Genomic DNA, 144,179 nt, shown 5'->3' on the forward strand with positions numbered 1-144,179 from the left:
CTTGTTTCATTGGAATTAAAATTAATTTAGCATTTGGGTAAAATAAATTACTTGATCATGTAAGATTAAGGGATGAGATTGCTTTCGTGGATTTGAAAGGTTGATCGGGGACAAAACGTCACCTGTCTATTCCCTCTGCAAACCCACTGACTTCCTCCAGCATTTAGTGTTTTGCTCAAGATTGCAGCATCTGTAGTACCTTGTGTTTCCTTCTGTGCTAGTACACCATTTTAATTTGGCCAAGTGTATCTTTGCTCTTTGAAAAATAATGCAATTAGTCAGCCCCGTTCTCTTTGCATAATCCTGCAAGATTCCGCTCTACAACCTTCAAGTCATACATTTGTAGAAATAGTATTAACGCTTAGTTTCATTGAAATTTTATGTTCTTCCCAAGTGCTCTGCAACAGTGCAACATGTTCTCAAAACCATCTGCAAAATGTTTAACTTTAAAAATACATTTATTTAGAACAAAAGTAAAGCTGTACATTGTTTAAAAGTACTCCATCCCTATTTCAGAAAGCTGAGCAGTTTACGATTTCACAATTTTGAGAGAAATGGACAAAAGCTTTCTTATTGGCATCCTCATCTCATCCTCAACATAATGGGAGATTCTGTGCAAATAATTCAACATAATACTGTAAGTGTAGCCATCAATAATAGTGATGTGTGGAAAAATAAACATAAATTGAAGAGCCTGGGGGAAAGGTTGTCATGAAACACGTATTATTTGGTCTTTGGGAAAGAGAAACCAAAGATTTATTTCCTATTTAAAAGCACAATTCATCTCCAGGTTCTTCAAATGTTGTATCCTGATCAAATCTAAAGTTCTGGCAATAAAGCAACGTGTAATTTCTGTGTAGAATAATTTATTTGCATTTTATGGGCATGTTTGTCAATTTACTTTCCAAAATACCAAAATTCTTTTCTAAAGAAATAAGAATATCAGAATATGACAGTTTAAGAAATGTTTGAGAAACATGCTTGTTTATGTGTGGCAGTTCTTTGTTCCTAATTCACAGGAAGAGATGAGTAAGTCAATGGGGTTTTCCCCCCCATTCACTGCTCATGTAACTTTTACTGTTTGTGAAATATGAGCAAGCAAGCAGTCAATACTTAAAGACAATTGGAAAGCCACTATCCATTTTGCATTTCCAGAAATATCATCAGTTGGATTTGGTTCATAATATAGTTCCAATTTATTGATATCTTTTAAATTATTTTGAAATATTTTCTATTTTAGCAATTTGTAAAGTTAAGAACAATTCTAAAGTACAAGATTTATTTCAAATAGGTATCTTGGTAAATTTGATTCACATTGATCAGGACTTAATAGTTTTGTCAATGTAAAAGCGTGACATCTTAATGTTGAGGTAAGCACTGGAATGAAAGGCAGCTCTCAAATATGATCATTTGTAGTGTTTATACCACTGCTGTCAATGTTTTCTGAAGAGGCATCAAGTTATATCTTATTATTGGCACGGAGTAATATGTTGCAAAACCTGGCCACAGTTTCTGTGTGAAGCATATTGTTTTAAAAAGCCCTGACATAACATTTTACAGTAAAAGATTTTAGGTCATTTTATACTAGAATAATATACTAGAATAATACATTTCAAAGTAATTCTCCATCAAAAGCTCAATGATGGCATTAACCCAGATTTTAAATATGAATAAGGTGTCTAACTTTCAGATTAAATTACTTTAAAAAAAACTGTATATACAAATAACTGCTCTGCAATATCGAACGATAATTATGCATGGGGTAGAATTAGGGTTCTTGGTCTCAATGCTCCCATATTCAACAGTGTTTTTGTATCTAAGGCACAGTATTTGAATAATATAGAAAACAACTTTGCAGAGTCTGGAGCAAATTTTAATGGATACGGGATTCTTTGTACATTCATATAAGCAAAATTATTCCCTTAATGTTTTATGGAGTAAACATTTCTTGGGATGTAGGTAGAGATTACTCAAGACCTTTTCTTGTTATTGTTTAAAATAATAATTTGGCAAAAAGTTTTATTCTAAACTAAAGACTTGCTTTTGAATAGCCCCCAAATCTTTAGTTTATCCTCACAAGAAACCAAATGAGGTCATTGTCAAACCTTTCAAGAACTGAAAGGTTTGAATAGGCCCCAAAATCTCTATCCGTACTGGAGGCCAAATGATGTCAAACCTGTCAAGGACTCATTTTTGAAAAAAAAAAATAAAAAAATGGCATCCCAAGTTAGAGTAACTCATTTAATTTTCCCTGCTTCCTTGCCGTTCAATCCTTTCCCAATCTAGTTGATAGATGTTCGGTTCAATAACGACACTCTACTAAAGTCCAAAATTAATGTCGCATGGGCCAACGACTCTTACCCTTCCACTTTATGGCATTCGAGATACAGTTCAAATGTTCAGCATGGCAGGAAGCAGCACAAGTCATTTTTCTTCGGATCTCCCCAAAATGAATGGGAACACACTTTGCCAAAACAAACATCAAATTGCAAGCACTGAAACATCTCTGATAATACCTCTCTTTCTCTCTTAACAAGCTCAACATGGGAACATTTTGTAAACTGCTATAAATTATATGTAGCTTATTTTGGAATATTGCTATAAATTAACACTGCTTAAATAATTATTGCATTGAAGATCAATCAATGAAAACCTTAACATAGTCCAGTTTTTCTAAATTAAAAACACTTCCTATGAACAATTTTGGAACCAAATTCATGATATTCTTCTTGGCTGATCCAGGCACAGTCCAGGGCAGATGAACTCGCCAAGGCAGCACCTCCATTCCACACTGTGAAGTCCCGATTTGCTGGGCTTGTAACATGCACATGTCCCGATTGGTCCAGAGGAACCATGGAAGAGATTTCTTTTTGTATTCTTGCTGGTAATCCGGTCAGCATCGTGTTTCCACCTTTGGGAAAGTAAATAGATTTAGAACACCAACCTCCCCTCGTAAAATGTATTTAGCAACTGTCCTTTGCCTTCACTTCTCTTAACCCTATTATACTGTGTCACTAGGTAGCACAGTGGTGCAGCCGGTAGTGCCGCTACCTCACAGCGCCAGAGATCCCATTTCGATCCTGACTTCGGGAACTGCCTTTCTGACGTTTGCACATTCTCCCCGTGTCCGCAAGGGTTTTCTCTGGGTGATTATACAGATTCACCACCATCTGACCAAATAAATTCCTCCTCATCTCCTTTCTAAAGGTACATCGTTTTATTCTGAGACTATGACCTCTCCACATCCACTCTTTCCAGGCCTTTTCACTATTGGTAGGTTTCAATGAGGTGTTCCCTCATCCTTCTCAATTCCAGTGAGTAGAGGCCCAGTGCCATCAAACGCTGTTTAATTTTCTACAGTTTGAATGAAGGAATGAAGTATAGAACACAAGGATATGTATGGGAAGGAGCATGTGGAGGCTGAATAAAAATAGGAACTGGAGAATACATGTACGTGAAAAGGGAAGAGGGAAGACAGGGGAAAATGCAGTAGATAGCAGCAGAATTAGACCATTCGGCCCATCGAATTTACTCTGCCATTCAATCATGGCTGATCTAACTCTCCCTCCTAACCCCTTTCTCCAAGGCAGCAGGAAGGTCAGAGGTTGACCTTACATCCATTCGGGATGGTTTATTGACCTAAAGCATTGATGTTATTTCCTTCTGTGCAAATACAAGCCCGATCAATGAGTCGTTCTGGCACTATTGTTGACGATTCTCTCTGTTCACTTTCAGCAGTGAGTGAGCAGCTGAAAGGAGGAGCAGTTCAGTAGATTTAAAAAGCAACATTAGTGTGAACTAATGTGGAGAAGGATCTCGATCCAAAATGTCACCCATTCCTTTCTCCAGAGATGCTGCCTATCCCACTGAATTACTCCAGCTTTGTGTCTATCTACTGTATAATTGGGATGTTCTTTTGATACATATCAAGTCAATTTACCTGAAAGAATAATGTTTGCAAAAAATGTTTTCCGCAAGTCCACATCACAGAGTATAATGGAGCGGAGAAGACTCTCGTGAATTCCATAGTGATCCCTTCCAATTACCTCAGGTTTGAACAAGACTTCTGGAGCCCTGGAATAGAGGGGCAGATGAAAATCATAAAGAATGTGTACATTTTAATCAAAAAGAACATTGACATATAACATCTCAAATTCTAGCATAGCATGAAAGAGTGTGAAACCACTAATCTAAGATTTTCACATTCTTTGAGATTCAAGGTTCAAGAGAGTTTATTGTCATGTGTCCCTGATAGGACAATGAAATTCTTGCTTTGCTTCAGCACAACAGAACATAGTAGGCATTGACTACAAACAGATCAGTGTGTCCATATACCATTATATAATATATACACACATGAATAAATAAACTGATTAAGTGTAAATAACAGATAATGGGCTATTAATGTTCAGAGTTTTGTCGAAGCCAGGTTTAATAGCCTGATGGCTGTGGGGAAGTAGCTATTCCTGAACCTGGTCGTTGCAGGTTCCTGTACCTTCAGGCTCCTGTACCTTCTACCTGAAGGTAGCAGGGAGATGAGTGTGTGGCCAGGATGGTGTGGGTCCTTGATGATACTGCCAGCCTTTGAGGCAGCGACAGCGATAGACCCCCTCGATGGAAGGGAGGTCAGAGCCGATGATGGACTGGGCAGTGTTTACTACTTTTTGAAGCTCTTAACCCTTTCTGTTCGTATTGGTGGAAATGTGTCAGCTTTGATAACAATCAGCACAGGAGCACATCAAGGCTACGTGCTCAGCCCCCTGCTGTACTCGCTCTATACTCCTGACTGCGTAGCCGGTCACAGTGCGAACTCCATCATCAAGTTCGCTGACGAAATCACTGTTGTGAGACGTATCACTGATGGGGATGAGTCAGAGTATAGAAGAGAGATCGAGCAACTGTCCATATGGTGCCAGCACAATAATCTGACCCTCAACACCAGCAAAATCAAGGAACTGATTGTGGACTTTGGGAGGAGTAGGAGGGGGACCCACAGTCCCGTTTATATCAACGGGTCGATGGTTGAAAGGGTCAAGAGCTTCAAATTCCTGGGCGTGCACATCTCTGAAGATATTTCAGGGTCCAAGAACACTAATGCAATTATCAAGAAAGCACATCAGCGCCTCTACTTCCTGAGAAGATTACGGAGAGTCGGTTTGTCAAGGAGGACTCTCTCTAACTTCTACAGGTGCACAGTAGAGAGCATGCTGACCGGTGGCTTGGTTCAGCAACTTGAGCGCCCTGGAGAGGAAAAGACTACAAAAACTAGTAAACACTGCCCAGTCCATCATCGGCTCTGACCTTCCTTCCATCGAGGGGATTTATCGCAGTCGCTGCCTCAAAAAGGCTGGCAGTATCATCAAAGACCCACACCATCCTGGCCACACACTCATCTCCCTGCTACCTTCAGGTAGAAGGTACAGGAGCCTGAAGACTGCAACAACCAGGTTCAGGAATAGCTACTTCCCCACAGCCATCAGGTTATTAAACCTGGCTTGGACAAAACTCTGATCATTAATAACTAGAGCCAGGATTTTGCCATAAATGCCATGTGCCTTTTCATGCCTTTTTTTGATGATTTCACCAGGATAATGCCCTTTTCACGATCGAGTGCCTAAATCAGCCTTTTTTTGCCGTTTTGCTAAAAGGATGTGCTATTTTCTCTAGTTGTACCGTGATTACAATGAAGTTTTCTATGTTAACACGTTAATATTAATGTTTTTTATTAACGTGTTAACATAGTATAACTTACAAGAAAATTTCCACCATTAGGCGAAACTGGGGGCGCCACTGTCGGTCGTTCATTCGTTCATGCCGCTGCCCGCTGTGTCCGTTTGCTCCAAGATTTATTTAAGAAAGAACTGCAGATGCTGGAAAAATGCAGGTAGACAAAAAAATGCAGGTAGACAGGTGGAGAAACTCAGCGGGTGAGTCAGGCAGAGAAGGAATAAACGACATTTTGGGTCAAGGCCCTTTTTCAGACTGATGGGGGGGGGGGGGAATAAAGGAAGCGGCAGTTACAGTAGGACTAGAAGGTGAGCTGGGAAGGGGGAGGAGGGAGAAGACAAGGGCTATCTAAAATAGAGAAGTCAATGTTGATACCACTGGGGTGTAGACTACCCAAGCGAAATACCCAAGCTTGTCTCCTCACTACGTTTACTGCTGGCTCCAGTCACAAATCTGAGTTTTCGAGTGATCTGTTCAAGGCATTCATTGATGATGGAATTCCACTGTGGAAATTGGAAAATAAATCTCTCAGAGATTTTTTAGAGAAATACACAGGAACCTATACCAAGCGAGTCATCATTACGGAAAAATTATGTTGATAGCAATTCCATTTCAACAGATGCTGCTGCACCCGCTGAGTTTCTCTTCACTTGCTGTACTTTGGCAAGAGGGTATAAAACATGAGAATGTTCTTGTTTGTTACTGATGCAGCTCCATACATGAAAAAAGCTGCTCGTGCTCTTAAAATTGATTCCCCAAAATGTTGCATTTGACATGCTTAGCTCAAGGACTTCATAGAATTGTCAAGTACATAAGTAGCTTGTTTCCAAATGTCGATCGCCTAGTTTCCAATTTGAGGAAGAAATCTTCCTCAAAGCACTGCAGTTGTTCAAGGAAATGGCACCCGAGATTCCGCTAATTCATCAGCCCGTTTTGATTAGGGTGGGGTACATGGTTGTCTGATGTACTCTACTATGCTGCAAATTTTGAAAAGATAAAATAAATCGTCAACTGTTTGGAAGAAGAATGTGCTCCAGTCAGGATCGTCAGTGAAATCATACAGAAAAAGTCCCTCCACCGCGATCATCCAATTTGCTTCCAATTTTGCAAACTTCCCACAAACTATCAATTCCCTTGAGAAATGTGGCGATACATTAGTGAATAACTTGCAGGTTTTTCAACAAAGTAACTAACGATATTTGTAAAATTCCTGCCGATGTAGGTAAAGACATGCAAGGAAAATGTGAGAGAGTGATTTTAGCTAACAAAGATCTGGAAGGAATACAAAACATAGCTAAAGTTCTCAAAGGTAGTTGTAATGCACAAGATATTGACATGAATATAGAGTCTGTAGCTTGTTTTGGGTATGCACCAGTCACCTCAGCCGAGGTAGAAATAAGTTTTTCACAACTGAAGCATATTCTGTGTGACAGACGGCAGTTTAACATCAGATAATTTGAAAAAAATGCTAGTAATCAAATGCAACCAGGCAACTTTGCTCATTTAATGTAATATACCGTAATATTATAATTTTTGTAACCATATTTTGGTGGTGGAAATACATGCCTTTTTAGATAATAAATGCCTTTTTTGCATCTTTTTTGTAATTTTTTAATGCCTTTTTGCCTGCCTATTTCAGTTTTTTAGTGCCTAAACGTCCTGGCTCTATTAATAACCCATTATCTGTAATTGCACTTTATCAGTTTATTTATTCGTGTGTGAAAATATTTATATAATGGTATATGGACACACTGATCTGTCTTGTAGTAACTGCCTACTATGTTCTGTGTGCTGAAGCAAAGCAAGAATTTCACTGTCATATCAGGGACACATGACAATAAACTCACGAACTTGAACAAACCTGTACATCTTTGGAGTGTGGGAGGAAACCAGAGCACCCAGGAAAAACCCACGCAGTCATGGGAGAACGTACAAACTCCATTCAGACAGCACCCGATCAGGATGGAACCCGGGACTTTGGCACTAAGTGCTGCTTTCTATTGCCCTAAAGTTGCTGTCTCTTGCCCCCGAGACATTCTGCTTGTTCCATTATGGTGCACGGCCCCCGGTCTTTCTCCAGAAGCCTGGCTCCCAGCATTCCAATGTAGCCCAGGCTCCATCTTAGTGCAGACACATGGCAGCACTCCAGGAACTATGGGCACCTGGTGAGGCTGTCAGTTCAATCCAGGCTCACATCTCTAATATTCACATTATGCATATGGCACGTAAAAATAATAATAAAATTAAAAATAATCCCGTGATGTTTTTACATTCATAAAACTGAAAGGGCACAGCCAAACATTACAAATCAAGTAAAATCATTGAAACTCACATAAATATTAAAAATTATTACAACTTGTATATAGAATAGGGTGGCTCAGTGGTTCAGCTGCTGCCTCAAAGCGCCAAGTACCTGGGTTCAATCCAAGACTCAGGTTGGTTTGCTCCAGTTTCCTCCCACATTTCCAAGACGCGTGCGGGTTTTATATGTAAGACATGTGGGTTTTAGACCAGAACGTGGTCGGAGAGCCATAGTGGTGTCCGGCTGATGTAAATTGCCCCGAGTGTATAGAGAGTGGATGCAAAAGTAGGATGACATAGGAGAGTGTGAACTAGATGGAGGCGTGGACTTGGTGGACTAAAAGGTCCGTTTTTGAGCTGCATCTCTAAAGTAAAACAGAACAGTACAGCACAGGAATAGACCCATGATGTCCATGCTGAATACAATATCCAATTAAACTAATGCCTTATGCCTCATTTATCCCTCCACATTCATGTGCCTATCTAAAAGTGTTTTAAACGCTCCTATTGCATCTGCTTCCACCACCAACCACCACCCCAGGCAATGTGTTCCAAGCATCCACCACTGTGTGTGTATAAAAATTAAAAACTTGCCCTGCACATCTCCTTTAAACTCTGCTCCTCCCCGACCTTGTATCTAGGCTGCCTAGCCATTTACATTTCCACCCTGGGACTGACTGCCCATACTTGTAAATGATCTATAACTTACGGAAGTGAAAGGCCTGGATAGAGTGAATGCGGAGCTGGTTTCCACTCGTGGGAGAGTCTAGGACCAGAGGCTATAGCCTCAGAATAAAAGCAGACGAGGAGGAATTTCTTAAGTCAGAGGGTGGTGAATCTGTGGAATTAATTGCCACAGATGGCTGTAAGAGGCCAAGGCATTGGATCATTTTAAAGCGGAGATTGACAGATTTGTGATCAGTATGGGTGTCAGGGGTTCTGGGGAAAAGGAAGAAGAATAGGGTTGAGAGGGAAAGACATGATTGAATAGTGGAGTGGACTTGATGGGGTGAATGGCCTAATTCTGCTTCTAGAAGGTAGGAATATCCCACTGTATCCCTCCAACAGCCTTCTCTATTGTCTGCCACTTCACCAATCTCTGCGTCATTCCCCTAGCAATCTACATCTGCATTGGTGTGAAGAGAGACGGCTGACTTTGCACCAGGTTACTTAATCACGGCTCAGGGGCATATTCTCCAGCTCAGGTTATTGAGCCGGAGAATATTGAGTTTATTGTCATGTGTCCATGATAGGACAATGAAATTCTTGCTTTGCATAGTATTATTATGCATTACATGAACAGTATCCCTTGATTCCATTAGCCCTAAGAGCTATATCTAACTCTCTTGAAAACATCCGGTGAATTATAGTAGTATAGAGTTGAGCTTCAAAGCCTACTTTGAAACAAATTAAAAAAGCCTAATGCTTTGAGACTTGAGCTATACAATTATTGTACAACTTAATCTTGTAATAAATGAACTCACTTGTATTATGCACAGTAAAAATGTAAATCAAACTATTAATTTTCTCTATAGAAATGTTGCTCATCATTTTATTCAAGAACATCCTTGGGCAAATTTATTATAAATTGAAACAAATTGACTTTGATCTAAAATGCAACATTCAATCCAATACAAATGAATGAGCTTTGTTATGCAAAGATGCTCAAAAAGGTGAAGGGAAATGCAAAATAGTATTATTATGCATTACATGAACAGTCAATTCCTCCCTTGCAGGTGTTAACACAAAAGAATTTTAAGCAAAGACTGCAAAGACTGCTCCCTTCGCAACTCCCTTGTCAATTCTTCCCTTCCCTCCCGTACCACCCCCTCCCCGGGCACTTTCCGTTGCAACCTCAAGAAATGCAACACCTGTCCCTTCACCTCCCCCCTCGACCCAAGCAGTCGTTCCAGGTGCGACAAAGGTTCATCTGTATCTCCTCCAACCTCATCTACTGCATCCGCTGCTCTAGATGTCAGCTGATTTACATCGGGGAGACTAAGCGGAGGTTGGGTGATCGTTTCGCCGAACACCTCCGCTCAGTCCGCAATAACCTACATGAACTCCCGGTGGCTCAGCACTTCAACTCCCCCTCCCATTCCCAATCCGACCTCTCTGTCCTGGGTCTCCTCCATTGCCAGAGTGAGCAACACCGGAAATTGGAGGAACAGCACCTCATATTCCACCTGGGTTGCTTGCGTCCGGATGGCATGAACGTTGAATTCTCACAATTTTGCTAGCCCTTGCTGTCTCCTCCCCTCCCTTAACCCTCGAGCTGTCTCCTCCCATCCCCCCCGCCCTCAGGCTCCTCCTCCTCCCTCCCTTTTCCCCCCCATCCCCCATCAGTCTGAAGAAGGGTTTTGGCCCGAAACGTCGCCTATTTCCTTTGCTCCATAGATGCTGCTACACCCGCTGAGTTTCACCAGCATTTTTGTGGACCTTTAAGCAAATTCAAATTGGCAACCAAGCCTGAATTGAGACACTAGGTAGCAAAACAAGTCCAAAATGGTGTAAAGGAGGAAGAATTAGTTCTCATTTCCCAGGTGGAAAATTAGGTCAAAAGGGCCCAAGATTGTTGCACCTTGAAGCTGAGGCTTTATAAGTTTTGTTTAGTTTTTTTAGTTTAGTTTAGAGATACAGCGCAGAAACAGGCCCTTCAGCTCACCGAGTGTGCACCGACCAGCGTTCCCCACACATTAACACTACTCTGCACACACTAAGAACAATTTACACTTATACCGACCCAATTAACCTACAAACCTGTACGTCTTTGGAATGTGGGAGGAAACCGAAGATCACGGAGAAAACCCAAGCAGTCACAGGGAGAACGAACAAACTCCGTAAGGACAGCACCAGTAGTTGGGATCAAATCCAGGTCTCTGGCGCCGCAACAGCTGTAAGGCAGCAACTGTACCGCTGCGTCACCGTTCCTCCCTTATAAGGTGGTGGTGAGACCTCATTTGGAGTATTGTGTGCATTTTTGGGTCCCACATCTGAGGAAGGGTGTGCTGACAATGGAGGGTCCAGAGCAGATTTGCGAGAATGATCCCAGGAATGAGTGAGTTAACATATGATGAGTGTTTGACAGCACAGGGCCTCTACTCGCTGGAGTTTAGATAGATATGGGAGGACCTCATTGAAACTTACTGCATAGTGAAAGGCCTGGAGATAGTGATTGTGGAGAGGATGTTTCCATTAGTGGGAGAGTCTAGGACCACAGGCCATAGCCTCAGAATAAAAGGATGTTCCTTTACGAAGGAGATGGCGGAATTTCTTTAATCAGAGTGTGGGGACTCTGCGGAATTCATTGCCATCTGATGTAGGCCAAGTCAATGGATATTTTAAACACAGAGATAGATAGATTCTTGGTTAGTACGAGTGTCAGGGGTTATGGGTGAAGGCAGAAGAATGGGGTTAAGAGGGAGAGATAGATCAGCCAAGATTGAATGGCGGAGTATGTTAGATGGGTCGAATAGACTAATTCTGCTCCTATCACTTATGAACCTCCAAAACCCCCCATTTTCACACGAGTAATAGATAGATATTCATATTGGCAAAGATCAATATTTTAGATTTTTGATCAGCTGCCTAATAGAGAACATTGTGAGTGAAAACAAAGGCCCCAGCACCCATTTTAGTCCCACTTGGTGAAACTGGCTACAAACAGGCAGACCTCAAGAAGTCTGGTGTCTTTCACTCGAGATTCTAAAGGGATTGCTGCAGGTGAAACAATGCAGTGCTACAAAAAGATAAATTTAACACTTTTTAAAAACAAGTTATTATTACGAGCACTTGCAGCTCGCACAAAATGAGACCAAAGAATAACTCTGGCACTGCCCCATCCTTCCTATTTGGGTTGTGCTGCTTTTCTGGACCCGAAATGTGCTCTCAATGATTTCCACAATCTTCTTGTACATCTCGATCTCCTTTTACAGGGGCTCCCCAGGATACAACTGACCAGGCGTAAGCAAATCCAACATCTACACAAATTCTGCATTCAATTGTCAAAGCATATTTCATGCATAACAATGACAAGATAGACAAGACAATTTGCATGTTCGCGTGACAGTGTGGGTTTACGCCCACATCCCAATGACGTGCAGGTTTGTAAATTAATTGGGTTCTGTAAATAGCTCCTGCAGTGTAGGGAATGGTTGCAAAAATGGGATAACACCGGACTAGTGTGAACGGGTGATTGATGGTCAGCATGGACTCGGTGGGCCAAAGGACGTGTTTCTACACTGCATCTCTAAACTAAGCAAATTTAACGTCCCACTTAAAAGTGAAGTTGTCGAGTCATCACACAAGGAAATTATAAAAAAGTACAAATTTAGATTGTCAACAGATCAAAAGCTTGATATTTTCTTGTCTGTTGCACATGAAAGATTCAGATGACAATAACTTACTTATTGCAATTCTCTGAAACTTATCCAGATGCCCCCAAACAGCACAAACGCATTCACATTCACTGCTTTACCTGAACATCTCATCTCCCAATGTAATTATATTTCCATCTGGCAGGGTATAATGCAGCACTCTGACATGTTCTGGGCTGCCCAGCTCAGCTTCATAATCTCCAGCAACATAACAGTGCTTCTCCTTAATATCTCGGACAATTTCCCACTCTGCCGTGCTGTTAAACGAATAGCCTCTTTCCTTCAATAGCTGCAAAATTAAAAAAAAGTTAATATTAAAAAAATGAAATTGAAATAGGCAATCATTGATCACCCGTTCGCACTAGTTCTGTTGCCCCACTGTCTCATCCGCTCCTCATGCATTAGAAGAATTTATAGAAGCCAATTAACATACAATGTCTATGCGTCATAAATTCAAGGGATAGGAGTCGAATTGTCTACTCAGACATTCAATCATGGCGGATCTATCTCTCCCTCCTAACCCCATTATCCTGCCTTCTCCCCATCACCTTTGACACATGTACTAATCAAGAATCTATTTCTGCCTTACAAATATCCACTGACTTGGCCTCCACAGCCTTCTGTGGCAAAGAATTCCACAGATTCACCACCCTCTGACAAAAAATATTTCTCCTCATCTCATTCCTAAAAGAACGTCCTTTAATTCTGAGGCTATGACCTCTAGTCCTAGATTCTCCCACTAGTGGAAACATCCTCTCCACATCCACCCTATCCAAGTCTTTCACTATTCTGTATGTTTCAATGAGGTCCCCACTCATTCTTCTAAACTCCAGTGAGTACAGGCCCTGCTCATCATAGGTTAACCTACTCATTGCTGGGATCATTCTTGTAAACCTCCTCTGGACCCTATCCAGAGCCAGCACACCCTTCCTCAGATATGGTGCCCAAAATGTCTCACAATATTCCAAATGCGGTCTCACCAGCACCTTTAGAGCCTCAGCATCACATCCCTGATATGGGAGGAAACCAGAGCGCCCGGAGGAAACCCATGCAGTCATAGGGAGTATGTGCAAACTCCACATTAACAGCACCAGAGGTCAGCAGCTCTATCGCTGCACCATTCAGCAATGAGAATGTCAGGCAGCACCGATGGAGTATGAAACAGTCAGCATTTTGATTCTATAATCCTTCAGCCCACGTGCCAGTTGCTGCATAACCTGCTAAATTCTTCCAGCAGTTCAAAAAAAATTAGAATTTATTTCTGCTCACAAAAACCTTTTTGCTAAATTCCTTTTCATTTCATCGGTCTGAGGAAGGGTTCTGACCAGAAACATCACCTATCCATGTTTTCCAGAGATGCTGACCGACCAGCTGAGTCACTCTGAGATCTGTCCATTTTTGTAAATCAGCATCTGGAGTTCTTTGTTTCTCCATCTCATGGCTCCATTTTCATTCACTCCTGATGCACAGGTGTTTGTATGTTCGAGTTTGTATGGGTCTGTAGACAGTTGTGTGTTCTCCCCGTGGCCGCGTGGGTATTCTCCGGGTGCTCCGGGCCCCCACACCCCAAAGACGTACATGTTTGTAGATTATTTGGCTTCTGTCAATTGTCCCTACTTTAAAGGATAATGCTAGTGTACAGGGTGATTGCTGGTCTCAGTGGACTCAGTGGGTCGAAATGCCTGTTTAAACAGAAGGCAATGGAGGCCAATTCACTTGTTTTCATGAGAGTTAGATATAGCTCTTAGGGCTAACGGAATCAAAGGATATGGGGAGAAAGCAGGAACGGGGTACTGATTTTGGATGCTCAACCATGATTATATTGAATGGCGGTGCTAGCTCGAAGGACCTACTCCTGCACCTATTTTCTATGTTTCCATTCTGTATCCCTAAAGTCTAGAGGTGTAAATAGGTGTAAACAGGCCCTTCTGCCCAACGTACCCACACTGAAGAACGTCCCAGCTACAGTAGTCCCACCTGCCTCTGTTTGGTCCATATCACCTTCAAACCTGTCCTATCCAGGTACCTGTCTAACTGTTTGTTAAATGTTGGGATAGACCCTGCCTCAACTACCTCCCCTAACAGCTCGTTCCATACACCCACCACCCTGGGTGTGAAAAGGTTACCCCTCAGATTCCTATTAAATCTTTTCCCCTTCACCTTGAACCTATGTCTTCTGATCCTCGATTCACCTACTCTGGGCAAGAAACTCTGTGCATCCACCCAATCTATTCCTCTCATGATTTTCTTCATCTCCAGGGTAGATTTTAGAGATACCGTGCCAAAACAAGCCTTTTCATCCACCGAGTCCGCGCAGACCAGCGATCACCCCGAATCCTGGCACTATCCTACACACGAGGGACAATTTTTACAACTTACAGAAGCCAATTAACCGACCAACTCTTTTTGGTGTGTGAGGGGAAACCGGAACAAATCCACGCGGCCACAGGGAGAACGTACAAACTCCGAACGGACTGCATCCGTAGTCAGGGTCGAACCTGGGTCTCTGGCGCTGTAAGACAGCAACTCTACTGCTGTGCCACCCCACATAGCGCCAAACATTTTCCCATTCACAACTTTACAAAACAACCGCATAATAACAATGCCTTCAAAATGTAACAATTGATTGCCTGTGATTTAATTTCGGAACGAATGATAATTTATCACATGTGAAACATGTCAGTGAAATTCTTTCTTTTGCATACAAACCCACAAATTTTGCAAAGAGTTGCCACGAATAGGGCACCGACAAAGTTAAATAAGAAAAGGTCAGGAAATACTCAGCAGATCAGGCAGCAGCCGAGGAGAAGGAAACAGAGTTATGTTTCAGATCAAAGACCATTTGACAGAATTAGCCTAAGCTGCTGAATTTTTCCAGCACACAGGCACTCCCCGACTTATGCAAGCGCTACGTTCCGCAAACCCTTACGCAAATCAGATTCATCTTAAAACTAGCTAAAACCAAAGAACCGCAGATGCTGGTTAATAGACAAAACATCACAAAGTGCTGGATGAAGTCCGTGGGTCAGACAGTATCTCTGGGGAAAATTCTGTGATGACGTTACAGGTCATGACCCTTCTTCAGATTGATTCAATCTGCAGTTACTCCAGTGCTTTGTGTGGTTTCACCTTGAAACTAGGTGGTGATGGTGCTGGTCTACACCAGCGAGCCTTTCTTCACCAGCTGCCACATCTTCCATTTGTCACAGTTGTGGATAGCATTGTCGCCCCTAGCTTGGCCCTTTGTCCAGTACGCCACCACTGGAAGGACGTGCTTGGTCACCATGGGGCTCGCTCCCCTCTCACCAGCTGCCGCTTCTTCCTGCCAGCCGTCGTTGTGTCATCTTCCCCACTGCCCCCTCCACCACAATTGCCTTCTCCATTTGCTTTAATGACTCCAAGGGAGAAGGAGATGGCAGTGAGTGGGGGGGTGGGGGAAATGCAGCAGAGTGGCCAGGGGCTACAACGTGAGCCGTAACAGCCGCGTCTACCGGATGGTGCTGCAGCTGGTGAAGAAGGGCTCTCTGGCTCACCTTGTGGATGATGTCGGAGCCTCGGCCGGGAGTTGTTCTCCCACTGCCTCCCTCGCCTTCCCAGAGTCTCTGGAAGAAAAGCGGGCCCAGGCGACGCTTTTATATCCATGAAGTGGATGGGAAGCCCTCACCATCCCAACACAGGTCATTCAGGAAACGAGACCGCCTATAGTGAATTGTGAAGCCGGAGCCCACGGCCATCAGCCCCTGGGTCAGAGCCATGGAGACGCCAGGAGAGGACCCCCGGCAGCGTTAGTGGAGGGATCAGTGGGGCGGTCGATGATAGGAGTAGAATTAACCGACGAGCGACGGACGAGGACAGACATGTGGAAGCGAGGACGCCGCTGCCGGGGGAAAGAACAAAGGAGGACCCGGCATGAGGAGACCATCATGAGGTGAGGGAACAAAGTGGCACCTGCCGCGGGGGTTCTTTGTAAATGCCGTATGTGGTGACTATTTGCATACCTTGGGTATGCAAGCAAAAAATTTCACTGTGACTTGTCATATGTGACAATAAAGCATTCATTCATTCATTCATTCAATTGTTTACATAGGTGCATGTTTACATAACTTGCCTATCCATGCAAGTCGGGGAGTGCCTGTATTTTGTTCTTACTATGCATGAAAGTAGTCGACTGCTGTGTGGAAATTTAAACTCAATTAATTTTTTTTTAAATTGCAACATTCTTAATATGAATCTTAGGAAGGAACAAAGGAATCCTTTATCAGGATGCATCACAGCTTAGTTTGGGAACGGCTCCATCCAAGATCTCAAGAAATTGCAGCAAATTGTGGACTCAGCCCAGACCATCACACAAACCAGCCTCCCTTCCATTGACTCCATTTATACCTCACGCTGCCTCTGCAAGGCCAGCAGCATAATCAAGGACGAGTCACACCCTGGCCACTCTCTCTTCTCCCCTCTCCCATTGGGCAAAAGGTATAGAAGTGTGAAAACGCACACCTCCAGATTCAGGGACAGTTTCTTCTCAGCTGTTATAAGGCAACTGAGTCATCCTACCACAACCAGAGAGCAGTCCTGAACTACTATCAACCTCATTGATGACCCTCGGACTATCCTTGATCGGACTTTGCTGGCTTTATCTTGCATTAAACATTATGCATCTATACACTTTAAATGGGTCGATTGTAATCATGTATTGTCTTTCTGGTTCGCACGCAACAGAAGCTTTTCACTGTACCTCGGTACACGTGACAGTAAACGAAACTGAAACTGAGGAAAGGGCTTTGTCCATTCCACTCTCACGCCTGTTCTGCTGTTCAGTCAAATCATGGCTACTGGCTGCACCTATTTTGCTTAGTTCTTGCTTGTTGCACTTGGGTGATAAACCTTCATAAGTCTACATAAAATTCCCCCGCCCGTCGGATGACTGTGCTCATACCCAATCTGTTCATTATCACGTATAGTTCTTACCTACCTTTTTCAGATGCTCCGTGAGATCACGTCCAGCCAGATTTAAGCGTTGGATGGCGTGGGGGAGGCTGTAACCATCATACACCGGCACAGTGTGTGTCACCCCATCTCCAGAGTCCAGGATTATACCTGTCATTTATGAAGCAGAGAATGTCTCAATCTTGCAGCAATACTTTTGAAAATTGGAGTAATTGAGTCTGATGAAGGGTACCGACCCAAAACGTCACCCATCCTTTTTCTCCACATGCTGCCTGTCCCGCTGAGTTCCTCCAACATTTTGCGTCTATCTTTGGTATAAACCAGCATCTGCACTTCCTTCAAGCAGTTACTTTATAACATTGGCTATTTCTCTGCAACGGTTTATTTACTCGTTATTACACTGGGACTCGGTGTATTTACGCTATTACACTTTATTACACCATTACACTGCATGGAAACAGGACCTTTGTCCCAACTCGTCCATTCCGATCAAGAAGCCCCATCTAAGTAGTGTTTGGCCCCTAAACCTCTATGTACTGCGTTTACATATCTTCAGACTCCAGGGTCTGAAGAAATGTCCCTACCTAAAACATCACCCATCCTTTTTCTCCTGAGATGCTGCCTGACCCGCTGAGTTACTCTAGCACTTTGTGTCCATCTTCGGTAAAAAAAAGAACCAGCTGTTTCTTTCTACACGTTTACATATTCTGTTGGGCTGCTGCAAGTAAGAATTTCATTGTTACGGAACATATGACAATAAAATACTCTTGACTGGCGACAAGAAAAGGAGTAAGACATCCTATCTCCAAAATGCACAATGAGAGAAAGCACTCTGGAATACCTGTAGTTCGTCCGCTGGAATAAAGTGCTAAAACGGCTTGCATTGCAACATAGGAAAAAGGCACGTTAAAGGCTTCAAACATGATTTCAACCATTCGTTCCCGGTTCCTGTGCGGGTTCAGGGCTGCCTCGGTCATGAGGATTGGGTGTTCTTTTGGGTCAACATGCAGTTGCTGATAAAACGTGTGATGCCAGATCTGAAACAAACACACGCTATTTTGAATCCTTCGTTTAAATTAATTAATATTCTTTAAATAAGCCGACAAGACGACCCCCTTTAAACACCATTTACACCTCACGCTGCCTCGGCAAGGCCAGCAGCATAATCAAGGATGAGTCGCACCCTGGCCCTCTTCTCCCCTCTCCCACCGGGCAAAAGGTATAAAAGTGTGAAAACAAACACACACCTCCAGATTCAGGGACAGTTTCTTCCCAGCTGTTATCTGGCAACTGAATCATCCTACCAACAACTAGAGAGCAATCCTGAGCTAATATTTACCTCAATGGTGACCCTCGGACTATCTTTGGTCAGACTTTGCTGGCTTTACCTTGCACTAAACGTTATTCCCTTATCATGTATCTATACATTGTAAATGGCTCGATTGTAATCATGTATTATTTTTCCACTGACTGGTTAGCACACAACAAAAGCTTTTTACAGCACCTCAGTACACATGCCAATAAACTAAACTGAACTGAACACTCACCTATGAATTAAAATTGGGAGTTTAAGAACCACTGTAATTTTGGAAACTCTTTGTAGGCTGCTCACCTTATGCAGTAGTGAGCGACTGCTGCACTAATGAAAGCACTGTGTTCTGTGTGGTCGTTAGTTTAGTTTAGAGATACAGCATAGCAACAGGCCCTTCGGCTCAAAGAGTCAACGCTGACCATCGATCACCCGTTCACACTAGTTCTACGTTATCCCAATTTCTCGTCCACTCCCTGCACACTAAGGGCAATTTTTACAGAGGCCAATTAATCTACAAACTAGCACGTTTTTGGAGCGTGGGAGGAAACTGTAGCAACCCCATGCGGTCACAGGGAGAACGTGCAAACTGCACAGGCAGCACCCGAGGTCAGGATGGAACCCGGGTTTCTGGCACTGTGAGGCAGCAACTCTATTGCTGCGCCACCGTGCCGATTGAGCTGATAAATGAAGGTGTGGTTGAACATATCAATGTTGACATTATTTAACAGAGTAGAGAACCCTCCCTGTGCTTGGCTGACGATTGGTTGTTTCTCTTGAGGAAATTTGAAACATGCCAATTAGCTGGTGTACAGCACTATATAAGCAGAAAATTACATTTGGGAAGCATTCTGGGATTTTTCCCTGTTGAGTCTCCGGTGTCGTTGGGCCTAACATCGTGGAGCCGGCGGTGCCTCCAGCCGGAACCAACCTTACGGCTCCAGTCGCGGAGCCTGCGAACTCGCCATCACAGAGCTGGCCGACTTCGGAGCGGGGAGAGCTGTGGTTGCGCGCGGCTGCAACCTGACTTCGGAGCTCTGTTAGCAGCGCGTTTGGATAAGGATAAGTTTGAGGAACACACACACACACGCAATACTGACAAAGTACACTTTTTTTTAAGTATGTTTTAAAGTATGTTTTTAATGTTTATTTGTGTGTTTTGTGTGGGGGGTGGTGTGAGGGGGAAACAGTTTTGAGGCAGGTATGACAACAACATATAAAAGACACTAGCACGGGTGCATGGATAGGAGGCAACTGAATCATTCTACCACAACCAGAGAGCAGTGCTGAACAACTATCTATCTCTTTGGTGACCCTTGGCTTTACCTTGCACTAAACGTTATTCCCTTATCATGTATCTATACAATGTAAATGGATCGATTGTAATGTATTGTCCTTCTGCTGACTGGTTAGCAAACAACAAAAGCTTTTCAGTGTACCTCGGCACACGTGACAAACTAACTAAACATGGAGAGGCACTTTGGTTGAATGATGAGTTGTGCTGAATTCTACCACAAGTTTTTTCAGAGACTTTTATGGAGAGGCACGTTTTCCAGGTCGCCTCCTCCGTGGCCTAACAGCAAGGATCGGCGCGGCCTTTCCCGGAGACGCGCCCGTGGCTTCAGCGGCGGGCGCAGCGTGGACTCCTGGTGTGGAGCGTGCGAGCCCTCGCTGGGGCTCGCTGGAGGGGAGCGCTCCGTTTCGCTGGCCCGGGGCAGCCGGCAGCCTGAAGCCGCGGTCTGCACAGCTCCAGCTGGCGCGGCATCTACAGCCCGGGATCCCTCGTCGGGGACCCGGGGGAAGAAGAAGCCATCACTGCCGGCCCGCGGCCAAGTTTTACCGTGGGCGCGATGGCGACTTACCATCACCCCTGGAGGGGAGCTTCGATCGCCGGCCCTGCAGTCTGCGGTGCTTCTGGCTGCTGCGGGAACTTTAAACTTTAAATCTTCGACCGCTGGCTTGCAGCCTACACCAACTTAAAGCCGCGGTCTCCGGTGGGGAAGAGCCGACTCTGGACTTACCTGGACTTGTACCTTGTCCTTTTACCATCTGGACGCCCGCAGCAACGTCTGCGGAGGGTTGAGGTCCCGACCACAGGGGAAATTGGAGGAGGACTGGCCAAATTGTGTGCCTTCCACCACAGTGATGAATGCTGTGGTGGATGTTTATATAACATTTTTATTGTGTTTTTGTGTGTGTTCTTTATAATTGTACCGCTGCTGGCATATTCATTTCACTTGCACTTTATGTGCAATGTGACAAATAAACCGTATTGTATTGTACATTGACCTAACAATAATTAGAGACTCACGATTGTGATCCAAATGAACCTAGAAAGCACCTTGTAGGGAATCGTGGAGGTAACTGTGCTGCCAATAATATTGCCGTTCCTTTGTTTCTGGAGGCTGCTTTAGAGAGAGAAGATCCAAATGGAACAGTTTAACTGAACAGGGAGAGATCCTTTAAGGGACATGCTGTTCTATTGTGGACATGCAAAAGATGGCCGGTGCTGGAATCTGGAGCAACAAACAATCTAAAGAAAGATCCCGTCCAGAAACGTCGCCTATCCAAGTCCTCCAGAGATGCTGCCTGACCCGCCGAGTTACTCCAGCACTTTGTGTTCTACGCAAGATTCCAGCACCTGCAGTTCCTTGTGTCAACAAACAATCTGCTGGAAGAATTCTCAACTTCGAAGCATTGAGTTCCTCCGGCAGATTGTTTGTGGTTTTATTATTATAATAGTGAGCGGGTTATTATGATAGTAAAAATGGCTCAAAATTGCTCACGATGCTCCAATTACGGCCTGACCAGAGCCTTATAGTCTCAGCATTACATCTCTGTTTTTGTATTCTAGCCTTGATGCTAACATTGCTAGCATTGCGTTTGCCTTCTTTACTACTGATTCGACTCGCAGATCCTGCACCTGCAATCCCAAGTCCCTTTACACCTCTGATTTCTGGATTCACTACCCATTTAGAAAATAGTCCACGCCTTTATTCCTACTACCAAAATGCATGAACACATTTTTGCTACACTATCTGCCACTTCTCTACCCACTCTCCCAACCTGTCAAAGTCCTTCGGCAGAGTCCCTGCTTACCCAGCACTACCCCTCCCTCCACCCATTTTTGTATCTGCAAACTTGGCCACAAAGACTTCAATTCCCTCATACAAATCGTTAATATACAACGTGAAGAGTAGCGGCCCCAGCACGGTCCCCTGCGGAACTCCACAAGTCACAAGCAGCTAAAAATGAAAAGCCCCCTTTATTGCCATTCTTTGCCTTCTGCCATCCAGCCAACTTGCTATCCATGCTAATATTTGCCCTTTGTTACCGTGGGCTCTCATCTTCCTTAGCCTCACCTGTGGCACGTTATCAAAGGCTTTCTGAAAATCTAGGTTAAAAAACGGCCACTGACTCTCCTTTGCCTGTCCTGCTATTTACTTCTTCAAAGAATTCCAGCAGATTCGTCAGACCAGATCTCCCCTTCAAAGGGCCCATTTCTGTGCTGTAGAGTCAACTATTAGAGTCAATGAAGAGTTTTGATTTCTTCCACTTGGGAATAAAGACTTTTGCAAAACAAAAAGTACGAAATGACTACTTCCACATGACTTTTTTTTTCTTTTTTTTATGAACACCTTTAATCTGTTGAATTTTCCCTAACTATTCATTGTTGGGTTAATGTAACTGACAATAGAACTCACCAAAAAGCCTGGATAGAGTGGATGTTTCCATTAGTGGGAGAGTCAAGGACCAGAGGTCATAGCCTCAGAGGAAAAAAAAGTCCCTTTAGGAAGGAGACGAGGAGGAATTTCTTTAGTCAGAAGGTGGTGAATCTGTGGAATTCTTAGCCCACTGTGGAAGTCATGTCAGTGGATATTTAAGGCAGAGATGGATAGATTCTTGATTAGTACGGGTGTCATGGGGAGAATGGGGTTGAGAGGGGTAGATAGATCAGCCATGATTGAACGACAGAATAGACTTGATGGGCCAAATGACCTAATTCTGCTCCTAGAACTTATGGACATTTTCCACGAACCTTGACCCGAGAACTCTCGATAAGTTTTTACAAAAAGTATTCATCGTTCCAGCTTCAGCTCACAGCTAGTTTTATTGCCAATAAAGTAATTAAACAAAATGATAAAGCTTAGTTAATAAAAGTAACGATGTAGACTTTTTAAATAAAATGTCTTACTGACTGACAATAAACACTGACTTTGCTAATCAATGAATAACTTTATAAGCATAAAAAGGAGGAGAGTCTCGCCTCAATTCCAGATGATAAGCGAGAAAAAACACAACCAAATGTTAGCTTATAATATTCGATAAGAGGCTGACTGGAACTGCTGCAGTTAAGGTTTGTTCTTGGTCAACAACAACTTGCATGCAGTTGCAAATTTAGAACTGGGAGCACAGCTTAAAAACGCAATGCCTTTTCCACGGGTAGCCACAGATGTACAACTCAGGAGTTATTAGAGCAGTATAAAACGTATCAAGTATTAACCAAATGTACCTCGTCAGCTACCCCTAACGATAGGAGTTCAACAAAGACGCAGAATGTATTTCTGAAGTTTGGATTATCCTCTGCTATGTTAACTCTTTAGTCCAAGACATAGAAGTGAGGTCTTTCAAACTATCAGCACTCGCAAAATCTTTCAATCGTGCAGTTAAATGAGTTGGAATGTGTACAGAGGGACTGATTAACTATCATTTAAAAGTCCCTGGAATTAATTGTAAACCTCAATTTTGTATAGAGTCATGGTATCATACAGCTTGGTAACAGGCCCTTCGGCCCAACCCGAACATGACAACCAAAATGCCCCATCTACTCTGTCATTACACTTGGCCTGGATTCAGCCCATATCCCTCTCAACCAATGCTATCCATGCACCTGATTTTTTTTAAACATTGTAATGGTACCTGCCTCAACTACCTCCTCTTGGAGCTCATTCCATACACGCGCCACCCTCTGCATAAAAACGCTGCCCCTCAGGTTCCTTGCATTGCATTACCCCATTGCCAAAGCCACTAAATGTCACAGGGTTAATATTCTGATAGCAACCTCAGCTCTTATTCCTAAATGTATGCATTTGGTGGCAATTTCACTGTGAATACATCATCACAGCCAAATTATTTTCCAAAGTACCAGCCATTTCTCTTGGTACATTTCTGGTCACATATTTGATGGATATTCTCAAGCTAGAAGTTGGAGGAAAGTTTGACAAGGATGTCGCCTGGACTGGAGAGCTCGAGTTAAAGGTGATACTGGACAGACTGCTTTCCTTGAAGCAAAGGGAGCTGAGGTGACCTTTTTGAGGCTCTGAGGATCATGGGATAAGGTGAATGGCCAGTCTGGGCGGGGGAAGTCTAAAACTAGAAGGCATAGTTTTACATTTATACCAAGCCAATTATCCTGTAAACCTGTACTTCTTTGGAGTGTGGGTGGAAACCGAAGGTCTCGGAGAAAACTCATGCAGGTCACGGGAGAACATAAAACTCCGTACAGACAAGCAATCGCAGATAGGATCGAATCCAGTTCTCTGACAGAGTAGCTCTACCGCTGCGCCACCACGCCGTCCGTTTGTGTCACATGAAATGTCTTCATTCATTCATCCTCTTACAGCAGAGATGCATGGGTAGTATTTTGTAGTGGAAACTCAATTTTAATTGCTATTCTGATCTATCCCAGTTATTAAATAACTTAATTCAACATCATTATCTTAATACACAATCAGGCATCTGCATGACAAGTTTTGGAGAAATATCTTTGCACTAAATATTATACACTTTATCCTTTATCTGTGCACTTTGGATGGCTTGATTGTATTCAGGTATAGTCTTTAAAATCATTAAGGGATTGGACAGGCTAGATGCAGGAAACATGTTCCCGATGTTGGGGGAAGTCCAGAACCAGAGGTCACAGTTTAAGAATAAGGGGTAGGCCATTTAGAAATGAGATGAGGAAAAACGTTTTCACCCGGAGAGTTGTGAATTTGTGCAATTCTATGCCTCTGAAGGCAGTGAAGGCCGATTCATTGGATGCATTCAAAAGAGTGTTGGATAAGCTCTTAGGGCTAGCGGAGTCAAGGGATATGGGGAGACAGCAGGAACGGGGTACTGATTGTGGCTGATCAGCCATGATCACATTGAATGGCAGTGCTGGCTCGATGGGCCAAATGGCCTACGGCTGCACCTATTTTCTATGTTTATTTTACTGGATGGCATGCAAACACCAAGCTTTTCACATATACCTCAGTACATGGTTTAGTTTATTGTCATGTGTCAGGAGGTGCAGTGAAAAGCTTTCACGGTGTGTCAACCAGTCAGCTGAAAGACTATACATTATTACAATCAAGCCATCCACACCATACTGATACATGATCAAGGGAATTAACGTGCAAGAAAAAGTCCAGTAAAGTCCGATTAAAGATAGTCTGAGGGTCTCCAATGAGTTCGATAATAGCTCAGGACTGCTCTCAGGTTGTTGATAGGATGGTTCAGTTGCCCGATAACAGCTGGGGGAAAAAAACTGGAATAATGTGGTAATAATAAAGTACTAAAGTATAATGGTATAGTCCATGACATAAGAGCTCAGAAACAGAGGGTGTGAGTCTGGTATACCTGTTCTATTTCGTCCCAGTTGGTTACAATTCCATGCTCCAATGGGTAATGCAGGGAGAGAACTCCTCGCATGTGCTGAGCAGAATGGCCAATGTAAACATCCTGCTGATTCCTCCCAATGTAAACATTCTGGAAGAAAACAAACACTTTTAACGCAGTTTAACAGACTTTGTCATTCCGCCTGCCTTCCAATCAATCCCTCCACCCCCTTCACCTGTATCTACCTATCACTTGACAGATTTTGTCCTGTCCCAACCACTCTTTACCAGCATCCTCCCCCCACTACGATTAATCTGAAGAAGGGTCACGCCCCTCCTATTCCTCTGCAGGTGCAGCCCGACCTGCCGAGTTCCTCCAGCTCCTTTTCTCAGTGCAGTTAGGCTGCTATTTTCAGATACTACACAGCGGTAACTTGTAGTAGATTGGGTGTACTCATCTAGTGTGAATGATGCTCGACATAGTCTCGGTGGGCTGAAGTGCCTGTTTCCATGCTGGTTCTCCAAACTAAGCCTGTTAATTGTTGCACCACGGAGCCTTGCCTGCCAGCTACTCACACCTGGGAAGCTATTTGGAAAAAAGATCTGCAGTACAGTAATTGATGAATTAATTGTCCCAGGGCATAAAGGTGGTCGGGCAAGAAGACGAATGTCGGTACACTGAACGATCCAGGGATTGGGTGCCGCTCCATTAGACCCAATGCGTTGAATGGACTTGGAAAAGGTGCAGAATCTGGCGATAAGAATTTCACTGTGTTTTGCACACATGATCATAACGCACGATTGAACTATTGAAATACAGCATGGAAACCGGTCCTTCAGCCCACCAAGACCATGCCAACCATTGATCACTCTATGTTATCTGCTTTCTTATCCACTCCCTATACACTCAGGGCAATTTACAGAGGCCAATTAACCTACAGTCTTTGGGATGCAAGAGGAAACAGAGCACCTGGAGGAAACCCACGCGGTCACAGGGAGAACGTGCAAACTCCACACAAACAATACCCGAGGTCAGGTTCAAACCTGGGTCTCTGGCGCTGTGAGGCAGCAACTCTACCAGCCGTGGCTTTGTGCTACCCCATTATATTATACAACCTTCAACATAAAAATGAGCTTCCAAAAAATTGGTGGCATTTGTCGTGAAGTCTGGTCCTTTTATAAAGCAAAGATCCTATAGCAAGCAAGATGGATCAGTTAACGAAAAAGACGTAGTACGGTCATGGGCAGATTCATGGGTAATTTTCAGCCCCATTTCCGTAACCAGCTTCCGTCTCCGCAACCAAAGATCCCATAGCGGAGCAAAGATACAAGTGCGGAGACGGAAGCCGGTTACGGAAACATCCTCGTAAAAATAAAAGTTCTTTGGTAAAAATCTTCTCCTCATTTTCAGAATTATAATTTAACACAAACTGTTCCCCCGCAACGTTGATTACACTGCGAGTCGGGTGGGGTCGGGTTACTGAAATGGATGAAAAAAAGGCCCACGTTCCACTCCGTTGCGTACTACACGTCAGCCCATTGCATTTAGCAGGAGTGGTCTATCTTGCTCCGCTATAGGATTTTTGGTATAAAGGCTCTCACTTTCCGAAGTTGATCACCAAATAGTTGTTTTACGATTCAATTGGCAGTTTCGCCATGACCCGGCTGTCAGCAACATTTACCTCGTATTTGGGTCGTCCGACTAACGTGGGGAATATGGTTGTTGGTAGTTCCTGATCGGCAAACCCAGCTTTCATCAGGCCTGAACCAGTGTCCAATACGATTGGCGTTTTATATTCACAGACCTGCTGGTGGCAGAAAATTAGCAGCTGTAAACAATCTGTACGTGTCGGGTGAGGATGCGCCACTGAGAGAACAAAGAGGGACCTGTGGTGGCAGGACGTCGAGAACAATGAGGGACTCGGGGGGGGGGAGAGGGCCATCGGGAACTATATTGCAGATGGTCACAAAATACCTCGATACACATGACAATAACCTAAACTCAACTAATTTCAGGTTCAATAAATATGGTCGAGAGTCGCGCCACGTAGATGATTTTAGCTTTCAGGGTCAGTAACTTTATGTTTTGAGTGGGCCAAAAATGCAAGGTACGAATATGTTGAAAGACCCATGAAATTCACTGGGGGGAGGAAAAGTGGTTATTTTATTTTTTTAAACTAAGAACAGGTCATTTTGTTGTTTATTAAGAATTAATTTTTATTTTTTTTAATTATTTTTATTAAAAGCAATTGTACAAAGATAAAACATTCGGCATCTAAAATTATACAATTATTGTACAGCTTCATTTTTAACCTTATAACCTGAAAATGAAAGAAAAGAAGAAAGAGAGAACAAGCGAGGGAGAAAGTGAGAAATGAAAAGATAGCTCGAAAAAGCAGATAGAAAATACCCGTAGGCTACCAAAGTAGTGTCGCCGAAAAGTAAGTAGAGATAAAAGGAAAGTAGAGATATACCTGCCCCTCGTTCCCCCCCTCAGTGAAGGGTGTCCATGTCTTGAAAAATTGATCTGGATTTTATGCCAAGACAAGCCTAATATTTTCCAAATTATGTGTCTCGGACATGTTTGTAATCCACATCTTCACTGTAGGGACTGTTGGCTGTTTCCAAAATTTAAGTATTAGTTTTTTCGCCGTTATCAGGCCATAGTTAAGAAAACGTCTTTGAAATAATGTTAGCTCAGAACAGGCTTCTGACGTACCTAGTGTGATCAATTCTAAGTCGGGGTCCAATTTTATTTTAAGTATTTTAGAAAAAAAATCAAAAATTCCCCTCCAGAAGTTATGTAATTTTGTACAGGAAGCAAAGGAATGGGTTATGGTTGCTTCTTGGAGGAGGCATTTATCACAAATAGGGGAGACATTTGGGAAGATCTTATTCAATTTAGACTTTGAGTAATAAAGTCTATGCAGTATTTTAAATTGTATTAGCGAGTGCCTAACATTAAGAGAACAGTTGTGTATATATAAAAGGCTTTCCTCCCAACTATCTTTTAAAATTGTTAGTCCCAGCTCATCTTCCCAAACTCGCCTAATTATTTCCGACGATGGAGTTTGTAAATTTAAAAGGGTATTATAAAGGTACAATATTAACTTATTTGAATCCGACTTTCTATTCATGCATTCGTCTAGTATGTCTGGAACCATATATTCACAGTCTTGTGTGTGTGATTTCACATAGTCTCATATTTGAAGATATCTATTTGACCACCTTTCAAATTATATTTCGACTGTAATTCTTGAAATGAGATGAGTCCCCATCTCATAAAAGTCTCCCAGCTTTTTAATTCCTAAGCTTTCCCATTGTATAAATGCCATGTCTAAAGTAGACGGTTTAAACAAGGGATTATTGGCGATTAGTAAGAGGAGAGATCAATTTCTCAGTTTAAGGGTTAATTTCAACTGTTTCCAGATTCGTAAGGTGCTATGGATTGTCTGATTTTTCTCATATGCTGATTTCTTCAGATTTATTGGAGAGAGAAGAATCGCGCCTATATTAAAAGGCAAACAATCTTCCCTCTCCATTATTAGCCAGTTTACTTGTTGGCATGTATTGTCCATCCAATAAATTAAATTTTTAATGTTCATTGCCCAGTAATAATAAAAAAAATTAGGGAAAACCAGTCCGCCTATTTCTTTACGTTTACATAAAGGTTTACATTAGGTTTATGAATTCTGTGAGTTTTGTAATCCCAAATAAAGTTTGTAATCGCAGAATTGAGTTTAAAAAAAAAGGTTTTTAGGGAGAAAAATCGGCATTGATTGAAATAGGTACAGGATTTGTGGAAGGAAGATTATCTTTATGGCATTTATTCTACCTATAAGGGAGATCCGAAGTGTTTTCCAAAGTTTAAGTGTGATCCACATCTTCACATAAGGGCATTTAATTTGGTGATTAATGATGGAAAATTTGCTTGAAATAAAGAAGGGTATTTTCTAGTCACGTAAACTCCAAGATATTTAAATTTTTCCGTAGCAATTCTAAAGGGAAATTTTTAGGTGTGTCAGGTCTTGAGGTTTTATCAACATAATTTCACTTTTGTTCCAGTTTATTCTATATCCTGAAAAGGAACCAAATTCTTCCCTAAGATTTAGTATGTTTGCAATACTAAATTGGGAGTTGGTAATATATAATAGTACATCGTCTGCATACAGCGATATCTTATTATTAGAATATTTAGTATTATAACCATGAATGTTCAGATGTACTCTTATACTTTCAGCTAAGGGTTCGATCACAAGGGCAAATAACAGAGGTGATAATGCCCACCCTTGTCTATTGCCCCTGGATAATTAAAATTTAGGTTAGAGTGTTTGATTAGTCAGTATTCTGGCAGTCGGCTTGTTATATAACAGCTTTATCCATGAAAAAAAAAACATTCCTAGAAATGTTTGCAATACTGTATAAAGATATTTCCATTCTACTTGGTCAAATGTTTTTTCTGCGTCTAATGAAATGATTGATAAGTCTTCCTTTATCGTTCTGTATGAGTACATTATATTAAACAGGCGTCTCAAATTATTGAACGAGTGTCTCTTGGGTATAAACCCAGTTTAATCAGGGTGTATTAATTTACAGGGTTTTAGCTAATATCTCCTCTTTGAGCTTGAGGGAACTTTTCAGACACAAATGGATACGTATATTACAAGGAAACTACTTTTCAAAATGACCTAAACTAATTGCATCTTCTCTCCTCCATCTAATACTCGCACACACATCAGCTTGTTTTAGTAGGGTCGTGGCCATGAAGGTACTAGTGATTGGTTACACAGACAGTACAGTACAGGATCAGGCCCTTCAGCCCACAATGTGTGTGGCAGCCATGATACCTAATTAAACTAACCCCATCGACCTGCACATGATCCATATGCCTCCATTCCCTATCTGCTGATGTGCCTTTTGAAATGCCTCTTAAACATCACCGTCATGTCTGATTCAAAAGGCAGTACCAGTGAAGTAGTTCTTGAGACTACAATGTTGTCATTCAAAACATTTCATTCACTATTGAGAGGAAATCAACATTTCCTATCCAGTCTAGTCTATGTGGGAGTCCAGATCCACACTAACATGTTAGATTCTTAACTGTGGGATGGGTAATAAATCCTGGCCTCAACACCAACCTTTCAGTCTGAAGAAGAGTCCCAACTCAAAACATTGTCAGTAAGAAGAAGGGTCTCGATGCTGGAAACGTCACCTATTCCTCTTCTCCAGAGATGCTGCCTGACCGCTGAGTTACTCCAGCACTAGTGTTTTATTCCAGATTCTGAAAGTCTTTCCACCTTCCAAATCCACAAAAGTCAAATCACAACCTTTTCAAATGAAATATATTTTGTTACCTTGATCACAGATGCTTGAAAGGTGTGTGCATCCACAGCTGGATTCAATGTCACAGACACTCTCGCATGGCAATCTTCAAATATACGATGCATGTCTTGATGTGGAAAATCGTGCAAATGGCTTGAATCATCTTCGGCCACACGTACAGAACCTTTCTGAGTGTCAGTATTGTTGAATTCATTCCAATGCAGTATTTCAGGTGTGCAACTCTCTCCTGTTTCTAAGCTGCTACTGCAAACTGCACTGGCTTCCCGATTTACTTCATTACATAAAATAATATGTTGTTCATCACATTTACCTTCATCACACACATCTCCATTTAGCACCAATTTGGAGTCTGTTCCCCCAGAACAAGCTTTGCTGTTCTCAGACGAATCAAGTAAAGAACTTGCTCCAGCCACGGAATTATCTTCCTTGCAATCTGCTAACTCGATCTCTACGTTTACCGAGCTGTCGGAGGGGTTGGTAGGATTTGTACCCTTTTTGGTGCCTTGCAATTTATTTTTGGTCCTGATTTGGAGACTGGCATTAGATTTGTATCGAGCACCAGCGATCAGAGGCACTTGCTGTTTGGGCTCCTTTGAAGCAGAGCGGGTTTCCACAAATGCAGAAACCTCAGCACGTTTCCCGAAAGGACTGGACCCTTCTGGGTGGCTTTTGGTTTGGCACTGTTTAATGTTTTTTCTGGGTTTGGGTACTGGGACTCTTTGTTGGTCCTTGTTACCGCGTTTTGCCACAATGGCATCTCCAGGGCACTTCTGAGGAGTTGCACGAGCTGGAAGCTTTTCTACTTTGACAGGAACACTAGTCCGTAGTGCTGGTTTGGGCTCCTCTTTGCTTTTCAGAGTGGAGTCTCTTCGGTTTTTGCGCTCTGCTGTACAGTTTACATTACTTTTAATGATTTCATTCAATTGAGTGGACTGTGCAAGAGTTCCCTTTTTGTCGACTCCAAGTAGTGGTGCACTGTTATTCTCAACACCGCCCTCTACTGGATGAAAACAGACTGTCTCAGCATCAACACTGGCCAGTCCCTTGCACTCATCTGTCAATGCAAACCATTCGCGGCCATCAAGCTCCTGACAATTCTCCGCACGTGCATCTGCTGAGACTCCACTATTAAGCCGATGTTCCATTTTATCTGATCGTGTACAGGTTTCACTGCGCAATGAGGGAATAACTATTTGCTCATCGACTGTACATGATGAATTATTTTCAACAATATTATTCATAGTCAGACCTTGGTCCTGAATGCAACTATTTTTGGATTGAACAGTCCGGCTTGCTTTTTTTGTGCTGTGAACAATATTGAGTTTGACCAGAGATCGCTTGTGGTAAGCAAGGACCTGATTCGATTTTGGGTTGGTATCATTTAGCTTGCCTTTATCAATAGACTTTAAATTCCTTCCTGCCGACTGAAAAGAGCTTTTACCTTCAATCACTGGATTGGGTTTTAAATGAGTAGTCTCCTCACATGCTGACGATCTCGTTGCATGTCTCTTCGGGTTATCACACTTCGTCCTTGAAGAAATTTGTGGCTGTTTCTTCAAATGTTTGGATTTCATTTTCTCTTCCCTTGCTAGACTTTGCTCCATCTTCTCAACCTCTTTCCTTTCCCTCTCCAGCTCCACCAAGAACCGTGCACGCTCTTTGTTGGTGCTTGATCGGCCTGCATTTGACACGGGCGATATTGGAATCTGAACCCTCTGCTCTTCCTCAGAGCGACACAGCTCCTGTATTTTCAAGTTCTCTTCCAGAATTCTGTCCTCAATTTGGTTCAGTTCCTCCAACTCTTGAAGTAGCCTGGAAGTACCTTGAAGCGCCGGGCGTGGAGCTCGGGCTGATGGAGCGGCATTGGGGTTTGCAGGGCAAGAGCTAGAATGCATCAAGGCTCTTTCTTCTTGCCTGTGCTCTACGTCACAGTTCGCACGTGGGCACAGGCAACGGCAATGAAACTCGGGCTGTTCTGCTGCAGTCCACAGGTCGTCTTCCAGTCCAATCACTCCAGCTTCTGAGAGCTCGCTCAGAGACATCACCTGTAACAACAGCTTCTTCAGTAAATGAGACACGCAGAAATATGTGAACGTAGAATACTACAGCTCAGGAAAAGGCCCATTCGGCCCACAATGTCTGTGCCAAACACAAAAGACTACTCTTCCCTACCTACAGAGTCATACATCATGGAAACAGGCCCTTTGGTCCAACGTACATAGACCATATCCTTCTATTCCTTGCACTTCCATGTGCCTATCCCAAAGCCCCTTAAATGTCACTATCGAATCTGCCTCCACCACCACCCCAACTGCAATCCAGGCACTATGTAAAAACTAGCCCCACATATCTCCTTTAAATTTTGCCCCTCACCTTAAAGCTCTGCCCTCTAGTCTTTAACATATCCACCTTAGGAAAAAAGATTCTGATTGTCTACCCCATCTATGTCTGTTGGATGATTCTGTAAACTTACAAACTGACATCCCTTTACGTGTGGGTTAATCGTAGCCCATTCGTCATAGTTAACCTAACTGGACGTGATTCACCAGGAATAGTCTGAATCAAAGGTACTGCATGAATGCCTGGTAATCCAATATGGATACATTGGCAAGAGAATTCCTCTGAAGCCACAAATGTAGTCCTTGTAGGGACCTTGTCAAGGGAGACATTTTTCCTGCCAATGGCTTATGCTTTGCTCAACTGATACAGCGCAGTAACAGGCCCTTCAGCCCAACTCATCCATGTCCCAACAAAGTTAGTCCCATTTGCCTCCATTTAGCACATATGTTCACACAGGTATCGGATACAAGGGTGCAGGAACGATAGTCTGATTTGGTTTACCTGCTACATGGCATGCATGACACCACTTGCAATGCAGCACTACATCCCTCTTCAACCAAGGCCAAAAGAAATGTCGTAATATACGGTCGTATGTTTTATTAACTCCTAAATGGCCAGCAAGAGGATTATCATGAGCCAAAGTAAGTATTTCATTCCGATACCTATGTGGCACTACAATCTGTTTAACAACGCTCCAGTCATCCTGACCAGAAGCATTCAAAGGAGACCACTTACGCATTAGCAAGTTATTCCTCAGAAAATATCCCTTTGACAAGGAATCCACTTCCACCTCTGACACTGCGCTGTCAATCAAAGCAGACAAATCGGCATCACATTTCTGCTCAGCAACCAACTGGTCATGTGACAACGACACCGGTTTAGTCTCAGACATTTCACCAACTTGTGATGCAGACACACTCTGCGCAACACAGGATCCACCATCCTGCTCCACAAGGAAACACTCACTCAAGTCAACTTCATCATCAAACGTAGCTTGGTTTCTAGCCATAGCGCGAGTGACAGCACATGATGCAAAAACTTTTGGATGCTGCTCAGCAAGTTTATCTGGACACTGCAACAGGAACAGGAACAGGCGTCACTTCAGGAGTGATAAAAAATTATCCCCCAAAGCCAAATCGTTACCCAGAATCAACGACACTCCCTTTATGGGAAAACATAGCTGTGGGGATACGGCCACTCGACCCGAAACAAGCTCAGACTCAAGGTTAGCAGTATGCAATGGCACTCCCATGCCCTCCATACCAAACCCTACAACTGGGACACTAGAACCAACAGATGATTCAGCTGAAAATGGTAGCACATCTTCCAAAATGAAGGACTGAGAGGCAGCAGTATCACGCAAGATTGTCACAGGTACTTTACTGTCCCCATCCTCCATTTTTATCAGGTTTGACTTCCTACTGCTTTGAAATGCTGCTATCAACTGGCACAGAAAACTGTCAACTGTCCACTCTGTTGGAGAGACAGAGTGGACAGCTATCTGCAGAGCCAAAAGAGATGGGGGAGATATTGAACAATTTATTTTCTTCGGTATTCACCAAGGAGAAGGATATTGAATTATGTGAGGTAAGGGAAACTAGTAGAGTAGCTATGGATACTATGAGTTTCAAAGTAAAAGAAGTACTGACACTTTTGAAAAATATAAAAGTGGATAAGTCTCCAGATCCTGACAGGATATTCCCTAGGACATTGAGGGAAGTTAGTGTAGAAATAGCCGGGGCTATGACAGAAATATTTCAAATGTCATTAGAAACGGGAATAGTCCCCGAGGATTGGCGTACTGCGCATGTTGTTCCATTGTTTACAAAGGGTTCTAAGAGTAAACCTAGCAATTATAGACCTGTTAGTTTGACTTCAGTAGTGGGCAAATTAATGGAAAAGATACTTAGAGATAATATATATAAGCATCTGGATAAACAGGGTCAGATTAGGAACAGTCAGCATGGATTTGTGCCTGGAAGGTCATGTTTGCCTAATCTTCTTGAATTTTTTGAAGAGGTTACTAAGAAAATTGACGAGGGTAAAGCAGTGGATGTTGTCTATATGGACTTTAGTAAGGCCTTTGACTAGGTTCCTCATGGAAGGTTGGTTAAGAAGGTTCAACTGTTGGGTATAAATGCAGGAGTAGCAAGATGGATTCAACAGTGGCAGAAGCCAGAGGGTAATGGTGGATTGTTGTTTGTCGGGTTGGAGGCAGGTGACTAGTGGGGTGCCTCAGGGATCTGTGTTGGGTCCTTTGTTGTTTGTCATGTACATCAATGATCTGGATGAAGGTGTGGTAAATTGGATTAGTAAGTATGCAGATGATACCTAGATAGGGGGTGTTGTGGATAATGAAGAGGATTTCCAAAGTCTAGAGTGATTTAGGCCATTTGGAAGAATGGGCTGAAAGATGGCAGATGGAGTTTAATGCTGATAAATGTGAGGTGCTACACCTTGGCAGGACAAATCAAAATAGGACGTACATGGTAAATTGTAGGGAATTGAATAATACAGTTGAACAGAGGGATCTGGGAGTAACCGTGCATAGTTCCTTGAAGGTGGAATCTCATATAGATACGGTGGTAAAGAAAGCTTTTGGTATGCTAACCTTTATAAATCAGAGCATTGAGTATAGAAGCTGGGATGTAATGTTAAAATTGTACAAGGCATTGGTGAGACCAATTCTGGAGTATGGTGTACAATTTTGGTCGCCCAATTATAGGAAGGATGTCAACAAAATAGAGAGTACAGAGGAGATTTACTAGAATGTTGCCTGGGTTTCAACAACTAAGTTAGAGAGAAAGGTTGAATAAGTTAGGTCTTTATTCTCTGGAGCACAGAAGGTTAAGGGGGGACTTGATAGAGGTCTTTAAAATGATGAGAGGGATAGACAGAGTTGATGTGGACCAGCTTTTCCCTTTGAGAATAGGGAAGATTCAAACAAGAGGACATGACTTCAGAATTAAGGGACAGAAGTTTAGGGGTAACATGAGGGGGAACTTCTTTACTCAGAGAGTGGTAGCGGTGTGGAATGAGCTTCCAGTGGAAGTGGTGGAGGCAGGTTCGTTGGTATCATTTAAAAATAAATTGGATAGACATATGGATGAGAAGGGAATGGAGGGTTATGGTATGAGTGCAGGCAGGTGGGACTAGTGGGAAAAAAAGTTGTTCGGCACGGATTTGTAGGGCCGAGATGGCCTGTTTCCGTGCTGTAATTGTTATATGGTTATTCCAAGATCTTGCTTAAATTCATGCCTTTAAGCTGGTGTACTGGCTTCAGAGAGGTGGACTAACAAACTAAACCAACACGAGACTGCTGCCACCAGTCTGAGGGGGACAAGAGAGACAGAGAGGGGGGACTGCCAGTGCACATGGTGTTTTTAAGCTGAGGCTCTGTCATCAGGCTCACGTGATGCAGCTTGGGCCAGGAGCCTCCAATCAGGTACAGGAGCAGCCAGGCAGCAGGAGGTACTAATGGAAATCAGAGAAACAGCTTAGTACATAATTAACACCAGCAGAGGGAGCGCATAACATGCTGTCCGACCTGTTACTCCAGCTTTTTGAGTCTAATATGCAAATGTTTGTATCTTAAACCACTTAAAAAGTGAATAACTTAAGCATTTGGCCAACGTGTTTTACACAAGCTCAGAATTACATTTGAGAGCTTTACCTTTCCACTGCTGGTGGTCCCCTTGTACTTGTCAGGTGAGGAGTGGTTCTCATCACTGCTTTCCCCATCAGCCAGCTGCAAGAGATGTTCCAGCTCATCTTCCTGTCTGAGCACAGATTCCTCCTCCTGGCTCCAAACAACAAGATCATTTTAATTACTGCAAAACCTATAATTTTCTACTGAAATACCAAAAATACCCAACAATGCAACTTAGATTCTGTTTCCTTAAAAACTAAAGGACAGGAACACACTACAGGATTTTGTTTATGGTGAAAGTTTCAATCACAATATTTTCTTGCCTTCTTCAGATACTGTCGCTATCTTGTTTAGGATGCATTGACCATTGTTTCCATCCAACTCTGACCATTTTCCTAATTCTGCTATCTATAATACCAATAATTGAAAAAGTACTGTTTGTAGCTTCTGACCATTCCAACAAACGTCATGAATTGTGCAATAAAGTTCCAGCCACTATTGACTTTAGTTTGGTCTAGTTTATGGTCACATGTACGGAGGCACAGTGAAAAGCTTTGTTGTGTGCTAACATGGCCCTGTAACATTTGTCACTTGTACGTGTCCTATCCAGTCCTTCAGCTGCATCCTCCTTCCTGCAGTGCATGCACCTACACTATAAATAAATGCAAAGGCTTAAAAGGCACAGAAGTATTTCACACCTACCTCCAATATTTTGGCCGTTCTCAACAGCAGCAGCTCCACTTCATTCTGAAGCTTCTCCTCCTCCTCCATATCCCAGTCATATGGCTTTGCCTCTGCTAACTCAGTGTGCTTTCTGCTTGAAAAGTCAAAGTTCCAGTCAAAAGTCAAAGAATAAAATCAAAGCAAAACATCCTTCGGCTTCACCATATGATTCTACACCCAAACCTATTCTACTTCCCTACAAATGCAATCCAAGATGCTGAAAGTTTCCAAATCCATCTTACATTTTCGCACCACCCCCTCTCATCCCATTTTTCATTCATTATACCCAACAGACTGGCCGACTCATATGGTCCTTCCTCTTTCTTGGCTACAAGCAGGAAGTTACCATGCCAATTGCTGTGTCTCCTCTCTCCCCATTGGTATAGCCTGACTTGCTGGACATGTTCTACTCTCCTACTAGCAAAGCAATACAGTCAAGCCATGATCAACCCCTAACACCCCCATTTTCCTGGCCTCACTGATTAAATGGGTATATATGGAGCAGTTTGGGTGATCATGCTTAGTCTGTATTTCTTTGCTAATACAGATATTCCCTTTCCTTATCCATTTTTCCCACCTTCTCTGCAACAAAAATGACCCCTTTTTAAAAATGTTTTTCCTATTTCGGCCAAAGGTCATTGCCCTTGAATGTTAACTCTTTATCTTTAGATAAATGATATCACATGGAAACAGCTCCAACTCATCCATGCCAACTAAGTTGTCTCTTTGTTAAAAAGGAAGCAAATGCAATGCTCGCATTTATTTTGAGAGAGCTAGAATATAAAAACAGGGATGTAATGCTAAGGCTTTATAAAGCACTGGTTAGACCACGTTTGGACTATTGCGAGTAATTTTTTGCCCAAGGTCAAAGGAAGGATGTGCTGGCACTGGAGAGGGTTCAGAGGAGGTTTATGAGAGTAATCCCAGGACTGAATGGGTTAACACACGAGCGCTTGATGGCATTGGGCCTGTACTCGCTGGAGTTCAGAAGGATGATGGGGCACCTCACTGAAACTTACCAAATAGTGAAAGGCCTTGATTGAGTGGATGTTTCCACTAGTGGCAGAGTCTAGCACCAGAGGGCATAGCCTCAGAATAAAAAGGACATACCTTTAAGAAGGAGATGAGCAGGAATTTATTTAGTCAGAGTGTGGTGAATCATTGGAATTCATCACCACAGAAGCCTGTGGAGACGAAGTCAATGGATATGTTTAAGGTGGTGATGATTGACAGATTCTTGATTAGTACAGGTGGCAGGGCTATGGGAAGGAGAATGGGGTTAGGAGGGAGAGATAGATCATCCATTATAGAAAGGCAGAGTAGACATGGTGGGCCAAATGGCCTAATTATGTTCCCATCACATTTGAACATTAATTTATGAAACTGAGATAACATAGAACTAGTTTATGGGTGATCGATGATCGGTGCGGACCCGGTGGGCCGAAGGGCCTGTTTCCATGCTGTATCTCTAAACTAAACACTAAATGAGAGAAGCTTCAGCTTTACTCGCTGGAATAAAAGGGGCAAGAGCGAGATATAATAGGAGTTTAAAATCATAAATTTAGGGGAGAAATTGGGAAAAACTAATAGAGAACTGATTTAGGGAAAGTTAAGAAATCCCTTTAAGAAACAGGCGGCACGGTGGCGCAGCAGTAGAGTTGCTGCCTTACAGCGAATGCAGCGCCAGACACCCGGGTTCGATCCTGACTACGGGTGCTGTCTGTACGGAGTTTGTACATTCTCCCCGTGACCTGCGTGTGTTTTCTCCGAGATCTTCGGTTTCCTCCCACACTCCAAAGACGTTCAGGTTTGTAGGTTAATTGGCTTGGTATATGTGTAAATCATCCCTTGTGTGCATGTAGGGTAGTGTTAATGTGTGGGGATCACTGGTCGGAAGGACCTGTTTCCGCGCTGTAAGTCCAAACTAAACGAAGACTTGAAAATGAACTGCCTGGAAGGCTGATGAGAACATATTCGTATGTAATTGGCAAGAGAAAGATTTACAGAGCCACGAGCAAAACATTGATGGATGGGCTCAATTGGAAATCTCCAATTGGTCTACAATGGGCCAAGTGCCTTTGGCTCCTGTACCTCTCCGGGAATAGGGAATCAGTTTGCATGGTTAACATCAAGGAGGGTCCGTGGATTCTCAAAATCCTGTACGGAAAATTTGACCAGTTTAGTTTATTGTCAGGTATACCGAGGTACAGTGAAAAGCTTTTGTTGCGTGCTAACCAGTCAGCGGAAAGACAATACATGATTATAATCGAACAGTTCACAGTGTATAGATGCATGATAAGAGGAATAAGGTTTAGTGCAAGATAAAGCAAGTAAAAAGCCAGGTGAGATGGAGAAGATGAAATAGTGTTGTACCTTTCACTGTCACTCCCTTCCAGTAGCATTCTAGATCCACAAACTTCAGAGCTATCGCAAGAAACTTCTGCATTCCCTTCCAGATGTTCTCTGCAGTTCTCTGCACGATTAGATCTTTCATTGGAGTGCACAACACATTGCCCAGCAACCAAAACTTTCTCCTCATCTTCAGCTGCCTTTTCAAATGATGTGGTCTTTACTAGAGTCCGTTTATTTGGGCTGAAAGTCGTACCACTAAAGCTGTTCACCGCTCCCTCTTCACTCTTCCGCGCGACTTCGCAGGTGTCACCTTCCATATGTTTGAAACCGTCTGGCTCCAATGCGGGTTTTTTGGGAGTAATTGTGACCACATAGGACTTCTCAAGATCATCAGCGGGGAGGCTAACCCAAGGATTCTTGGGCAAGCTAGCTGAGCGCTTGACTTTTATCTCGAAGTTTAAAGCGTTTGGATTACTCTTTGAGAATGACTGTACTTCACTTGACATGGACGGAGAATCGGCCAGCCCAAACTCATCAACATCTAGGCACTTGGGATCACCCTCACTAACTTCATCCTCTTCATCTAGTTGTGCAGGCTCAGTTATTAGTAATGAGTTTGAGGTTCTTTTCACCTCCTGTTCCCTATTGGTTTTTTTGTGATTAGATCTTGCAGCTTCGAAGTTGTAGTTACCAATCCCATCAATTCCAGAGTCAAAAGAACTTAAAGAAGTTGGCCTTGTGCTCAGTGCTTTGCCTTCCTGGTTACCACACTCACCAGCCGCCTCATAAGCTGTCAGTGTGGCTACCTGCGGTTTCCGATCAACGTGACCACTGGTGAAACAGGCCCTACTGCGGCGAATTGCATCCGCTTCATCAAAATGTTTTTGCGCCGAGGATACATCAAAGTCGTGGTTTGGGTCGTGCCAACGTCTGTTCACAAACTTCTCTTGCATCACATGTTTGTCGGCATTCTCTGGAGCCTTTGCAGCACCTCTGGTAACGCCAGTGTCAACGGACGTGACGGCACGAGGAACCAAAACCTTCTGCAGCGCCTTTAAATACGATTCTTGCCACTGAACCACTTGTTCCAAGTCAATCGGACACACCTGCTCTGGAGCGGTCAACAGCCTTCTTACAACAAAGCACCTGTACAGGTGGAAGAACGTAGCAAAAAGAGAAAAAGCCGCATCTCATTAGTCGCACCAATAATATATTTCCAAAATAAAAGGACCTCGCTCTAACAAAACTTTTAAAGACGAAACAAGGAACTGCAGATACTGGTTTTAAAAAAAAGGCTCAAAGGAGTAACTCAGCAGGTCGGGCAGCATCTCAGGAGAACATGAATAGTGACGTTTCGGGTCGGGACCCTTCTTTGAACCAGCTTTTGATGATCTTTTAATTCTAAGCACATAACCCTTTTATTAAAATCTTGAGGGTTTGCCGCTTTAAAAAAAAGGAAGCTCCTTATAAATGCCATGTAGATGCTAATCCCTGCTGCCGATGCTAAAACCCTGATTGTAAAACTGTGTCCAATTGCATATTACAATTAATCAAAAACTTGCAGCAAGGAAAAGAAGAGAATCAGATTTACTGTCCATCAACTGCTCACAAAACAGTTCCCCCTGCCCACTCTCACTCCCATATTTGCCGTGTTGGCACATGGATCAGACACATAGCAAAGTATGCAAGTTCTGAGTTATTAACGGGTGTCAGGGGTTATGGGGAGAAGGCAGGAGCATGGGGTTAGGAGGGAGAGATAGATCAGCCATGATTGAATAGCAGAATAGACTTGATGGGCCAAATGGCCTAATTCTGCTCGGATAACATGATCAGCATGCAAATGGGGCAAGACTTACTGATGGGACAGCATCTTCCCCCTCCTCTGGTGAAGCGAGTCTGGGATGCAGTCAGCCAGATGTCCAAGCCGCCCCAGGTCCTCAGCCGCTGGAAGAGGAGCCTTGTGCAAGAGGCGACTGACATGTTCCTTCCAGCTTGGTTTCAGGTAATGTCCTGCCTCGTGCGGAAGTCCCCAGCTGTGCACTGGATGCTCACAAACTGCCTCTTTGAAAGATATTTCTTGCAACAGTAAATGATACCAACCAGCAACCTGAAAGGAAGAGAGTTTTACAGTGTGGTTCTTCGGCGGTGCTGAATGAATTTAAAGCCTAAAAGGCGGCACATAATAAAAAATAGACTCAATACCATACATATAAAAAACATTAGGCAGTTAGATTATTTTTCTCAGGATTGAAAATACTAAATACTAGATGGCATAGCTTTAAGATGAGGGGGGGCAAAGTTTAAGGGAGGCGTAGGGCAAGTTCATTTATCTGTTAATTTATTTATGGTGGTGGTGAATCTGTGGAATTCATTGCCACAGACGGCTGTGGAGTCAATGGATATTTTTTAAGGCGGAGATAGTCAGATTCTTGATTTGTAAGGGTGTCATGGGTTATGGGGAGAAGGCAGGAGCGTGGGGTCAGGAGGGAGAGATAGATCAGCCATGATTAAACAGCGGAGTAGACTTGATGGGTTGAATGGCCTAATTCGGCTCCTAGTACTTATGAACTTATTTATTTATTCACACAGGGGGTGGTGAGTGCCTGGAACACGCTGCTTGGCTTGGCGGTTGGGACAGATACGATAGTGACATACAAGAGACTTTTGGAAAGGCACATGGACATGCAGGTAATGGAGCGGTATATGGCCTATGTGCAGGTATACGAGAGCTGGTCTTTGCATCATGTCTGGCAGAGACACTGTGGGCCGAAAAGCCTGTACCTGTGCTGTACTGTTTTATGTACGAAGGAACTGCAGATGCTGGTTTAAACCGAAGATAGATACTAAAAGCTGGAGTAACTCAGCGAGACAGGCAGCTTCTCTGGGGAGAAGGATTGGGTGACGTTTCGGGTCGAGACCCTTCTTCAGACTGAAAGTCATGGAAAAGAGAAACGAGAGATATAGTCGATGATGAAGGGAGATAAAGAACATAGATATAGAGATAACTGTACTGTTTTATGTAACTTAAGTCTAGCTAAAAAAATGGAACCGAATGAATAAATTACTCCTTCAATAAATTACAAAAGGGATTAACATCTGCAAAAGAAATAGCATTCAGCCCATTAATTTCCAACTGGCCAAGTCCTCACCAATGCCTGTCTGGTTTACACAGCTACTTACATTTTCAAATATGTCGTAGAAATCATACACTGCTTTTAAAGTTTGCCGTGGAAGTTCTACAGCTATGTGGAACATGTCTTTTAATCTGCTGAGTTTCTCTCTACAATCGCCTGTCCTTCCTCCACATTCAGCTACTTCATCAAGCTCCTGCAACAGTTTCTCAGACTCGGTGATCAACTTCTGCAAAAACACAAACGGCACAGAACTTACCACCAATTCTATGCAGTAGTTGAGATATATTCAAACACCATGTCCATGGTAAATAGTCGTGTATTCAGCCTGTAAAGTATTTTTGCTGGCTGAATCTCACCGTTACACCACATACAATAACACTAAAGTTTGAGTGCATTGGGATAACAACAACAGAGAAATGTAATGCTTCTGGATTTGTGTTGTGCAATTAACCGATGAGAGATTCACTTGTTGAAGGCTGGTGCTCAGAGACACTGTGGATGTCTTTCTACACAAATCATTGAAGATCGATAAACAGCTGCAGTAAGCAAAGAGGGAGGGAGGCCAATGACTCGGGGGCTGTTAGTTTAGTGTGTTTAATTTAGTTTGGAGTCCGCACCGACCAGGGATCCCCGCACAGTAACATTATCATACACACACTTTTACATTTATACCAGGCCAATTAACCTACAAACCTGTACATTTTTGGAGTGTGGGAGGAAACCGAAGATCTCTGAGAAAACCCACGTGGTCACAGGGAGAATGTACAAACTCCTCACAGAAAGCACCCATAGTCGGGATTGAACCCAGGTCTCTGGCGCTGTAAAGCAGCAACTCCACCGCTGCGCCATTGTGCTGAGATAGTAGTTTGTAGCTACAAATGTAGCTCCCACTACATTTAAACCTGAATTTTCAGAACACAGTTGAATTGTGATTATGATACATTCTCGACGCAGAACATTCAGCATAGAAAAAAAACTTTAAAAACTCACCATTGCAGGGTTGTAAATAGTAGCATCATAATCCAATTTTAGAATCTCTGCTTGGCTCAAATTATTTGCAATTTCTAATTTGTACGTATGAATCTTCCCCATTCCTTCAGAGATAATCAAATCACTAATCTGAAGTCAACAGCAACAAAAAAAAAATCACTGTTAATGACTTAGCACTTGCACTTACTTAGCTATGTGTAGTATCAATGCACCAATAATGTCTCACAGTTCTCTCTCCATAGTGGCACAATTTGATGCCATCACAAGGCACACATGAACATTATTGATGAAGATTCCCAGACACAGGTACATCATTTGTTTAAACAAAACACAAATGTAACACAGCACAATCACAAACGAATTTAACCCTGGCCATTTTACAGAACGGCTATGTGAATTTTATTGGTGTCTTACCCAATAAGTGCTTGATTCAAAGTTACTTCAGAACCATGGACATTGACAGTCATTGACAGGCTCTTCAGCGCAACTTGCCCACACTGGCCAGTATATCCCGTCTACACTAGTCCACCTGCCTGCATTTGGCTTGTATGACTAAACCTGTCCTATGCATCCAGAGTCCCCCGTCTCAATGTTTCTTAAACGTTATGATAGTCTCTGCCTCAACTACCTTCTCTGGCAGCTCCTTCCATACACCTACCACCCTTTGAGTAAAAATAAATGACCCCTCAGTTCCTATTAAATCCGAGATCCTTGACAGTCCTTTGGTCCACAGCATCACTTCAGCAGTACTGGTTACTGAACTGAAACAACAAATTTTTCTTCCTCCTCAGAGGTGCTCAACTTGCTGAGCCTTTCCAGCATCTTGCTTCAGTTTCATATTCTCAACCTCTGGCAAGTTTTGCTTTCATATTGTTCAATGAGAGCACGTTTATCCTTCCTTACCTGCTGAGCACTTTCCCTGCACCAAAGGTCCTTCAGCAAAAGCCGAGCCCTGGCAAGAGCCTGTTGCCATAGTAATTCCACCTTGTTCGCAGCTGCCCTTAACCTGCCCGAGGAAAAGTTTTAAAGTATGTTACTGACGTTACCGAATAAACGTCAAACTTATATAATACAAGACGAGGTTCTTCAACCAATTTATCACAATGAATTACTAGATGGTACCCGTAAACAATGATACCGCACAGTGGTGCAGTGGTAGAGTTACTGCCTTACAGTGCCAGAGACTCGGGTTCGACCCCAACCAAGGGTGCTGTCTGTACGGAGTTTGTACGTTCACCCTGTGACCTGCGTAGGTTTTCTCCAGATGCTCCGGTTTCCTCCCACATTCCAAAGGTGTACAGGTTTGTAGGTTAATTGGTTTCAGTTAATTATCCAGAGTGTCCAGGATAGAACTAGTGCGAACGGGCGATCACTGGACGTCGTGGACCGAAGGGCCCGTTTCCACGCTGTATCTCTAAACTAAACTAAAGATGGTTTCCACGAACAAAAGAATACAACAGCAAGTCTACTCTTGCACTGTTTACACAAAGAATTGGTCACTGGAAAGTGAAGACAAGTCCTCAAATGTGAAAGGACATCCTGGAAGCTAAAAGACAAGACATATTTTGCCTCCACGGTGACAAAGTGCGGGACTTCAGTGGCATAGGTTTGAATAGCGCAAAGCAGTTACTTTTGTGTTGACAAATGATATCTCATCCAAGTGATGGGATTTCTAAAAAGTACAGTTGCAAGATATGTCAGCCTTGGAAAAAAAATGCTCAACTCTTGGGAATGAGATTTCAATTCGTGACTTTCTCATCCAGAGTAAGAATGCTCCCACTCAGCCCTAGAATGAAACCTTGTGGAATTGAAGTGGCCATCGCTGGACTAATGAATGGCCTTCCTCATCACCAAAACCTTACTCAGTGACCTTTCACCACAAACTCACTATTTCTCCCACCCCACACCACCCACGTTTACCCTCTTACTGTGGGATACTTCCATCAGACCCCTATTTATTTACTGTAGCTCTGCCTCCTAATCATACTCCTAAACAAACTGTGTAGAAAGGAACTGCAAATGCTGGTTTACAACTAATATAGACACAAAATGCTGGACTGATGGAAACGTCACCCATTCCTTTCTCCAGAGATGCTGCCTGACCTGCTGAGTTACTCCAGCAGTCGGAGGTGGATTTCCCCAGGGTGCTAGCCGCTGAAGAAAAATCAATCGGACTTCCGTTCCCAGTTTATTTAAAAAAAAATCCGCTGGACAATTTAATAATTGGATTTAAATAAAAAGCGACTTCTAATGCTCTCAACGCCTACAACGTGACAGATCGCAAGAACGGGACAAAACAAAGGGTAAGTCGTTTATTTTACATATAATCTTGCTTCTTGGGATGGCTTTAATCTAATTTTACGTTGCGAAAATGTTATTTGGGCCCCATACGAACCGGCAGTGTCTTTCCTGCTGATATGGGGTTCAAATTCACCGCAAATGCAACGTTCCAATCGATCGTGTTCCAGAATCACCCACTCGCAAGATGATTAAAATGCTCTTTTATTTTGGACAATCATGTCATAAGCCGTTGAAATTGTCTATATTTTATGTTATTGTCTCTCCATGATCATTATTTTTTAAACTAAATATTCACAACAGTTTGAGTCACATGTATTGTGCAAAAAACAATAATTTTGATTATATTTTGAGTAGCATTTTTTGGATTAATTTATGGGATTTAAACATTAAATTCCTTCCATCTGGCATATAAGTTCATGACAGTGAGATTTAAAAATCATGTTATATTGCGAATTCTTGTGTGAATGGCATTAGTTTGTTATTTGGATACTTAGGTTATTTTAAATATATATCCTTTTCTTAAGAAATGGAATCTACAGGACATTCTTAATGGGAAAGTAGTGGGCAGGAAGGCGTCACGCATGGTTTGAAGAGCAAAAACTTGTAGTTTACAATGCCAAAATTGAAAAGTTGAGGAAAAACAAGGTGTACAAAGTTGCTTATTGGTTACAATCTGAGGAGTATGATGATGCTACTGATTATGATATGCCGGTGTACCAGCTAGCAACTGATCTTCTCCATAAAGTCGGTGTATTGCTAGAAATTGTAATTTATCTACCTATCTGTTATGGACTTACAGCATATAATACATTAATATTAAAGTTCTGATCTTGAGAATATCACATTTTTGAATTTTCAAGGCAGTCTCGGTGTTTATTACTATTTCCGTCACAACAGTCAATTTTGTAATTAGCTATAATTAGGTAACTATCTAATAATATGATTTAATTTCGGGTCATCCAAGTAAGATGCTTTATATTTGTTTCAGAATGCTTCAATTTATAATAACTGAAAATTTCATTCAGTTCTCTTAATTTTTAAGAAAGTTATGGGCTTTTGACTTTCCTCGATCACAGCTTTTGTGTTAAGTCAATGGAAAAGCAATAGGGACCAAGATGCTAATTTCCGAGTATGAAAATGGGCATAACATTTTTAATACTGAAGATATGAAATCAATTAGGTATCAAATTAAACTTCTTTTTATGCTTTATCTGATGGGATAAATTGCAGGCTTGATTTTTAAAATCTCAAATTTTTGTAACATTGCTAAGTTGTGTCTATCTCCTTACCAAACTGATCTTGAAACTCCTGGTCCTAAGAATCAGTAGACCCCTCTGTAACTGGATCCTTGACATCCTAACCCATAGTCCATAATCGGTGAGGATAGACAATAAAATATCCTTCACCATGAATCTCAACACCAGCAAGGAAACATTCTGAGCCTCTTGCTGTACTCTCTATACACTCATAACTGAGTAACCAAATTATGCTCCAACTCCATTTACAAACTGCAGATGACACCACTCGAACGCACCGGACTGCAAACAATGGCAAGACGGAGTAACAATGGCAAGCCGGGGTACAAAGAGAAATAACTTAGTAACATGGTGTTAAGACAACAACCTCTCCTTCAATGTCAGCAAGATGAAGGAGCTAGTCTACAATTTCAGGAAACATACCCAGCGGTATGAAGTAGGACAAAAACTGCAGATGCTGGTTTAAATTAAAGGTAGCCACAAAATGCTGGAGTAACTCAGCAGACCAGGCAGCATCTCTGGAGAGAAGGAATAGGTGACGTTTCAAGTCAAGGCCCTTCTTCAGACCGAAGAAGTCTGAAGAAAGGTCTCGACCCGAAAAGTTACCCATTCCTTCTCCGAGTAACTTTTGGAGATGCTGCCTGTCCTGCTGAGTTACTCCAGCATTCTGTGTCCACCTAGTGGTATAGATATTGATTTCTCTAATTTCAAGTAACCCAAGCATTTTCTCTCTCCGTCCCTCCCCACCCTAGAGTCCCACTAGTTTCACAGTCCATACCCTTCGTTACCACCTTCTCCACAGCCAACAATGGATGATCGCTAGCTTTGATTTGTTCTTTTTATACATTTCATTCATTTGTTCTTCATACCTTTTCACACCTCTAGTTTTCCTCTCTCCTGACTCTCAGTCTGAAGAAAAGTCTCGAACTGAAGCGTCACCTATTCCTTCTCTCCAGAGATGCTGCTTGACCCACTGAGTTACTCCAGCTTTGTGTCTATCTGTTCCTAGTATACGACTCCTTAATATAATTCCCATGACCGAGGAGCAATAGTACCTGTGATCTCAACATTGAAAAATACGCCACAACCTAGCCGAGGCCTTGTGTACACGGGGGCTAATCTTGAGCATGAAGGAGAGTTTCAAAGACCTCCTACAACCTCGTGTCGACCATGCTGCGAGTATGAGTCGGGGCAAACTCGCCAGAACGCGTGGATTAGATCGCCCAAGTGGGACAGCCCCTTAAGTGTAGTAATGGATAAATTCCATCAAGAGTCGAGAGCGTTTTATTGTCGTATGTCCCAGACAGAACAATGAAATTCTTACTTGCAGCAGCACAACAGAATATGTAAACAGAGTATTCTGTAAACAATAAACGAGAGAAAAACGATACATATGTGTTTGCACACATATATATGCTTGTGCACACACACACACACACATATACAGCATTTACATATTTTGTTGTGCTGCAGCAAGTCTGAATTTCATTGTTCTAAAAACCTAGAAAGTAGGTTCAGGAGTAGGTCATTCAGCGCTTTGAGAGTCCCACACATAAATACACACACACACATGGATATACACACACACATATACACACACATATATACACACACACAAACAATAGTGCGAGAGACAAAATATATGGAAATAAATGGCATATTTCTAAACAGATGATTATTGTGTAGCCTCCCACCAACATCATAGTCAAGGCGGTTCAACTCCTTTCAAATTGCGCCATCCGTGTTAAATTTGTTGGCTCATCCTCAGATTTGCCATTCATTAACTCAGGAATTTCCATCTCCCACTCAATCTCCTTTACAATTCAATAACCTTCTCCACATATCGTGCAAGCCCTGCCCATTCTGCATTCATCCACCTCCGTGGAATGGATTCTTCTTGGCTTCACAACGGGGGTCAGTCGCTGTAGAGTGCCGGGTGGGAACACCGAGCGAACAAGCCCCCTTCTGGAGTTAGGCAATGCCTAATGTCAAAGCCTCATTCATTTGTCTCCCCATGTCAGAGGTTACAGGGAGAAGGCAGGAGAATGGGGTTAGGAGGAAGAGATAGACCAGCCATGATTGAATGGCAGAGTAGACTTGATGGACTGAATGGCCTAATTTTACTCCTATAATTAATGATCTTACGATATGATTTCAGTCATTAGATTTCTTTTAATGTGAAATTAGGACTGCTGGTGGAACACAGTGGGTCAAGCAAAGCCTGTCAATGGAAATAGACACTCACCCAGCTTCTTTCTCCCCCCCCATCTGACCATCACCCACACACTCCCCGCATCGGATTCTCTCCCTCCGCACACCACACTTCCCCCCTGGGCCCATACTCCACAAGCCTTTCCCATCAGATTCCATCATCTACAGCCCTGGTTGCCTCTATGAACCAAGTACAGACTTTTAATTATTTCCACCCCTCTCTCCCCCCTGCAGACGTCATCTATTAATCTTCTCCCTACCCCCCACCCCGCTTTATCATCCCATCCACTCACCTGGATGGGGTCCTCTAACCATCCACTGACCTGGATGGGGTCCGACCTAAATGCTAGCAAACGCACACCAGGTCTCGCCCCACCTCCTTCACATCTTCATACTGGCCACCTCTCCTCCACTCTTTCAGTCGTGATGAATGTCTCAACATGAAACGTCGACTATCCGTTTCCCTCTGCAGATGCTGCCCGACCCGCTGCACATGCCACCCGTGCTCAAGTCCTCTTTGCACCCAGATTTTCCAGTCTCCATCTTAATCGTCTTGCTTATATTTTTAATTACATTTCAGAAAGTAGTTTCCCACTACAGCTTCTCTGTCTGATTAATTGCTGATATTGTCCTATTGATAACTGGCTTCACTGTATCATATCATTGCAAGAACAAATAAGGATCTATATGATCACAGATTCATCCTCATGGGTGCATGCTCTGTTGTTTCCAGAGCTCTGTTTCTTGTTTCCACTTTAGGATTTTGATATTTAGCTTGTATTGTATTCATTTTCAGAGTTTGTACAGTCTCCAGTGACCGTATGGGCTTTCTCCGGGTGCTCCGATTTCCTCCCACATTCCAAAGACATGCAGGGTTGTAGGTTCTGTAAATTGTCCCTAGTGTGTAGGATAGAACTAGTGTACAGGTGTGGACTTGGTGGGCTGAAGGGTCTATTTCCTTGCTGTATCTCTAAACAAAAAAAAATTCTCAACCCAAAACTTCACCTATCGATGTTCTCCAGAGATGCTGCCTGACCCGCAGAGTTAGTCAAGTCAAGAGTATTTTGTCATATGTCCCAGATAGAACAATGACATTCTTACTTGCAGCAGCACAACAGAATATATAAACATAGTACACTGTAAACAATATAATAAATGAGGAAAAAAAGTATATAAATAAAACAAATATAAAACAATTATGTTGCCAAAATAACAATAATAGTCTATGTAGTTCAGAGCTTATTTGAGGTTGTAGTGTTTAATAGCCTGATGGCTGTAGGGAAGAAGCTGTTCGTGACTCTGGACTGTTTTCAGGCTCCTGTACCTTCCCCTCACACTCCAGCACCGTATTTATTTCAGGGTACAATAAGCATTGCAGAAACTAAACACATACCTTTCATCTTTCTTTCGCAATTCATCAGCCTCCTGCTGAAACTGTGCAGTCCCAGCCATGGCATTAAAACAGGGATCAGATTTTGGATCCCTGAACTTCTCAATAATCTCCTCGCACCTTCTCAGTAGATCATCAATTCCCAGATCCCTGAAGCAGAAACAAGCAGAGATTTCACAACCAACTTAAACCCGCAACCAGGCAATAAAGGGTTAAAATTGCTGAAACAAAATGTTGATTACCAAAAATGTTGCATTAGAAAAATTAAATACACACAAGTTTTTAATCAAACCAAATAAATTAAGATTTAATGAAAAGTGTTAAATTATTAAGGTACAGCAGGCAGTGAAGAAAGCGAATGGCATGTTGGCGTTTATAACAAGAGGAATCAAATATAGGAGCAAAGAGGTCCTTCTTCAGTTGTACAGAGCCCTAGTGAGACCACACCTGGAGTATTGTGTACAGTTTTGGTCCCCTAATTTGAGGAAGGACATTCTTGCTATTGAGGGAGTGCAGCCTAGGTTTACAAGGTTAATTCCCAGGATGGCGGGACTGTCATATGCTGAGAGAATGGAGCAGCTGGTACACTCTAGAGCAGTGGTTCCCAACGTGGGGCGTACACCCCACAGGGGTCCAATTTGATTTTTAAGGGGGGCTATTACAACCAAGGTATTGGCGTTTTAAGCTTCTTCAGCTGAAACGGAGTTCAGGTTTTAAATGATAACAATTATATATCAACACATGGGAGGGGGGGGGGGCATCAGGACTTTAGAGGTGATTAGGTGGGGCATGGCCAAAAAAAGGTTGGGAACCACTGCTCTAGAGTTTAGAAGGATGAGAGGGTATCTCATTGAAGTATATAAGATTGTTAAGGTTTGGACATGCTAGAGGCAGGAAACATGTTCCCCATTTTGGGGGAGTCCAGAACCAGGGGCCACAGTTTAAGAATAAGGAGTGTAAAGGTTGCGGAATGAGGTAAGGCTCTGTTGTGACTAGCACAAAGAAGACACGTCCACCACCGAGTAAGAGTCAAGAGCCCGTTTATTCTGCAATCACTGCTTATTATAATTGAAGGTCACTTGACCTCAATCATGAGGCTCAGGCACGCGTTTCCATTTTAGATTACACAATGTATTTAGATTACACAATATATATATATTACATATATTACATTACAAAGACATCACAAGGAGTAAGCCATTTAGAACGGAGGCGAAAAAACACTTTTTCTCACAGAGAGTGGTGAGTCTGTGGCATTCTCTGCCTCAGAAGGTGGTGGGGGCAGGTTCTCTGGATGTTTTCAAGAGAGAGTTAGATAGGGCTCTTAAAAATAGCAGAGTCAGGGGATATGGGGAGAAGGCAGGAACGAGGATGATCAGCCATGATCACATTGAATGGCAGTGCTGGCTCAAAGGGCCGAATGGCCTACTCCTGCACCTATTGTCTATTCCAATTCAATGCCACTTCCAAATAGATCTGCCATGATGGAATGTGTAGGAAGGAACTGCAGATGCCAGTTTACACCGAAGATGGGCACAAAGTGTTAGAGTAACTCAGCGGGTTAGGCAGCATCTCCAGAGAAAAGGAATAGAGTTCAGAGTCTGAAGAAGGGTCTCGACCCGGAACATCACCTAATCCTTTTTCTCCAGAGATGCTGTCTGACTCATTGAGTTAATATAGCATTTTGTGTCTGGCCACAATGGAATGGCAGAGCGAACCCGATGGGCCGAATGGCCTAATTCTGCTCCTACGTCTTATAATCCCAGACCTCAACAGTTGCAATCCATAGTCATGGATCCCTCCCTTCCAATTCTATGCAAGAGCACAAGATAAAAGAAATACTGCAACAAACTTTAAAAATAAGAAAGCCAAACGTAGATAAACTATGTACTCTGCTAAACCTACAATGGCTTAACTAGATGATCACAAGATCACTGCCGGCTGTGGGATTTACATTATAAACTTGAGTAGCATCATTCACTTTTGGTCTAATTACACAGCACAGGCAGCAAAGGCCAGACGCTGAAATAGATAGAACTGCCCGAAAGTTGCTTCTCAGGACTGGGAATATTGGGTGCCCCATTGTCCTTAATAAATGCAATGGTTCCAGAATGATGTGTATATCTGGATAAACCAGTGCTGCATGAGGCATTTTAGTTTCATTCCCTGAATGACGCTGTTTCTTGAGCCGTCGGGGAGAAAAGTACAACTTCCCCGGGTTTCAAAAGGTAGACTTGAGGGCCTGAACTACAGGGATAGGTTGGGTAGGCAAGGACTTTATTCCTTGGAGCCCAGGAGGATGATCTTGCTGAGGTATACAAAATCATGAGTGAAATAGATATGGTGAATGCACAATGTTTAACCCATAGCAGGGGAATCAAAAAACAGGTGACAGAGGTTTAAGGTGAGAGCCAAGATTTAATAGGAACCTGAGGGGCAACTTTTTTCACACAGAGGGTGGTGGGTGTATGGAACAAGCTGCCAGAGGAGGTAGTTGAGGCAGACACGACAACAACATTTAAAAGTCATTTGGACAGATACATGGATAGGAAACGTTTAGAGGCCGAAATGCAGGCAAATTGGTCAACTGGGGCACCTTGGTCAGCGTGGACAAAATGGGCCAAAGGGTCCGTTTCCATGCTGTATGACTATGACATAACAATTTTCCAAGTAACCCATGGTGTCTGGCGAGGAGAAGACCAGGTCAACCCTAATTGCTGGCCCAAGGCTGCTCCCTGGCGACAGCTCAGAGTCAAAACCTGCCCTTGGTCGCATGTACTCAACTCGTGTTCTGCCTCCCATTTGATTAAAAACATGGACAATAGGTGCAGGAGTAGGCCATTCGGCCCTTCGAGCCTGCACCACCATTCAATATGATCATGTCTGATCATCCACAATCAGTACCACGTTCCTGCTTTCTCCCCATATCCCTTGATTCCATTAGCCCCAAGAGCTAAATCTAACTCTCTTGAAAACATCCAGTGAATTGGCCTCCACTGATTCTGTGGCAGAGAATTCCACAGATTCCCAACTCTCTGTGTGAAAGAGTTTTTCCTCGTGATGTTACACAACAGTCAGAAACTTTCTCCCAGGTGATAACGTCAAAGATTAGAAGACATGGCTTTAGGGTGAAGGAGGGAAAGTGTAAAGGAGATGTGCGAGGCAAGTTTTTTTTGTCCCCAGTTTGGTTTGGTTTACATTCAGGGATTAGTTTAGTTTACCGTCACATGTACCAAGGTTTTGTTGCGTTCTAACCAGAGGGAGGTGGGTGCTTGGAAAACGCTGCCGGGGCTGGTGGTGGAGGCAGATATGATAGTGCATTTATGGGGCTTTTGCCCTGGCACATGGTCATGCAGGGAATGGAGCGATATGGATCATGTGCAGGACGATGAGATGAGTTTGGCTTGGCATCATGTTCAGCACAGACATTGTAAGTGGACAGGCCCTGTTCCTGTGCTGTACCTTCCTATGTTCCATACAAACACGGCTACTTAGGCTTCAGTGAAATGGAATTTCAGGCTCAGAGGTTCATCCACTTGCAACACACTAACCCCTTTCTGGAGTATGGGGCCCAGTGTCAAATCTCCACCCTCTCTCCATCACCGTATCACTGTGGGTGGTGCTGCAAGAAGGGGCAGAGTGAAACGGAGAAGCTATAGCTTGATGTCGTCATTATAGCCACAAGCTAATTTTCACACAAAAAAAAAAAATCAAGGGAGGGAGGGGTGGCAGGTCACGATAACCTGGGGCTGACGGATCTGCCGGGATTCCAATGTTTGCGAGGTGGGGACACTGTGAATCGGTAAGTAACACTGTGAATCTTCAACTGGTTTTAAGACGACGGTGTGTGGGAACCGCCGAGGACAGAGGACCACAAATGGAATGTGTTTAAAATGGTTTGTGTTAAAATGGGACCCTTTATCAACACCCTTTATGTGGCGACTGTTTACATACCTTGTGTATGCAAAGACAAAGAATATCATTGTGACTCGTCACATGCGACAATAAAGTATCATTCATTCATTCCAAACTCGAGTTTATTCAACCAAACTCTTTCTCTTCTTTATTGTGAAAAGACTGATCACTGCTTAAATGTAGACATATTGAAATAAAGACATTTGTTGCCTCTAGAACTGTTGAGCACGGAACATCCACTTTTGGCCTCCCATGCACTGTACTACCATGAAATATGCATGTAAAGTTATTCGTACATAAAATTATGAGAGGCAATAGATAGGATGGAGAGTCACAACCTTTTCACCAGGGTGGAAATGTCCAATACTAGAGGGCATAGACATAAGGTGATAGTGGGCAAGTTTCATCAGAGATGTGTGGTGCAAGATTTTTTAAATGATTCACTCCACAGAGCGGTAGGGGCCTGGAATGCATTGCCTGGTGTGGTGGTGGAGGCAGATACGATAGTGGGATTTAAGAGGTTTATCAATAGGCACATGGAAGTGCAGGGAATGGAGGGATATGGATAATGTACAGGCAGATTAGATCAGTTTAACGTGGCATAATGTTCGGCATTAACATTGTGGGGGGGAGGGGCGAAGGATTTAATAGGAAACCGAGGGGTAACATTTTTCACACAAAGCTGCCAGAGGAGGTAGTCGAGACAGGTATTATTGCAACGTTTAAGAAACATTTCGACAGGTACATGTTCAAATGTACATAGACACAAAAAGCTGCAGCAACTCAACTGGTCAAATGTACCTGGGCAAGTTGAGCGGAAGGGCCTGCTTCCACACTGCATGACTCTATGATGGGCCCCATCCTATTCCATATTCCACTACCCACCACGTCCCAGCACCAAAAGCAGACGCCCACCGCCAACATGAGAGCAGTGCCATTGCAACAGAAAGCATTCAATAGAAATGTATACGCCTTAAGAGCAAAATGCTCGACATACTTGGGAGGATTATTAACGCACTGCGGACCCAGTGTTCAAACACGTCCATTCACACAAGGAATGTCGGGGGAGTGAAGTGAAACAGCACCAACTATTCCCTCCGCAAAGCTACATTTTTTCTCCACCACTAATTACTTTGTATAGAAGTAGCCCGGGATGACAAACGATGCTGCCATGCTTCACTGAACAATGCCATTGTTCTTTGCTGATACACTGGATACATTAATCGTAAAACATTAACAAGGGCATTGCATTGCCTGCTGTGCTGAGGGCACTCGGACTTATTTACATTGAAAAGAATGAGGGGCAAGGCAGTGATTTTCTTGTTGCAGCTAGATTTATACATTTTAATAATTTGCTGGTAATCTGTTACCAGTGGCTTTTTCCTCTGAGGACACGGTGATGTATTCTGATGTCTCGTACACATTGTCCACAGAAAGACTACAGCTTCTGTGCTTTTATACTTGTTACACTGTGCCCAGCAAGACCATAAACCTTGGAAGTTTTGTTTTAAAGCATCAATTCCACATTAGTTTAGTTTTATTGTCATGTGTACTGAGGTACAGTGAAGAGCTTTAGTTGCGTGCTAACCAGTCAGCGGAAAGACAATACACGATTACAATCGAGGCATTGAGAAATTTAAAATTTCAGGCTAAAATTAAAAAATATATTTACTCCTTTCTAAGTACTGGTGAATGGGGGTGTAGCACAAGTTCATAAGTTATAGGAGTAGTATTTGGCCATTCGCCCCATCAAGTCTGCTCTGCCATTCAATCATGGCTGATCTATCTTTCCCTCAATCCAATTCTCCTGCCTTTCATCCCATCGTCCCCGACACCCATACTAATCAGGAATCTATCTATCACTGCCTTAAAAATATCCATTGGCTTGGCCTCCACAGCCTTTTGTGGCAATGAATTCCAGATGCACCACTCTCTGACTGAAGAAATTCCACCTCATCTCCTTCCTGAAAGTATTTTTATCCTGAGGCTGTGACCTCTGATCCTAGACTCTCCCACCAGCATTAGCGAATTTGTGCACAATGCTCACCTCCGCCATTCTGCGTGAAGTTTGTTGATGGTCTGGGAGAACTGCTCCAAATCACCAGCTTCTGCAGGCAATGACTGAAAGATCCACTGCTGAAGACCCGCTAAGCAGCCAGGAAATCTCTGGGCCAAGGCAAGATATCCATGGGCAAAACCGTCCATCTCCTGTGAGAAATAACCCAATAGTTGTATTTAGTTATCATCCAAAGGCCACCAACTGAACCAATTCAAATTATAAGACGCACGGAACCGCAGATGCTGGTTCACAAAAAAAGACAAAGTGTTGGAGTAGCTCAGCAGGTCATGCAGCATCTCTGGAGAACATGGATAGATGACCTGTTCTCTCTGTAGGCTTTCTCCCTCCACCACCACCACCACCCACCCCAGACCTCATCAGTCAGCAGAATCTCAAAACTCTGAGAATTCCCATCATTCCGCATTTAAAAAAAATGCAATGGTTAGTCAGCAAGCTGGAATTCTAATGTATTTGAGTTTAGTTTATTGTCACTTGGACAGAGGTACAGTGAAATGCTTTTGCTACATGCTGACCAGTTAGTGGAAGCCAATACATGATTACAATCAGCAATCGGCTCAGCGGTAGAGTTGCTGCCTTACAGCACCAGGGACCCGGGTTGGATCCCGACTACGGATGCGTGTCGGTACGTTCTCCCTGTGACCTGCATGGGTTTTCTCCGAGAACTTCAGTTGCCAAGTTCTTAGGATGCCAATTTCAGACTTTTTAAAACCACGAGGTGGTTCAAATTAAAACACAAAGAGATAACTCTTCATCACCATTATGTTCTGTGCCCGAGGAATCATTTCACAGTAACTCTCAGACTGGGTGCAGATCAGTGGCTGCAAGAATGTGGCTCGTGGTGAGGGAGTGGAGAGGAAGGCTTTTGTTCCTTATCAAATTACCCTGCATGAAGCTTACTACGATTACTCCAGGCTGATAACTATTAATGTACATAACGGAGAATGCAAATCAGTGACGCAGGATAAAATAAGAGCAAGAAAACGGACCCTGTGGAGGAATTCCCAGCAGTGTCGATTGGCAATCTTCATGGCAACACGAAGGAGGTGCCTCAGCTTCCTCTTTCAAGACACCTCATAAGTTGGTAAGTGATAGTAGTAGAATTAGACCATTCAGCCCATCAAAGGTCCGCCATTCAATCATGGCTGATCTAGCTCTCCCTCCTAACCCCATTCTCCTGCCTTCTCCCCATAACCTCTATCAGTCGACCTTTGTTGAAAGGGAAAGGGTTTTCACCAGTGAAAAGCCTTGAAGCTTTTCAGCAAGAAAATAAAACCTTTTTCAGCAACAAAGAAAAACTCCAAGTTTAGAGTTTGCTGAAGCTTGTACAGGGAAAAAAAGTAAAACACTGGACATCTTGATTGTATTTGTGGATTCTTTTCATTAACTAGATAGTACGCAAAAAAAAACTTTTCACTGTACCTCTGTAGTCATTACAATAATAAACTAAACTAAACAACAGATAAAATACTGGTGCAAATGAATGAATCGACTAGAGACAGGGCCAGACTCAGCTGTGTCAGTCCCCGTGAGGAATAGGTCACTGATTGGGACACAAAATGCTGGAGCAACTTAGCGGGGTAGGCAGCACTTCTGGATAGAAGGAATGGGTGACATTTCGGGACGAGACCCTTCTTCTGACAGTCAAGGGAAAAGGACTTACAGAGGTAAGGAAGTGCAAGGCGTGAAAATGAGACAAGGGGGATAGAGATCAAGGAACATGTAGAATAGATGGGGAAGGTAACAACAAAGCAAACAGAGATAAAATTTAGTCGGACACAGTTAGACTGGTCGGATAACTGGGAAGGGATGGAGAGAGAGGGAAAGCAAGGGTTACTTGAAGTTAGAGAAGTTAATATTCATACCGCTGCAGTGCAAACTGCCCAAGCAAAATATGGAATGCTGTTCCTTTAATTTGCGCTGGGCATCACTCTGATATACTCTGCCTAATGATATAGGATTGCTTAGGGAATGACTGCCCATGGATTCATAACCATAAGGCACATCAGAGAAAGGAAAGACGGGGAGAGAAACAGCCTCAGAATGTGATGTATTTAGAAGCAATTTCATTCACTAACACTAATATTTGCAGAAACAAAAAAGAACATTTTGACATTGAAAGACACAGATGCAAATTCTATGCCACATGATTTTACCGAGTTCTATACAAAACAAAACATTTCACTGTACCCAGGTTGATCAGTACGGGTGTCAGAGGTTGTGAGGAGAAGGCAGGAGAATGGGGTTAGGAGGGAGAGATAGATCAGCCATGATTGAATGGCAGTTGACTTGATGGGCCGAATGGCCTAAGTCTGCTCCTATCACTTATGTGACAATAAAGTATCATTGAATCATTGACACAGCAACAGCTTTGACAGCCATGAATCTGGTGGGCACTTTTTCATCCGCATGTTGTTAATGAATGCCAAATGGAGTAACATGGGTTTCTGAATTCATGATGTTTTTGTAATTATATTAGCAATTGTAATGATAGTTATGTACCTATTATGCTTAAGTATCAGAGAAATATGGGCTTGCAGCCATAAATGAAATTAAAAGTTCAGCATTCCTCCTGTGCAGTGGTGGACTGGCCAGGGTCAGCTTGCCCGATGGCATGTGGGCCCCTGATGAAGTGATAGCAAGTGATGGCAAGTGTTACTATTTGAGTTACTCCAACTTTGAGTGTCTAAAGTTCCTATACTGTTAAATGGTAGCATTGTAGTTGTAGGTGGGCCCCTTTGTCTCCTGGCAACCAATATTTTTAGACCCAGTCCGCCACTGCTCCTGTGAGTTCAGAGGTGAAAATCTGAGCCTTGCAAGAGATTACCGGGACAGTCGCCTTTAGTCCCTGGCAAGAAGGTCGGCGCAGGGCCGCAGTGGTAGAGTTGCTGCCTTATAGAGCTTACAGCATCAGAGACCCGGGTTCAATCCCGACTATGGGCGCTTGTCTGTATGGCGTTTGTACGTTCTCCCCGTGACAGCGTGGGTTTTCTCAGAGATCTTCGGTTTCCTCCCACACTCCAATGACGTACAGGTTTGTAGTTTAATTGGCTTGGTGGAAATGTAAAATTGTCCCTAGTGTGTGTAGGATAGTGTTAATGTGCGGGGATCGCTGGTCGGTACGGACTCGGTGGGCTGAAGGGCCTGTTTCCGTGCTGTATCTCTACAACTACAGAAGAAGGGTCAGGACCCAAAATGTTGCCTGTTCATTTCCCTCTACAGATGCAGCTTGATCCACTGAGTTCTTCCAACAGTTTGTATATTGCTCAAGATTCCAGCATCTGCAGTCTCTCGTGTCTCCGTTTTGTTTTATGGAGTTATATCATAATCTTTCCTGTTCTTACAATTCATGGTGACCACAGAATAACAATTGTGTATGTTAAAGAGGAGAAGGGAGTGGAATAAAATAGTAACATTGTACAACAATTTTAAAAGATAATGTAGTTTGCTTTACACTCTTCATTTATTACAATCTTTGCTTTAATGCAATTGCTAAATTGAATCCCGCACTTTCTGGAGAATCTTGCTCGTGCCCAATTTTAATACAAGAACTGTGCATTCATATTGAACCCACAAAGATCCTATATTGTGTAGGAAGGAAGTGCAGATGCTGGTTTGAACTGAAGATAGACACAAAATGCTGGAGTAACACAGTAGATCTTCAAATAAGCTGCCTGGCCTGCTGAGTTACTCCAACTTTGAGTGTCTAAAGTTCCTATACTGTTCTCGAGGTTCAGTCTAAACATCTCCACTTGTTTTTTTTATCTCTAGAAACTGATAGTTAATCACCCCGACAACATTATACTTTAAATTACAGGAAACAGAAGAAACGCAAGTGCCATTCGTCATCTGTGCTCTTCATGGAATGTGTCCTAGCTCTGTTGAAACGGGAATAATTAATAACAAAGAGGGAAGTGGAAGCATTTTGTAAATGGTTTCCACCATTTTGCTATATTTGTAAATATTTTAATTAAGGAATGAGAAAAGTGACGAATATATCTGGTTCCATCATAACAACACGATCCCCGCTAATGAATAGCATTTATTTCGAACTGTTAATTAGGTCATGCTTGCTCAAGCTTCTCCTAGGCAACATAAGTAGCAGCTCTCGATATCAAAGCAGGTACATGCCATGCAATGAAGAAAAGTGGAGAGGCAGCCACTGCTAATCACAGTTGTATTTAACTGCATCAATATCATCCCCCCCCCCCCCCCAGTGTATCATTACCTTGTGTTTCTACCATGCCACACTTAGTCAACTGATCTGAATCGCATGCATTATTTAACATGTTCGACATAACTCGGATTACACCTTTTCCACAACAAACCACGCTTTTAATTCTGTACAAGGCTTTTCATTAAGCGAGGCCTCAATTTAAAAAAAAATCTCACATCCATTTACTTCCTCCTCCATTGCTTCCCTATTTTGCAAGAGACACAAGCTCCTTCATTTCTGGCCTCCAGACCAAGTGCAAAATGTAATCCCCCCCCACTCGCTGTTCTGCCCTCAGCTAGCACATCACAAAACGTGTTGAGATACCCTCCGTAAGGGGATTGCTGGACTCGGAGGGCCGAAGGGCCCGTTTCAGCACCACATCTCTAAACTTAACTCCACACTGCAATGTTTCACTCCATTGTCTTAACTCCACTCCGTTGCTGTAAAATGAAAACCAAAATTACTTGAAGAAGTTGTTGATGAATTTTACAAAAGGACAGTCTTTCACTTGTCTGGTCATCATTCCTCCACATTCTAGTCAATAGGGCTGGACGTGAAGATTTTGGGTTCTTCATTCTCATGTGCAGGGAAAACAAAGCTGATAGACTTGCAGTTCCTCCTGCCAGCATAGACAGGTTGGGCTGAAGGGCCTGTTTCAATGCTATACGATTATGACATCCGCTAGCCTAGAAAATTTGCCAGTCCAGTAACAGATCCTAAACATGTTGGGTTAGAGTTTCATTGCATTTTCAGCCAAAGGCAAGCAATTCAATCCAAAGGTTCCAAAGTAAAGGTGTGGATAGAGTGTATGTGGGGCAGATGTTGCCACTAATTGGAGAGTCTAAGACCAGAGAGCACAGTCTCAGAATAAAAGGACGTATCTTCATAAAGAAGAGGAGGAGGAATTTCTTTATTCAGAGTGTGGTGAATGCATGGAATTCATTGCCACTGTTGGTGGTGGAAGCCAAGTCAATGGACACGTTTTAAAGCGGAGATTGATACATTTTTAATTAGCAAGGGTGTCGGGGGTTATGGGGAGAAGGCAGGAGAATGGTGTTGAGGGGACAAAATAGATCAGCCATGATTGAATGGCAGATTCGATGGGCCGAAAGGCCTAATTCTGCTCCAGTGACGCATGAGCAAATGTACTTGCCTCCATCAAAAAACTAACATAGCTTCCTCAAGATTATACCAAGAATGAATATCTCTGAAGAAATGTTCCGACCCAAAACGTCAACCATTCCTTCTCTCCAGAGATGCTGCTTGACCCGCTGAGTTACTCCAGCACTTTGTGAGTTCCTCAAGAACGAAATTCCACATAGATTACAAAAACATGGTGTGAAGCAGGTAGTTGTGGTAAAAGCTAGCACGGTGGCCACGGTGGCGCAGCGGCAGAGTTGCTGCCTTACAGCGCCGGAGACCCGGGTTCGATCCTGACTACGGGTGCCGTCTGTACTGAGTTCGTTCGTTCTTCCCGTGACCGCGTGGGTTTTCTCCGAGAACTTTGGTTTCCTCCCACACTCCAAAGACGTACAGGTATGTAGGTTAATTGGCTTGTTGTATGTGTAAATTGTCCCTAGTGTGTGTAGGATAGTGTTAAAGTGCGGGGATCGCTGATCGGTGCGGACTCAGTGGGCTGATGGGTCTCTTTCCGTGCTGTATCTCTAAACTATCAAGTAAGCTGCAGTATTGAAATCCTACCTTCCTGAAGTGGACCCAGGCTTTGTGTTGGTATGTCAAGTATCCACCAAGGTCAGAGGTCAACTGACTCCTGTCAATGTAGTTAAATAGCTCAAATATTTCATTAAGCAGCACGCACTTAAAAGAGAGGAAACAGAAATTGTTAATGGTCGCAGACACACAATGAATTGCAGTTGCAAAGCTAAATAGCCAAAGTTTACAATCTTCAAAAAGCTTCAAAATGAAAAGTGCCCTTTGTGGCATTTAGAATGAGCACATCTGTTGTTGTTATTGCTGCAGTGGGCACAAAGTGCAGCAAAGTTTTAATGCGTTAGGAATGCGTGACAGAATGGAATCTATTGCACAAAAATCTTCCTTCAAACCCGCAAGTGTGACGGTCCCAATTTCAGCCCCGTCAGAGTATAGATCTGCCAATGGAGATGGGGATTTTAAAAATACAGACTGGGACATAAGATTTCCGGTGGCGCAAAACTGCAGCAACAAGGCTTAAACCTCATGTAAAGTGGAGTGGAGAAATAAGAAAAATATGGGGGAAAAAAAAAAATTGCTGAAAAAGCTGTCGAAGATTCCACCTGCACTTGACACTGTGTCGGAAAAGCCGCCAGCGTAATCAAAGACTTGTCCCACCCCCGCCTGGTCATTCGTTCTTCTCCCAGCTCCTGTCGGGCTGAAGGTACAAAAGCTTGAAAGTGTGCACCACCAGACTCAAGAACAGCTTCTTCCCCTCTGTTATCATGCTTCTGAACAGTTCTTCCATAAGCTAGGCTACAGCCCAATTATCCTCTACCCCATTGCGGACATTGGACTTTGTCTATGAAACTGATGCGTTCAATGCTGAGAACTATATTATACACTCTGCATCTTCCCCTTTGCTCTACCTATTGTACTCGAGTTTGACTTGATTGTATTCAATATATTTTGATCTGATACGATCGGAAGCAAAACAAAAGCTTTTCACTGGACTTGAGTACACATGAGAGGGCGGCACGATGGCGCAGCGGTAGAGTTGCTGCCTTACAGCACTCATAGCGCCGGAGACACGGGTTCGATCCAGGCTACGGCTGCTGTCAGCGCGGAGTTTGTACTTTCTCACCATGACCACGTGGGCTTCTCAGAGATCTTCGGTTTCCTCCCACACTCCAAAGACATACAGGTTTGTAGGTTAATTGACTTGGTGTATGTGTAAAATGTCCCTAGTGGGTGTAGGATAGCTTTAGTGTGCGGGGATCACTGGTCAGTGCGGACTCAGTGGGCCGAAGGGCCTGTTTCCGCGCTATATCTCTAAACCAAACTAAATAACAACCCTAAACCTAAATTTAAACCCTCTGTGAGCAACTGGCAGCTTAGATGTAGAGGTTCCATTTTTTCGGGCTCAGAGATTTCAGTTTAGTTTATTGTCACGTGTACCGAGGTACAGTGAAAAGCTTTTGTTGCATGCTAACCAGTCAGCAAAAAGACAAAACATGATCATAATCGAGCCATTTACAGAGTACAGATACATGATAAGGGAATAACATTTAGTGCGAGGTAAAACCAGCTAAGTCTGATCAAGGATAGTCAGAGGATCACCAATGAGGTAGATAGTAGTTCAGCACTGCTCTCTGGTTGTGGTAGGATGATTCAGTTGCCTGATAACAAGGGAGTTAAACTGCAAGAAATGCTGTCTGCAGAAGATGTAATTTTCCATTCTCCCCACAGATGCTGCCCGACCCACAAATTTGTTCCAGCACTTGGGGTTTGTTTTAAAAACGAGGGATGTTGTTTTTGAATCATAGTACAACCAATTAAAACTGAAGGGAAAAAAAAAGTTTGGGGAATTCATCCCCAAAGAGGCCGCTAACGATGAGAGACTCAAAAATTTGTTCGAAAACTACATTTTCTTTTCTAAAAGCACTGGTGAAACTTTGAATTGGCAATATATTAAAAAAATGCCAAACCTATATATTTTTTTTCTAAGCATTCAGATTTTACATCTAGCTTTTTTACATCAAAAACTTTTTTCACACAGAGAGTGGTGAATCTCTGGAATTCTCTGCCACAGAAGGTAGTTGAGGCCAGTTCATTGGCTATATTTAAGAGGGAGTTATATGTGGCCCTTGTAGCTAAAGGGATCAGGGAGTATGGGGAGAAGGCAGATACTGGATACTGAGTTGGATGATCAGCCATGATCATATTGAATGGCGGTGCAGGCTCGAAGGGCCGAATGGCCTACTCCTGCACCTATTTTCTATGTTTCTATAGACAAAGTGCTGGAGTAACTCAGCAGGTCAGGCAGCATCTCTGGAGAAAAAGGATGGGTGATGTTTTAGGCCATGACCCTTCTTCAGACCTTCCTTTCTACCTTTCTATACACTGAACTGTTCTATGTTCTCCGATTTCTCATCTTCTGTCGCCTTGGCTGTCTCACCTGCCGACCGGAAGCGTGAATAACCAAGACCCTATGTTTCCTCGCGGACTGGGACCTAAAGTACAGGGAATCAGCAGAGCAATTAAGCCGCATACAATATTAAAGTCAGCTGGAAGATTAAAGACCTCAACTTCTATTTTATGAACATCATTGAAAAAATGATTCTCCAGGTAACATTTTAAAATTTGATTCCGCTGCAAAAGTGGAACTGATTGTGGATGATCAGCCATGATCTCAGTGAATGGCTGTGCTGGCTCGAAGGGCCAGCACCGCCAACTCCAGCACCTATTGTCTTTTGTTTAAATGCACTTGTTCAAAAACATCAGGGCGCACACGTGAAACAAAGGTCCACTTCCATACCTTGAATGGTGGCTCCGAGAGCTTGCTGTGGACCAGTCCGAGGGCCTTCAGAATGTGTTTCCTGATGCCTTTCGCCCGAGGCTGCACAGCGTAGAATGTGTCCACGGCCCTTCCAAACTGGTGCTGAATAAAAGCAGGTGGTCACTAAGCCTGGTGTTAACACAGTATTCAAACTTTGCTACATCACCCTTAATAATGCACCCATCCCCTGCTGAATCAATGTAAATAATCACAGGGAACTGCAGATGCTGGTATTTACCAAGGAAAGACACACATTGCTGGACTAATTCAGCGAAGGTAGACAAAAATGCTGGAGAAACTCAGCGGGCGAGGCAGCATCTATGGAAAGAAGGAAAAGGTGACGTTTTGGGTCGAAACCCTTCTTCAGACCGATTCAGAATTCAGACTAATTCAGCGCGTCAGGCAGGCTCTCTGGAGAACATGGATAGGTGACGTTTCAGGTCAGCTACTTAAACGTCACTTACCCATGTTCTCCAGAGATGCTGCCTGACCTGCTGAGTTGCTCCAGCATTTTGTGTCTTTCGTTGGTGAATAAACCCAGCTGAAATACCATAAGAGTCATGGGGTCATATAGCACAGAACATCAGCCCAACTTGTCCACACCTGCCAATATGTCCCATCTACACTAGTCCCACCCGTCTGCTTTGGCCCGTATCCCTCTAAACCTATCCTAACCATGTACCCGTCTAAATGCTTCTTAAAATAGTAACTGCCTCAACTACCTTCTCCAGCAGCTCGTTCCATACACCCACCACCCTCTGTGGAAAAAACGTTTCCCCTCAGGTTCCTATTAAATCTTTTTCCCCCTCACCTTAAACCTATGTCTTCTGGTTCTCAATTTGACTATCTGGGAGAAGACTCTGTGTTTACCCGATCTGTTCCTCTCATTTTGCACACCTCTATAAGATCACCCCTCATCCTCCTGCACTCCAAGGAATAAAGTCCTAGCCTGCACAACCTCTCCCTATACCTCAGGCCCTCGAGTCTTGGCAACATCCTCATAAATCTTCTCTGCACCATCTCTAGCTTGACAACAACTTTCCTACAACATGGTGCAAACATGGCTATAACACAGTTCAAATGTTTTAGAACTAATTAATAAGCACATTTTAAGCTTCACTGGGATTCAGACAGTCACTAATAAAAGACATAAGATAAGGCCAGATATTAAGGCCCAAGAATATATACCTGAATTTGCAGCAAACTGTTTATAATGATGGAGACAACATCTAATGAGGCATATCTTAGATCGGTTACAATGGATACCGGACCAATTCTGGTTTGTGATGCACTGTTCAACAAAGAAAATAACAAGAATCACCTCTTATTTCAACTCTTGTTGTTTCCCCATTTCACCAAATTATCTTAGAGACTTAGGTGACTGAAAAAACTATTTTTAAATCCATCAGTGAAAATTTCCCTTGGCCCAATCATGAGAGCATTTCTGTAACTACACCTACTCCAGCTTGCTTCTGGCGCTTTGCCAGATCCCAGAACATCAGTAATGTTATAAAGTTACAATAAAACTCGGCACTAAGATAAATCATTTAAAGTGAACTCACCCAAGACGAAGATTAAAATATTTTAAAAGCCACGCACCACGAGATTCAAGAACAGCCTCTTTCCCACAATTATCAAATTCGTGAATGAAGCTTTCACCAAAGGACACATTTCTGACGTTCCAATCTACCCCACAATGGCTCTTGCACTTTTAATTTTAATCTGCACTTTCTCTGTAGCTGTAACACTATATATCCTGCATTCGGTTTCTTTTTCTTTCTTGGTCTGTCCTGGTGCACTTATGCATGCTACAATTTGCCTGGATAACATGTAGAAGTTTTTCACCGTATCCCGGTAGACTCGACAATGATAAACCAAAACCAATACCGAAAATATTTGAGAAGTTCGACAACGTCATCCTGCTTTAGATCAGAGATCAGCAAGCTGTGCTGGGCTCTGGGGAATATCACAAGTGGAGATCCCCAATGATCAAAACTGCCTGAACAAGGAGACAAATAGAAAAAGTTGAGTGTACAAGCACAATGATGACAATGTTACATTTTCAAAATAGACTCGACGTTCACGGTGTGATTATTTAAGAGTAGTTACACAGAGCATTTTGAACAGAGAATGCAAAGATGAGAATTGACAATGGTTAGAGGATGAGGAAATGTTCAAGAAGGAACTGCAGATGCTGGAAAATCGAAGGTAGACAAAAGTGCTGGAGAAACTCAGCGGGTGAGGCAGCATCTATGGAGCGAAGGAAATAGGCAACGTTTCGGGCCGAAACGTCGCCTATTTCCTTCGCTCCATAGATGCTGCCACACCTGCTGAATTTCTCCAGCACTTTTGTCTACAGGGGATGAGGAAATCCAGGGAGAGATGTTATGTCAATTCCATTACTTTAAAGTATCAGATACTCACAAAGTATCATTTATTAATTTAGTAGCTTGCATAAACCTGAGGCAGCAAGTTGAAAATTGTTATTTAATTTAAATAAAAGTAACACACGCTAAAGTGAACAATATAAAATATAGGAACAGGGCACACGGTGGTGCAGCGGTGGAGTTTCTGCATTGGGGCTTTCTCACGGTGCGACCCGACCCAAGACTTAACAAGTGTTTAACATCGTGGGAACCTCCTGCGATAACAGTACGGCATTCGTGGACCACCGAGGACCTCCGTGGCGCTAACGGCAGGTAGTCGTGGAACTTTGTAAGGTCGGGAGAAAATTCAAACATTTTTGAATTTCTCCAAGAGTGACTTGAGCACTTCGTGGTGAGCGTTGCAACATTGTATGAATGCAGATGCCAGTGTGATATCCGTGCGATTTCCATAATGAATCTTGCGGGTACCGTGGGAACTCCTGCGAACGGTAAACCCGGAAGCTTGACAGAGGGGACATAAGGTGAGTAAAAAAGGTGGTCTCTTGTTAAGTCTTGGGTCAGGTCGCACCGTGAGAAAGCCCTTTTACAGCACCAGAGACCCGGGTTCAATCCCAACAATGGGTGCTGTCTGTACGTTTTCTCCATGACCTGTGTGGGTTTTTTCCGGGTGCTCTGGTTTCCTCCCACACTCCAAAGATGTACAGGTTTGTAGGCCAAAATGGCTTTGGTAAAATTGTAAATTGTCCCTAGTGAGTGGAGGACTGTGTTAGTGTGCGGAGATCGCTGGTCGGTGCGGACTCAATGGGCCGAAGGGTCTGTTCTGTATCTCTTAACAAAGCTAAACTAGGGCAAAAGCTGGAAGTTTAACATTGCACACCTGCAATAGTAGATATTTGGGGATTTGACCTTGCTTCAGTGGACATTTGCAGTGGCACCCATAGCCTCTCAATGTACTTATGTTATTCTCTTCTGAGAGTTTTGCCCTACTGGCTACTGTTCGAACCCACTGTCAGTATAACTGAAACACGGCTCCATGACTAATATTTTTCCTAAAATTAGCATTTCTACATTGATTAGAAGGTATAGCATGGAAACAGACCCTTTAGCCCATCGAGTCCACAACAACTATAGATCACCCGCTCACACTGGGTCTATTTATCCCTCGTTGCATTCACTTCTGACACACTATCGGCAATGTACAGAGGCCAATTAACCTGCACATCTTTGTGATGTGGGAGGAAACAGGAGAAAACCCAAGCGGTCACAGGGAGAACGTGCATACTCCAGACAGGCAGCACCCGGGTCTCTGGCGACACATGGCAGCAGCTCTACCCGCTGCTCCACTGTGCCGCCCCTATAACCAGCATCAAGGTATAACAAACTACGAAAAAAAATTAAATCATCAACTTTCTCAAATGTTTGACTGACGAGTGTTATTACATTCTTGAACGAGAAGCAACCATAATGGAGGATATACGAGGTACCTGGGACAACAGCAACTCCTGAATATACCACCCGATCGTCAGGCAAGGCTGGAGAGACTCGGTGTTCCTGAAAACCTAAAAAAATTCAAGCGTTGAATCTGATGAAGTTATAACCATCCAACCAACACCATAGAGTAATACAGCATGGAAACAGGCCCTTCAGCCCAACTTGCCCACACCAGCCAACACGTCCCATCAACACTAGCTCCACCTGCCCGCGTTTGACCCATATCCCTCCAAACCTGTCCTATCCATGTACCTATCTAAATGTTTCTTAAACGTTGCAATAGTCCCAGCCTCAACTATCTCCTCCGGCAGCTCGTTACATACACCTACCACCCTTTGTGAGAAAAAGTTACCCCTCAGGTTCCTATTAAATCCTTCCCCCCCCCCCTCGCCTTAAACCTATGTCCCCTGGCTCTCGATTCCCCTACTCTGGGCTGGAGGATCTATACATCTGCCCGATCTATTCCTCATATGGCTTTATACACCTCTATAGGTTTAATATTGCCACATGTATTGAGGTACAGTGAAAGCTTTGCTTTGCATGGTATCCAAATCAAATACAAAGAGCAAAGTGGAAGATACAGGATGCAGAATATAGTTCTCAGCATTGTAGCATGCCAATTCCATAGACAAAGTCCAATATCCATAATGGGGGGGGGGAGCCTGATAAGCAAGGGGATGAAGCTGTTCCTGAGTCTGGTGGTGCATGCTTTCAAGCTTCTGTACCTTCTGCCGGACAGGAGCAGGGAGGAGGAGGAATGACCGGGGTGGGACGTCTTTGACTATATTCTGTGCTATTCCGAGGCAATATAAAGTGCAGATGGAGTCAATGGTGGGACGTCTGGTCAAATAATGATCAGGTTGTAACGGTTCCAACAGTTTAAAACATCTCTTGCGTCTCTCATAAAAACAAACAACAGATGTCCATTCAGGCCATGAAGGAAGGAGAAAAATACGCAATTGAATGTGTAACTTTAACATGCGTACACTATGGATGGCTCGACTTTAATCATGTATATATAGTCTTTCCGCTGGCTGGTTAGCACGCAACAAAAGCTTTTCACTGTACCTCGGTGCACGTGACAATAAACTAAACTGAAGGGAAAGCAGGGGTACAGTTGTTAAGCTGTTAAACACATTGGCTAGAATTAGCAAGTGAATAAGCTCATTAAAAATAGACATGGAATATGTTAAAGGAATAGGTAGATAGAGGAATAGGTAAAATGGGCATATGCACTGAATAGACATTGATAAAGATTAAACTAAATGCCTTGTTTTAACAACTGCTATCGTAAAGATGTGGGGAAACTGCTACAGCAGTTGAAATCTAAAAAAAAAACCCCAACTCTTTAAAGATCAAAATTGATATTTTAATCCTCTTTGGTTCACTAATGTCCCTCAGGGAAGGAATTCTACTGTTGTTCAACAACATGCTTATTATATGCTTATTATGTGACTAGGTCTACCAATTGTAATTAGCTTTTGGTCGATTCCTCAATTCAGGTACACAAGGGGTGGAAGATAAGTGCCAACAACATTCACATCCCATAAACAAATGCTTAAAAATAAAATTAATTAATTTGAGCCAGCATAAACAGGCGACTGACAATCAGCATGGTCTCAGTGGGTCAAAAGGCCCATCTCCGAACTGTATCTCTCAATGATTTAAAATATGGTTTTGGACAGCACATGATTCTGGATTGAAAGCAAAATGCAACATGTAATGAGAAGGCAGAACAACTCTCATTAGGTCAAAGATCCTAGTGCGGAGCAAGATAGACCATTCCTTCGAAATGCAATTGGCTGACGTGTAGTACGCAATGGAGTGGAACGTGGGCCCTTTTTTCATCCATTTCAGTAACCCCACCTAACCCGCAGTGTAATCAGTGTTGTGGGGGAACAGTTTGTGTTAATAAATTATAATTCTGAAAATGTGAAGATTTTTCCCAAATATCTTTTATTTTTACGAGGATGTTTCCATAACCGGCTTCCGTCTCCGCACTAGTATCTTAATGGGATCTTTGGTGCGGAGACGGAAGCCCGTTATGGAAATGGGGCTGAAAATTACCCATGAATCTGCCCATGACCGTACTACATCTTTTTCGTCGAGTGATCCATCTTGATTGCTATAGGATCTTTGCTTTAGGTGGTGTTGTTTCACAGATCAGTTGCAGTAATTACAAATAATACAAAGGAATATTCCTGCCAAGGCACAAGGAAGACTAGACAAGCTAGTGGTATTAAATTAAGGAGGCAAATGCTAATGGGCTCTGCCTCAGCAAGGCTGCCAGTATAATCCAGGATCAGTCTCGCCCCGGTCACTCCACCTTCACCCCTCTCCCATCAGGCATGAGGTACAGAAGTGTGAAAATGCACATCTCCAGATTCAAGGACAGTTTTTCCCCAGCTGTTATCAGGCATCAGCTAGAGCTTAGTGCTGACCTCCCATCTACCTCATTGCTGACTTTGCAGCTATAGTGCAAAAACAGGCATTTCGGCCCACCAGTGATCACCCCATACGCCACCACCACCCAACACACCAGGGACAATTCACAATATTTAAACCAAAGCCAATAAACCTACAATCCTATACATCTTTGGAGCATGGCAGGAAACCAGAGCACCCAGAGAAAACCCACACTGACACAGGGAGAAAATAAAAAAATCCATACAGACAGCACCCTTAGTCAGGATCAAACCCAGGTCTCTGGCATTGTAAGTCAGCAGCTGTACTGCTACGTCACAGTGAACTACCAGACTTTATCTTGCACTAAATGTTTTAAACTTTATCTGTGCGCTATGGATGGCTTGATTGTAAGCACGTATAGCTTTTTCTTTGACTGGATAGCACGGAAATAACAGCTTTTCAATGTACCTTCTTACACAGGACAATAATAAACCAAACCAAGAACGTTGTTAGCACAGAATTCGGCACCAGGTCACTTCCCATGTATCCAGGTCTGGACAATGTACGTTAGATACCCAATAGACAATAGGTGCAGGAGTAGGCCTTTCAGCCCTTCGAGCCAGCACCGCCATTCACTGTGATCACGGCTGATCATCCACAGTCAGTACCCTGTTCCTGCCTTCTCCCCATATCCCTTGACTCTGCTATCTTTCAGATATCTCTATCTACCTCAAAAGACTGCAAATGCTGGAATCTGAAGCAAAAATCTGATGATGGATCTCAGCAGGTTCGGCAGCATCTTTACTTTAGAGATACAGTGTAGAAACAGGCCCTTTAGTCCACACCGATCAGTGAGCACCCCCACTATCCTACTCTCTAGAGGAACAATGTGTAGGGAAATTGATAATTGATGTTGTGGACCACAGCCCTTTTACGTGGCATTGAATAACCCATAAAGTGCAAATTTCTTTTTTTCATATTACAGAAATCTCAGGCCGATACTCCAATTTGGCAAAAACTGTCTCCGAGTAAAAATAATAGATTAAAAAAAACAGCATGTGTTGGTAATCTGATTTCCAACATAAAATTGGATGGGATTATGGAGCATTCCCAGGGAAAGGCCTGCACCTAAAACAGTGAGCCGACAGCCCCTGCCCGCCTGCACCAGCACGCATTTTCCACCAGCATGCATGTTCACAAACCCAATATTGCAACTTTCAAAGTTGAAGCATTTGTTAACCTTAAAAAGAGTGCAGTTACTGGCATGCAACAGAATAAAGGCTATTACATCGATCACAATCCTCTGGAGCATGCAAGAACATTTGGGTTAGTTCTCCTAATTAGCTCCAAAATATACCCACGCCCTCTGTAAAAATGCAAACTTTAAAAGACAAAAACACAGCCGGCAAACCCTCATTTGTTTTGCAAAAAAACAAGCAGAGGTGCAAATCATCATTCCTTCAACTGCTCGTGATATGAAAATTCATAGATTAAAAGCTTCCCGACATTATTCAAAAATTATATGACCAAATTAGGCCATTCGGCCCGTCGACTCTACTCCGTCATTCAATCGTGGCTGATCTATCTTTCCCTCTCAACCCTCATTCTCATTCCTTCTCCCCACATTCCCCCAGTTATTGGAGGAAAACTTTAAAAGTAAAGCACCCTTGTCTGAAGGCTTTTCTCTTCTACAAGTTAGAGGCAACCCCCAGTGTTTACGAATGTAAAGGGAAGCACAAGGTGTATGTGCACCCCCTGGACTAGACTGAGCTGAGCTGAGCTGATGCCCCGGGACGCCTCTACCCACCGGGTAAGAGCCTAGCGACCCATCGCCACCGCGCAGCAAGCGCCCCTATTAAACACCTCACCTCGTTCTCCTGCCTCCCCTCTCCAGAGTAAAGGAGACGCCGGTGGAAGGACGCTACCTGTTGCGCCGCTCCAGTTCATTGTTTTCCCTGTTCCGACCCGACTTTTACTCCAACAGACATCAGCATAAGTTGGAAGGGTGGGCTCTCAACAGCCATGAAGGGAGGGGACGGAACACCCACGGCGCCGCATTCATCCCGCTGAGCCCCGGGTGAAACTGGCATTGAAATTCATCACACACTGATCCAGAAGAGGCAGAGCGCTCTGCTCGCCGCCTCCGCCATATTCCCCCACCCTCCCCTCTTCTGGTGAAATCATTCCCTCGCATCTCATTCATTCAAAACACAGACCGGCGCTTACTGCTATTGGGTCCAGGACAAGCATTCACGTTCAGCCACTCAAGCCACTACTTAACTCTTTGCCATGGCCTGATATTGAAGTGCAGGAAAGAACGTATTCTCCTTATCGAATCCACACACACCAGAGCTGAACACACTTCTCCGCATCTGCATGCAATGGTGAGGAAAGAACTGCACATGCTGTTTAAATCGAAGCTAGACACAAAATGCTGGAGTAACTCAGCGGGACAGGCAGCATCTCTGGAGAGAATGGAGGGGTGACGTTTCTGTTCGAGACCCTTCTTCAGACTGAAGACCCATTAATTATCTTTATTATAAAAAGTTTATTTTTTGGAAATTTAAAAAAATGAGGCCTGGTCAAGTCAAATATATTCCAAAACAAATAAAATTCTTCCAAAATGCTAATCAGTCATATATACCTTAAGGCAACGTCTCATATAAGAAGGGTTCCAACCCGAAAGGCCACCTATTATTTCCCTCCAGAGATGCTGCCTGACCATCTCCAGTTACTCCAGCACTTAGCTCTTTGATAGGGTTGCCAACTTTCTCACTCCCTAATAAGGGACAAAAGGTTAAAATACGGGACAAATTCCCGAAGGCAATTCGTTGACCGACTCGGCCGTGGCTGGGTGAATGATGAGTTGTCCCGGGTGCTGGACTGCACACATAGCCCAGCCGGCCGGCCAGCTGAGCAGTTCTTGCCTTGCCAGTAGAATTATGCCATCAAGTCTACTCTGTCATTAAATCATGGCTGAACTATCTCTCCCTCAAAACGCCATTCTTCTGCCTTCTCCCCATAACCTCTGACACTCATACTATTCAAGAATCTGTCTATCTCTGCCTTAAATATATCCACTGACTTTGCCTTCTCTGGCAAAGAATTCCACAGATTCACCACGCTCTGACTAAAGAAATTCCTCCTAATCTCCTTCCTGAAAGAATGTCCTTTAATTCTGAGACTATGATTTCTACTCCTAGACTCACCCACTAGTGGAAGCCTCCTCTCCACATCCACTCTATCCAAGCCTTTCACTATTCTTCCTTAAGTAGACTGGCTGTGGCTGGGAGAGGTTAAGGAACACGCTGAAGTTTAGTGCAGCCAACAGGAAGGCTGAGTGGGGGATGATCACAGCACCCTGGTCCTTCTGCTGTGGGACATTGTGACTCTGTATCAGATGGGGTCACCACTCAAACACCCCAGTGGCCACAGGAATGGCAACGGGTGCTTTGCTCTCTATTTCTCTTTATTCCTTGGAGCGCAGGAGTATGAGGGGTGATCTTACAGAGGTGTATAAGATCATGAGAGAAATAGATTGTGTAGATGCACTGAGTCTCTTGCCCAGAGTAGGGGAATCGAGAACCGGAGGGCATAGATTTATGGCAAATGGGAAAAGATTTAATAGGAATCTGAGGGGTAACTTTTTCCCACAAAGGGTGTTGTGTGTATGGAACAAGCTGGCAGAGGAGGTTGTAGGGAAAGGGACTATCGCAACGTTTAATAAATATTTAGACTGGTACATGGATCGGACAGGTTTAGAGGGATATGGGCCAAAAGCCGGTAGGTGGGACTAGTGTAGATGAGACGTGTTGGTTGGTGTGGGCAAGTTGGGCCAATGGGCCTGTTTCCACTCTGTACGACTGTGACTCTTGGTTGTAAGCTATCCCAGTTGAATATGTGGTACTGTTCATCCAGTTTGCGCATGGTCTCACTCTGGCAATGGAGGAGGCCCAGGATAGGAAGGTCAGTATGGGAGTGAGAAGGGGAGTAAAAGCGGTTAGCAACCAGAAGACTCAGTCGGCCTTGGCAGACCGAGCACAAGTGTTCGGTGCAGTGGTCACAGGGTCTATGCGTGGCCTTGGTGCCTGACCGCTGCACACATCTACAATGCTCTAAAAGGTGTGCTGGGTTCTCAGGGCAACTACATCTCAACACTGACTGATTGGGTTATATTTAGAACTTTTTATTTAATACAGAAGCCAATGATAGGTACAGAAATGCAGAATGCAGTGTGGACTGTTACATTGTGGAGCTGAGGTTAAAGACCAGCTTGAAATACCAGCCAGCAAGGCAAAGGCACTTTAGACCAACAAATGAAATTTAGTGTAGTTTAGAGAAACAGCGGGACACAGGCCCTTCGGCCCATCGGGTCAGCGCCGACCAATGATCACCCATACCCTAGTTCTATCCTGCGCACTAGGAACATTTTACAGAAGCCAATTGTCCTACAATCCTGCACGTCTTGGAGTTTGAGAGAAAACTGGAGCACCTAGAGGAAACCCACGTGGTCACAGGGAGAATGTACAAACTCCGTACAGACAGCACCTGTAGTCAGGATCGAACCCGGGTCTCTAGCGCTGCATGGCAGCAACTCTACCGCTGTGCCGGGAAACCTTAATTTCTCATTGAATGGTGGAGCAAGTGCCCTGCTGCTTCTAACAAGCATTTCATAATGCTGTTTGTTAGCTGTGTGTTAAGTCCTTCCTCTAAATATGTCTATTTCTCAGCTCAGCCGTGAGAGAATGTTGGAACCTGGAGACTTTGCTTTAAAACTTGCTCCTTTTATTTGTTTTTCTCAGTTTAGTTTAATTTGGTTTAGTTTTCTCAGTTAAGTTTAGTTTAGAGATACAGGGTGGAGACTGACCCTTCAGCCCACGGAGTCCATGCCGACTGGCGATCCCCGCACTTTTCCTCCTGGGGACCATTTACAATTTTTACCGAAGCCAATGAACCTACAAACCTGGACATCTTTGGAGTGTGGGAGGAAACTGGAGCTCCCGGGGGAAACCCACGCAGTTATGGGTCGAACGTACAAACTCCGTACAGACAGCGCCCGTAGTCAGGATCAAACCAGGGTCTCTGGCGCTGTATGGCAGCAACTCTACCGTTGCCGCCCAAAGTTGCTGTTGCTGTTATTTCCATCATTCTGACTCATTACATTTATGCTTTTGATTCCAATCCTGACACTGATGCTTTGCTTCGGGCTCCTCTCACTCTTATATTATTGTTAAACTTCAGTCACCCTGTACAAAGTTCCCAATCTTTCTTTAAAAACGCTTTTATTAATCCACTTGGACCATGGCTTTGAAAATAAGAAACTGTAAGAGGAATGATTTAGTTCTCAGTCTATCTTGGCCGAGCTGTAATTATTGCCACATTTCAGAGCTAATCACATTGAAATCATTCTCAAGTATTCATACTATTTTTGTGGACGCTTTTGAGCTTTGTGGGGTTTGATGCTGCACGGAGGGTTGCGGTTGTTTTGGCACATCCGCCGAGGTGGAAGGATAAACTGTACTTGTTCCGGAGGTAGTTTGGGATAAGTGAGGTTAATATAGTCCTGGAAAGCACTTCTCGTTTCCCGCAGCTCGTTCTCCAGCTCCATTTCCAAGATGGTCATTGTTTCCACACGCTTGTAAATCTCTTTGAGGCTCTCCTCTTTATCACACAGCATATGTTTCAGATAGTCTATTTCAGACTGGTGCCTGCTTTGTAAGAGGATGATGGGAGCCTCAGCCTCCACCTTCTCTTGTTTGTGGACTCTCTCGACTTCCTCGACGATTTTCTTTTCGTACTCAGCCTCCATTTTCTTCAGAGACTGTTGCACCACAGCTTCCTGCTGAATCACTGCATTTATCTTCAACACGCTGGACAAAAATAAACAAATGAAGCATCAGTGCCGTGTCGTAAGTAAGAACATAGGAACAGAGGTGATCAATATGCGGCTGTACAAAATCAAGAGAGGAATAGAGTCTCTTGCCCAGAGGAGGGGAATGAAGATCCAGATATCGGGTAGATGCATAGTATCTCTTGCCCAGAGCATGGGATTCAAGAACCATCGGACAAAGTTTTAAAGTGTTGGGGGGGGAAGATTTAATAGGAACCTGAGGGGTACCCTTTTTCACACAAAGGATAGTGGGTGGATGGAACGAGCTGCCGGAGGAGGTAGTTGAGGTGGGGACTATTGCAATGTTTAAGAAACATTTGGACAGGTACGTGGATAGGACAGGTTTAGAGGGATATGGGCCAAATGCAGGCAGGTGGGACTAGTGTGTATGGGGCATGTTGGTCGGTGTGGGCAAGATGGGCCGAAGGGTCTGTTTCCATGCTGTATCACTCTATGTACGTTCTGAGTTCTGAGTAGTTCCCTACCCAGTGAGATTTGAAGTATCCTCTCTCTGCTATAAGGCCCCACATCAAACAGCTTTGGGAGATCTACTGCCAGCTTATCATGTGAGGGGCCAGGAATCTGCACAGACATAATTCAGTGGAAGCCCTAATTACAGTCCTTTAGTTGAGAGATACAGCGCGGAAACAGGCCCTTCAGCCCACTGAGTCCGTGCCGACCAACGATTCCCACACATTAACACTATCTACACACGCTAAGGACAATTTACATTTATACCAAGCCAATTAACCTACAAACCTGTACATTTTTGGAGTGTGTGAGGAAACCGAAGATCTCGGATAAAACCCATGCGGTCACGGGGAGAACGTACAAACTCCGTAAAGACAAGCACAAGCTGTCGCAGTCAGGATCGAACCCGGATTTCTGGTGCTGCAAGGCAGTAGCTCTACCGCTGCGCTACCGTGCCACCCATGTCAAGAAATGTGTTCTAAGCTGAAAACAAAATGGCTTTGCTGTGGTGAGCGCAGGCCATGTTGTCTCTTGGAGGATAGAACATAAAACCTCTGAACAGTACATCACAGGAACGGGCTCTTCAGCCCACAACATGAAACCACCTTCCTCCACTGAGAACCCTTTTCCTTATTTACATTTCAAGCCATACTTCAATCGTGGCTGATCTATCTCTCTCTCTCCTAACCCCATTCTCCTGCCATCTCCCCATAACTTCTAACACACGTACTAATCAAGAATCTATCTATCACTGCCTTAAAAATATTCACTGACTTTGCCTCCACAGCCTTCTATGGTAAAGAATTCCACAAATTCAACACCCTCTGACTAAAGACATTTCTCCTCATCTCCTTCCTAAAAGAACATCCTTTAACTCTGAGGCTATGACTCTCCCACTAGTGGAAACATCCTCCCCACATCCACTCTATCCAAGCCTTTCACTAATCGGTAAGTTTCAATGAGGTCCCCCCTCATTCTTCTAAACTCCAGCGAGTACAGGTCCAGTGCCAACAAATGCTCATCATAGGTTAACCTACTCATTCCTTGGATCATTCTTGTAAACCTCCTCTGGACCTTCTCCAGAGCCAGCACATCCTTCCTCAGATATGGTGCCCAAGATTGCACACAATATTCCAAATGCGACCTGACCAGCGCCTTATAGAGCCACAGCATCACATCCCTGTTTTTGTATACAAGCCCTCTTGAAATAAATGATAGCATTGTGTTTGCTTTCTTTATTATTGAACTAGGGCATCTGAAATTAATAACAGGTTGGTGAGGATCACTCCTGTTTTCCACGCTGCATATATTGTGGCCACAGCTACCAGGTGAAAGGAGGGTAGACATCAGCTCCAGGTACCAATGGAGTGAGGTGACTGTACACACACACAACTGTGTGGCCAGGTTCAGCTCCAACTCCATCATAAAGTTTGATGATGACACTGTGGGCAAGAGACTCTGTGCATCTACCCGATCTATTCAACTCATTATATTATACACCTCTATAAGATCACCCCTCACCCTCCTGCGCTCCAAGGAATAGAGTCCCAGGCTGCTCAACCTCTACCTATGGCTCAGACACCTCGAATCCTGGCAACATCCTCGTAAATCTTCTCTGTGGCCTTTCCAGCTTGACAACATCTGAGTGTGGGAGGAAACCGGGACACCCGGAGAAAACCCATGCGGTCACGGGGAGAACGTACAAACTCCGCACAGACAGCACCCGTAGACAGGATTGAACCTGGGTTTCTGACGCTTTAAGGCAGCGGCTGTGCCACTGTGCGGACCTAATTTCAGGATAAGTATTTCTGTCCTTGTGTCTCGTTGGTTCTTTGTGGAATTTCCTCTTCCTATCAACCATCCCACCTCTAATGTTTTGCTGCAAACATTGCAGGTGCTGGAAATCTGAAGTAAAGCAGCAAAATGCTGAAAAATGTCCACAGGTCAGGCAGCTTCTGAGGGCAGAAACAAAGTTAATACTATTTCAGGTACCCGAATTAAGAGTGTTTAATTATCATGGGTACCGCAAAGGGAACGATGAGATTCTTAATTGTAGCAGCATAACAGGCCTATAAAACAACACACAGAGATAACATACCATTTAAAAAATCAATAAATGAATAACCCCAATACTATTGCTAAAAATTGTAGCAGTGCTTGACAAGGTTTGCAAGTTAATCACCTGTGAACTCAAGAAAGGGACTTTATCAGTGCATGCAAAACCTAGTCATCGAGTGATACAGTGTGGAAACAGGCCCTTCGGCCCAACTTGCAAGACCTAATCATGTAACACCATGACGATCACTGAGTGGTATGGAGTGTATTGCAGTGTAGGGAGGCCAAAAATCAGTAACAGCTTCATGAGAATCATCACTGTTTTGCATGCTGGTTTTGTGGACCTGTGTTGTTGTCACCTTCCCCTGACTAACAACGATCTATTCTACATGTTCCTTGGACTTCAGCTCTTTTGATCTCTTACACTTCCTTATCACTGTAACTCCCTCTCCCTTGACGCTCAGTCTGAAGATGGGTCTCGACCCGAAACGTCACCCATTCCTTCTCTCCAGAGATGCTGCCTGTCCCGCTGAGCTACACTAGCATTTTGTGTCTATCTTTGGTCTAGCGTAAACACAGCTTTTCCAACCACACCCACCAAGAAGGTGACAATATCTGTAGGGACATCTACCTGGACACAAGATAGGTACGCATCGACTCTGGACATAGGACAGCCCAACATGGAATGATGTGGAATTCTCTGCCACAGAAGGCAGTGGAGGCCAATTCACTGCATGTTTTCAAGAGGGAGTTAGATTTAGCTCTTAGGGCTAACGGAATCAAAGGAGATGGGGAGAAAGCAGGAACGGGGTACTGATTTTGCATGATCAGCCATGATCATATTGAATGGCGGTGCAGGCTGGAAGGGCCGGATGGCCTACTCTGCACACATTTACTATGTTTATATGACACCATGTGCTGCGATAGCACCAGAATAAATATGACACGCTCAATGCTAGTGAAGACTTACGATACTACGTCTTCAAGGTTGTGCGCTGCAATATCAGTTTGTTCCAGTATCGTTTCAAATATGGCCTTTTCCTTTTCAGCTGCACATTTCTCAAGTGTCTGCTGGATTTCACGTGCCAGGTGTTGCTCTGCAGCCTCTCGTTGCTTTTTTGCTTCCTGCTGATATTGCCACCGCATCCTTATCTCGGTTTTTTTTATTTCTTCCTAAGAAAATTGTTGGAGAAAATCCAAATGTGATTGATTTATGTCCGTTTGGAAAACTAGAGGGGCAGCCAGCATGGCCTTGTGTGGGGGGTAAATTCTGTCTCACTAAAGACCTGCATGGTGATTGACTCTGGTTCAATCCTGACTACGGGTGCTGACTGTCCCGATCTTTATAGTCAGGAGCTTAGGTCACAAATTTACAGCCTCGTTGCCCAAATTTCCTTGGTGGCGCACGGCGGCACAGTGGTAGAATTGCTACCTCACAGCACTTGCAGCGCCGGAGACCTGGGTTCGATCCCGACTACGGGTGCTGACTGTACGGAGTTCGTACGTTCTCCCCGTGACCTGCGTGGGTTTTCTCCGGGGTCTCCAGTTTCCTCCCACAGTCCAAACACGTGCAGGTTTGTAGGTTAATTGGCTTCAGTAAAATTGTAAATTGTCCTTTCTGTGTTTAGGATAGTGTTAGTGTGCTGGGGATTGCTGGTAGGCTCGGACTCAGTGGGCCGAAAGGCCTGTCTCCCCGTTGTATCTCTAAACTGAACTAAACTCATTTAACTGAGTTGTTTTGTGGATTCTGACTAAGTCAACAATGAAGATTGATGATGGCAAATGGTAAATATTATCTACATGAACTTTAGAATGCCGTTTAACAAGGACTCACATGAAAGTTAAGGTACATGGGATCCGGGGTGAGCTACCTAATTGGATCCATAATTGGCTTGGAGATAGGAGGATAATCATAAAATATGGGAGTAGAATTAGGCCATTCGGCCCATTAAGTCTGCTCTGCCTACCAATCATGGCTGATCTATCTCTCCCTCCTAACCCCATTCTCCTGCCTTTCCCCATAACCTCTGACACCCGTATTAATCAAGAATAATGGTGGAAGGATGCTTTTCTGATTGGAAGTCTGTGAACATTGGTGCATCGTAGGGGTTGGTGCTGGGACCCTTGTTGTTTGTGATATATATCAGATATTTGCAAACCTTGGGTATGCAAGCAAATAATCTCACTGTGACTTGTCACATGTTGTGTGGGGTGTGGGTGGTAAGGAAGGTTATTTAAGGCCACGACAAGCTATCGATCAGATGGCAAGTGGGGTGAAGTGTTGGCAGATGGAATTTAATCCCAACAAATGCAAGATGATGCATTCTGAGAGGTCAAATGGAGGTCAGATATGTTAATGTTAAGGAAAGGTGATGAACCTTGCTGTTCAAGTCAACAGTTCTCCCAAAAAAAGCTATCATAGGGGGCAAAGAAGACATGTGACACGCTCTCCTTCATTGGTGGGAGCACAGAATATAACCTTGAGAAGTTACATTGCAACTTGACAAAACTGTTTAAATTACACTTGGAGTATTATATGTAGTTTTTATAGGAAGGTTGAGCTGGAGAGAGTACATACTGTCAGATAATATCCAATATCCATCAGGATATTGCATAAATTGCCACACAAGGCTGTGGAGGCCAAGTTAATGGATATTTTTAAGGTGGAGATTGATAGATTCTTGATCAGTACGGGTGTCAGGGGTTCTGGGGAGAAGGCGGGAGAATGAGGTTTAGAGGGAAAGATAGATCAGCCATGATTGAATGCAGGAGTAGACTTGATGGGCCAAATGGCCTAATTGTGCTCCTACAACCTATGAACATATGATTGGTGGACTTTAATTCTGGGAAGAGATTGGAAATGTTGGGCTTGTTTGCATGGAGTGGAGGGGTGGCCTGATAAATGAAATATAAAATTATAAAAAGCATAGCTTGGGTACGTAGACATAATTTGTTCCCTGTGAAAGAGGTATCAAAAACAAGGGGGCATTGATTTAAGGTGACAAATAGACTTGAGGAAAGAAATTGCACAGTGTAGTTGATAATCTGGAACTCACTATCAGAGGAGATGGTGGAATGAAATATAATAACTATAACAAACAAATAAATAAAGCATTGGAAGATATGCACCTAGTTCAGTTAAATGGGATTAGTGTAAATGGATCATATGGTTTGCATGCACGTGGTGAGCCGATGGGCCAATTCTATGACTATGACTGAAACAGAGAGAGAGGCAAAGCTGGGAAGTCAAATGTTGAACTGAATAAAAAACATGATCCGGTAATGGAATGAATTGTAACAAGATTCAGAGCACCAAATGATTTTTTGCATGTAAATGCATTTCTTTTCCAGGCAACACAAGATGATAATCATCTATTGTTTGACTCTTTACACATTGGAGTTTAATTCAGAAATGCACGAGTTATTCATTTTGGGAAGTCAGACCAGGGTAAGACTTCCACAGTGTACAACAGGGCCTTGGAGAAATTTATAGAACAGAGGGACCTAGGAGTGTTGGCTTTCATTAGTCAGGGGATTGAGTATAGAAGTTTGGATGCTATGTTACAGTTGTACAAGACTTTGGTGAGGCTGCACTTGCAGTATTGTTTAAGAAGGAACTGCAGATGCTGGAGAATCAAAGGTACACAAAAAAGCTGGAGAAACTCAGCGGGTGCAGCAGCATCTATGGAGCGAAGGAAATAGGCAACGTTTCGGGCCGAAACCCTTCTTCAGACTGATCGGGGGCGGGGGTGGGCGGGGACAAGAAAGGAAAAAGGCGGAGGAGCCCGAAGGCTGGGGGATGGGAGGAGACAGCAGGGGGACTGAGGTAGGGGAGGAGACAGCAAGGACTAACAAAATTGGGAGAATTCGATGTTGATGCCCCCAGGATGCAGACTCCCCAAACGGAATACGAGGTGCTGTTCCTCCAATTTCCGGTTGGCCATGGAGGAGACCCAGGACAGAGAGGTCGGAGACGGAGTGGGAGGGGGAATTGAAGTGCTGAGCCACCGGGAGGTCCGCTTGGTTATTGCGGACCGAGCGGAGGTGTTCGGCGAAACGATCGCCCAACCTCCGCTTGGTCTCACCGATATAGATCTGCTGACATCTAGAGCAGCGGACGCAATAGATGAGGTTGGAAGAGATGCAGGTAAACCTCTGTCGCACCTGGAACGATTGCTTGGGTCCTTGAACGGAGTCGAGGGGGGAGGTAAAGGGACAGGTGTTGCATCTCTTGCGAGGGAACGTGCCCGGGGAGGGGGTGGTACGAGAGGGAAGGGAAGAATTGACAAGGGAGTTATGGAGGGAGCGGTCTTTGCGGAAGGCAGATATGGGGGGAGAAGAGGTTGGCAGCCTATGACTTTATTCCTGGGTGGGTAGAAGAGTTACGAATGATCCTATAGAAGTGTATAATATTGGTGGGGCATAGACAGGGTGAATGCACATGGTCCTTCCCCCAGGGTTTGGGAATCAAGAAGTAAGGGCATAGATTTAAGGTGAGAGGGGAAAGATTCAATGGGAAGATGAGGAGGAAATTTTTCGCACAGTGGTGCGTGTGGAATAAGCTGTCAGACAAAATGGTTGAGGAAGGTACAATAACAACATTGAAAAGACATCTGGACAAAAGAGTAGAGGAAATGTTTCAGGAAATATGGTCGAACATAGGTAAATGGTGCTTGTTTGGATGGGCATCTGGGTTATATGGACGAATTGGGCCAAAGGCCTGTTTTATAGATGGTCATAGAGATACCCAGCAGAGACACTAGCACTCTACCTACTGTGTATCCACCGACCATCAAGCACAATTTACACAAACCCTGCACACTTTATTCTCCCCACGTCAACTCCCTTTAGATTCTACCACTCCACCTACAAACCAAGGGAAATTTAGAGTCAGCAACTATGCCTCCAACAGTGATGTCCCCGAGATGTGGTTGACTGGTTCACATGCGACAAAAGCTTTTCACTGGTGCACGTGACAATAAATTAAAGTAACACTGTGAACCTACCTTTAGCACAATGAGGTGTTTATTCTTTAATGCCTCCAACTCTTTATTCTTTTGCTGTTCAGCCACAAGAAGTGCATTTTTCACTGCCTCTGTTTTCTCTTTCAAGGCCTGGGCAAGTTTTACAAATAGGAAAATAACAGGGTTATTTACTCTTTATTGTTTCTTACTGACATAATTTTAATTTGCCTTCAATCCTTAAGCATAAAGAGAAATGTGAGGTGTTGCATTTTGGAAAATCTAACATAGGCTGAACCTACGTGGTGAATGGTGGAAGTGTCGTAGAGCAGAGGAGTCCAAGAGTGCAGATGCGTGATTCCTTGAAGATGGAGTCCACAGGTAGATAGGGTGGTTAAAAAGGCTTTGGGCACATTGGCCTTCATTAGTCAGAGTACTATATAACTACAGTCGTCTTATATAACCAGATGTTGGGAAGTCATGTTGCAGTTATGTAAGGCATTGGTGGGGCTGAATTTAGAGTATTGTGTTCAGTTCTTCTTGGCACAATGTTATAGAAAAGATGTTAAGTTGGAAATTGTAGAGGATTTACAAGGATGAGGAACTACACCGGAGCACCCGGAGGAACCCCACACGGTCACAGGGTGAACATGCAAACTCCGCACAGACAGCAGTCGAGGTTAGGACGGAACCTGGTCGGGTCTCCGGCACTATGAGGCAGCAGCTCCACCATCTGAGCTGCCCTGATGAGTTGTGACAAAGGATGTCACCACCTTCCCAAAGGGAAAAGAGTAAAAGACAAGGAGCCTATTAATTTCTAGTCTCTCATGATCAACTTTCTAAAGACACCCATTTAATGTGATTGCAGAACTCTGTAGGGTCCTGCCCACCAGAAGGCTATGGAGGCCACACCAATGGATATTTTTAAGGTGGATGTTGATAGGTTCTTGATTAGTCAGGATGTCACGGGTCATGGGGAGAAGCAGGAGAATGGTGTTGAGAGGGAAAGACAGATCAGTTATGATAGAAAGGTGGAGTATTGATGGGCTGAATGGCCCTAATTCTGCTCCTACAACTTATGAACTCCTTTGCCCAAATCCACATTTTCCTATGATCATCCTGGGATGTAAAGAAAATCCTCGATTTATCCTTTCAATTGGCCCCTCCTTTGCCTCTCTATCATTGCATTTGTTCAGTGTCAATAGCAACTAAAAACACTCCATTGAGCCCTTCAGCCAGGTTTTCAGGTTTACACATGAATAAATAGACAATGAATCAGAGGGTGACCAATGCCAATACTTCAACAAAGGAGAGAAAGGGAGAAAATTGATGATCTCATGTACCCAAATTAAAACTGCTGACTTTGCATCCTCCACAGACTGTTTCCAATCAGTAGTAGATGCCTTCATGTATTGCTGATGAATCACTGATCCCAAATCTAGAGTTGCAGAGAAAGAGAAAAACAGTATGTTTATTTAACAAAAGATTATGCTATTTGGAAAACATAAAACAAACCCTCAAGTACAATTGAAAATAGATAACATAAGTATAGAAAGAGTATATGAAAATACATTTCTTGGTGTGATCTTAGACCACAAAATCTGCTGGAAACCACATATAAACCACGTCAAAGCAAAACTGGCAAAGTCTATAGCAATATTGGGAAAATCAAGACACATTCTGGACCACAAATCATTACATACTCTGTATAATACACTCATATTGCCATATCTGAGTTACTGTGTGGAGATATGGGGTAACACCTACAAAACCAACCTACAGCCGTTATGCACATTACAAAAAAGAGCAATAAGAATTATCAATAACGTTGGATATCTTGAACATACCAATTTATTATTCTTAAAGTCACATACACTGAAGTTCACCGATCTGGTTAAATTTAACTGCATAAATCATGTACAAAGCAAGAAATAATTTACTTCCAGGAAATATACAAAAACTGTTTATGGAAAGACAGGGTGGGTATAATTTGAGAGGGGAACATAATTTAAAAAAAAAACTCAATGTCAGAACAACTCTTAAAAGTATGTGCATAGCAATCTGTGGGGTGAATTTATAAAACACAGCACAAACATAATTCAGTTTAAAAAGATGTACAAAAACACTTTTTTTAAAGGATATTGGGATGAGGATAGGTGATTGTGAGTGGGATATTTGTTATACTGATTGTATTGGGAAGGGTGATTATAGGGTGATGGGTTGTATATATGACTAAGATACTGTATAGTATATGAGGGTTTTTTCTTTCTCTCTCTTTTTTTGTATGGCTTTGTAAATATTTGATTAGTGTATAAATGTAAATTATTTGGTGTACATATAGCTGCTGGTGTACATATGGTGTACATATAGCTGCTAAATTTGTATAAGTTAATTACAAGCAGTTGAATAAGGGGTGGGAATTAATAAGCTTTGGCTTCTTCCTGCTCCTTTTCGGACACATATGATTTCATTTATTTATAGATATTGTTTATGACACTTTATAAATATTCTTGTTTTGTTTTTTTGTTTTTTCTATGCTGTTTCACACTTGCTTTTTATTATTCTGTTGAAAATAAAGAAGTAAATAAAATAAATAAAATAAAACATTACACATGCAGTGTATGTACACCCAACAAGGGAAACAAAAGTCTGAAGAAGGGTTTCGGCCCGAAACGTTACCTATTTCCTTCGCTCCGTAGATGCTGCTGCACCTGCTGAGTTTCTCCAGCTTTTTTGTGTACCAAGGGAAACAAAACTTAGTTTGATCAGCAGCAATCAAGGGAAACAAGAAACCGTGGCCGTGGAAGAGTGGGGGCTGTCCCAAGAGTTGCACTCCTTCGGCGGCTTACAACTTGTTGCCCAGTCACCTATGGCGTGTGTGGAAAAATGACCCCTACATTCCCGTCTCCACCGGCGGGAGGGTGGGAGTCATTTTCCCACACAAGCCATAGGTGACTGGGCAATCTGAACCCGAGCACCAAGTTGAAAGCGGCCGAAGGTGCGCATCCCTCGGGACAGCCCCCACTCTCCCATGGCCAATGTTCATCCCTCCACAGTGATGTGATGGACCAGGGGGTCTGGATCAATCGCTGACAAGGCCCGCCCCCCTGGCAACGTCTTGTCCGTTATTTGACTTTTCTGTTGAGCGGCATTCGGTTCGTTGGCTTGTAGGCGACGCCGCCTTTTGGGTAGGTGGCGTTTCAGCAGAGCGGCCATTCGGTGAGTTTGCTTTTAGGCGACGCAGCCTTTCGGTTAGTTGGCTTTTAGGCATCCTGCCCTTTCGGTTAGTTTGCATTTAGGTGTCCCACTCTTTCAGTTAGTTGGCGTTTCGATTCTGTTATTTGGCTTCCACTTCTTTGCTTCGGCTTCTCGTCCGTCGGCGCCACGTCCGCACACGCCGTAGGATAGATTATACAGCAAAAGTATTAACACACTGTGGGCGGCACGGTGACGTAGCAGCAGAGTTGCTGCTTTACAGTGTCAGAGACCCGGGTTCAATCCTGACTACGGGTGCTTGTCTGTACGGAGTTTGTACCTTCTCCGTGACCTGCGTGGGTTTTCTCTAAGATCTTTGGTTTGCTCCCACACGCCAAAGACGTACAAGTTTGTAGGTTAATTGGCTTGGTATGAATGTAAAATTGTCTCTAGTGTGTGTAGGATAGTGTTAGTATGCGGAGATCGCAAGTTGGAGCGGACTCGGTGGGCTGAAGGGCCTGTTGCCGCGCTGTATCTCTAAACTAAACTAGGTCTCAAACCGAAACATCACCCATTCCTTCTTTCCACAGATGCTGCCTGTTCCGCTGAGTTACTCCAGCTTTTTGTGTCTATCTAAACTACACTAAACAGTTACTGAGACAGCTACTTTGCATTTTCTGTAGCTTTGTGTCCAATTTCACAAAGTGATTGAGACTTGGGTGTTTCCAACTTGTTTGTAAAATGAATTCATACTTTCCAAATCTCTTGATGAATAATCATTGACCTTAATCAATAACTTTGTTTCTTCCTCGTTTGGCACAGTTTCCCATTAACTTCTGTTAAAATTTTAGATGTTCACATTCCGTCGTTCAACTTTGTGATTAACGTTATTTTTCAGAATGCTGGAGTAACTCAGCAGGACAGGCATCATCTCTGAAGAAAAGGAATGGGTGACGTTTCAGGTCGAGACCCTTCTTCAAACATTCAGACTTCTTGTAGGCTTTTGTCCAATTACCCAAGATAAATATGTTACCCATAATGTTTCACATACTGATGTAGCCTGGGAGAAACACTCGAAATGGAAGAAGGTATTAAGAATGGGGTGCAGTAATCTGTTTATGTTACTAGGCTGGCATCCAAAACAACAAACTATCCATTGGGAATTTTTTTTTTTTTAGTTCAATTCAGTTCAGTTTAGTTTTTTGCTGTCACGTGTAGCGAGGTACAGTGAAAAGCTTTTGTTGCATGCTAACCAGTCAGCAGAAAGATAATACATGATTACAATGGAGCCATTTACAGTGTATAGATACAGGATAAGGGTTGGGCCTCACAGCAGCAGTAGCGAATGAAATTTCAAGTAATTAGATAAATTTGGAATTATATCAGCAAATATCACCAATGGTGACCATGAAACGACCAGTTTGTTGCAAAGATCATTCAGTTCACAAATATCTTCCAAGGAAGAAAATCAGCTGTTTAGTTCAGTTTAGAGACACAGCGGGAAAGCCGTGTTGACCAGCAATGACCCGTACATTGTGAAATCAGAGGGTTTTTGAAATAATGGTGTGCTTGAAGTTGGAAAAAAGAGGGAATTTTTGACAGGCTAGTATCTGTATCTTTGCTGTATCTTTAAACTAAACTAAACTAGTTATTCTAAGGTTACACAAAATCTACTACCCGAGTACACTTCATCAATGTGTAATTTGATTACCTATGAGAAAAAGCAATTGGTATGAAAAAAAGGAAGGGAGTTGCCCTTCAAGATTGCTTCACAAAGTTGAAAGACAAGGCTGTAAGTAGGTGTACAAAAAATAAAAATACCACTGGAGTAACTCAGTGGGTCAGGCAGCATCTGTGGAAAGAAAGGATACAGGTGACCAATTGGGTCAGGACCTTCTTCAGACTGATGAAAGGTCCTGACCTGAAATGTCCCCTGCCCATCTTCATGAAGGGTAGGCCATTTAGAACTGAGATGAGGAAAAACATTTTCACCCAGAGAATCTGTGGAATTCTCTACCACAGAAGGCCATTAAATAATTCACTGGATGTTTTCAAGAGAGAATTAGATTTAGCTCTTAGGACTAATGGAATCAAGAGATATGGGGGAAAAAGCAGGAACAGGGTACTGATTTTGGATGATCAGCCATGATCATATTGAATGGCGGTGTTGCCTCGAAGGGACTACTCCTGCATCTATTTTCTATGTTTCCTCCGTAAAGCATTCTCCAGCTTTTTTTTTTCTCCCCCCCCCCCCCCCCCCCCCCCCCCCCCCCCCCCCCGTACAATCAGCCTGAAGAAGTGTCTCCACCCGAGACATCACCTATCCACGTTCTCCAGAGATGCTGCTTGAGTTACTCCAACACTGTGTCCTTTTGTGTATTAACCAGCATCTGCAGTTTTTGCTTCGGCATCCATCCATAGAAACTGCATGTTCCCGATGTTGGGGAAGTCCAGGACAAGGGGTCACAGCTTAAGGATAAGGGGGAAATCCTTTAAAACCGAGATGAGAAGAACTTTTTTCACACAGAGAGTGGTGAATCTCTGGAACTCTCTGCCACAGAGGGTAGTTGAGGCCAGTTCATTGGCTATATTTAAGAGGGAGTTAGATGTGGCCCTTGTGGCTAAGGGGATCAGGGGGTATGGAGAGAAGGCAGGTACGGGATACTGAGTTGGATGATCAGCCATGATCATATTGAATGGCGGTGCAGGCTCGAAGGGCCGAATGGCCTACTCCTGCACCTAATTTCTATGTTTCTATGTTTCTATGACCCATGGGGTTCCTCCAGAAGTTTGTTTCCGGCATCTAGTTTCTTAAGTCAATAAGGAAGTTAAAGAGAACTTTAAACCACATAAAATATCAAATGATACAAAGTGTCAAAAATGGAAATGATAATAATTGAAGAAATGAAAACCTTGTTGAAATGTTGCTAAATATTTGGAATAATCAATCAACATGGTAAGGGAAATAAAGAAGATTCAAAATTCACTTATTTGGAAAGCTAACATACAGGAGTGTGAGTGATGGTTTGTGTTGGGACACGTTCCCTTCCGCTACTGATAATGTTTTTGTTACGTTCTTGGAACACAATGTATGTCTGACAATTTGTATCAATGCGTCATTTGCAGTGATGTCAACATTAGACAAGGAAACTTTAAACGTTTATTATGCAACATAATGCCATTAAATAATTCCTTCGTATTATTTTTCTGCTTCCTGGCATGACAATCACTCATACAAATTAAAATGATGTCATTTTCATTCATGTAAAATACTCTACAACGCTAAGTGACATGTTTTGAGCTTCAAAGTGACATGATTTGAGATTCAACCCTTCTGCACTCTAGTGTTTATCTTCTTGCACTACCTGTATACGGTATACTTGTATGTAGATTGATTGCATTCATGTATATTATCATTTGCCTGGATAGCAGGCAAACAAAGTTTATCACTGCATCTTGGTACAAATGGCAATAGTAAACCATGTTGTGGAGAAAATCTGGCAATGAAATATTCAAAGATCATGAGGGAAAATGATAGGGTGAATGCACAGAGAATTTTACCCAGGGTAAGAGAATCAAGAACCAGAGGACATAGGTTTAAGGTGAGAGGGCAAAGACTTAATAGGAACCTGAGGGGCCACTTTGTCACTCAGAGCATGTTGGGTTATATCGAATGATCTGCCAGAGGAGGTAACTGAGGCAGGTACAATAACAATTTTTAAAAGGCACTTGTGTGGGAAGGAACTGCAGATGCTGGTTTATACGGAAGATAGACACAAAATGCTGGAGTAACAATGCGGGTCAGGCAGCAACTCTGTCGAAAAAGGATGGGTGACATTTTGGGTCAGAAGCCTTCTTCAGACACTTGTTCAGGTTAATTGATGGAACGGTTTCGAGGGATATGGACCTAATGCGGGCAAATGGGACTGGCTTGGACGGGGCAAAGGGAATGGATGAGATGGGTCAATTGGCCTGTTTCTGTGCTGAAAAACAAAAGAAAATAATCAAGTTCAGAAATAATAGCATGAAAATAAATTTGCATTATTCGCAGCTGCAATCCAATATACCCCAGAGAGGCCAGTATGTACCAACATCAAACATAAATTGAAATCACATAATGATATTAGAAGCACAATAGCTTCAGACACTTCACAGGTTGATATAAGTTAAACAATATGGCTGGAGATGTAAATAAATACAGGGGCTCTAAGGGTGCCGAGGAATTTCAAGAATTCAAGAAAGCAAGAATTTCATGGTCCTATCAGGGACACATGACAATAAACTCACATGAGCTTGAAAGTGGACAGCTACTTTGTGCTATTGTAGATTTAGATTGGGAGTTACCAAGGTGGGCCAAGGGGGTTATTTATGCTATGCTGCAGTGAGCAGAACAAAAGGAGAGAGTCCCAGGGAAAGGCAAACGGGCTACTTAACAGAAGATAGAGGGCTCTTGGAGATGTGGTGTGACAAGGCTATGAATACATTTAAAGAAAGCCCAATGATTTGAAATGCAATATGTTACAGGAATAGCTGCCATCACAGGGCATCAAGCATTGCAAAGGTAAGCCAAAGGAACTATGCAGGATGATTTGCATTGATTTATGAAGGCCAAAATTTACCAAACAAAGACAATGAGAGTAGATATTTTTAAAGGTGTCAAAGGCACGAACAAGATTTCAGGGAGACATGAGGACCAGCAGATGCTTGGGATCTTGCATAGAGCGCAAACTGCTGGAGTAACTCAGTGATCGGGCAGATTCTCTGGAGGACATGGGTAAGCGTTGCTTCGGGTCGGGATCAGACTCAAGAGGAAGTAGTGCTTGGGTAGGGGATTTAGTAATTATTTTGTGCAGCTGAATGTGAATATAGACTTATGTGAATGGGAAGGTGGATAAGACATGGAACATAAATTGTTTATAAACTAGATAGAGACTAGCTCAATCTGTGCAAAGTAAAATAAGTGGATTAAATCAATGGCAGGAGCATGGAAGGCAACTGAACCATCCTATCAACAACAAGAGAGCAGCCCTGAACTACTATATACCTCTGAAGCCCCTCAGACTATCTTGAATTGGTCTTTACTTGATTTTATCTTTGATTGTAAGGTCGGGAGGAGTTCCCCCCCCCGCCACGGATACTGTGTAATCCCGTGCTACCTGCTCCATGGTCGGCGACTAAACTGTCTCCCCCACCTGGTTTGCCAGGTGAGGAGGGGGCTGTGGACCCCCAGCAGGACCAATAACAAGACCTGTCAAAGGGTGGATGAGCTCCCAGCGAGCCAATGGCCATCCACACTTCAGTAGAAGTTGTGATCCTGTTGTAAATAGCATTGTAAGGAATGAAGAAAAACATGAAATGTAATTCTTCCCTCTCCTTGCTTCTCAAAAAAGTTCTTACCAGTTTATCTTGCACTAAACGTTATTCACGTTATTCCCTATATCATGAGTCTATACACTGTGGATGGCTGGATTGTAATCATGTGTTGTCTTTCCACTGACTGGTTAGCATGTAACAAAGACTTTTCACTGTACCTCGGTACACGTGACAATAAACTAAGCTCAAGAGAAGATAACATCGATCTGGATGAAACTGTGGCTGTTTCTCGACTAGAGAGGTTTAGTTTAGTTTAATTTAGAGATACAGTGTGGAAACAGGCCCTTCGGCCCATCGGGTCCGCGCCGACCAGCGATCCCCGACCACTATGAATCAATCAATCAATCAACCTTTATTGTCACCTTGCAAGCAACAGTTGTACAGTGCAAAATGAAAAGACGTTTCCCAGGGAATACCGGAGCATCGCACATGAAATTTAAAACGTTTCACACATAATAACACTAAAAACAATCCAGTCCCTGATGGAACAGTATTAATAAATAGTTAAAAGCAGGTAAAACACAACGTTAAAATACAATAAACCAATCATAAAAATGTCCGGGGCAGCTGATTTGAGTGGCCAGTGCCAGTTATTAAAGTGGCCAGTGCCAGCCGCAGAATCAAGTGACTGTGAGTACAGAGTGACTGTTTAGCAGCCTCACAGCCTGTGGTAGGAAGCTGTTTAGCAGTCTTGTAGTCCGGGCTTTGATGCTTCGATATCTCTTGCCTGATGGCAGGAGATCCAGGTGTATGTGGAGGGGGTGCAGTTTGTCCTTAGCAATTCTCTGAGCTTTTTTCAGACAACTAGGGACATTTTTTACATTTACCAAGCCAATTAACCTACAAAACCTGTACGTCTTTGGAGTGTGGGAGGAAACCGAAGATCTCTGGGAAAACCCACGCAGGTCACGGGGAGAACGTACAAACGCTGTACAGACATCACCCGTATTCGGGATCGAACCTGGGTCATCGGCGCTGCATTCACTGTAAGGCAGCAACTTTACCACTGTGCCACCGTGACCGCCCGTTATGGGGAGAAGGCAGGAGAATGGGGTTGAGAGGGAAAGATAGATCAGCCATGATTAAATGGCAGAGTAGACGATGGGCCGAATGGCTCAATTCTGCTCCTATCTCCTATGATCTTATGACTTCTTGCTGGATAGACATTGAAGTTAAGAATGTCAGAGTGATAATGCTCAGGATCATTAGAGTATTTTGGACACTTGACCATGTATCTGCAAATGATGTTCCCAGGATGATAAGTGTTCAGAAGCAGTTCATTTCATTAAAGACCAATTTGACATTCTGCACTACCAAAACATGGACCACCTTCTACAGATGTGCCATTGTAAAAAGCATTTTATTCGGAATGCATCACAGCATGATTCGGGAACAGCTCTATCCAAGACGGCAAGAAATTGCAGGGAGTTGTAGATGTAACCCAGACCATCACAAAAACCAACTTTCCTTCTAATAACTCCATCTACACTTCACGCTGCCACGGCAAGGCCACCAGTATAATCAAGGACGAGTTTCACCCCAGTCATCCTCTTCTCCCCTCTCCCATCAGGTAAGAGGTACAGAAGGGTGAAAACGCACACTTCTAGATTCAGCTACATATTTCTCCCAGCTCTTGTAGGAAAACGCACACTTCTAGATTCAGCTACATATTTCTCCCAGCTCTTGTAGGCAACTAACCCATCCTATCTGTAGACTGTGGACAGCTTGATTGTAATCATGTAGTCTTGCTGCTGACTGGACAGCAAGCAACAAAAAAGCTTTTCACGTAACAATAAATAACTAAACTAAACTTGTATCAGGACGAAATTACACGTCACAATCTGTTGCTAATGTGTGAAATTCATCCAAAATATGAAGTGGCTGATTGACATAATCTTTCCCCTCTCGCTAGCACTGCAACACCTCAGTGCCAAAAAATGTTATGGCCAGATTTCCCATTGGATAGAAGCACAAGCAGGTTTACGATGTGTGAAGTCAGTGGGCAAGATGTGAGTGGTTGATAGTTTGAGTTAGTTGATTGAACACAGATGTGGCCAGGTCAGAGAGTATAAAATGACACGTTAATTTATCACTTCCAAAAATAAAAATAATGTTCAAATCCAAACCACAGTGGAAATGTGGTTACAAGGATGTTGGCAGGACTGGAGGGGTTACTAGGATGTTGCCAGGACTCGAGGGCCTGAGCTATAGGGAGAGGTTGATTAGGCTATGAGCGCAGGAGGCTGAGGAGTGATCTTATAGAGGTGCACAAAATCATGAGAGGAATAGATCGGGTGGACGCACAGAATCTCTTGTGAATCTCTTGGGAATCGAGAACCAGAGGACATAGGTTTAAGGTGAGGGGGGGAAAAAGATTTAATAGGAACCTGAGGGATAACTTTTTTTACAAAAAGGACAGTGGGTGTATGGACGAATTGACGGAGGAGGTAGTTGAGACAGGGACTTTCACAATGTTGATGAAACATTTGGACAGGTTCATGGATAGGACTAGATTTAGAGGGATATGGGCCAAACACAGGCAGGTGGGACTAGTGTAGATGGGACATGTTGGTCAGTGGGGGGGAAATTGGCCAAAGGGCCAATGACTCTGAAGTGCCTCATAATTTTTTTTGAAGTTTTGTCAAGTATTATTTAAATCATTTATTCTGAGATGCATACAATTTTCCACCTTAATAGCATCTTTTCTGTAGCAGGCCAACCAAAACCGAACACAATATTTCAGGTGCAGCCTCAGTACCATCTTGTATGACTGTAACATAATGTCCTGACTTTTTATAAGTAATTCCCTGAATGACGAAGGCCAGCGTGCCAAAAGCCTTCTTCATCACCCTATCTACTGGCCATGTCACTTTGAATGAATGAATGAATGAATAAGTTTATTGGCCAAGTATTCACATACAAGGAATTTGCCTTGGTGCTCCACCCGCAAGTGACAACATAACATACAGTGACAGTTAGGAATGACACATAAAACATTAAACATTAATAATAAAACATTATTGATTAAACATGTGAATTAAATAAAATACCAGAGCAAAAGGAGGCTACAGATTTTTGGTTATTGAGTAGAGCTAAAAAGCTGTTTTTACGTCTGGCTGTGGCAGCTTTGACAGTCCGGAGTCGCCTTCCAGAGGGAAGTGATTCAAAGAGTTTGTGGCCAGGGTGAGAGGGGTCAGAGATGATCTTACCCACTCGCTTCCTGGCCCTTGCAGTGTACAGTTCGTCAATGGAGGGAAGGTTGCAGCCAATAACCTTCTCAGCTGATCGGACGATTTCAGGGAAGTATGTACCTGTACTCCGAGATCCCTTTGCTCGACAACACTCCCCACAATTTCACTCCCCTGTCATGTTTCCACCATCCATTCCAATCTTTCCTCCCTCTGATCCCAAATGATCAGTTCTTGGCTGGGGCCTCAGCTTCATACCTGAAATGCCAGTCTTAAAGAATTCTGCTCCCTTCATAACAGTGAACTCGTCTTACACCTTCTGACCATTAAACCCAAACTCCATCCAGAAACTATGATCCACCTGGATCCCTCCATCTGGTCTCTTACTATTGTTGACACAAAAAGCTGGAGTAACTCAGCGGGACAGGCAGAATCTCTGGAGAGAAGGAATGGGTGACGTTTCGTATCCGAAACATCACCCATTCCTTCTCTCCAGAGATGCTGCCTGTCCCGCTGATTTTCTCCAGCTTTTTGTGTCTACCTTCGATTTAAACCAGCATCTGCAGTTCCTTCCTACACACTTGCTATTGTCACTGCATGAAGAGACATTAACCTCCCTGCATTTCCATTTCCACTCATTCACCGCAACCCACCCCCCTTCCGAACTTGGAAGATGGGTTGATTGTAAACATTTATAGCCTTTTGGCTGACTGGAAAGCACACAACAAAAAAAGCTGTTCACCGTACCTCGGTAGGCGTGACAATAAGTTATAACTAAAAAACCTAAAAGATAAAGTTATCCCAGTGTGTTGTGGTCGTGTCCAGGAGTGACTAGGGTGCCCGCTGTCTGGGGAAGCTGCCTGGTGGACATGGGTCAGTCAGGTTAGGGTCACTGTAAACGATCAGAGCCAGGCCCAGCACCACATAATAGGAACTATAATCTGCACTCTGTACCTTTCCCATCACCCTCCCTATTAGAGTCATGGAGTTATACAGTGTGGATACAGGCCCTTCGGCCCAACTGGCCCACACTGACCAATATGTCCCATCCACACTAGTCCCACCTGCCTGCTTTTGGCCCATATTTATTAAACGTTGGGATAGCACCCTTCCCCAACTACCTCCTCTGGCCGCTCGTTCCATACACCCACCACTTTTTGTGAAAATGTTACCCCGCAGGTTCCTATTAAATCTTTCCCCTCCTCACCTTAAACCCATGTCCTCTGATTCTGGATTCCCCTACTTTGGGCAAGAGACTGGGATGCATACAAATGTGCAGCTTAATAGCATCTTTCCTGTCTGTAGCAGGACGACCAAACCAAGCACAATTCTCCAGGTGCGGCCACACCTGTCCTCACTTCTACACCTGATGAGCCGAATGGCCTAATTCTGCTCCTAGAACTTACGAAAGGACAACTTTTCATTGTAGGTGCAAGAGATAAAACACAAGCCTAAACCATGCCCATGCGGTAAAGCATTAGGGGTTAGCACGCCACCCTTGGCCGAATGGATGGTGGTGGGGTAACATCTCACCGAGGATACACTTGTGAGCGTCCTGTTGGATGAAACTGTGTGTCGGCTCCTTGTACCAGGTGGGAAGCCCTGGTCTCCCACCGTCCGGGGATACCAGCAGCGACCTCCTGGATTTGATATTGAAGCACCAAGTGTCCATGCGAGCTAGGGCCGGGCTCGCCTCGCCGCCGCCGCCGCTGCTGCTCCCTCTGCCCGCCGGCCGGTCCGCAGCTTCACCCCCGGGGGCTCCGGTCTCCAGGGAAACCGCGGCCAGGGATACTCATCCTCGCTTGTTACAGTGACGCCGTGGGCTGCACATCACTGCCGCCCGCCCGCCCGCCCCGGGGAGGGGGAGGGAGGGAGGGAGAGGAGAGGGGAGGGGAGGGGGGAGGGGAGGGGAGGGGAAGAGAAGGAGAGAAAGGGGTGAGAGAGAAGGGGAGAAGGGGGGAAGGAATGGGGAGGGATGAGATGGAGAGCTGTGGAGGAGGGAGAATAGGGAGAGGGGGGAGGGGAGAGAGGGACCCATTGGAAAGGGAGGGAAAAGGAGGAAAGGGGGAGAAACAGGAATAAGGGAGGAACGAGATGGGAGAGGTGTGAGGGGGGAGAGAGGAGAGTGGGACCGAGGGGAGGGGAGGGGGGGGGGGGGGGGAGAAAAGGGGGGATATTGGAAAGGGAGGAAAAGGTGAGCGCAGGAAGGGGAAGGGAGAGAGAAAAAATGAATGAGGGAAGGTTGAGTTGGGGAGGAGAACATGGAGAGAAAGTATAGAGTGAGTAGGAAAGAACTGCAGATGCTGGTTTAAATTGAAGGTAGACACAAAATGCTGGAGTAACTCAGTGGGTGAGGCAGCATCTCTGGACAGAAGGAATGGGCGATGTTTCAGGTCGAGACTGATATCAGGGGAGGGAAGTTAGAGAAGTCAATGTTCATACCACTGGGGTGTAAACTACCCAAGCGAAATATGAGGTTCTGTTTCCCCAATTTGCGCTGGGCCTCACTCTGGCAATGGAGGAGGCCTAGGACAGAAAGGTCAGATTGGGAATGGGAGGGGGAGTTGAAGTGCTGAGCCACAGGAGATCAGGTAGGCTAAGACGGACTGAGCGGAGGTGTTCAGTGAAACGATCGCCGAGCCTGCGCTTGGTCTCGCCGCTGTTGAGAAATTGTCACCAGGAACAGTGGGTACAGTAGATGAGGTTGGAGCAGGTGGAACGGAACCTCTGTCTCACCTGGAAAGTCTGGGTCCCTGGATGGAGTCGAGGGGGGAGGTAAAGGGACAGGTATGGCATCCTATGGTTGTAGGGGAAAGTATCTGGGGAGGGGGTGATTTGGGTGGGAAGGGACGAGTTGACCAGGGAGTTTCGGAGGGAACTGCGGAACCCGTTGGAGATGGCGAAAATGTTGGAGGATTATGTGCTGAATGCGACGGCTGATGGGGTGGAAGGTGGGGTGTTACGAAAGGTAAGAGCGGAGCTGCGGGATATCGAGGAGATCCTAGTGAGAGCCTCATCTATAATGGAAGAGGGGAACCCCCGTTTCTGACAGAATGAGGACATCTCTGATGCCCTGGTATGGAACACCTCATCCTGGGCGCAGATGCGGCATAGACGGAGTGATTGGGCGTAGGGTATAGAGTGTTTACAGGTAGCTGGGTGGGAAGAAGTGTAGTCAATATAGCTATGGGATTCAGTAGGTTTGTAGTAGATGTCAGTCAATAGTCTGTTTCCTGTGATGGAGACGGTGAGATCTAGAAAGGGTAGGGAGATGTTGGTGATGGTCCAAGTGAATTTGAGTGCAGGGTGGAAATTAGTGGTGAAGTTGATGCATGGGTGCAGGAGGTAGCACCAATGCAGTCATCAATGTAGCGGAGATAGAGTTCGGGGATAGGGCCAGTGTACGCTTGGAACAGGAATTGTTCGACATACCCGACAAAGAGGCAGGCATAGCTTGGGCCCATGCGAGTGCCCATAGCTACGCCTTTGATTTGAAGGAATTCGGAGGAGTCGAAGGTTGTTGAGGGTAAGGACCATCTCTGCTAGGTGGAGAGTATTGGTGGATGGAAATTGGCTGGTTCTGGCCGAGGAAGAAACAGAGGGCTTTAAGACCCTCCTGGTGGGGGATAGAAATGTAGAGTGACTGGATATCCATGGTAAAGATGAGCGAGTGGGGGTCTGCAAAACGGAAGTCATTGAGACGAAGAGCGAGTGATGTGTCTTGGATATAGGTAGGGAGGGACAGGACCAGGGGGGATAGGAAGGAGTGAGTGAGTTGGGGAGCGAGGGGAGGAGGAGTGCAAAGGGAGGATAAAAGGGGCGTGGAAGGGAGAGGGAGGGAAGTGGAACAGAGGAGAGAAAGTCAGGGGAGGAAGAGTTGGGGAGAGATGTGGAGCAGGGAGAATATGGAGAAAGAGGGTGAGGGGGAGATGAGAGCGAGTTGGGTGGGGAGAGGAAAGTGGTAAGTTGGGCAAAATGCATTCATAAGAGGAGAGGGGAGAACAGGTTCACAAGGAACAGGGAAAGCAAGTGGACGAGAAAGGTGAAGGAATGTGAAATTGGAGGAGCATCACCTCAGTACAACCCAACAGTATTAATATTGACCTCCAATTTCAAATAACCCTTGCTTTCCCTCTCTCTCTGTCCCTCCCCCATCCTAGTTCTACTAGTTTCACTGTCCTGATTTATTTTACTGTTAGTATGCCTCGTTGTCACCAGTCCCCTATCCAACAATGAATCATTGTATAATTCCTCGATCATCGTCTGCTTTGATCTGTCGCCTTCACACCTTACATGTTTATTGTACCCTTCCATATCTCTCTCCCGACCCAAACTGATGAAGAGCCTCAACCCGAAACGTCACCCATTCCTTCTCTCCAGAGATGCTGTCCCACTGAGTTACTCCAGCATTTTGTGTCATTCTTCAGTGTAAACCAGCATCTGCAGTTCCTTCCTACACACTCTGCCTTTCTCTCTACAGTAAATTAAATCACACTAAAAATACTGTATTATTTTAGAAGAGGGAATGAGCATTGTTTGGTTTTATTTCAGTTTAGTAGAATTTCTCAACTTTTCCTTCCATACTTCTTCAGGTGGGAATTAAAACTTGAAACATTGATGCAATTCCTCCCTCTAGTGGTCATGAATGGTTTTTCTTTTCCGTGGATTCACTGAAAGCATTCAGTTTGAAGCTTTGTACTCGTGTGAATAATTTATACAAGTATGAACACAGGTAGCTGTACTACTGAACCATACTGATTCTGGATTGATGTCCTGAACATAGAATTTGAGCCCAGATTATAGGCTGACTGATAGATACTTCATGGTGTATTTTCTGGAGTCGGGTCATCTCGTGGAATTGTTAGTTTAGTTTAGTTTTCTTAGTTTAGTTTGGTTCAGTTTAATCATAGTCATAGAGTGATACAGCGTGGAAACAGGCCCTTCAGCCAAACTTGCCCACACCAGCCAACATGTCCCATCTACACTAGTCCCACCTGCTTGCATTTGGCCCATATCCCTCCAAACTGTCCTATCCATGTACCTGTCTGTTTCTTAAACGTTGGGATAGTCTCTGCCTCAACGATCTCCTCTGACAGCTTGTTCCATACACCCACCACCCTTTGTGTGAAAATGTTACCCCTCAGATTCCTATGAAATCTATTCCCCATCACCTTAAACCTATCTCCTTTGGTCCTCAGCCTACTCAACCCCCCACCCACTATAGCTCAGGCACTCTAGTCCTGGCAACATCCTCGTAAATCTTCTCTGTACCTAGTTAGTTTAGAGATACAGCGCAGAAAAATGCATTTTGGCCCACCGAGCCTGTGCCGACCAGCGATCTCCGTACACTAGCACTATCCTACACGCTAGGGACAATTAAATTATTTTTTTACCATAACCAATTCAGCTACAAACCTGTAATTTATTCTCAGATTCCTTAACGCGTCTGAATATTCATCATGCTGCTTCAGAGGTATGGTATGCTATTAAGTCTCAAGCAGATACTTGATTAAAAGCAATGTTGGCAATAAACTAGAGATCATGGTGTATTTTAACTAGGGATATGAGAACCATGCTAACATTTAAAAGCAAATGACAGTATCCAATGTCAAGGAACTCAATTTCCCTTTAATAACCTTTATTTCATCATTTTTTAATGAATTAAAATAAAGGATGGCAGTAATTAAAAAAAACAATGACGATTCTCGAGAAAGCACATTCAAATTGCATCTGCAAAATGTAGTTAACATTGAATGAAATAATAATAATAATAAAGACTAGTCTTAGTAAGTGATCGGACTACAAAGATTCTTCTGGTTTACTATTGCATTCTTTCAGAAGTAATCTGTTTTTACCCAAATTGGCCTATAATGTGACCCTGAATTCACCCATAAAATTGGCTGGCTCTTAACTACCCCCTAAAATAGCCCAGCAACCCACTTAGATATCATAGAATCATACAGCACGATACAAACTCAAATACCTTTATCCATGCTGACAATTACCTATTTACACTAATGCTGTTTATTCCCTCTTGCATCCCCATTACTCCCACCTCCTTCCCATCCCTGTCACTCACCGACACAAGGAGCAACTTAACTTGTCTGGGATATTGTTGGAAACCGGAGCACCCGGGGGAAACCCATGCAGTTACAGGGAAAATGTGCAAACTCCTCATGGAGATCACAATTGAACCATGATTGCTGGAGCTGGAGGCAGCTGGGATTACCCGTGCGGCTATGCAATGATGCCTCATAAGTGTTATGTTAAAGTAGGATTGCAGCGGCTCATTATGACATTCTCAAGAGAAAGTGAGGATGGGCCAGAAATGCTGGCCTTGCTAGACATGCCCAGATCTCAAATATCAATAAAAACATCCTACTGCACGTCACAGAAGCATAAAGAGACCAGAGTTACTCCAACTAAAAAGGTGTTGGGTGCGATACTGAAATTTTACCAATTCTCTGATGCAGTCAAATGATGGGGTGACGGGTGCCAGGCATGCGTAGAAAGACTGAAGTGCGCGTAGTTTGGCCTCAACTTTTGTTCACTACAGCATTACAGGCATCGACAAGCATTGATGCATCATTTAAACTACTCCATTGGATAGATTAGAAATGTCATCACAAGTTTTAATCCCTGAAATTACAATAAAGCATTATTTGAACTGTCTTTATTTTCACATTCGTATTTACAAACAAATCGGCATCCACCGTAATCTCACATCCAAAGTAATTTGGAATCGTGTCCTTGCTGAACTGCGAATCCTTTTAAAAATACTGCAATTTTATTCTAAATCCTTCTGTGGAAATTTGTTCAATTACCTGTATAATAAATGCAAGTGGAAAAACGTTGACATTTTATTTATTCAGAAACAGAATCTCAGGTATTGTATTCTCATACCTGTGGACTTTGGACTTTTCTTTTTGTAAATTGCACCAACATATGGTGTCTGTGCAGGTGTGGGCTATGCAAAAAAATAACTTCACTGTGCAGTGCATTCATGACAATAAAGAACCGTTGAACCATTACACCATATTCAGTGCATTTGATTTCATATCCATGGTTTTACATAACTCTTTACAGCAGCAAGGAAGCATTTTGCAAAATCTAGAACTTGCAAGATGGCAGACCTCTGGAGCAAAATATATACACACATTATTGAATAAGGCATCCCAATCCTCAAAAGTGGCAGATTGGGTGAGGTTGGTGAGCTACAATATAAAATACCTTTAACAGAAAAGCCTAACTCCGGTATTCTTCTCAGATGTTGATGAACCTATTGTGAATTTCCTTCATTTTATTAGCAAGAACTAATTTATTTTTAAACCTGATTGTTGTTGCCCTGTTGGCATTGTGATCAAGGATTTAAGAACATAACAAATATGGCAATCAATACATTTCACAAACATAGGCAAAAGGCAAAAGTGGCAGAAAAATAACTAAATTGGAAGGCAATTTAAAAACAAAGTCCAGCTTCTCTAACTGGATTATTTCAACTTCACAACAAAGGTCTCGACCCGAAACATCACCTATTCCTTTCCTCCTGAGATGCTGCCTGACCCGCTGAGTTCCTCCAGAGCATGGTTTTCTTTATAATGGCTGCAGTGCAATGATCTGTGTGAATGCGGGGAGCTAAACTTCCATTTGCTGCTATTAATAGAACAGACACAATTTAACATAAATTTTCATTCCATTAAGTGAAAATGGATAGGATTAATGGAAAATATTGAGAATTAGAGGTGTACTTTAGGAGGCCTGTCAAGAGTAAGCTTCGAAAAATTTGCACAATAGTAGATGACTGAAGTATGGAATTCTCCTCCATAATCAGCAACTGATGCCGAGTTAAATAATGTTTTAAAATCTTGGATTTACAATTTTTTATTAACCAAAGGTTTTATGGAAAGTGCAAAATGCAGATACACAGAGATAGCAATAGAGCTTCTACTCTTGTTCCAATGTCCCACCTGGCCTCACAAAATAGTGATAGCCTGAAGGTAAACACAAAATGCTGGAGTAACACAGCAGGACAGGCAGCATCTCCGGAGAGAACGAATGGGTGACATTTCGGGTTGAGATCCTGCTTGATAAAAGTCTGAAGGTCTCGACCCGAAATGGTACCGATTCCTTCTACCCAGAGATACTGCCTGTCCCGCTGAGTTACTCCAGCATTTTGTGTTTACCTTCAGGCTATCACTATTTTGTGAGGCCACACTATTTTGTGTCCACCTTCGAACTTCGCATCAAGTTCATTCCTACACAAAATGTTAGCCTGATTGCGGGAGCTTTGAGGGAGAAAAGATTGGCATGCGAGTGGGAGACACAATGGTGAAACACCAACAGACGCGCTGAGCAGGAAGCAGCTTGTACAATTTAAGAAACAAGGAACTGCAGACACTGGTTTACACAAAACGGCATAAAAGTAACTCAGTGGGTCAGGCAGTATCTCTGCTGATCGGCACCAAATGTTGTAACATAGCAGGGCAGGCAGCATCTCTGGAGAGAAGGAACGGGTGATGTTTCGGGCTGAGACTCTTCTTCAAACAGCATCTCTGGTGAACACAGATAGGTGACGTTACGGGTTGGGACCCTTAGACCATGTTTAGTTATATTTTACGTAATATTCAGCTATCGTAGCATGTTGCAGCTGCACTCCGTCTCTGAGATGATGCTGCATAAGTTAAACAAGCTATTATAACTTAAAATAGTTGGAAAAGGGAATGCAGATAAAGCAAATTATTCACAGTCCAAGCACCCAAGAGGTAACTATGAAAGCAAGTCATGATATTGTAGATAGACACAAAAAGCTGGAGCAACCCAGGCAGCATCTCTGGAGAGAAGGAATGGGTGACGTTTCGTGACAAGACCCTTCTGCAGACTTGTCATGGGAAAGGGAAACTAGCGATATAGATGATGATATTGAAGTTTCTTGACCATGATGCAAACATTTTCAGTGTTATTTTAACGATGCAACGCTTTCAAAAGTTGGAATAAATACTTAAGCAGTTCTTTGGCTGCAGTGTTACGTACTGATTTCCCTTATATTTCATTCCCACTTTGATGTCTTGTGCCTTGTGCATCTTCTTCCTTCACTATCAATGGCTTCATACAATTCTTTGTTTTCTGTTGTGGCATGCAAATAAGCAATGTAACTCACACAAAGTGTGATGGTCAGCAGTCCGAAAGCCATCACAGGTTTATTCTGTTGCATAAACACAAAGGCAGAAATTAGTTTCTAAATGTGTAGGAAGGAATTGCAGATGTTGGTTTAAACCGAAGATAGACACAAGAAGCTGGAGTAACTGTTTGGGCAGCATACAACCCAGTGGTATGAATATTGATTTCCCTAACTTCAAGTAACCCCGGCATTCCCTCTCTCTCTATCCCTCCCCACCCAAGTCACACCAGCTTCTCGTTTCACCCAACAAATTGTTCTTTATCTCTCTACATCATCGTCTATATCTCTCATTTCCCTTATCCCAAACCAGTCTGAAGAAGGGTCTCGATCCGAAACGTCACCCATTCCTTCTCTCCAGAGATGCTGTCTGTCCCACTGAGTTACTCCAGCATTTTGTGTCTAATTAGTTTCTAAAAATATAATTGGAATCTCTTATATTAGAAAACATTATTAATTATAATGCACAAAATATGGTTTTACAACATTCCCTTATCATTACTTAATTATCCCTTTAGTAAGATTCCAGAAGGCATCAAAATCATTCTTTCTGTACAAACCAATGTCTTGGATTATAGGTTCAATGCACTAAGTATGCACATAGCACTAAAATAATTATGAGTTAGGATGCAAGCTCGGCACCTCCATAGATAGCATTTCATTGGGATGCATCACAACATGGTTTGGGAACAGCTCCCTCCAAGACCGCAAGAAATTACAGAGAATTGTGGACACAGCCCAGACTATCACATACACCAACCTCCCTTCCAGTGACTCCATCTACACTTCAAGCTGCCTTGGAAAGGCCACCAGCATTATCAAGGACAAGTCTCGTCTCGTCTCCCTCTTCTCCCACCAGGCAGGATGTACAGAAGTGTAAAAACGCACACCTCCAGAGTCAGGGATACTTTCTTCTCAGCTGTTATCAGGCAACTGAATCATCCTACCATCAACTAGAGATTGGACCTCATTAGAAACCCTCGAACTATCTTTACTGGACTTTATCTTGTACTAAACGTTATGCCATTTATCCTGTATCTGCGCACTGTGGCTGGTTTGATTTTAAATTGGCAAGCACACAACAAAAAAGCTTTTCACTGTACCTTGGTACACATGACAATAAACTAAACCAGCACTAAAAGAATTATGAGTTAGAGTGCAAGCACAGCACAGCACCTGCGATACCTTTTCATTCAACCATCAGAGGAAAAAGGTTGAGAAATGTGAGTACGCACATCCCCAGATTCATGGACAGTTTCTTCCCAGCTGTTGTCAGGCAACTAAATCATCCTAACACAACCAGAGAGCACAACCACTGAACTACAATCTACAGTGCCCTCCAATCATTTATTTATTTGCCTCTGTACTCCACAATTGTGGCTTGGTTCGGCAACTTGAGCGTCCAGGAGCCGAAAAAGGCTGCAAAAAGTTGTAAACACTGCCCAGTGCATCATCGGCTCTGACCTCCCTACCATCGAGGGGATCTATCGCATTCGCTGCCTCAAAAAGGTTGCCAACATCATCAAGGTCCCACAACATCCTGGCCACACACTCATCTCTCCGCTGCCATCAGGTAGAAGGTACAGGAGCCTGAAATCTGCAGCATCCAGGTTCAGGAACAGCTCCTTCCCCACAGACATCAGACTATTAAACACAACTTCAAACAAACTCTGAACTACAACAGCCTATTGCGCTTTATCTGTTTATTTATGTGTGTTTTTTATATATTCTATGGTATATGGACACACTGATCTGTTCTGTATTTATGCCTACAATATTCTGCTGTGCTGCAGCAAGCAAGAATGTCATTGTCCCATCTGGGACATATGACAATAAACTCTTGAATTGACGATAATTTGAGATTTGTAATAGAAAAAAAATCACATGTGGTTAAAGTGCACATTGTCAGATTTTAATAAAGGCCTTTTTTATACATTTTGGTTTCACCATGTAGAAATTACGGCTGTGTTTATACATCGTCCCCCCATTTCAGGGCAACATAATGTTTGGGACACATGGCTTCATTGGTGTTTGTAATTGCTCAGGTGTGTTTAAATGCCTCCTTAATGCAGGTATAAGCGAGCTCTCAGCAACTACTTTCCTCCAGTCTTTCCATCAACATTTATTGTTATTTATCAACGAGGACCAAAGTTGTGCCAATAAAAGTCAAAGAAATCATTATGAGACTGAGAAACAAGAATAAAACTGTTAGAGACATCAGCCAAACCTTAGGCTTACCAAAATCAACTGTTTGGAACATCATTACGCAGAAAGAGAGCACTGGTGAGCTTATTAATCGCAAAGGGACTGGCAGGCCAAGGAAGACCTCAACAGCTGATGACAGAAGAATTCTCTCTATAATAAAGAAAAATCCCCAAACACCTGTCCGACAGATCAGAAACACTCGTCAGGAGCCAGGTGTGAATTTGTCAATGACCACTGTCCGCAGAAGACTTAATGAACAGAAATACAGAGGCTACCCTGCAAGATGCAAACCACTGGTTGGCCGCAAACATAGGATGGCCAGGTTACAGTTTGCCAAGAAATACTTAAAAGAGCAACCACAGTTCTGGAAAAAGGTCTTGTGGACAGATGAGACGAAGATTAACTTATATCAGAGTGATGGCAAGAGCAAAGTATGGGGGAGAGAATGAACTGCCCAAGATCCAAAGCATACCACCTCATCTGTGAAACACAGTGGTGGGGGTGCTATGGCCTGGGCATGTATGGCTGCTGAAGGTATTGGCTCACTTATCTTCATTCATGATACAATCGCTGATGGTAGTAGCATAATGAATTCTGAATTGTATAGACACATCCCATCTGATCCGGTTCAAACAAATGCATCAAAACTCATTGGCTGGCGGTTCATTCCACAGCAAGACAATGATCCCAAACATGCTGCTAAAGCAGAGGTCGGCAACCATGTTCGGCATAGGGGCCAGGACGCATGTCTGTGAGCGGATGGCGGGCCACATCTATCACGTGTTCACATAGATCCCACTCCCATCCCGCCCCGGATGGCAGGCATCAAATCATCAAATCTGAAGGCAATGGCTCAAATACTCACACTCACTCGTCCCCGACCTATTGACAACCCTGATCCCGACAGTGAAGCCCAGACACAGAAGGTGCGCGGCCGTGCCGACGGCTTTGCGCAGGATGCGATACAGCCAGAGCTCGGCGCTCGGCCCCGCTCGGTGGCTCCACAATTGTTGCCGCCAGTGCAGGCCTCCTTGTGTCTTTGCGTCACCGCTCCTGGGCGCCTCGGGCCCGGGAAGTACCAGAGATGAAGGCAGTCTGCGGGCCGGATTAGTATGGAAAACAAAATCAGCCTCCGGGCCGGATGATTTCGGGTTATGGGCCATATTCGGCCCAGGGGCCGTATGTTGCTAACCCCTGTGCTAAAGCAACAAAGCAGCTTTTCAAAGCTGAAAAATGGTCAATTCTTGAGTGGCCAAGTCAATCACTCGATCTGAACCCAATTGAGCATGCCTTTTATATGCTCAAGTCAAGACTTGTCAAGAGAGTTTATTGTAATGTGTCCCAGATAGGACAATGAAATTGTTGCTTGCTGCAGCACAACAGAATGTTGTAGGCATAAATACAGATCAGATCAGTGCGACCATATACTATAGAATATATATATATACATACATAAATAAACAGAAAAAACTGAAGGGGACTAGCCCCCAAACAAGCATAAGCTAAATAAGGATGGCTGCAATACAGGCCTGGCAGAGCATCACCAGAGAAGACACCCAGCAACTGGTGATATCCATGAATCGCAGACTTCAAGCAGTCATTGCATGCAAAGGATATGCAACAAAATACTAAACATGACTACTTTCATTTACACGACATTGCTGTGTCCCAAACATTATGGTGCCCTGAAATGGGGGGGGGGGGGGGGGGGGGGGGACTATGTACAAACACTGCTGTAATTTCTACATGGTGAAACCAAAATGTATAAAAATGGCCTTTATTAAAATCTGACAATGTGCACTTTAACCACATGTGATTTTTTTTCTATTACAAATCTCAAATTGTGGAGTACAGAGGCAAATAAATAAATGATATGTCATAGAAACATAGAAAATAGGTGCAGGAGTAGGCCATTTGGCCCTTTGAGCCTGCACCGCCATTCAATATGATCATGGCTGATCATCCAACTCAGTATCCTGTACCTGGCTTCTCTCCATACCCCCTGATCCCCTTAGCCACAAGGGCCACATCTAACTCCCTCTTAAATATAGCTAATGAACTGGCCTCAACTACCTTCTGCGGCAGAGAATTCCAGAGATTCACCACTCGGTGTGAAAAAAGTTTTCCTCGGTCCTAAAAGATTTCCCCCTTATCCTTAAACTGTGACCCCTTGTTCTGGACTTCCCCAACATCGGGAACAATCTTCCTGCATCTAGCCTGTCCAACCCCTTAAGAATTTTGTAAGTTTCTATAAGATCCCCGCTCAATCTTCTAAATTCTAGCGAATACAAACCGAGTCTATCCAGTCTTCCTTCATATGAAAGTGCTGACATCCCAGGAATCAGTCTGGTGAACCTTCTCTGCACTCCCTCTATGGCAAGAATGTCTTTCCTCAGATTAGGAGACCAAAACTGTGCGCAATACTCCAGGTGTGGTCTCACCAAGACCCTGTACAACTACAGTAGAACCTCCCTGCTCCTATACTCAAATCCTTTTGCTATGAATGCTAACATACCATTCGCCTTCTTCACTGCCTGCTGCATCTGCATGCCTACTTTTAATGACTGGTGTACCATGACACCCAGGTCTCGTTGCATCTCCCTTTCCTAATCGGCCACCATTCAGATAATAATCTACTTTCCTGTTTTTGCCACCAAAGTGGATAACCTCACATTTATCCACATTATACTGCATCTGCCATGCATTTGCCCACTCACCCAGCCTATCCAAGTCACCTTGCAGCCTCCTAGCATCCTCCTCACAGCTAACACTGCCCCCCCGCTTCGTGTCATCCGCAAACTTGGAGATGTTGCATTCAATTCCCTTGTCCAAATCTTTGTCTTTGTCTCAAACATTATGGAGGGCACTGTACCTCTTTGATGTCCCTCGGACTATCCTTGACTGGATTTTGCTGGCTTTATAGTGCACTATACGTTATTCCCTTATAATGTAAATGGATTGATTGTAATCACATATTGTCTTTCTGCTGACTGGTTAGCACGCAACAAAAAGCTTTTCACTGTACCTCGATACACATGCCAATGAACTGAACCGAACTGAATCATCTAATCCATGTCAACTTCTTCTGTGGAACCAAAGAGCAACAGATGCTAGTTTATATCAAAGATAGATACACAGTGCTGGAGTAATTCAGCGGGTCAGGCAGCATATCTGGAGAAAAAGGATGGGTGACGTTTTGGGTCGGGACCCTTCTTCAGACTTCAAATCCGAAACGTCACCCATCCTTTTTCTCCAGAGATGCTGCCAGACCCACTGTGTTATGCCAGCATATTATGTAAACCTCTTCTCCACTTTCCAAAGCCTCCACATCGTTCCTGTATGGGCCACTGTAAATGCAGCCAAACCAAACATTATGAAGTTGCAAAGTGACTTGGCTTCCATATCATTCACCATAACATTTAAAAAGAACAGCATCCAAGTTTAAGTGAAAATTCCCTTACAGGTTTAATGAAGAGCTCTGGATTTATAGCTCGGAAAAGGCTGGTGGTTCGGATTCCCCTCAGTCCTGGACTTTTGTAACCAGTATCCTTTGGAGGCTGCGTCCTTGAATCAGTGGGATCGGGTGATGCCGACATGCTGATAGTTTACGATCCTGGACATTAAGATAAACACCATTTAAAAGGAAAAATAGTTCTTCAAAATGTTTTCAGCTGTTATGACCTGCTTTGGATATTTTTATGATTTAGGAAATAGGGAATAGGCATAGATGTTGTGGCCACTAAAATAAGATAGTTAATACTAAGAATTCCCAAATTTAATCTTGAAATGGAGGTTAGAACTTCCTGGAATGAAAAAGTACTATGATTTTCATGGGGATATTCCATTAAAATGTTTTAATTGCAGTACACCAAAATCGTCTTATTGCACTATTATTGTTTTTGTGTGTGTTTATATATATATATTCTTACCTGCAGCACCACAACAGAATATGTAAACATAGTACTCTGTAAACAATATAATAAATGAGAAAAACGTTATATATATATATGACTTTTTAATCGAGGTTATATATATATAGCGTTTTTATCATTTATTATATTGTTTACAGTGTACTACATTTACATATTCTGTTGTGCTGCTGCAAGTAAGAATTGCTGTCTGTAAAAGGGTCTCGACCTGAAACGTCACCAGAGATGCTGCCTGACACACTGAGTTATTCCAGCATTTTGTGTCTACCTAGTAAGAATTTTATTGTTCTGTCTGGGACATATGACAATATAACACTCTTGACAGAAACTGACGAAAAGGGCAGAAAGTAGCATGTAGTGAATGTTCAGCATTTTTTATTTTATTGTCACAGCAATAAAAGGATTTAGCACATCGTAATTGCTTCGCCCACTTTGCCACATTGCAGCATGTGGTCAATAAACTGGGAGGGAAAAAATAGACAAGACAGGATATACATTTTCATAAAGGCGTGCATCTTTATTAAATGTCTTTATAACAAATTATCTTGTATTAAGTACGAGTTATTTGGTAACTATCCAGTGACAGTTGAGTCAACAAATTACATTGAATCGGTTAATTTTCTAGTTAGACAACAATCAACAGCAGCATGGCGGTGCAGTGGTAGAGTTGCTGCCTTACAGTGCCAGAAGACTCTGACTCAATCCAGACTACAGGTGTTGTTTGTACGGAGTTTGTATGTTCTCCCCCTGGGTTTTCCCCGGATGCTACCTTTTCCTCCCACACTGCAAAGGCATACAGGTTTGTAGGTTAATTGGCTTCGATAAAAATTGTAAATTGTCCCAAGTGTGTAGGATAGTGCTAGTGTATGGGAATCGCTGGTCAATGTGGACTTAGTGGGCTGAAGGGCCTGTTTTCTCGCTGTATCTGTAAATTAAACTACTGTAAACTATGCCCTGTGTTTTCTTCTATCTAGTTGATTACTGTCTAGTTTTGTTGATCACCAAATCTTTATGGTAAAGTCTTTCTTTCCGATCTCAGTCTGCCAGAAAAGCAAAACACATTCACAGGGAAAAATAAATTTGAGATATAGTCGTCATGACTGCTGCCAACAAACCACTCATTCATAAATCCGTCTGGAGGCAAAACTCAGTCTTCAACTATTTTTCACAAGTTTGCGTGTTCAATGACCCAAAGAAAGGGTCTCATGGAAACAAGGTGTGCAAGTGCAGTCATTTATATCCAAAGTCAAAAATTAAACCCTTCTCCCATTCTGCAGATCTATTTTCTACAGAACACACATAAGAATTGAAAGAAATCTCAAGGAGAGCAGTAAATTGTAGTGTCCAGGTCCAGGCAGAGAATATGGTCAAAGAATCATATAGAGCGGAAACAGGCCCTTCGGTCTAACATACCCACGCTGACCAACGTGCCGCATTCATACTAGTCCCACCAGCCTGTGTTTGGCCCATATCCCTCTAAACCTATCCTATCCATGTAACTGTCCAAATGCTTTTTTAAATGTTGTGATAATACCAGCCTAAGCTCCCTCCTCCGGCAGCTCGTTCCAAATGTATAGAAAGGAACGGCAGATACTGGTATTTTCCGAAGATAGACACAAAATGCTGGAGTAACTCAGCGGGTCAAGCAGCATCTCTGGAGAAAAAGTATGGGGAAAAGGATGTGTCTAACAAGGGTCCCGACCCAAAACGCCACCCATCCTTTTTGTCCAGAGATGCTGCCTGAGTTACTACAGCACTTTGTGCCTAGCTTATTCCATTTACCTACCACCCTTTGTGTAAAAAAAGTTGCCCCTCGGGTTGCTATTAAATCTTTCCTCCCTCATCTTAAACCTACGTCCTCTGTTGCTAGATTCCCCTACTCTTGGTAAAATACTACATTCACCCTATTTTTCCCCTCATACTCTTATACACCTCTATAAAATCACCCCTCATCCTTCTGCGTGCCAAGGAATAAAGTCCTAGCCTACCAAACCTCTCCCTATAACACAGGCTCTCAAGTCCTGGCAACATCCTCGTAAATCTTCTCCGAGCCGAAACAATCAACCGTACTTCAGGGGAAACACTAGCATTCCTTGTTTATTAATTATTGATTACTAACTCATTGTATTATTGAATATGTGTGTATTTATTGTGCGTTACTGGGCCTGGTAAGCTGCAGAAGTAAGAATTTCCTTGTTTTGGTACAACTTTGACAATTAAACACCCTTGACATTAGTCTTCACTGCAGGCAGGGGTGTTGGTTTGCAGTGGACCCTGCACTGACCGTGACCCCATGGTTCACTCCACCACCTATCTTCTCGGTTCAACCCCACCTCTGAAACCGGGGTTCATCCCCCACCCCCCAGTTCATCCTCCCTCCCCTCCCCAGTTCAATTCCCACTCCCTTCCCCACCCGTTCACTCTCTCTCTCTCTCTCCCCCGGTGCCACGGCCTCTTCCCCCAGTAGTTCACTCTCCCCGCGTTCACCTTCACCTCCCCCCGGTCCAACCCCCCCGCCTCCCACGCCGTGCGTATCCCCCCCACCCGGGCCCCATCTGCAGCTTCCCCCCTTCATCACCTCCTCTCACGGGAGGCGGGACGGCGCCGATCCGCGGGGTTGAGGGGGTTCTCGGCCCGCAGGCCGCCTGCTTGAGCCCGGGGCCCAGGCCCAGCTGCAGGGCCGCGTCCGCTGTCCCTCCCCCCCCCGCCGCTCAACGAGTGCATCCCCTCCCCCTCACCCTCCCCCTCCCCCCCGACACCGACACCGACACCGACACCGACCGTACACAACATTGCTGGAGAAACTCAGCGGGTGCAGCAGCATCTATTTTGTGTACCTTCGATTTTCCAGCATCTGCAGTTCCTTCTTGAACACCGACACCGACCCACGGCCTCACCCCGCTCACCTTCACAGGGGCCGCTCCTCCCTCCCTCCCCCTCTGTCTCTCAGCCTCACTGGGCCAGTCACCAGCAAAAATTATAAAGCGGAGCTTAATCTTTGGATACTAGAGCCTTCTATGATTTTTGGATATTATCAAACAAAGATCCTATAGCGGAGCAAGATAGGCCACTGCTGTGAGATGCAATGGGCTGACGTGTAGTACGCGGCGCGACGCGACGGAGCGGAACGTGGGCATTTTTGTGTGGGGTGATATAGGGTTAGATTTAGATTCATAATTCTGTTACATAGAAACATAGAAAATAGGTGCAGGAGGAGGCCATTCGGCCCTTCGATATGATCATGGCTGATCATCCAACTCAGTATCCCGTACCTGCCTTCTCTCCATACCCCCTGATCCCTTTAGCCACAAGGGCCACATCTAACTCCCTCTTAAATATAGCCAATGAACTGGCCTCAACTACCCTCTGTGGCAGAGAGTTCCACAGATTCACTTCTCTCTGTGTGAAAAATGTTTTCCTCATCTCGGTCCTAAAAGATTTCCCCCTTATCCTTAAACTGTGACTCCTTGTCGTGGACTTTCCCAACAACGGGAACAATCTTCCTGCATCTAGCCTGTCCAACCCCTTAAGAATTTTGTACGTTTCTATAAGATTCCCCCTCAATCTTCTAAATTCTAGCGAGTACAAACTGTTAATTCTTGTTAAAGAATAAACTATTGGTACATTTTGACTGGTAATTTTATTTTTTAATGTTTTTTTAATCATTTTTTAAATGGCTCATATGCTGTGTTTGAGTTGATTTTGTATTACACTTGCACTCTGTAATTCATTCATCTAATCACACTGTTCACAACTGCAGTGTTTGGGAAAATAATAGCAATATGAAGATTCCAGTTGCTCTAGCCTTGGAATGTTATTTAATGATTTTGTGTCTATGGAGTTGTTTCTCAACAATTAAATGGGTCTGGTCTTCTCAATAGCCAGAGAGTGGAATGAGATCTGTCTGTAAATGGTGGGGTTATCTAATTGAAGTATTTCACAAAATTAAATTTGTTTTGAGCAAGATTTACAAATTATGTATAACTTAAGGATGGTTTTATTCAGCGAGCATACAACTGATTAGATTGTGCTGGAAAGAGCACACATACATGAATGTGATATAGATGTATATAATAATATAACACACACATTTCCATTTCTTCCAATGTTTATATCCAATGATGAACTTTATTTCAGACTAGACAAGGGACAACATTATATAAAAAAACATTGTAAACCTCCCCGCGACTTCACCCTGGGGCCTCAGCCGTGCTGATCCAGGCCAGACGCTGTGGAAGGAACATCTTTTCGCTTTTATTGTGATTTATTTCTCTTTTTAACACTGAATATCTGATAACGACACATTAGCAACATATGGCACCAATATTGCACCAACCCACTCAATTTTAAATAATTCATAATAGAAATCCATTAACATGGTTAACACTTTATTTCTGACATGCATAATAAGATTTACATAATTCACATTATTCTGTGCGCGACATATACAGGGTTGCAGTGTTCAGCATATCAGCTAACCAGTGAAAGTGATGTACAATTCAATGTATGTAACACAATGGTGGCCCCACCCCTGCTTATACCAAAGAGCAAAACGGCCAACGTAGATACAATAATAAATAAATTGCCATTTGCATTGTTTTGCACAGCTAACAAATCACAATTTCACACAATGTACATAAGACATCAGTTATTTGACAAATACTCCGCAGTTCGGTGTAGGAGATCATGTCGGCGAGTATTCTAGACTCACTGTCAACATCTGAAATTACAGAAAATATGCAATCAATATGTTCTTATTCTGCATTAAATAACAGAGAGGTAGAAAGAAAATGCTCTTGAGACCTGTACCTATTCCAGCACTATCTAAATGGCTTCAAGTTGGGAAAAGGGGAAGTTCAACAGGATCTGGGGTTCCTTGTACATCAGTCTATGAAAGTAAGCATGCAGGTACAGCAGGCAGTGAAGAAAGCGAATGGCATGTTGGCCTTTATAACAAGACAAATAGAATATCAGAGCAAAGAGGTCCTTCTGCAGTTGTACAGAGACCTATTGAGACCACACTTGGAGTAATGTGTGCAATTTTGGTCCCCTAATATGAGGAAGGACATTCTTGCTATTGAGGGAGTGCAGCGTAGGTTTACAAGGTTAATTCCCGGGATGGCGGGACTGTCATATGCTGAGAGAATGGAGCAGCTGGGCTTGTACACTCTGGAGTTTAGAAGGATTAGAGGGGATCTTATTGAAACATATAAGATTGTTAAGGGCTTGGCCACACACATGAGGCCATCACACATGTTCCTGATGTTCCTGGAGCGGAGCCTTACAGCATTGCCCCGCGCGGCTTGGAATGGCCGCGGGACTCTGCGAGCGCACGCCGGGGGCTCTAACATCAAGACCCAGTGTGCGACCTTGCATCACCTGGCGTGGCTTTAATGGCCGCGGGACAATCGCCATCGCCAGCCGGGAGCTTTGACTTTGACTCTGACATCGGGGGGGGGGGGGGGGGGAGTGCAGTGGAGAGATAAGTTTTTTTGGCCTTCCATCACAGCAATGTGATGGATGTTTATGTAAATTATGTTGTGTCTCGGGTCTATTTAACTTTCTGGTGCCTTTCCCCACAGTGGAAAGCTTTGATTCTGCTGTGGGGGGACGTTTGTGTTGAACTCTAAAATGTGGTGTGTCCATTTTATTCATTTTTATTTTTTAACCTACTTCTATGGTTTGTAATGGAACTTATTATTTAATTTATGTAAAGCACTTTGGGGTCAATGAAAATTGACTAAAAATGTGCTATATAAATAAACTTACTTTACTTTACTTTTTTACTTTTGGGGGAGTCCAGAACCAGGGGCCACAGTTTAAGAATAAGGAGTAAGCCATTTAGAACGGAGACGAGGAAACACTTTTTCTCACGGAGAGTGTTGAGTCTGTGGAATTCTCTGCCTCAGAGGGCGGTGGAGACCGGTTCTCTGGATGCTTTCAAGAGAGAGCTAGATAGGGCTCTTAAAAATAGCAGAGTCAGGGGATATGGGGAGAAGGCAGGAACGGGGTACTGATTGTGGATGATCAGCCATGATCACATTGAATGGCGGTGCTGGCTCATAGGGCCAAATGGCCTATTCCTGCACCTATTGTCTATTGAGGCCTCGACTGTATCTGAGACAAAGGGGAGCACCCAGCTCTAAGATCTGAACTATAGTGAAAGTTCGGGCAGACTTAATAAAATTCTCCGTAGAGTCAATATGTTCTTATTCTGCATTAAATAAACTAAAGTGAGAGACAGGCTAAATAAAATTTTCAATATGCCACAGAAGTAATAAATGTTTCCTTACCTTTCCTCCTTAACGGGGAACCTGAAGAAAGACAAGTCGTGTCGCCTACTTTGCCGATTGGAGCAATTTACCGCAGAGCAGAATGCAACACTAGTAGATGTGGACGCCATGGCCAAAGCGAAGATTCTTTGGATTCGAGAGGCGGAAGCAAAGATCCTATCTTTGGGCGGAAGCAAGATGGCGGAAGCTGGTTACGAAAATGGGTCCTATAATTACCCATGAATCTGCCCATGATCGTACTACATGTTTTGCGTAGGAGTGGTCCATCTTGCTCCGCTATAGGATCTTTGCTAGCAAAGATCTTCTTTGGATACTAGTGCCGCCTGTGTGCTGGCGGACAACTCCTCACCAGCCAATGGGAAGGGATAAACCCAGAAGGAACTGCAGATGCTGGTTTACACAAGGACATGATATGTCTAAGGGACTGATACACAACATGGTGTGTAGGGAGGAACAGCAGATGCCAGTTTACACAACGACCCAACATGTCCAAGGAACTCAGACACAAAATGCTGGAGTAACTCAGCGGGTGAGGCAGCATCTCTGGAGAGAAGGAATGGGCGACGTTTCATGTCAAGACCCTTCTTCAGACTGATGTCAGGGGAGGGGGGAACAATGATCGAATGTAGTCGGAGACAGTAAGACTAGTGGGAGAACTGGGAAAGGGATGAAGAGAAAGCAAGGGCTATCTGAAGTTAGAGAAGTCAATGTTCATACCGCTGGGGTGTAAACTACCCAAGCAAAATATGAGGTGCTGTTCCTCCAATTTGTGCTGGGCCTCACTCTGACAATGGAGGAGGCCCAGGACAGAAAGGTTAGATTGGGAATGGGAGGGGGAGTTGAAATGCTGGGCCACCGGGAGATCAGGTAAGTTAAGAAGGACTGAGCGGAGGTGTTCAGTGAAACGATCACCGTGCCTGCGCTTGGTCTCGCCGATATGAAGAAGTTGACACCTGGAACAGTGGATAAAGTAGATGAGGTTGGAGGAGGTGAAAGTGAACCTCTGCTCACCTGGAAAGACTGTTTGGGTCCTTGGATGGAGTCGAGGGGGGAGGTAAAGGGACAGGTGTTGCATCTCCTGTGGTTGCAGGGGAAAGTGCCTGGGGAGGTGGTGGTTTGGGTGGGAAGGGACGAGTTGACCAGGGAGTTTCAGAGGGAATGGTCTCTGCGGAAAGCAGAAAGGTGTGGAGATGGGAAGATGTGGCCAGTAGTGGGATCCTGTTGGTGGTGCGAAAATGTTGGAGGGTTATATGCTGAATGCACAAGGAACTGATGCACAACAAAGCGTGTAGGGAGGAACTGCAGATGCTAATTTACACAAGGGCTCAAAATGTACAAGGAACTGATACACACCAATGTGTTAAAGAAGGAACTGCAAATGTTAGTTTACACAAGGACATGATATGGCTCAGGAACTGATACACAACAATGTGTGTAGGAAGGAACTGCAAATGCAGGTGTACAAAAGGACATGAAATGTCCATAAGGAAATGATACACAATCATACACAATAAGGAACTGCAGACACCAGTTTATAAAATAAACAGAAATAGGTGGAGGAGTAGGCCATTCGGCCCTTCGAGACAGCAGCGCCATTCAATATGATCATGGCTGATCATCCAAACTCAGTACCTCCTTCCTGCTTTCTCCCCATATCCCCTGATTCCATTAGCCCTAAGAGGTATATCTAACTCTCTCTTGAAAACATCCAGTGAATTGGCCTCCATTGCCTTCTGTGGCAGAGAATTCCACAGATTCAACTCTAGGTGAAAACGTTTTTCCTCATCTCAGTCCTAAATTGTATATGATTTTATAAGAATCCCTCTCATCCTTCTAAATTCCAGTGAATATAAGCCCAGTCAAAAGGATAAAACATGTCTAAGGAAATGATACACAACAATATGTGCGGGGTGGAAATGCAGATGATGGTTTAAACCGATGATAGGCAGATCATTAGACAAAGGCCAGGAATGAAAAGGTAACGATAGAATAAATATAAATTGTGAAGTCAGAGGAAGGAACATAGGTGGGAGCGGATGGGAGAAAATGATGCGTGTCCAGGGTGGCACAATGGTCTCTGTGGACAGCGGAAAGGGGTGGAGATGGGAAGATGTGGCCAGTAGTGGGATCCAGTCCCACGCTGTCACAGTGAGATTCTTTGTTTTACATACAAAAGTTATGCAAAGAGTCGCCACATGTAGGGTGCTGACAAAGTTATAAAAGTATTCCATTTAGTCCCCAATGGTCCCACTTTGTTCTCAGAGTTGCTGCCTTACAGCGCCAGAGACCCAGATTCAATCCTGACTACAGGTGCCATCTGTACAGAGTTTGTACGTTCTCACCGTGACTGCGTGGGTTTCCTCCAAGTGCTCTGGTTTCCTCACACACTCCAAAAACATACAGGTTTGTAGGTTGTGTTCAAGAAAGAACTGCAGATGCTGGAAGATCGAAGGTACACAAAAACGCAGGGGACAGTCTTCTGACCGACATACACTACAAACCAACTGACTAACATGGCTATCAGGACTACACGTCTTCCCACCCTGCCCCCTGTAAAGACTCCATCCCCTACTCCCAATTCCTCCGCCTACACCGCATCTGTTCCCAGGATGAGACATTCCACAACAGGGCATCGGAAATGTCCTCGCTCTTCAGGGAACGGGGGTTCCCCTCCTCCACCATAGATGAGGCTCGCACCAGGGTCTCTTCCATACCCCGCAACACTGCTCTCTCTCCCCATCCCGGCACTCGCAACAAGGGCAGAGTCCCCCTAGTCCTCACCTTTCACGCCACCAGCCGGCAAATACAACAAATAATCCTCCGCCATTTCCGCCACCTCCAACGTGACCCCACCACTCGCCACATCTTCCCATCTCCCCCCATGTCTGCCTTCCGCAAAGACCGCTCCCTCCGCAACTCCCTTGTCAATTCTTCCCTTCCCTCCCGTACCACCCCCTCCCCGGGCACTTTCCGTTGCAACCGCAAGAAATGCAACACCTGTCCCTTCACCTCCCCCCTCGACTCCATTCAAGGACCCAAGCAGTCGTTCCAGGTGCGACAAAGGTTCACCTGTATCTCCTCCAACCTCATCTACTGCATCCGCTGCTCTAGATGTCAGCTGATTTACATCGGTGAGACTAAGCGGAGGTTGGGCGATCGTTTCGCCGAACACCTCCGCTCAGTCCGCAATAATCTACCTGAACACCCGGTGGCTCTGCACTTCAACGCCCCCTCCCATTCCCAATCCGACCTCTCTGTCCTGGGTCTCCTCCATTGCCAGAGTGAGCAACACTGGAAATTGGAGGAACAGCACCTCATATTCCGCCTGGGCAGCTTGCGTCCGATGGCATGAACATTGAATTCTCCCAATTTTGCTAGCCCTTGCTATCTCCTCCCCTTCCTTAACCCTCGAGCTGTCTCCTCCCATCCCCCAGCCCTCGGGCTCCTCCTCCTCCCTTTTTCCTTCCTTCTCCTCCCCACCCCCCATCAGTCTGAAGAAGGGTTTTGGCCCGAAACATTGCCTATTTCCTTCGCTCCATCGATGCTGCTGCACCCGCTGAGTTTCTCCAGCATTTTTGTGTACCCAGGTTTGTAGGTTATTTGGCTTCCGTAAAAAAGTGCACCTACTCTAATCTCACCTACTGCATCTGATTTTCCCGATTGGCCTACTTTCCTTTGCTGAGACTAAGCATAGAGTCGGTGACTGTTTCGCCAAACACTTTCCCCTTACTCCCCTTGATGTCCGACCATCATCCTAACCCTCCCTCGCCCCTCACCCCCCCTCTCCCCTCCCTGTAGCCACATATCACTTGACAGGATTTAACCTGATCCTTTTCTCTCCCAGCTTCCACCTCAGTACACGTGACAATAAACTAAACTTACTAACAAACTAATTAAGGCAGCACGGTGCTACAGCATCAGAGACCCGGGTTCGATCCTGACAGCGGGTGCTGTCTGTACGGAGTTTGTACATTCTCCCCGTGACCTGCGTAGGTTTTCTCTGGGAACTCTGGTTTCCTCCCACACTCCAAAGACGTACAGGTTTTTAGGCTAATTGGCTTGGTAATAAATTGTCCCTAGTGTGTGTAAAATAATGTTAGTGTGCGGGGATCGCTGGCCGGCGCGGACTCATTGGGCTGAACAACCCGTTTCCTCGCTGTATCCCTAAACTAAACTGAGCTAACTCATAAAAGAGAACGCTGTTCCACAAGTGTAAACAGTTTGAGGTCTGAGACTTTCACCAGGAAGGAATTTTATCTGAGACCACACAGGGTATTGTATAATTCTGCATTGTGCTGAAGAAATTTCTATCCATAAATCACTGGTGTTTAGCTGGATTGCTCTTGTATGGAGCTGGCATAAACTCAAAGGGTGAATGCTGTAACCTTTCTATGATTCTCTTTGGAACAAGGTTATAATGTGGTCTGGAACTGAGTGTTACTGGTAGAAGTCAAACTAAGAATTGCTCTGCAGGTCACTCATGATCAAGGTTTGATTTAAAACATTGTCAGTCCTACCTGCCACTAATGGATGTTTTAGGACCTTACACACAACTGTGGCCCGTAGACCTCCAGGGGGCGCCACATGATGGCAGCCTCGCCATCAGTCTGTCTGTCTTTTCATATTTTTTAAATTATTTTTAGTATGTTTTAAAAGTTTGTGTTAATGTTCTCTGGTTCGTTTTATGTGGTGGGGGGGTGGGGGAGGTGGTCGGGGGAATCTCAATCTCACACCTTGCAGGAGATGTGATTGTTTTCCGGATTGTATCTCCAGTTGCTCTGCGGCCTAACATCATGGAGATGGAGGCCTTGTTCGGAACTGACTTTAAGCCCGACCGCGGGGACGTGGACTTACCATCGGAGCCTGTGATCCCTTGCCTGGAATCGATGCTCCAACCGCGACCTGCGGATTTCACCATCGAGGAGAAGCTCCAAAGTTGCAAAAGGTTCAACCAGCCCCGATCCAGGGTCAGATCGCCCGGCGTGGGGAGCTGACATCTCCCCCCCCCCAATGCAGGAGCTTGATCGCCCCGATGCGGAGGGCCCGACCTCAGGCTACGGGAGCCAAGATCGTCCCGCCAACAGAAGGCTCGAGGCCCCCGACCACGGGAGAACAAAGAAGGGAAGACAATGAGGAATGTGGAGTCCTGTTCATGTTAAAATGTATTTTGTGTGATTTGTTGCTTTTTAGTGGTATGACTGTATGGCAAATAGAATGGAGCGGCTGGGCTTGAATTTAGAAGGATGAGGGGGTATCTTATTAAAACATATAAGATTATTAAGGGATTGGACACACTAGAGGCAGGAAACATGTTCCCGATGTTGGGGGAGTCAAGAACCAGGGGCCACAGTTTAAGAATAAGGAGTAAGCCATTTAGAATGGAGATGAGGAAAAACCTTTTCATCCAGAGAGTTGTGAATCTGTGGAATCCTTTGCCTCAGAAGGCAGCGGAGGCCAATTCTCTGGGTGCTTTTAAGAGAGTTAGATAGAGCTCTTAAAGATAGCGAAGTCAGGGGATATGGTGAGAAGGCAGGAACGGGGTACTGAATGTGGATGATCAGCCAAGATCACAGTGAATGGCGGTGCTGGCTCGAAGGGCCGATTGGCCTACTCTTGCACCTGTTGTCTATTGTCTAAATCAAATTCCTCACATGTTGCAAAACATACTTGGCTATTAAAGTATGATTATGATAATGATGATGATTATGATTATGATTGCATTCCAACTCCTGGTGTGTCTACCCAGCGTAGAGGCAGAATGTTTCACAAATTCCCTCAAACCAGCCCAACTACCATCTATACACATGACGGAGCAAGAAAGAGAAAGGGAGGGAGGGAGGGAGGGAGGGAGGGAGGGAGGGAGGGAGGGAGGAACAGGACTCCTGTAGCATTTCTAGTGGACAAAAGTAAAATAAGTTGCATCTATCATTAAAACATTATAGAAGTTTTTATAGAAATTATAGAGTATAGAAGTTGGGAGGTCATGTTGTAGTAGTATAAGATGTTGGTGAGGCCACATTTAAAGTATTTTGTTCCTGTTCTGGACACCATGTTAGAAACATAGGAAATAGGTGCAGATGTTGGCCATTTGGCTCTTTGAGCCAGCATCACCATTCAATGTGATCATGGCTGATCATCCACAATCAGTTCACAGTTTTATCCCCATATCTCTAGATTCCGTTAGCCCTAGAAGCTATATCTAACTCTCGCTTGAAAAACATCCAGTGAATTGGCCTCTCCTGCCTTCATTGGCAGAGAATTCCACAGATTCATAACTCTCTCTGTGAAAAAGTTTTTCCTCATCCCAGTCCTAAACGACCTACCCCTTAATCTTAAACTGTGACCCCTGGTTCTGGACTCCCCCAACATAGGGAACATTTTTCCTGCATCTAGCCTGTCCAATCCCTTAGGAATTCCATGTTTCTATAAGATCCCCTCTCATCCTAAATTCCAGTGAATATAAGCCCAGTCAACCCATTCTTTCATCATATTTCAGTCCCGCCATCCCGGGAATTAACCTGGTGAACCTACGCTGCACTCCCTCAATAGCAAGAATGTCCTTCCTCAAATAAGGAGACCAAAACTGCACACAATACTCTAAGTGTGGTCTCACCAGAGCCGTGTACAACTGCAGCAGGACCTCCTTGCACTAGGAAAGCTGTCAAGCTGGAAAGGGTATATAGAAGAGTTACAAGGACTAGAGGGTGTGAGCTATAGGCAGAGGTTGAGTGGGCTGGGACTATTCTTTGGAGCACAGGAGGATGAATGGTGATTTTATAGAGGTGTATAAGATAATGAGAGGAATAGATTGGGTAGATGCACAGAGTCTCTTGCCCAGAGTAGGTGAATCGAGGACCAGAGCACATAGGTTTAAGGTGAAGGGGAAAAGATTTAATAGGAATCTGAGGGGTCACTTTTTCACACAAAGGGTGGTGGATGTATGGAACAAGCTGCCTGAGGAGGTAGTTGAGGCAGGGACTATCCCAACATTTAAGAAGCAGTTAGACAGGTACATGGATAGGATAGGTTTGGAGGACCAAATGCTGACAGATGGGAATGGTGTAGCTGGGAAATGTTGGCCTGTGTGGGTAAGTTGGGCCGAATGGCCTGTTTCCACACTGTATAACTAGATTTGATTTAAAAGGGAGAAAAGGAAAGAATATTGAGGCATAAGGAACTGCAGATACCGGTTTATAATAAAGACACAAAATGCTGGAGTAACTTAGTGGGAATACATCTCGGTAGTACACGGATAGGTGACGTTTCGGGTCAGAAATGTTCGGAATTCATATTGTATCAGTTTGGTAAATGTAGCAACTTCACATCAAAACTATATTGCTACAAAAATCAGAAGTTTGGTGACATGTCAAACAATTCAATTTAACCATTAACTACATTTGTTATGCATTAACTAGTGGAGAGAATGGAATGGTCAAAAGGGAAGTGTATGTTTGTGTGTTGCTAGGTTTTGGGAATCAGTGAATCTGTTCAAGAATTTGACTTCTGCTGGGTCAGCCACTTTATTGCTGTTGAAGGGTAGGGATATTACTGGACTGCAGGTCACAGAAAACTCAGGGATAATGGTGGTGGCGGCAGATGTAATAATGTTTTTTTAGGTAGGCAAGAAGATAGACACAAAATGCTGGAGTAACTCAGCAGGATGGGCAGCATCTCTGGAGAGGAGGATAGGTAATGTTTCGGGTCGAGACCCTTCTGCGGACTGATGTCAGGGGAGAGAGAGACACATGGGTAAGGAAGTGTAAGGTGTGAAACCAGGACAAAGAGGATGACAATCAAAGAACATGTAAAAAAAGATCATTGTTAGCTGGGAGAAGGTAACAACAAAGCAAACAGAGATAAAATGTAATCGGAGAGAGTCAGACTGTTCGGAGAACTGGGAAGGGGGAGGGATGGAGAGGGGGAAAGCGAGGGTTACTTGAAGCTACTTGAAGTTAGAGAAGTCAATGTTCATACCGCTGGGGCATAAGCTGCCCAAACAGTTGCCTAAGCGTCCCAGGACAGAAAGTTAGAGTTTGAAAGGGAGGGGGAGTTAAAGTGTTTAGCAACTGGGAGATCAGGTAGGTTAAGGCGGACTGAGGGGAGGTGTTCAGTGAGACGATCATGGGCTTGTCTGTGCTCGGTCTCGCCGATATATAGGAGTCCACACCTGGAACAGCGGATACAGTAGATGAGGTTGGAGGAGGTGTAAGTGAACCTCTGCCTCACCTGAAAAGACTGCTGGGGTTCTTGGATGGAGTCGAGGGGGGAGGAATAGGGACGGGTGTTGCATCTCCTGTGGTTGCAGGGGAAAGTACCTGGGGAGGGGGTGGATTAGGTGGGAAGGGACGTGTCAACCAGGGATTGCAGAGGGAACGGTCTCTGCGGACAGCGGAAAGGGGTGGAGATGGGAAGCTGTGACCAGTAGTGGGGTCCAGTCCCACACTGTCACAGTGAGATTCTTTGTTTTACGTACAAAAGCTATGCAAAGAGTCGCCACATGTAGGGCACCGGCAAAGTTATAAAAGTATTCCATTTAGTCCCCAATGGCCCCACTTTGTTCTCTGTGGCGCGTCCGACTTCTGGCACCCTCATCCAGCCCGTACACAAACGACGTGACATTTCGGGTCGGGATCCTTCATCAGACTGAGAGTCAGGGAGATGGAGACTAAAGGTATGAGAAAGTACAGAACAAAGCAGAGGCCGCATCGAAGACTCTGGAAAGTGGAGCCCACAATGGTCCATTGTTGGCTGGGGATGGAGAAATGAATACTCATGCCGCTGTGTCATAAGCTGCACAAGCGAAATAGGAGATGCTGTTCCTCCAATTTGTGTGTGGCCTCACTCCGACAGTGGAGGAGGCCCAGGACAGAATGGTCAGAATGGGAAGGGGAGTTAAAGTGTTTGGCAACTGGGAGATCGCGTAAGCCAAGGCGGACTGAGCTGACTGAGACAATAAGCACATGGATTTATGTAGGGAATAGAAGGGTATGGATCATGTGCAGGCAGATGAAATTAGTTTATCTTGGTATATTGTTAGGCACAGACATTATAACTACATTTGTTATGCATTAACTAGTGGAGAGAATGGAATGGTCAAAAGGGAGGTGTATGTTTGTGTGTTGCTAGGTTTTGGGAATCAGTGAATCTGTTCAAGAATTTGACTTCTGCTGGGTCAGCCACTTTATTGCTGTTGAAGGGGAGGGATATTACTGGACTGCAGGTCACAGAAAACTCAGGGATAATGGTGGTGGCAGCAGATGTAATAGTGTTTGTTTAGGTAGGCAAGAAGATAGACACAAAATGCTGGAGTAACTCAGCAGGATGGGCAGCATCTCTGGAGAGGAGGATAGGTGATGTTTCGGGTCGAGACCCTTCTGCGGACTGATGTCAGGGGAGAGAGAGACACATGGGTAAGGAAGTGTAAGGTGTGAAACCAGGACAAAGAGGATGACAATCAAAGAACATGTTACAGTGCTGTGCTTTTCTATGTTCTATTCCCTTATCCAAACCAGTTGGGTGAGATTTATATTGGGCGTTTAACTTAGGTATGTTGGTAACTTTGCATTAGAAATAATAGCACAACAATGGGTACAATTTAAAGTATTCCATGGGCCTTAGGGATGTTTCATAAAGGATTTGAAATATTCCGTATAAGCAAACCCTCCTTTCTTGTTCTCTATGAGTTGAAATTAAAAGAAAGATTGACGCTCAATAAAATAAATCTATAACATCTGAAACTGCAGACGCTGGTTTTTCAAAAAAAGGACTCCCAAGGAAGGTTCCGACACAAAAGGTCACCTATCCATGTTCTCCAAAGATGCATCCTGACCCGTTGAGTTATTCCAGCACTTTGATCTGTTGTTAAAATGTTCACTTCGTTTATTTAGTTTGGAGATACAGCGCGGAAACAGACCCTTTGGCCCACCGTGTCCGTGCCGACCAGTGATCCCCGCACATTAACACCCACATTTTTAACACCACAATTTTTACATTTACCAAGCCAATTAACCTACAAACCTGTACGTCCTTGGGGTGTGGGAGGAAACTGAAGATCTCAGAGGAAACCAGCGCAGGTCATGGAGAGAACATACAAACTCCGTACAGACAGCACCCGTAGTCGGGATCAAACCCGGGTCTCTGGTGCTGCATTCACTGTGAGGCAGCAACTCTACCGCTGTGCCACCATATCTATATGGGTGGAACTCAGAGATAGGAAGAATGAAATCACTATAAAATCACGAGAGGAATAGATCGGGTAGATGGACAGAGTCTGTGCGGTGGCTGGTGAGAGGGAGTGACCCTGTGGTGGCTGGATGGTTGGGCAGGTGATGGAGAGGAGCTAGCTGGTGCAGGCCATTGAAGGTGGAACAACATCAAAGTGCTCCAAAGTCACCTGAGAGTAACGCAGCAGACTGAATCAGTCTGAAGAAGGGTCCCAACGTTACCTCACCATGTTCTTCAGGGATGCTGCCTGACCCGCTGAGTTACTCCAGCACTTTGTGTCTTTTTGTGCACTAACCATCCTCTGCAGGTCTTTGTCTCCACTACATACATTGATAATACCTTACTTGGTTAGAGCGGACAATCGGCAATAACAGACGCCACCCCCCACTGGTCCATTATAACCAGGGTTTACTGTACTTGAATCTGACTTGATTGTATTGATGTTTAGTGTTATCTGATGTACTTGGAGAGCAAACAAAATAAAACTTTTCACTGTAGCTCGGCACACATGACAATAATAAACCTGTGTTTAAGAAGGAACAGCAGATGCTGGAAAATCGAAGGTAGACAAAACTGCTGGAGAAACTCAGAGGGTGCAGCAGTATCTATGGAGCGAAGGAAATAAACCTTTGAATAAACCTGAACTTGTGAGGCTAACATCGGTGGTGGGAAAGTTAATGGAAGGGATTCCGAGAGAGAGGATATCTCAACAGATCAGGGATAGTCAGCGTCACATTGTGAGGAGCAAGTCGTACCTCACAAATATGTTTGACCTTTCGGATGAGGTGACAAAAAGAAATGACATGGGCAATTGACAAGCGGTAGAGTTGCTGCCTTACAGCGCCAGAGTCCCGGGTTCGATCCCGATTACGGGTGCTGTCTGTACGGAGTTTGTACATTCTCCCTGCAATCATATGGATTTTCTTCAGGTGCTCCAGTTCCCTCCCACATTCCAAAGAGGGTTTGTAGGTTAATTGGCTTCTGTAAATTGTAAATTATCCCCAGTGTGTGGATAGAGCTCGTGTACAGGGTGATCGCTGGTCGGCGCGGACTCAGTGGGCCGAAGGGCCTCTTTCCATGCTGTATCACTAAAGTCTAAATGGAAGGCAGTGGACATTAGTTTAGTTTAGAAACACAACCCACTGAGTCCGTGCCGCCCAGCGACCCCCGCACATCAACACTATCCATCTTACTCTAGGGCCAATTTATAATTTTTACTAACCACTATATCTTTGGAATGTGGCAGGAAACCGGAGATCCCGGACAAAAGCCATGCAGGTCGCGGGGAGAACATACAAACTCCGTACAGACAGCACCCGTAGTCAGGATCGAACTCGGGTTCCTGGCGCTGTAAGGCAGTAACTCTACCGCTGTGCCACCCATGTCTGCTTGAACTTGGTGGGTTGGTCCAGAAGGGTAGATCTCAGGAGATCCAAGATGAACCAACTAATTGGAGACATAATTGGCTTTGTGATAGGAGTTAGAGTACGATAGGGTTGTTTTCAGATGGAGACCTACAGCCAGTGATGTGCCGCAGGCATTGGTGCTGGCTGCATTGTTGATCATCATCAAAATGACTGCACGATAAGATTTCCATTGGTTTCTTTGACAACACAAATGCTTCATTTTGCTTTGTTTTATTTTAAGTGATGATGGAATACAAGTAAAACACATCAGGAAATACTTCAAATGCTTCAAGGACAACCTGCAAAGTGAGAAACAGAATTACCAAGAATCTCCAGCATCTGCAGTTCCCTCTTAAACAGAATTACCAAAGCAGGCTGGTGACATTTCATCTGTCACAAACTGGAATGGCTGGTTACCAGTAACTATTTACTTCAATGTTGAGTCCTGCGGGCTGCAAAGTGCAAAGTTGGAATTTGAGAAACTGTTCCGTGAGCATTTGCTGCTTTCTTTTTCAAAAGTGTTGGAAGCCAAAGACAGAGAGGGAGGGAGGTGGAGAATTAAAGGTACAGGCAATTAAAAATATCGACTGAATGAAAGTAGTACATAGAACACAGAACAGATGGTTGTGAATGATTGCAGCAGGATCTGGATCGATTGGCCAGGTGGGCTGAGGAATGGTTAATGGAATTTAGTACTGAGAAGTGTGAGGTGTTGCATTTTGGGACATCGAACAAGGGCAGGACCTACACAGTAAATGGTTGGCCTCTGGCAAGTGTTGTAGAGCAGAGGGATCTAGGAGTACAAGTGCACGGTTCCTTGAAGGTCGAGTCGCAGGTAGATAAGGTGATCAAAAAGGCTTTTGGCACTTTGGCCTTCATCAGTCAGAGTATTGAGTATAGAAGTTAGGAGGTCATGTTGCAATTGAATAAGATGTTGGTGAGACCACATTTAGAATATTGTGTTCAGTTCTGGGCAGCATGTTATAAGAAAGATATTGCCAAGCTTGAAAGGGTTCAGAAAAGATTTACGAGGATGTTGCCAGGACTGGAGGGTTTGAGCTATAGAGAGAGGTTGAGTAGGCTGGGTCTCTATTCCATGGAGCGCAGGAGGATGAGGGGAGATCTTATAGAGGTATGCAAAATATGAGGAATAGATCGGGTAGATGCACCGAGTCTTTTACCCAGAGTAGGGGAATCGAGGACCAGAGGACAAAGGTTCAAAGTGATGGGGAAAGATTTAATAGGAACCTGAGGGGTAACATTTTCTCACAGAGGGTGGTGGGTGTATGGAACAAGCTGACAGAACAGTTAGACAGGTTCATGGATAGGACAGGTTTGGAGGGATATGGACCAAGCGCAGGCAAGTGGTACAGGTACTAGTGTAACTGGGACATTGTTGGCTAGTGTGGGCGAGTTGGGCCGAAGGGCCTGTTTCCACACTGTATCACTCTATGACTCTAGAACAGTATAGCATAGAAACAGACTCTTTGGCCCACAATGTCAATGCCAAAGATGATGCCAAGAACAACAACTATCTGTGTAGAAAGGAACTGCAGATGCTGGTTTATACTGAAGATAAATGCAAAGTACTGGAGTACCTCAGCGGGTCAGGCAGCATCCCTGGAGAAAAGGATGGGTGAACTTTTGGGTCGGGACCCTTCTTCAGACTAAAAGTAGAGGGGATGGAACAAAGCAGGGCCGGCAACAGACGACCAAAGGTGGAGCCCATGGGTTACACAAAAAAGCTGGAGAAACTCAGCGGGTGCAGCAGCATCTATGGAGCGAAGGAAGTAGGCAACGTTTCGGGCCGAAACCCTTCTTCAGACGCCCATAACGGCTCATTGTTGGCTGGGATGGAGGTGATAATGAGGGGATACAAGGATGCGAACAGTGGAACTATTAGGACAGTTAGGTGAAGGAGGGTCCCAACCCGAAACGTCGCCCATCCTTTTTCTCCAGAGATGCTGCCTGACACGCTGTGTTACTCCGGCATTTTGTGTCTGCCTTCCAAGTCTTATCTGTCTAGTTGTGATCCATTTCCCTCCATACCCTGCATATCTATGTGCCCATCCAAAAGCCTCTTAAATGTCACTATCATACCTGCCTCTACTACCACTCCTGATAGTGCATTCCTGGCACTCACCACTCATTCTCTGTGTACACAATTTGCTCCACCAATCTTTAACTTCACTCCTCCTCACACGCACGTACAAACTCTATATCTACAAAGGGTGGTGGGTGTATGGAACTAGCTGCTGGAGGAGGTAGTTGAGGCACGACATTTAAGAAACACTTAGACAGGTACATGGATAGGGTAGGTTTGGAGGGATATGGGCCAAATGCAGGTAGGTGGGAATAATGTAGATGGGACATGTTGGTCGGTGTGAGCAAGTTGGGCTGAAGGGCCTGTTTCCACACTGTATGACTTTATGACTCTCTATGACTATCCCTTTGTTGCAGGCCATCAACAGGGGATATGACAGCCTTTATCCCTGGTAGTTTGTCCAGCACGATTTCTTGTGTTTGAAGCCCGTCACTTTTTTTTTTAACCCTTCCTACTGGTACCTACCATCTTTGATCTGTTCAGACAGATACAAAATACTTGTTTAATATCTTCACCAAGTTTTTTGTACAACTTTATTAATTCCCTGAATTAGCTTTGAGAACATAGAACCACACAATGCAGGAGCAGGCCCTTCGGTCCACAATGTCGATGCTGACTTTCTAATAACCAGTATTTACTTTTACTATTCTTGTCTCTTTTTAGGACCCGTAAAGGCTCTTGAAATGAAATGGACATAATTGGTGTCCAAATATCTCAAGAGTGTTGTAGAGATGAAGGATATTAAAGCCATTGGGAAGAACGTGACTATTGTTGAATTTTTATATATATCCATCAATTAAGAACATAAAATCTCTTCTTACCATTTTGTTTGGTTTAGTTTAGTTTATTATTCACACGGCGAGGTACAGTGAAAAGCTTTTGTTTGCATGCTATCCAGTCAAAGAAAAGACTATATATGAATACAATCTAACTAACGTATAATTGAAGCTTTCTGTTAGCTAGCATTAACAGCAGTGGTCTGTTAATGCAAGATCTCAGTCATTCCTGCTCAAAAGGATTGTTTTTAACTCCAATTTTATTAGTTTGTTCGTAAGAGGAAATAATATAAGGGTGGAGCAGCGGTAGAGTTGCTGCCTTACAGTGCCAGAAATCCGGGTTCGATCCTGACTATGCGTGCTGTTCGTACGGAGTTTGTACATTCCCCCCGTGACTTGCGTAGGTTTTCTCCGGGTGCTCTGATTTCTTCCCACATTCCAACGACGTGCAGGTTGGTAGGTTAATTGGCTCCCGTAAATTGTCCCTAGTTTGTAGGATAGAACTAGTGTAAGGTGATTGTTGGCTGGCACGGACCCAGTGGGCCGAAGGGCCTGTTTCCACTCTGCTTCCCCAAACTAAGCTACTTGTCCATTAATTTAACTATTACTGTACTAGTAACTATTACTACTAACTATAACTATTCCATGCTGTATCTCTAGACTAAACGAAACAAAGAATATGTGACCATTGTTTGAGCAGCTACAGAACTGAAACTGTGACAGATGTAGGTGGTTCCAATTTTAATAATTCCTGTCGGTAACCAAAGCAGAGCCGAAGCTCAGGTTACATTTGCTTAGATCATAATGGGGAAGGACAAACATAGATCACTTTACACTTCAAGTCGTATTGAAACGAATGGTTTTGTGAATAATTCCAGTTTCTGTTTTACATGGTGAAAATAACCTGTTTAGTTTGCTGGATGTTAATTTCCTGGAGAGGGTATCTAGAGAAGACTGAACTATCAACTGTTGCAAGGTAATTCTTATCATTTAATTTTGGGTTGAAATGTAAAAGCATGGTTTGCTTGGTATTAAGGACACGGCAGATTACTTGTGTTGCATTGTGTTTGTATCGTTCATATGGCAGTGTAATGGACTTACTCTTCCTAAACTATTGTATGTTTAGAACACGTCAAAAGCAAATGGAACAAATTACATCAAATTTATCACTGCAAACAGAGTGAAAATTAATAACAAGATTGAAGCAGTCATCTTTTTGTAAACAATAGTGTATTTGAGAATATTACGAGGATTGTTATTTAGTTTAGTTTAGTTTTAGTTTGGGAGATACTACGGGGAAACAGGCCGTTCGTCCCACCGAGTCCGCACAGACCAGCGATCCCCGCACATTAACACTACCCTACACACACTAGGGACGATTTTACATTCATACTGAAGCCAATTAACCTACAAACCTGTATGTCTTTGGCGTGTGGTAGGAAACCTAAAATAGCGGAGAAAACCCATGCAGGTAACGGGGAGAACATACAAACTCCATACAGACAGCACCCGTAGTCAGGATGGAACCCGGGTTTCTGGCGCTGTGAAGCAGCAACTCTATCACTGCACCTCCGTGTGAGAATTTTGTTAAAATGTTTTCTCTGGTGACATTTGGTAGATTGTTGGCAAATGCAGCAAAAATACCTGGATTAGAAGTGTTCAAATTCTTAAACCCGACCCAACCTTAAATTACATTACATGAGGAGAAAACGATTACAGTAATGTTGTAAGTGAGTGGTAGGTAGCAAGTGGATACATTCACTAACACCCCACTCTCTGTACCCCCAACTCTTAGTGAAACTCAAAAGTATATTGGCAAATAAATATCTGCCATCAGATTCGTACAAGTGAATTAGTTCTGTGAATTTTTTCACTCCCTTATTTAATTTTTTTACTTTGTTACTTTTATCTCGTGTTGCCTGATTCCAGGGCATGGTTCTGCATATAGTCTCTTGTTTCCTGGTTCCAGGGCATGGTTCTGCATATCTCTAAAGCCTCGTCAAGTGTTCATTTTTTAAATCTTAATTCTGCTCAGTAATGGTCTGTCGGCTAACGTTCTCCACCATAAATTGACACAAAATGCTGGAGTAACTCAGCAGGTCAGGCAGCATCTCTGGAGAGAAGGAATAGGTGACGTTCTGGGTCGAGACCCTTCTTCGGACTAGGGTTTCAACCCGAAATGTCATCTATTCCTTTTCTCCAGTCTGATTGACCCGCTGAGTTACTACAGCTTTTTGTGTCCATCTTCAGTTTAAACCAGCATCTGCAGTTCCTCCCTACACATTGCTCCACCATAATCCTGTTCTCTCTCAATGTCTATGCGTACATCCTTTTCTCAGTAGAGACAGATCAGGAGCAAGGACCTTGGCAGATTCCCCTTTATTTGAGGTCCTATTACTTGTAGCATTGTAGGGGGCAACTATTTTACACAGTGGGTTGTGGGTGTATGGAACGAGCTGCCGGAGGAGGTAGTTGAGGCAGGTACTATCGCAACTGTTAAAAAACATTTGGATAGGCAGGTGGGACTGATGGTGTGTTGGTTGGTGTGGGCAGGTTGGGCAGATGGGCTTGGTTCCATGCTATATTACTGTAATAGAGTGGAGTTCATACTGTTGACCTTATGACTCTTTATCACTCTTTGAAGCATCTTTAACCAACACAAAATGGGGAGGTGGGGAAGGCCTTGGATGACAGGCTTTGAGTTAAATATTGAAATTTAAATAAATTGTTCAATAAATTTGATACTGCCTATCAAAAAACCCTTTTGCCTGTATCCACCTAATATTGTCTGTGTTAAGTTCATAAGTTCATAAGTTCTAAGAGCAGAATTAGGTTAAGGGCTCAATGGAAGGGTTTTGGTTGTTTTTGGCAGTGAACATATGCAACGTTCAGTGCCAAAGGAGGGGCAATTGAAAGGATAAACCAAGTATTTTCTTTACATTCCAGGATGATGTGGATTTGGGCAAAGGAGTTCATAAGTTGCAGGGGCAGAATTAGACCATTCGGCCCATCAAGTCTACACCACCATTCAATCATGGCTGATCTATCTTTCACTCCCAACCCCATTCTCCTGCCTTCACCTCATAACCCCTGACACCCGGACGGATCAAGAAATCTGTCCTGCCCCTCCTCTTTTCCAGCTTTCTTTCCCGTCCCCCTGCAATCAGTCTGAAGAAGGGTCCCGACCCAAAACGTCACCTCTCCATGTTCTCCAGAGTAGTGCGGCCTGACCCACTGAGTCACTCCAGCACTTTGTGTCAGGCTTTGATTTAACCTGGTGTTTAATAATGACAGGTTACTCCACTTTCTCCTCCTTCAGAGTCATGAAGAGAAATCCTACAAATCAGGTGCACATTCCCAATATATAAAGATCAGCACGAAGGGTTGGGGGGGAATAAATCTTTAACATCTATTCAATGGAACCCAAAAGTAGTGAATATCAATTGAATGATAATGACGAACAGTATAGTGAAAGGTCTGGATAGAGTGGATGTGGAGAGGATGTTTCCACTAGTGGGAGAGTCTAAGATTAGAGGTCATAGCCTCAGAATTAAAGGACGTTCTTTTAGGAAGGAGATAAGGATAAATTTCTCTAGTCAGAGGGTGGTGAATCTGTGGAATTCTTTGCCACAGAGGGCTGTGGAGATGAAGTCAGTGGATATTTTCAACGCAGAGTGAAATAGATTTTTGAATAGTTCGGGTGTCAGGGGTTATGGGGAGAAAGCAGGAGAATGGGGTTAGGAAGGAGAGATAGATCAGCCATGATTGAATGGAGGAGTAGACTTGATGGACCGAATGGCCTAATTCTACTCCCATCACTTATGACATAGTAACTTGTTGGTTTCCCATGAATTTTGAGGCAAACGCCCAGGACAGTCATGAAACCATGGGTAGAGCATGGAGCAGCTGTGCGAAGATGATCTGATCTTGCGGTTAGTAATATCGTCAGCTGAAGGTTGAGCCACACCCTTTACAATTGACAAGGATTATTCATGAGTCGCGATGCATTTTGTTCTGTCAGTTTGAACGTAGTTGTAGTGGAGGTCTGAAGTTACAATCATGTTTGTGCTCTCATGCCCGATACATGGGCCGAGGTGTGATCTGGTGTCAAGGAAACTAATCTTTTTGTAATGACCTCCAGTGAGGTCTCATTTTCTCTGGAACATTGCAGGTTGAGGGGAGACTGAATAGAGGTATGCAAAATAATGAGAGGCATAGATAGGTCAGACAGTCAGAACCTTTACCCCGTGGTGGAAATGTCCAACATTAGAGGGCAAAGCTGTAAGGTGAGAGGGGGAACGTTTAATGGAGATATGTTTTTTACACTGAGAGAGGTGGGGGCCTGGAATGCATTTCCAGGGGTGGTGGTGGGGGCCAGAGTCGGTAGAGGTGTTTAAGAGTGTTTTAGATAGGCACAAGGAAGTGTGAGGTATAGAGGGATATAGATCAGTTTAACTTGGCATCATGTTCAGCACAAACATTATGGGCCGATGGGCCTGTTACGGTGCTGCTATGTTTTAAACCTTATTTTCCTATTCCCCAGCCGCTAGTCTTGGAAAGGGAGCTTCCACGATGGTTCATGGGTGACTCAGTGGCGCAGCAGTAGCGTTGCTAGACCTGCGGGCCTGTGTTATAGGGAGAGTTTGAGCAGGCTAAGACTTTATTCCTTGGAATAAAGGGGTAAGCCATTTAGAACGGAGATGAGGAAAAACTTTTTCACACGGGGGGTTGTGAATCTGTGGAATTCTCTGTATCCAGAGGCCAATTCTCTGAATGCTTTCAAGAGAGAGTTAGGTAGAGCACTTAAAGATAGCGGAGTCAGCGGATATGCTGAGAAGGCAGGAACGGGGTACTGATTGTGGATGATCGGCCATAATCATATAGAATGGCGGTGCTGGCTCGAAGGGCCGAATGGCCTACTCCTGCACCTATTGTCTATTGTCTATTGGAGCGATAGTCCTACATTTAAGGTGAGGGGGGAAAGATTTAATAGGAACCTGAGAGATAACCTTTTCACAATATGGGTGGTTGGTGTATGGAATGAGTTATCGGAGGTGGTTGTTGAGGCAGGGACTATCATAACGTTCAAGACATATTTGGACAGCTGCATGGATAGGATAAGTTTAGGTTATGGGTTAAACAGGGGCATGTGGAACTAGTATGGATGGGGCATATTGGCCGGTGTTGCCAAGTTGGACCCAAGAGCCTGTTTCATAGCTATATGACTCCATGTTCAATTCAAATTTAAACTGGCCTCAGTTGTTGTTTGGAAATTATTTTTGCTACTGGGGTGTGTGAAAGAATTAAAATTATGAAGGGAATGTAATTGAATATGAAACCGATGCCCGCTAATCCTCATTAAAGCAATTATTTTATGACAGATTGCACATGACTCATACAGTTGCAAGCCTATGAATTCATTACACTCTCTTGCCCAAACTGCACACACCTTAACAAGAAACATGAATTGCTTTTATTTGTTCCTTTTATAGCATTGTTGTGTGCTTATAATTACTAAATATTCAGAACTAAAGCATGAGGTTTATTCTGTGCAGCAACGTCAGGGCAATAGAGTGTGTCACGATGAAGGATGTTGAGACAGACAACAGACAAGTTAAGGGCCTGTCCCACTTGGCACGCAAATTACACGACCTCGCGGTCGCGTTGAGGCGCATGGGCATCGTATGGCCGCGCGGGGCCGGTCCTACTGAGAAGCGCGGAGGGGTATGTAGTTGTGCGCGACATCGCGCGGGGCTCCGAAATGTTTGTAGCGAATGAAATCTTCGCGCGCCAACGGCCTGTCGCGGAACTGACGGCCAAAGTGGGACAGGCCTAAGACCCTGGCGCGATGCAACGTCTCACCTCTAACAGCAGCAGAAGCAGGCAAACGATCGCCGAACTCGGTCTGGGGCTCACGGCCGTTGTGGTCCGGATCCGCCCCCACTTCTACTCCCAGAGCAGGGCCAAGAAAATTGAAGATAGACACAAAATGCTGGAGTAAGTCAGCGGGACCGGCAGCATCGCTGGAGAGAAGCAATGGGTGACGTTTTGGGTCAAGACCCTTCTTTCAGACTGAAGAAGAGTCTCGACAAGAAACGTCACCCATTCCTTCTCTCCAGAGATGTTGCCGGTCCCGCTGAGTTACTCCAGCATTTTGTGTCCATCTTCAAATGAAGTTACGCGCGTCCTTCGCGGGACCGTCGCGGCTCAACGCGACCACGAGGTTGCGTAATTTGCGTGCCAAGGACACGTAAGTGGGACAGGCCCTTTAATGTGTAAGATGGAACTGCAGATGCTGGTTTAAATCGAAGATAGACACAAAAAGCTGGAGTAACTCAGCGGGACAGGCAGCATCTCTGGAGAGAAGGAATGGGTGACGGGTCGAGACCCTTCTTCAGACTGGTTAGGGATAAGGGAAACGAGAGATACAGATGGTGATGTGTAGAGATAAAGAACAATGAATGAAAGATGTGCAAAAATGTAACGATGATAAAGGAAACAAGCTATTGTAAGCTGTTTGTAAGGTGAAACTGAGAAGCTGGTGCAACTTGGATGGGGGAGGGATAGAGAGAGAAGGAGTGCCAGCGCTACATGAAGTGAGAGTAATCAATATTCACACCACTGAGAAATATGAGACGCTGTTCCTCCAATTTGCATTTAGCCTCACTCTGATAATGAGGACAGAAAAGTCTGTGTGGGAATGGGAAGGAGAATTAATGTGTCCAACAACTGGGAGATCGGGTAGGTTCAGGTGATGTGCATCATCATCATCATCATCATCATCATCATTAAATTACCTGAAGAATCCAATTATTTAATTTTCAACAACATTAATGGAAACTTCCATTTTTTAGAATCTAAGGCAGTACCAATATTTGTAAAGGCAACTGACAGAAATGTATCAACTAACTTTTTTTCCACAAAGGGTGGTGGGTGTATGGAACGAGCTGCTGGAGGAGGTAGTTGAGGTAGGTACTATCGCAATGTTTAAGAAACATTTAGACAGGTACATGGAGAGGACAGGTTTAGAGGGATAAGGGACAAACGCAGCCAGGTGGGACCAGTGTAGATGGGGCACATTGGTCGGTGTGGGCAAGTTGGGCCAAAGGGCCTGTTTCCACGCTGTATGACTGTATGACCTGACAGAATCAGTAAATGGTGGAAATGGGGAAGAATTGCAGATGCTGGTATACAGAAAAAAGACCCAATGTGCTGGCATAACTCAGCGGGGCAGGCAGCATCTCGGGAGAACATGGATAGGTGACGTTCAGGGTTGATTCAAGATTCAAGAGAGTTTATTGTCATGTGTCCCAGATAGGACAATGAAATTCTTGCTTTGCTTCAGCACAACAAAATATAGTAGGAATGAATACAGAACAGATCAGTGTGTCCATATACCCTTATATAAATATATACACACATGAATAAATAAACAGATAAAGTGCAAATAAACAGATAATGGTCTATTAATGTTCAGAGTTTTGTTTCAGTTGAGTTTAATAGGCTGATGGCTGTGGGGAAGTAGCTATTCCTGAACCTGGACGTTGCAGTCCTCAGGCTAATGTACCTTCTACTTGAAGGTAGCAGGGAGATGAGTGTGTGGCCAGGATGGTGTGGGCCCTTGATGATGCTGCCAGCCTTTTTTAGACTTGTGAAGTGTTGGAAGTGTCCAGGTTATTGATCTGACTCGCCAGTTCTGCTTGTGTTTCATTGATGTTCATGAGTTTAGTTTAGTTTAGAGATAGAGCTTGGAGACAAGCCTTTCGGCCCACTGTGTCCACTCCATCCAGCGATCCCTGTACATTAACACTATCCTACACTTATTAGGGGCAATTTACATTTATATAAAGTCAATCAACCTACAAACATGTAGGTCTTTGGAGTGTGGGAGGAAACCGAAGATCACGCAGAAAACCCACGGGGTCATGGGGGGAACGAACAAACTCCGTACAGACAAGCACCCGTAGTCGGGATCGAACCAGGGTCTCTGGCGCTGAAAGTGCTGTAAAGCAGCAACTCTACCACTGCACCACCGTACCACCCACAAGTTCATAAGTTCTAGGAGCAGAATTAGGTCATTTGGGCCATCCAGTCTACTCTACTATTCAAACATAGCTGATCTATCTTTCCCTTAAACCCCATTTTCCTGCCTTCTCCCCATAACCCCCGACACCCTCACTAATCAGGTATCTGTTGATCCCCAGCACTTTCGATTATTAATTTCAGATTTCCAGGTTTGTTTTTGCTGAGGCAATATTAGAACAACTGACTAATAGCTTGACAGAGAGTTTGAGTTTAAGACATTTCTTAAAGGAGGGGAAAGTAAAATAGGTTTGGTTTGGTTTAGTGCACCAATAACAGGAAGGAAAATTATGATCTGAGTGGTGTCAAGTTGGGAAAAGGGGAAGTATAATGAGATCTGGGGATTTTTGTTCATCAGTCACTGAAAGTAAGCATGCAGGTGGAGCAGGCAGTGAGCAAAGCCATTGGTATTTTCACCTTCATAACAAGAGGAGTTGAGTATAGGTGCAAAGAAGTCCTTCTGCAGTTGTACAGGGCCTTAGTGAGACCACACCTGGAGTATTGTGTGCAGTTTTGGTCTCCAAATTTGAGGAAGGGCATTCTTGCTATTGAGGGAGTACAGTGTAGGTTTTCAAGGTTTATTCCCGGGATGGCGGGACTGTTATATGTTGAAAGAATGGAGCGGCTGGGCTTGTATACTCTGCAATTTAGAAGGATGAGCAGGAATCTTATTGAAACGTATAAGATTATTAAAGGATTGGACACGCTAGAGGCAGGAAATATGTTCCCAATGTTGGGGGAATCCAGAACCAGGGGCCACAGTTTAAGAATTAGGGGTAGGCCATTTAGAACGCAGATGAGGAAAAACCTTTTCACCAGAGATTTGTGAATCTGTGGAATTCTCTGCCTCAGAAGGCAGTGGAGGCCAATTCTCTGGATGCTTTCAAGAGAATTAGATAAAACTCTTAAAGATAGCGGAGTCAGGGGATATGGCGAGAAGGCAGGAACAGGGTACTGATTGTGAATCATCAGCCATGATCATATTGAATGGCGGTGTTGGCTCGAAGGGCCGAATGGCCTACTCCTGCACCTATTGCCTATTGTCTATTGACCAGTTATCCCCACATATTTACACTATCCTACAACAGTTTGTACTCGCTAGAATTTGGGAGAAGAAGATTGAGGGGAGATCTTATAGAAACTTACAAAATTCTTAAGGGGTTGGACAGACTAGATGCAGGAAGATTGTTCCCGATGTTGGGGAAGTCCAGAACAAGGGGTCACAGTTTAAGGATAAGGGGGAAATCTTTTAGGACCGAGATGAGGAAAACATTTTTCACCCAGAGAGTGGTGAATCTGTGGAATTCTCTGCGGCAGAAGGTAGTTGAGGCCAGTTCATTGGCTATATTTAAGAGGGAGTTAGATGTGGCCCATGTGGCTAAAGTGATCAGGGGGTATGGAGAGAAGGCAGGTACAGGATACTGAGTTGGATGATCAGCCATGATCATATTAAATGGCGGTGCAGGCTCGAAGGGCCGAATGGCCTACTCCTGCACCTATTTTCTATGTTTCTATGACCACGTGGGTTTTCTCCGAGATCTTCGGTTTCCTCCTACCTTCCAAAGATGTACAGGTTTGTAGGTTAATTGGCTTTGTATAAATGTAAATTGTCCCTATTTTGTATTGGATAGTGTTAATGTGCGGGGAGCGCTGGTCGGTACAGACTCGGTGGGCTGAAGGGCCTGTTTCCGCACTATAAACTAAACTAAATTAAACTAACCTTGTATGAAAAATATTGAGTCGGGGAATTCTGAGGGAAAATTAAATAATTATTCTGTAACCAAGCTTTGAACAAACAAACTTAATCCCACTGTCTGTGTGGTTAGCCTTAAGGGGATTTACAGTAATCGGGTAATGAAGTGAAACCCGACAGGGCTATGACATCAGGCTGAAGAAGGGTCTCGCCCCGAAACGTCGCCCATTCCTTCTCTCCAGAGATGCTGCCTCACCCGCTGAGTTACTCCAGCATTTAGTGTCTATCTGAGGGCTATGACATAGATGTGCCTCTCAGTTAATTGGAATCTGGAACAAATAGCAGTAACAGCGATGCAAAACTAAGCCTTTAAATACACTTCACAATGGCAATTAATACTAATTATTTGGGGAGAGGCACCAAGGAAAGAGGAAGAAATATTAAAACTGAAGATTGAAGTTCATGGTGGAGTTTAATGCATAGGCACAGCTGGAGGAGTGCTGTGTCCAGTTATGGCCATGGTGGGGTCCACCAACCATCTCACAAGGTGCCAGGAGATCGCCATCTGCCAGCACTGGACAGGCCGCTAAATATTATGTGTAAGAAGGAACTGCAAGTGCTGGTTTAAACCGAAGATAGACACAAAAAGCTGGAGTAACTCAGTGGGACAGGCAGCATCTCCGGAGAGAAGGAATGGGTGACGTTTTGGGTTGAGACCCTTCTTCAGGCTGGGAATAAGGATAAGGGAAACGAGTGATATAGACGTTGATGTGGAGAGATAAAGAACAATGAATTCAAGATATGCAAAAAAGTAACAATGATAAAGGAAATAGGCCATTGTTAGCTGTTTGTGTCATATGAATAGGATAGTGTTAATACCAACAGCGGAGGCATGGTGGTGCAGTGGCAGAGTTGCTGCCTTGCAGGGCTTTGTGTGCCAGAGATTTCTAGTTCAATCCTGACTATGGGTGCTGTTTGTACGGAGTTAGTTCGTTTTCCCCGTGACCTGCGTGGGTTTTCTACGAGATCTTTGGTTTCCTCTCATACTCCGAAGATGTACAGGTTTGTAGGAAAATTGCCTTGGTAAAGGAAAAATATGTCCCTAGAATGTGTAGGATAGTTTTAATATGCGGGGGTCGCTGGTCAGCATGGACTCGTTGGCCGAAGGGCCTGTTTCCACACTGTATCTCTAAACTAAACTTGTCGAGACCCGTCGGCACCGCAATTACC

General features: G+C 43.8%; 3 protein-coding genes across 12 annotated transcripts in view; 1 reads left to right on the forward strand and 2 right to left on the reverse strand.

Moving 5' to 3' along the window:
- Positions 1-1,857: 1,857 nt before the first annotated feature.
- Positions 1,858-74,893, reverse strand: LOC129697457 (uncharacterized). 4 transcript variants are annotated; one of them, XM_055636048.1, is made up of 23 exons: positions 73,798-74,888; positions 69,517-69,591; positions 67,533-67,644; positions 66,834-66,936; positions 65,625-65,747; positions 62,858-62,974; positions 56,911-57,071; positions 50,952-51,098; positions 44,694-44,796; positions 43,791-43,919; positions 42,847-43,026; positions 41,523-41,773; positions 39,688-40,812; positions 37,294-37,408; positions 36,616-36,741; positions 30,614-32,647; positions 26,942-27,064; positions 25,282-25,410; positions 18,193-18,388; positions 17,377-17,501; positions 12,506-12,693; positions 3,941-4,074; positions 1,858-2,911 (listed from the first exon to the last, which is right to left on the reverse strand). In XM_055636048.1, exons 1-23 carry the CDS (start codon positions 73,874-73,876, stop codon positions 2,679-2,681), a joined length of 6,108 nt encoding a protein of 2,035 aa, XP_055492023.1. In that variant the 5' UTR covers positions 73,877-74,888; the 3' UTR covers positions 1,858-2,678. The 4 variants fall into 4 exon arrangements, 3 of the variants coding, with proteins under 3 accessions (XP_055492023.1, XP_055492021.1, XP_055492022.1); XM_055636046.1 differs by having other exon boundaries at positions 26,942-27,067; XM_055636047.1 differs by having other exon boundaries at positions 26,942-27,067; positions 37,294-37,405; positions 73,798-74,887.
- Positions 74,894-77,194: 2,301 nt separating this feature from the next.
- smim8 (small integral membrane protein 8) lies at positions 77,195-115,480 on the reverse strand. Of its 7 annotated transcripts, none has more exons than XM_055636056.1 (5): positions 115,209-115,480; positions 86,650-86,744; positions 85,352-85,459; positions 81,316-81,518; positions 77,195-77,799 (listed from the first exon to the last, which is right to left on the reverse strand). In XM_055636056.1, the coding sequence occupies exons 2-5, from the start codon at positions 86,713-86,715 to the stop codon at positions 77,352-77,354; spliced, it is 825 nt and encodes a 274-aa protein (XP_055492031.1). In that variant the 5' UTR covers positions 86,716-86,744; positions 115,209-115,480; the 3' UTR covers positions 77,195-77,351. The 7 variants fall into 7 exon arrangements, with proteins under 7 accessions (XP_055492031.1, XP_055492030.1, XP_055492029.1 ...); XM_055636055.1 differs by lacking the exon at positions 115,209-115,480 and adding an exon at positions 111,904-112,040; XM_055636054.1 differs by lacking the exon at positions 115,209-115,480 and adding an exon at positions 98,596-98,897.
- Positions 115,481-133,343: 17,863 nt separating this feature from the next.
- LOC129697463 (gap junction beta-7 protein-like) overlaps positions 133,344-144,179 on the forward strand; it is an 18,634-nt gene continuing 7,798 nt past the window's right edge. Inside the window, exon 1 of the mRNA XM_055636061.1 lies at positions 133,344-134,150. The gene's annotated coding sequence lies outside the window, so the exon portion shown is untranslated. The remainder of the gene's footprint in view (positions 134,151-144,179) is intronic.

This window comes from Leucoraja erinacea, chromosome 5 (genome assembly GCF_028641065.1).
Source record: "Leucoraja erinacea ecotype New England chromosome 5, Leri_hhj_1, whole genome shotgun sequence".
Taxonomy (NCBI): Eukaryota; Metazoa; Chordata; class Chondrichthyes; order Rajiformes; family Rajidae; genus Leucoraja; species Leucoraja erinaceus.

Coding starts and splice junctions, on each gene's coding strand:
- LOC129697457 (XM_055636046.1), bottom strand. CDS start 73,876: ATGAACTGGAGCGGCGCAACAGGTAGCGTCCTTCCACCGGCGTCTCCT. Junction 43,027..43,790: donor CTATTTACAACCCTGCAATG/GTGAGTTTTTAA, acceptor GTGTTTTTGCAG/AAGTTGATCACCGAGTCTGA. Junction 37,409..39,687: donor GAAGGGAGTGACAGTGAAAG/GTACAACACTAT, acceptor TGACTTTTCAAG/CAGAAAGCACACTGAGTTAG.
- smim8 (XM_055636054.1), bottom strand. CDS start 98,734: ATGGACACTTGGTGCTTCAATATCAAATCCAGGAGGTCGCTGCTGGTA. Junction 86,745..98,595: donor CGCTCACAAGTGTATCCTCG/GTGAGATGTTAC, acceptor CTGCAACTCTAG/ATTTGGGATCAGTGATTCAT. Junction 85,460..86,649: donor AGTCAGCAGTTTTAATTTGG/GTACATGAGATC, acceptor AAACTTGCCCAG/GCCTTGAAAGAGAAAACAGA.